General features: G+C 40.0%; 2 protein-coding genes across 2 annotated transcripts; one reads left to right on the top strand and one right to left on the bottom strand.

The window, feature by feature from the left end:
• Positions 1-5,493: 5,493 nt before the first annotated feature.
• ASB4 (ankyrin repeat and SOCS box containing 4) lies at positions 5,494-71,759 on the top strand. Its single transcript, XM_021689777.1, has 5 exons — positions 5,494-5,680; positions 15,102-15,401; positions 60,230-60,720; positions 70,007-70,120; positions 71,571-71,759. Exons 1-5 carry the CDS (start codon positions 5,494-5,496, stop codon positions 71,757-71,759), a joined length of 1,281 nt encoding a protein of 426 aa, XP_021545452.1.
• Positions 71,760-103,186: 31,427 nt separating this feature from the next.
• Positions 103,187-115,949, bottom strand: PDK4 (pyruvate dehydrogenase kinase 4). Its single transcript, XM_021689775.1, has 11 exons — positions 115,601-115,949; positions 114,524-114,665; positions 113,147-113,218; positions 112,047-112,231; positions 111,739-111,825; positions 111,210-111,287; positions 109,451-109,527; positions 107,565-107,663; positions 107,258-107,368; positions 106,840-106,953; positions 103,187-105,437 (listed from the first exon to the last, which is right to left on the bottom strand). The coding sequence occupies exons 1-11, from the start codon at positions 115,728-115,730 to the stop codon at positions 105,294-105,296; spliced, it is 1,239 nt and encodes a 412-aa protein (XP_021545450.1). The 5' UTR covers positions 115,731-115,949; the 3' UTR covers positions 103,187-105,293.
• Positions 115,950-144,179: the final 28,230 nt, after the last annotated feature.

Here is a 144,179-nt window from a genome sequence, read left to right on the forward strand (position 1 = left end):
TGGAGGTCAGGCTTGCTAGGGGAAAAAAGGCAAAGTTAAAGAGGAAGCAAAATGTCCAACACTGGACCTTTCTAGCCAGCAAGGCTGGACATCTTGAGGGAGAAGTAAGTTGACTGAGAGATTGGATGCCACGTTCTCATCCCTGTTCACACACTTAATATGTTCTTCCAGGGTTGAACTTTGGCAGAGCAGTGACGGGGGAGAAGACGTAGAAACAACCAGATATGCCTGAGAGGGCCAAAGGACACGGAGGTTAGTGGCCAGTGTCAGGAATAATGTAGACTCCTTGGAGAACTCCAGCCCTCAGCATAGGTCTGTGTCCATTCTGGCCCTAAAAAGATGACAAGGAGGAGGCTATACAAAGCTGCTATTTCCTCACGAAGTGTGAGGGAGTGGCAGTGTGCCTGAAGAGAAGACTTGGAGTTTCCCGTGTATAACTTGCATTAACATAGCCAAAAGGCTGCAGTGTTTGAAGACATCAAATTTGGAGACAAATGACCGGGATCATGTGCTCTGACGGTGGGAGCCAGAAATCTGAATATAGTCAGGAACAATTTAGAGGAGCCACTCTGCCATGGAGATCGAGGAGGGTTTCCCATCTGGGGACTCCCCCTTCCCTGATGCGATCATATAAGCTACACTCCTACCTCTGACTGATACTCATCTGCTATACACTAGTCTGGCCATACTGATTACTTATGGTCGAAGTCTCTTCTAACTGATCTTGGCTGTTAAATGTTAGTATTTTGAATGTTTTTCCTATACATATCCCATATTTCCAGAAACCATCTTAGAGGGAAAGTCAGAACTCTCGAAGATAGAGAATTACATCCATAGTGACTGAGCATTTACCGAAAGAGACTGCTAAAAATTTGAATCGGACTAAACATATTAAGTTGGACTAAAATTAAGTTGTTCTTCCCTTTGTCGCTAAGGTGAAGAACCTATAAAAGGAGGATCCAGTCAATTAATCGAATATAAACAAACTACATTGTTTCTCTGTGAAATTTAGTGAATTTACAGCTTTGTGAGCAATTCTGGTGTACAGGAGATTGGAAAGGTCTGGGGACTTCCATTTTTACTTAACTCCATTAGGAACGCTAAGTCCTATAGGGCAGGGATTTTTGTTTTTGTTCACTGCTGTATTTCCAGTTCTCAGAGTAAGTTTCTGGCACATGGCAGGTGCTAGGTAAGTATATGTTGAAGAAATTACAACTATAACATGAGGCAGACTTGGAGAGTGCCTCCTAGGAATCACAAAACAATATCAACAAAAGCAGAGTGCCCCCCAGTGTCCCCATCATACTCCCTAGTTTTCAGCTCCCTCTAGGCATATTATGTTCCATTTTAGGCCCCCAAATTTAAGAGAAGGGCATTCATCAATAAACCAGAGAGGATCCAGAAGAGAGCAGGCAGGACAAGAGAATTCTGAAAACCACCCCAGATAAGAAACAGTTGAGACTAGTCAAGGAAAAAAAATGATTGATGAGAGATAGTATGCTATTTTTAAATGTTAGAAATTCATTAAGGATGAGAATGGAATAAATGTATGATTGAATGTTCATAATTAGACCCAATGAAAAAAAACTATGGATAGGCAATTTGGGCTCAAGGTAACAAAGAAAATACTGACCCTAATTTTCCAGTAATGGAATGGATTGCTTTGTGAACCAAGATGTGAGAATTACATATTATCTTGTATTTTCTTTTCAATATTCACTGGTATTTGCCTCCCTTTCCCTTCAACTCATTGCATATTCTTGAAAGCAGAAAAATGTAAAATTTGGAAGGTAGGGTTAGATTTAAAACTTCATTACCGTTAAGAATTATGGGGGTTATCAACTGATAGTCCATTATCTCAGGCCCTCAGATCACAAGGTGGCAAACTCAGATCGGACAATGTATCCTTAACTGAGGAGTCCAGATCTCACTCTGATTACCTGATGTCCATTGCAAAGTAAAATCGCAAATTTTGTAAATGAGGTAAGATTTCATGAAGTTGATGAAAATGTAAGAGAGCCCAAATCACATACAAAACTATTTACTAGTGAGGATTCGGCAGGGTTATTTCTGTTAATAATTGAATGAGAAGAGTTTGAAAACATAAGGATTTGATAAGTAGTTTCAGCGGGAATTGCAGCCGCTGGGTTTGAAAATCACTGGAATATCAAACGATGAAGACAGGCCCTTGGCAAAACTGATGAAGCTCTTGAACACTTTTGTAAACATGATCTTTTTTTATATTAGTTTGACAAAAGTCACTCTAAAGGTAAAGGGTATTGCTTCATGTTATTATGAAATTGGATCAGAAAAATGATCTTACCCCGAAAATAGTTAACAATTTGTTTTGTGGTCCTATGAATTACTCAACTTAAATATTCTTTTTTTTTAAAGATTTTATTTATTTATTTGAGAGAGAGAGAGAATGAGAGAGAGCGAGCACATGAGAGGGGGGAGGGTCAGAGGGAGAAGCAGACTCCCCACCGAGCAGGGAGCCCGATGTGGGACTCGATCCAAGGACTCCAGGATCATGACCTGAGCCAAAGGCAGTCGCTTAACCAACTGAGCCACCCAGGCGCCCTCAACTTAAATATTCTTAAATATTAGGTGAAAAAATGTTCCCGATAATTTTTGCCTTTCTTTTAGAGATGAATTTAAAATGACCTTTCCCCCCATTTTGTGAAATTTGGTCTTCATTTTACGTAGATTCCATTTTGGTGGACTTCTCTAGCAAAAATTATCCTCCAAGAACACAAAACTCCTGGATCTCTTTGTTTCTTCTACCAGGAATGCTTTTTTTTTTTTTTTTGCCTTTTAGTTTTGTCAAAAAGGGACAAAGCATATCAATAATATCAATAAATGCTATATTTCTACTTGAGTTACCCATGTGGATATCAAAGAAACAGTGGTATCTTATTTGCCACCAAGCACTGTGCTAAGGACCTTGTAAATAATCAATAAATAATTCTTTATTCATTTATTCATTCATGCTAAGTACTGAGGACATAAGAATAATTCAGTTCCTTACTTCATGGAACTTACAATTCTGTAGTTATTCTGAGTTAACAAGTTATCCTTATTAATGTTATAAATATACATATACTGAAATACCTTTTTATCACGAATGTAATGTATATTCATTGTAGATGAATTCAAAAAATAAGAAAGTGATCAAGAAGAAATCAAATGTAATCTTACCACTGGGAAATAAAAGCTCATGATATTTGGAAATAGATGTTTATAGACTTTTTTCTTTGTGTGCCTATAGTACCTGTATTTATACATTTGTATATTAGATAAATATATACAAATTATGTAAGTATATATAATAGTACAAATTATATAATATATACAAATGCATATTTGTACATTATAAGAACATAGATATTTTAAAGGTATTTATACTTCACATACTATTTTATAAATTGTCTAGCTCACAGACATTTTTATTTTATTATTATTATTTTTTAAAGATTTTATTTATTTACTTGACAGAGAGTGAGAGTGAGAGAGCACAGAGGGAGAAGGAGAAGTGGATTCCCCCCTGAACAGAGAGCCCAATGTAGCGCCCGATCCCAGGACTCTGAGATCATGACCTGAGCCAAAGGCAAACACTTGACCTACTGAGCCACCCAGGAGCCCCTCATAGATATTTTTAATAAGTATATACCTACTTAATTAAATCATAATGACTAAAAGTTTTTCCATTATATGGATATGCCATAATTTACCAAATTTTCTACTCTTGATCATTGAGATAGCTTCTGAAATTTTGTCTGTTTTTAACACTGTAATTACCCACACATACATTTTCATTCATCTATCCATCCTTCTTTTTGGGTCAAGTATTTTATACTATGTAAGCTTGAAGATTTTAGAAAGCTTGAAGAAAATTAACAAAAAATTTAAACATTAAAAAACAAGCAAACTGAATCTACAGTGTTAGAAGTCAAGATAATGGTTGTCATTGGGGGTCAGGTTGAGTGTTTCAATCGGAAGGAGACATAAAAAGTGTTTCAAGCGCACTTGGACTGCTGTGGCTTGATCTGGGGTTGGTTCCATGGGGATGTTCACTTCGTAAACATTCAACGAGCTGTATACTTATGACTTGTCACTTTCCACTTTCTTGTATTTAGGTTGCACATCAATGGAATAAGTTAAAAAATTGTGCTATGATAAGCATCCATGTTTACATCCTTAAGTAAATTCCAAGAATCCAATACTATTATCATTTTAAGATTTTTTAAAATTCATGTTGCTAATTATTCTGCAGAAAAATTTGCACCAGTTTTGACTCTTATCAACACTATATAAGGTGTGATTTCACTGCATTCAAATTAATACTGTCATCATTTTTTCTAATTTTTAATGATTTATAAATTTAAAATTTAATTATTTCTCTAACTTTTTATTTGGAAAATTTTCAAACTTATAGAAAAGCTGAAAGAATAATATAATGGACACGCAGAGCTCCTTCATTAGATTTGCCAACTTTCAACTTTTTGCCACATTTGCTTTCTTTCCCTGTCTCTATTTACCCTCCCACATGTACACACATACACATGCACCCACATGTGTGTATATTCATGCACATTCAGTTTTTCATTTCTGAACTATTTGAAAATAAGTTTTAGACATCATGACAATTCACCCCTTAATGCGTCACTTAAGAATAAGGATATGTTTCTACATAACCATAATCCCTCTACCATGCCTTGAAACGTTAACAGTACTTCTGTATTATGAAGTAATATCTAGTCTGTATTCATATTTCCACAATTGCCCCGATATATGGTCTTTTCTGTTTTTTAAATACAGAGTTAAATAAAGTTCATTCACTCATTGCACTTGGCTGTTTTGTCTCTTTAGTCTCTTTTTACCTGAAACAGTCCTGCCACCTTACCCTACCCTGCTTTCTTTCACGACATTGAAATTTTTCAAGTCTAGGTCACTTGAAAACCTTCTGTTTGTTTTCCAATGTGTACAACTCTGCTTGATTCTGTGGGCTTATATTACAAAATTATTATAGGTTTCCAGAGGCACATGTATCAGCAACTGTAACAAATTTTCATTTTTGGCTATTGGTTAATCAGAGCAGGATGCTGGTTCTCCAGTTGGGCACCAGATGTTTTTACCGAGGGAGAAAAAAAAAAGCATTAAGAGCTTTTAAATCTTATGCTATTGCTTTGATCGTTTAAGAAATAATACTGACATTTGGCTCTCCGAAATGTGTTGCAAGGGTTTTCCTTGATATTGACACGATATATTATTCAATGAATCAGTGAGTATAGAACCAGTTTAAAAGACCTGAAAAGGCAGTGACAGCCAAGAAGGATATTTTGAAGTTTGAAATGATCCCTATATAAATAGAACGGATCAGCATAACTTTGGGATAAAATTAGCCGACAGTTTGTGGGCTCTCCAGCATGTGCCTGTTTGCTTGGTGCCGCTCTCCTGATAAATCACAACAAAGCTTCCAGAGGGAGAGGAAGGATGGAAGGAGCTGCCACCCCTATCACTAAATCTGCAGCGGCCAAGTTAGTTAAGAGAAATTTCCTTGAGGCTTTAAAGTCAAATGACTTCGGAAAACTGAAGGCCATTTTAATCCAAAGGCTAATAGATGTGGACACAGTTTTTGAAGTTGAAGATGAGAATATGGTTTTGGCATCTTATAAACAAGGTAAAAAATTATAGGTGTGATTGTAACATTGATAGAAAATGGATTTTTTTTTTTTGTAATGCACCGTGTCGGTCACCCACTCTAAGCCAGTAGCTCTTACAGTTTAAGTATGTATTTTAAAAATATTTCTAATTTAATCTTTTGTCTCTTTTTAACTAGACAGCATCATGGGTGGTATATATTTGTATTTCTTTCTTTCTGTCTGTCTTTTCTTTTCTTTCTCTATCCTTGTGTCTGGAATTTGAAATCCTGGACGATCAGATTTATTATTGTACTTTGCTTTTATTTCTAACTTTTCTTCTGCCTAAAATGACACAGAATAAAGAAAACATCTTTAGATTATGGCTAAACAGACTGCTAAGATCTAATCCAGACTGTGTGACTGCCTTGGGGACAGGGTGCTAACTCTCTGCTCACACAGCCACATAAAGGTATATCATCTCTGTATCTATCTGGATGGAAAAGGGAATTTTTGCCCCCATTTGGAGGGTTAATGAATGGGTAAGGCTCTGCCTTGATGCACCTTGCTGGTCCTTATCATGTTAATGAGTTTTTAGTTCAGGCAAAAAGCTGAAACCAGAAAAACTAAAAAGTTAAAAAAAAACTTTTTTTCCTTGACTACAATAATAGATCAAAATTGTAGATATCCTGAGTACAGAATGTCTGCCTTTTGAAGAATGAGGGTAACAAGAATGAGAACTGAATTTTTTTTTATCAAGGGATTTTTCTGGAACCCACACTTAAGAAATCAGAAATAAATTAGAAGTACGCAGATTTTGATTTCCCAAATCAGCTAGTTAATGGGGAACTTGAGTAGCGAGGCCATCTGGTGAGCAGACTACAAACACCATGTTCAACATCACTTCTGTTTAAACAAAATAGATGATAAGGTCTGGTGTACATTATTTGGAGAGAGATAGCAATTCTTTCTTCATGTTGAAAGTACTTTCCGTTCACATATAAATCATCAGCACCATGAATTTTCAGAAACTAATGTTAATGGTATATATTTCCACATTAATTTACTGGACTCTGGTTGTTAGTTCTGAAGGAAGGATAGAGGAGAGCAGTTACTGTGTTCATGATTTTTCCTGGAGGGCTTTATCATAAATCGGCATTGCTACTTTGACTGGAAGAGAATGAAGAGGTTTGTTTTTTAAAAAGTAGTTGATGGGGCTCTGTTAGAAGGAAGGAGTGTATACCATATAATCAGATTACTTTAACCTTCTGGATTTGTTCAGTGAAAGACTGAACGCTAAATACATTTTTAAGGTATCTTTTAAGCTTAACATGTATGCCCATGAAAATAACTTAGGTCCAAGTCAGTGTAATTTATTTAACACTGAGTTGTGAAGACTGCCTTTTCCCATCTCCTAAACATGCCAAATTGCGTGGATCACCCGAGGTTTTGAGGTTGTGAGAAAAAGGAAGTTTTAGGGCAGGCTCCGGGGAAGAAGGGTGCTGTTTCTCCTGCTTCCAGTGGGGTCAGCACCCCTGAATCAGAAGAAAATGCAGTTTTAATCCTTTCTGTCAATATGAGCCGATTCCTATGGTCCTCATAGAGCTAAAAATTCATTCACACTAATGGGTGTTTTCATAGTGTTAGGACTGTGGGATGTGGCTTTCCATTAGGGAGACAGCAAATTATACCCTCTGGGAAAGGAAAAGTAGAGTTCCATTTCTTATACATGCCAGGTGAACATATGCACAGAAATAACAGGATTTATGGTCATATCTTCAGGGTCTATACAGGAATTGTGTGTATGTGTGCGTGTGCACATGCTGGTATGCACAGCAAGAAATACACGTACTCTCTGTCTGTTTAATGTGGGTATAAGAATCTATCTCTTCAATCTTAAACCCAGATTAAAACCTCATGTTTCTTCAAAGCTTCTTCAAGTTTTTTTTCCTACATTTTCACATGTCTTCTAGCCTAATTATCAATCCCTTTAATATTTCAGTCAGGAATGGAAGTGATAAATAGAATCCTAGTTGCTAGCCAAGCAAAGTTGACCTAAGTGGTTATATCAATTTCTTAAGTCACAAAGAGCAGGCTACACTGGTTAATTAGTTAGTTAGGGTTAGTTCCTTTCTGAATAATTCTGAGGCATGACACCCTTTCCTGTGTGGCCTTGAAGGGTATGCAGTTGGATTAAACTTTGTGAGACTTTATTAAATCATAGCAGACTTTTAGGACATTGAATGCTATTGGATTGTTAAGCAGCAGTTTTTGATTTTTAAAAGCACCTTTGAAAGGCTCCACGCAGAAAAGTATACAGATCATAAGTGTACAGCATGATTAATTTTCATAACATAAACAAACCTATATAACCAGCATCCAGATGTGGAAACAGAAACGTTATCTGTTTACTTTTAAAGTGTGAGAATCTTCAGGTTTTAGTTACTTTGTGGCTTATTAAGCACGACAATGTTTAAAACCTATAAAAGATACCATGCGACCTTTAAATTTGCTTGTGTGATTGATTAATAATGTAATCTATATTCAACATTTCATTGTCCTGCAGAAGATCAACAGGGGGACAATTAATCTCAAACCATTTTTACTTCTTTTAGGACATACAGCATTTTTCATAGAATTTCAAAAAGTGATCACATTTTTTTCCCTGAATATGGTATGTCTAAGTTAGTAAACAAGTCAGTTCATAATTTTTGGAAAGACAATTCAGAACTCTGTTGGCAAGGAAATCAACTTGGGGCCTAAACACTGCTCCCCCAAATCCACCATCTAACTGGCACACTCACGGAAGCAAATGTAAACTGTGGATTCTGTGAGGAAGGCAGAACAAAGCATCTGGAAATTCACTTCTGTTTCCTCATCCCACTGAGTAGCTTCTCTTGCCCATGCAACAGAGAGCGGAATTCCAGAGCTCAGGTTCAAACTGTGGGTCCCGCCTAGCCCCAGCACCTAAGAATGTTTCTTAAAGTTAGAGAGCTCTTGTTTTATTTTTTAAAGTTATGTTAGACCTCATCATCAAATCTTCAGATAAAATCATGTTTTATTAAATGAAGAAAAAAAAACCTGTCTCACACTTTGGAAAGCAAACATTACAAACATGCCGGCTTGCATTTGGGATAACCCCTGGAGGACAGCAGGGACATGTGTCTCTAAAGTGAAAACAAGCAAGCAAAATTCCATCTACCAGACGACGGCTTTAAAATGGGAATGGCGTGAAGAAAAGTTAGATACGCAAACAACTTTTTAACTGCCACACGCAGTAAGTCGTTGCGAAGTCAAGGGATTATTAATGATAGGAAGTTTCCCATGAGCCAAGCGTGAAGTATCCAGAGTGAACACAGGATCTGTAAGAAAACCCAAAGCTATTCATATGGGTTCTCACTAGTGATTCCTATACTGGAAACGTGAACATCTGTAAAGCTGTTTCCAAAGGCTTTTCCAACTACATATTTCGATTCTCTTTCAGATGTATGAGTCTTAGCGCGTTAATGATACAGGCAGAATATCATACTTCTCTCTTGGGTATGAAATTCCCTAGTCAGCAAGGTTAATCAGAGTCCTTTTATTAATCAGTGTAATGCACTTTAAGTACTTCGTTTATGGCCCTCAGCCGCAGGTTCTTTGGTTGGTAGTCATATTTTTAATTAAAATAACCAATGAGTGATTTCACTGGAAAACTTTCCGGCAGGTACTTTACTAGTAACAACTGCCTTCCAAATATCTTGAAAGCTCTGATTTCCACTCTCTTAATGAATAATCTCTTTATCACCTCATTTTCCTCTATGCCAGAAATTCGCTCTCCTACTTACCTATTACCATCCTAAGGGTTCTTTTCCCTTCCTGGATGTTCAAACTTTTTTTCTTTTAAATGTTGCATTTCAGGCTGACTTTTTTCCCCTCTCCTGGGGGAGCTCTGAGATTTATCCTGAAAATATTAGCTATTAAAAGATAGCCAAGAATTGTGCTTTAGTCTATAATCCTTCAGGACTGTGTAAATACGTGGACACAGGCAGAGCAAATGTCTGCTAATCCAGCCACGAGCGGCGTGTGTAACCTTTGGCTGTAATAACAGAGGCTTCTCGTGTGTAGGGTTCTTTGGACTCAGACAACATTATAGCTGATAACTGTTGCAGAGCCCAGGCTTAGCTGAAAGTTTACCAGAGATGTGTACATCCCCCCAACATGGAGCGGAATCAATCCCTTCTTCCAAAAGATAGCCCAAACACTAACCTTCTCTCTTGACCGTATTTCCTGAGCGGAGGGCTTTCTACTCAGCTATTCAGGCCTATCTCTTTGGTTTCAGATTTAATTAAATACACACACACACACACATACACACACACACACACACACATGATTAGGCTGAATATCTTTGTAGGGGTAAAATTTCTAAAATCCTTCTAGAACTTTTGCCTACAAGTGCTGTTGGTTTGGGAGTGCAATGCGGGCAATCAGCAGATCACCCGTGGCCATTTAAAGATTTGGGGAGACCAGAGTTTGAGTTGATCTGTCCGTACCAGTGAGACAGGCATGAGCGCTTTATGCTACTTAATCTTACCCTTATTTGTAAAGCGGAGACTTTGTCAAGACCCTCTCCAAATCCCCTGCCTGCCCATAATCTATGATATATGAAGGGGAAATGATATAAACAGATGATGTGTCATGGTTTGGGGAAGGTGAAAAGTAACTGCAGATACTATAAATCTATGTGGGCATGGCCTGTATTTGAGGGTCTCTGTGGGGTTTTTTGCCTAGGGGAGGATCCATAGTCTCTTCTCAGTTAAAGCCCTGGCTCAAGCGGGGCTCTTCGAGCCATCGCAGCTGGCGCACCGCAGACCTGGGTGGGGGGACAGAGTGAGTGCCTAACAGTTTTAGGGAGGCAGAGCCTTCTTCACTCCCCTCTCAGGGGCTTTGTTCCCAGATTCCAACCCCCCCCCCACCCCGCGCCTGCCTTTGTGCCCATCTGAGCACACAGAAGGCAGCCTGGCACCTGCCAAGGTGAGCAGAGGGGGGCTCTTTGAAAAACAAATGCTCAGAATTAATCACATTCTAGGTCCTGAAGCCCTGGGATAATTCTGCCCCGGAAGGAAGAGTGTACAAAATGAAGATGCCTGATGAGTTAACTGTAGTTCGGCTAAGCTGTCCCTGTTGGAGGTTATATGGTAGAGGACAAGTTCTGATGCCTTGGTGTTTCGGTACCAACACAATCATGTTGATCGGTGCTGCCCCACTGTGGTTTCTGAGGGTGGCTTTACTGCAGTTTTGGTCCCCAGAGTGGGTAGGTGAGGTGGAAAGGACACTCTTGCTCCTTCCCACACTTGGTACAAAGCGACCTGTGGCTGCAGCCTCATTTTAAGGTGTGAGGGCACAAGGGGTGACTGTCCATAGCCTCCTTGCTGTGGGCTGCTCCATTCGCTCCAGAAGGCTTCCCTGCTATGCCTGGCATCGAATGATCCAGAATCCGCGCCCCCCCCCCCCGGCTCCACACACACACACACACACACACACACACACACAGATGCACATACACACCACCACCAAAAAGTTCTGCGCCGCGGCTTCAGGATACACTTCGGTGGGCTGTGATCTGTATCTCACAATCTGTCCCCTTCCTATTTCTCTATTCAGCTTCTAGGGGCACCAGCAAAGGTGTCTTGTTGCCAACCCCCTACACACATTTCCATCTAGGAGAGGTGAGTTGTAGGCACAAGTTCATCTGGGTGGGGGTGGGCTGAATCCCAGGACCTGGCTGTGTCCGAGGCTGATTTACTGGTTAATGATTATGACCAAAGAACAGGCAGAGGCAAGGGACTGAGAGACTAAGGACGACTGATGCACGGACTAAACGGGGCAAGATAGATTCTCTAGGTGCTACTGGGAATTTAGGAAGAAGAGAAAACATCCACAAGCAAATGCATTTCCATATCAGAGATGTGGCATATTATAGATGAATGCAGGATCTGCTTTCCTTCCTCGTGATTTGTGAAGCAGGCTTGGCGCTAAAACCTATTCTGCTTCCACAAAGACAAAGACAGATGGAAACCCTGCATTGCAGATATCCTGAGTCCGTTAGCTTGGACTGAGGCAGGTGACTTATGGCTCTAGCAGCCTGAAAAAGTGGCAGTTTTCTCATCTGGAAAATGAAAGGCTTGGACTGGATAATCTTCCCTCCAGCGCTAACATTCTGTGTTTTCTTTGATTTTACATCAAAATGGTGTTTTCTTAATCAGCTCTCTACTGCTTCCTTTCTGAGATCATTTTTCTTCCCATTGCAGAAGCAGGCACGAGTTTCCAATCAGTTGGTGCACAGAGCTGCCAAATCTTTGCTGCTAATCAGCAGGCAAAACATACTCCAGTTTCCAGATCTGGAACCAGCTTCTTTCCAAGACAGTTAGAAGAGACTGGCTTTGCAAATTGCTCGTTGAGGAAATCTGAGCGTTAAAATGACTGATTAAGTATTGGTGTTAATGTGATTCATTCATTATCAAAAACAGGTTGCACACCACAGAGCTTGAAAACTCTGCTCAGAATGGAGATTCAATGTACATAGCTAAATAGAAACGTATAAATGGGTACACACAAATGTAGTGTGTGTGCCTATCTGTTTGTACACACACATACACACACACACACATTACAGGCACAGGGTTGATAATGCTGCAGCCCAGAGGTCTGTGATACTATTTGTCTCTGCAAGGGAAAAGTTCCTATCAACAAACACCTTCTCTTCGCAGTGTCTGGGATCTCAAATTAGTATCTTAGCCCTTAGTTCTATTAGTTGAATACAGATTCCTACATAAATTCAGATAATCCTAAGAGGGTCACACTTTAAAAAAATCCTCAGTTCATTAAACTTTAGTGTGAATTAACTTTGGATTTCTTTTGAAAGAGGCGATGTGGATAAGGGGAGAGCTGAGAGGGACGGAAAGTCAAATGGCCTTAGAATTCTGAATGGAATGAAAAAGGGGTGTGTGTGTGTGTGTGTGTGTGTGTGTGTGTGTGTGTCTAGGGTGGACAGTGGGCTACAGAAAAACAAACTTCAGGTTGGGTTCATTCATTCCCTCAGGATTAGTCAGCATTGTACACGACCCTATAATATGGCCTTGAAACTAAATTATCTTTCCCCCTCTGAACAGGGGGACAATAGTTTATTTTAATTTCACTTATTTTTACAAATAGTTATACATGCACAAGGTACTGAATTTAAAAGCTCAAAGGAGGCATCCAAGGACGAGTAAATCTATGTCCTTGTCTCCCAGCGCCTAGTTCTTAGAGGCCACTGCTGTAACCAGTTTCTTGTTTGAGGTGTCAGTAAATATTTTCACATATGATAGCATATTATGTACATTGGTCAGCCCCTGTTTCTCTTGCTTGATAATATATCTTGAGATTTTCCCATATCAGTATACATAGAACAGCCCTCTTTATAATGGCTGTATAGTATTCGATGGCATGGATGCACCATCATTTTTTTTTAAACAGTCTCCTGTTGATGAAGATTGAGATTGTTTCCAGTCGTTACCCATTAAGAACAATGCTATAGTGTGGTGCAGGTGCTTGTCCACAGGCCAGGTTATTATAATTCCTGAGAACTTTATACTTTTCACAGAGTTCAATGCAGATGATGTTCTTGGAAGTTGGGCAATACAGTGGCCCTTAAAGAGCATGTCACATGTGAGTGATGAGACTTGTAGGGTAAATACCCAGGAGCAGCACGTGCGTGATGTTTCTCACTTAAATGAGAGGATTTTAATACCTGATCGCCAGGCCCACTTGTACTGTGGGCCTCATCCTCCGAGCGCCCTCCAGATGCTCAGCACTGTTGCCCAGAGGTATTCCCAATATTCTAGATTTATTCTGACTTCATCTAATCAGTAACGAATACAACTTTTACCCCTTTTGTTTTGGGCCCTGCACTTTTATTAACGTAGCTTAAGATTGGATTAAGCTTTTTGGCAGCTCCATCCCCCTGTTGGCTCCTTTTGAGAATGCTGTCAACTCAAATCCCTAGGTCTTTTCTCAAATAAATTACCATTAAACCATCTTCCACTTACCTTGTACTTGTATAGTGGAATTTTATAACTTAAAAGCAACCTTCTGATTTATCCACGTTAAAATATGTTTTGTTGTTTCAGCCCTAGAGTCCCTTCTGAGCTGTTGAGTTGTCTCTACATCTTCATCTGGCTATCAGTATTTTATCTTTCTGAACCTATTTTCCATTACCCACTCATAGTGAGCTTAATGCTATGGCTCTAGGTATTGACACTGAAAGAAGGTTTATGAAGTTATGTTTGTTATGGCTTGTGAGACATGTGAGGGAGAGAGGAGGGGAGGGGAGAGAGAGAGAACATTTCCAACAACTAATGGGAAAAAAAATTTTTTTAAAGGTTTTACTTATTTATTTGAGACAGAGAGAATGAGAGAGAGCACATGAGAGGGGGGAGGGTCAGAGGGAGAAGCAGACTCCCTGCCGAGCAGGGAGCCCGATGCGGGACTCGATCCCGGGACTCCAGGATCATGACCTGAGCCGAAGGCAGTCGCTTAACCAACTGAGCCACCCAGGTGCCCTAATGGGAAAAATTTATCTAAGATCTCAGTTCTAGGAACAGCTATGCTTCTCCTGAGCAATTAATTGGTATATAGCTTGTGGGCATATATAGTTAATTGTGCAATGCATCATGTTTTCCTATTTATTTTGGCTGCTAGGAAGTTCAAAGGCAAATTTGCAATGCAGTTCTAGTGTATAGGACATGGTTTATATTTTGTGTACAGATCTTAACCCTTGGCCACTTTTTTTTTTACCTACATTATTTTTTTCCTTTGCCCTCAGATAATTAAAAAAATCTTGTATTTAAAAAAAAATCTTGTGTAAAATTTGTGAGTTGCCTTAAGTTCTTCTTATCAGTAAGAGGTATTGTAAAAACCAATAGGCAGGCAAATAAAATCTTGGCAAGACAAATTTTTTAAAGACATCGAATACATTCATACCTCCGATTGACAACAACAGCAACAACTATAGGGCAAAAGAACTGTAAAGATATAATCTTGTAACTAACAGCTTCAGAATCATTCAAAACAACGATTGGGAGTTAAAACAGTAAGAGTCTCATGTAACTCACCATGTAAAATAAAATGCGATCCCATAAATGAAGGTCTCAAACCCAAATGCCTTGAAGGGCCAGGAAGATAAAGTAAATAAAGGAACGACATAATGGAAAATACTGGAAACAGAGAGACTCAAGAGTGCCTGTCCCACTCAAGTGTATCCAAGTATGCTTCTAAACTAGACATTTGCAGACCCATCGGTTACTAGTTTACAACTTCTGAATCACTCCCCCCTCCAGTTTTATAAATGTGACCAAAGTAAAAGACTTTGTAAAAATTCTCACAAAACAGAAAAGTCCTAGGCCAAGAACTTAAACTTTCTTTCTTTTTCTTGTTCAGGTTATTGGTTGCCTAGTTATAAATTAAAGTCTTCCTGGGCAACAGGCTTGCATCTCTCTGTCTTATTTGGTCACGTGGAATGTCTTCTGGTGCTCCTGGACCACAATGCTACAATCAACTGTAGACCCAACGGGAAAACCCCTCTTCATGTGGCTTGTGAAATGGCCAACTTGGATTGTGTTAAGATCCTCTGTGACCATGGAGCAAAGCTCAATTGCTACTCCTTAAGTGGACACACAGCTTTACACTTCTGTACAACTCCCAGCTCCATTCTCTGTGCCAAGCAATTAGTTTGGAGAGGTAAGCCTTTCTGGGTGGCTGACATTGTCATCTACTTGCACACTCATGGTTGTGAAACTTGGTGATCATTAGTTTCTTCAGGTAATGTAGTAGGGATCCAATTTATAAGTCTCAAACACATAAGTATATATATATATATATATATATATATATATATATTATATAGAACTATGTAAATGTGTGTGTTGGTCCAGGTAATTTCAGTGATGATCACATTGGAATCATTATTTTTTTTCATTGGAGGAGGCTTATTAGTTTACACATTTATTTAACAAATATTTATTTAGCTCTTATGATGTGTCAGTTAATTTGCTAAGTAACTGAAAAAAATAGTTTCTGCCCTCAAGAAGCTATATTCTAGTAGGGGAGATAAATACTAGCAAAATAAATTCATAAATATATAATAATAAATTGGGAAAAGAGCCAAACAGGATGTTATGAAAGAGAATGTCAGGAGTCAACTATTATAACATGTATAAAGACTACTCTAAAGATACGACGTGTGAAACTGAAACTTTATGAATGAGAGGGAGCTAGCCATTAAAAAAGGAGCCAGGGAGAAGAGGAGTCCAGGTATAGAGAATAACACGTGCAAAGTTGCTAAGGGAGCAAAACGCCTGGGCTATTCGACACAAGAAAGAAGGCCAGTGCGGTCGGAGTATCATGGGTGTGGGGTGGGTGGGAGGGACAAGAGAGTACAGCGGAGTGCCACACGATGACATTCGATGTGTTGGGTCATATACAGCTTGCTGGGGGCCAAAGTATGGGGTTTAGAAAGGGAGCCACAGAAAAGTTTTAAGCAAGGCAATGACATGGTGTAATTTTCACTTAAAATCATTAGTCTGACGTTAGGCAGAAATAGGGTTGGAGGAGGCCAAGAATGGAAGCAGGGAGACCAGCAGCAAAGCCATTGCAACAGGGTAGGTGAGAAGGGATGATGATTTGCACGAAGGGGCAAACTTGGATAGGAAGATTAGAAGATGGGTTTGCAATATATTTTGGAAGCAGAGTTAATGACATTTGGAGATGGATTATATGTGGATGAGCAGAGAAGGAAAAGGAAATTTCAAGTATCATTGCCAGGTTCCCAGCTTTAGAAAGTGGGTGGATAGTGATGCCATTTTTTAAAAAAAGATTCATTTATTTGACAGAGAGGAAGAGAGCACAGAGGGGAGGGGCAGAAGGAGAGGGAGGGAGTCTTTAAGCAGACTCGGCTCTGAGCATGGAACCCCGATGCGGGGCTCAATCTCATGACCCTGAGATTAGGCCTGAGTCAAAACCAAGAGTCTGCTTAAATAAATTCATAAATATATAATAATAAATTGGGAAAGGAACCCTACAGGGTGTTATGAAAGAGAATGTCAGGAGTCAACTATTATAACATGTATAAAGACTACTCTAAAGATACGACATGTGAAACTGAAACTTTATGAATGAGAGGGAGCTAGCCATTAAAAAAGGAGCCAGGGAGAAGAGGAGTCCAGGTATAGAGAATAGCCCATGTGCAAAGTTGCTAACTGACTGAGCCATCCAGGCGCCCCGGGATGCTATTTTTTAAGATGGGGAGAGTTGAGGAAGAAGCATGTATGTGGGCAAGATCACTAAATTAGTTTTTTAGGGGCGCCTGGGTGGCTCAGTTGGTTAAGCGTCTGACTAGATTTCAGCTCAGGTCATGATCTCAAAGTCCTGGGATCACGGGCACCTGGTGGCTCAGATGGTTAAGCGTCTGCCTTCGGCTCAGGTCATGATCTCGGGGTCCTGGGATCGAGTTCCGCATTGGGCTCCCCGCTCCTTGGCAGCCTGCTTCTCCCTCTGCCTTTCTCTTTCGCTCTGTCTCTCATGAATAAATAAATAAAATCTTTAAAAAAAAAAAAAGTCCTGGGATCAAGCCCTGGGTCAGGTTCCTGCTCAAGGGGGCGTCTGCTTGTCTCCCACTCCTTCTGCCCCTCCCCCCGCACGCGCATGCTCACTCCCTCTCTCTCAAATAAATAAATCAATCTTTAAAAATTAGTCTTTTAAAAGTCAATATATAGAGGTATAATTCACACACGGTAAAATTCAGTATTTTTGAGAAACACATAGTCATGAAACCATCACCACAGTCACTTCAAAAAGTTCCCTGGTGCCCTTTATAGTTAATCCCTTCACTTTACCCCCACCTCCAGCAACCACTGGTCTGTCTTCTGTCCCTATAATTTTGTCTTTTTCAGAATGTCATACAAATACAATATGTAGGCTTTTGGGTCTGTTTTTTCCTACTTAGCATAATGCAGTTGAGATTCATCCATGTGGTTGCGCTCACCAGTATATCAGACCTTTGACTGCTGAGTAGTATTCCTTATATAGATGTAACACGATTAATCCGCTCCCCAGTAGGGGGACATTTGGATTGTTTCTAGTTTTTTGGCAATTTTGAAAAAAAGCTGACATAAACATTTGCATACAGATTCTTGTGTGGAAATGTTCTCATTTCTCTTGGGTAAATACCCAGGAGTAGGATGATGGGTTGTATGATAAATTTATAAGAAACTGCTAAACTGTTTTTCAACCTAGTTGTACATTTTGCATTCCAACCAGGAGTGCATGAGTTCAGTTGCTCTCCATCCTTGCCAGAACTTGGTAATGTCATATTAAAAGAAAAATTTATTTTAGCAATATGAATAGGTTTGTAATAGTATCTCACTATGATTTTAATCAAAATTCCCCTAATGACCAAGGATGTATGAATATGTATTTATTTGCCAGTTGTGTATTTACTTTGGTGAAATATCTGTTCATATCTTTTGCTCCTTCTTTTTAAAAATGGGTTGTTTGTTTTCTTATTATTGATTTGTGAGAGTTCTTTATGTGCTCTGGATACTAGCCCTTTATCAGAAATGCGGTTTGCAAATATTTTTATTCATTCTTTGACTTTTCATTCTTTCTGTCTTTAGAAGAGCAGAAGTATTTATTTTTAATAAATTCATTTATCAATTTTTACCTCTTATGGCTTATGCTTTATGTGTCCTACCTAAGAAGTCTTTGACTAATCCCAGGAACAACGATTTTCTCCTATGGTTCCTTCTAGAGGTTTTATAATTTCAGGTCTTACTTTTGGGTCTTTGACTCATTTTGAGTTAATTTTTGTATATGGTATAAAGCACAGGTTGAGGTTCAGCTTTTTTATACATGGATAAATTATCTTATCTATCCAATTGTTTCAACATCATTTATTGAAAAGACTGTTTTTTCTCCACTGAGTTGCCTTGGTATCTTTGTCAAAAATCAAGTGGCCAGATATGTATGGATCCACTGATCTATCTTTATTTTGCTAATGTTCTATTCGCTTGATTGCTGCAGCTTTATATTAAGTCTCAAAATCAGAGTGAGTTTCCCCAGATCAGTTTTAAATGTGAGAAGTTTCAGATCGCTCTGAGACCTCAAAGTGAATGAGTCCAAGTTGCACTTGACATAAACGTATGGATTGCAGAAGAGAGCTCTGGACTAAAGCTGTAAGTTTAGGAATCGTTGGCTTATAGATTGTATTTGAAGCCAAGGGAACCAATGAAATCACTTGGATAAAGAGTGTGGAAAAAGAAAAGAGAATGTAGGACCAAGACCTGATACATTCTTACATTTAGGATGTTAGCAGGATAGAGAGGGGCCAAGGAGATTGAAATGGATTGGTAAATGAAGTGAGAGAAAGCCCAAGAGCATTTTTGGCATCATAGAGAATAAGAAAGAGGCAGATTCAAGAAGGAGGAGGAGGCAGCTGTATCGATGGCTACTGAGTGATTTAATTAGGTGTTCCTTAGATTAAGTGACAGAATTATCACTGACAAAAGCAGTTTGGGTGAAATGGTGGGCGTAAAAGCCAGATTCGAATGGTATAATGTGTGAATGGGAGGATAAAACCTAGGGATGCTGCATACAGACAACTGTTCAAAAAAGTCTGGCCGCACGTGCAAGCATGAGAGTAGCATGATTGCTGAAGGGGGCTGGGGGCACGCACAGCAGAGTGTTCTGTAGTTGGAGATAAAAGGAAATGTTTGTGTGCTGAAGAGGATGATTTATAGAAAGCCAACAGTTGAAAATGCACGAGACAAGGTAACTAAAATGTTCCAATCTTAGAGGCTGAAAGGGGGTGAAATCCAGAGACTGTGAGATACATCCTCATTTTTAACCGATGGGCCAAAGTAAAGGATGGCTTTAAAACGCCAGAGTGTTTACAGATGTGGCGGTGGTGAGACGCAGATCATATCTGAATAGCTTTTCCTACTCAAGAATGGATAAGGCAAAGGAAGTCATCAGCCAAAAACAAGAGCAGAACGGGTGGAAATTTTGATGAGAGTGGGAAGGGATGGAAAGGTCATGGGGGAAAGATTAGGAGAACAAGCTTAAAGATGCCAGGGTCTTCTCAACCTGTGAGAATCCAAGGGGAAAAAAACCCCGTCCAACTTCCTCTCCTTCTTGCCTGCCCGGGGGAGGGGAGGGTCTAGTGCAGAGACACATGGAGAGGGGTAGGTGTCAGTTGGGACCGAGCCACCTACAGCACGTGGCCATCACCACTGCTCACACTGACTTACACATTTAGGGTTTTTAGATGTTTTAATTTTAATTTATATTTTAATTCATTAATTTAAACTTCTAAGTTTTTTTATTTTTAAAATTGTTAGAAAGTTAAGACACAATATATTTGTTTAATTATTGACTTTTTTTTAAAGATTTTATTTATTTATTTGACAGAGAGAGAGAGAGAGCTAGAGAGGGAACACAAGCAGGGGGAGGGGGAGAGGGAGAAGCAGACTCCCCGCCAAGCAGGGAGCCCATGCGGGGCTCGATCCCAGGACTCCGGGATCATGACCCGAGCCGAAGGCAGACGCTTAATGACTGAGCCACCCAGGTGCCCCTAATTATTGACTTTTAATATTGCTACCTTTTCATTGGGACTTCATCAACCACAGACTGAGAGTGAGCTGCCAAGCCTTTCACTCCTCAGAGGCATCACCAGAGGGAATCTCATTCCCCAGAGGACGTGCTTATTGCCTGTCCCCTTTATCCCTATTGACAGAGGGAGACTACCTGAAGATGAGAAGGAGTAAAGAGGTAGGGAGAGGCCAAGGAAGGCTCCCTGTAGGCTGCCACTAATGAATTAGGCTAATAATAATCAAGGAGGAAGAATGGAAGTCCATTAAAGATAAACTTACTCTTAGATCCGCGGCATTAAAGGCCAAAGCCACAAAGAAAAGAAAGATGAATTCGAGAAAGCAAAAATATTCAGTGTTCAAGTTGCAAACAGGTCCTAAAATAAAAAGGCTATCATAAAACTGGAAAAAAAATGTTTGAGACTAGATGGACAAAGGTCCTCTTTATAGCCTTCAAATAGAAGGAAATCTTTAAAATTAAAGTAAGGAGATTAAAAACTAAGAGAGAAAAAGAGAACAAAAGACCAAGAACAGATATAGGTATTTCAGACCCCCCCGCAAAAAAAAGTATATAAACAACAAATAAAGATAACATAATGATCACCTGCCCTGATAATCAGTAAAATGTTCATTAAAAGGAAGGTGCTTTTGTTGTTACTTATTACATCAACAAAGATACAAACGATGACAATACAGATGTTGCCAAACACAAGGACATGCGTTCACACACTCTTAATGGGACATGAATGGGTCTGAAGGGCAATGGCAAAAGCTCAAAAACTTTTGTAACTCAGATGTTCTGCCTCTAGGACTTAGGACTCATTCTGCACCTTTTGGCTCATATGGGCCCTCATTTATGTAGGGTCTCCAAATCAAACTTTGGGTTCTTACCTCAAGGTTATACATTGAGTCCAAGAGATAACTGATGAGAAAGAAAGAAGACATTTATCATGTAACAGAATTGGGCTTGGTTGTACAGTCTGCAGAACACTGGGAATGAAAAGACTTTCTCACCATTCTGTAAAAGTCTTCAATATAGTGCAGTCATACTGTGTTTTATTTTATAATTTTTGTATCAGAAGCTTTGACTGGTTAAAGGGACGCCTGGGTGGCTCGATGGTTAAGCATCTGCCTTCGGCTCAGGTCATGATCCCAGGGTCCTGGGATCGAGCCCCGCATCGGGCTCTGTGCTCGGCAGGGAGTCTGCTTCTCCCTCTGCCTGCCTGTCTGCCTACTTGTGATCTCTCTCTCTTTCTCTGTCAAATAAATAAATAAAATCTTAAAAAAAAAAAGAATACATTCAAAATATACATTGGCATTTTTCATTTTTATAGATATTTAGAGTCAAAAAAATCGCCTAATTTATTTTTTGCCTGGAATCACTTGTATTACTGAAAACTGAAGAATATTTGCATGTCCAATAGAAAAAAATTTTTGAGGATTTTATTTATTTATTTGAGACAGAGAGGGAGAGGGCACAAGTGGGTGGAGCAGCAGAGGCAGAGGGAGAAGCAGAGTCCCCGCCGAGCAGGGAGCCCGACGCGGGGCTCGATCCCGGGACCTGGGATCATGACCTGAGCCGAAGGCAGACGCTTAACCGACTGAGCCACCCAGGCAGGTGCCCCTTAACTCATTATTATCCACATTGCATGCAGAGTCATCTAGGTAGGAAGTGTAGGAGCCCCAAATGTGTATGTCTAGCTTTGGTGATCTAAATTTATGTGCACCTAAACACAGAATCTCAAAGTGTATAAGGCAAAATCAACCTTTTGTTGATTTTACTGCAGTTATCTGAACATGCATCTCCAACACTGAAAAACCTGAAGAAAGCAGAAAGGCGGAAATAATAAAGATAAGACCAGCAATCAATGAGATTTAAAAGAAAAACAGATTTTAAGAAAGGTTTATCCATTGTATAGAATATTATTCAGTCATAAGAAATAATGAAGTCTTGATACATGCTACAATATGGATGCACCTAGAAAATATTATGCCAAGTGAAAGAAGCCCGACACAAAAGGCCACATATTATGTGATTCTATTTATATGAAATAGCCAGAAGAGGGAAATGCACAAAGCAGATTAGAGTTACCAGGGGCTGGGGGAAAATGGTAATGGGGAGTAACAGCTTAATGGGCATGGGTTTCCTTCTGGGGGGATGAAAATATTCTAGCAGTTGATAGTGGTGATAGCTGCACGATATTGTGAACGTATTAAATGCCACTGGACTGTATACCTTAAAATGGTTAAAATGGTGATTTTTATGTTATGTGAATTTTACAATAAAAAAATTAAATAGAGGGGCACCTGGATGGCTCAGTCTGCCTTCATCTCAGGTCATGATCCCAGGGTCCTGGGATCGAGCCCCGCATTGGGCTCCCTGCTCAGCAGGGAGCCTGCTTCTCCCTCTCCTTCTCTCCTCCCCGCTCCTCTCTCCCTCAAATAAATAAATAAAATCTTAAAAAAAAAAAAGAGAAGAAAAATTTTAAGCTGTGTTACCTTCATACCATATAGAAATTAAAGATTATGTTGTAAAAAATGCTCATTGACATGGAACAATTTTTAAAAAGAAGTTTATAAGAGAGTATAAGCTTATTTTTCTAAAAAGTATATATAATTATGCATATCAGGAAAGAATATCCAAATTATCAGTCAAACCTGATATTGTAGCTAATGTTTAGCTATAGCTAAGCAACTTCAAAAAAGTAAATTTGTTATTTTAGATCCTTACTCCTAGAATCACACATTTTTTTTGTTTTGTTTTGTTTTGTTTTGTTTTTTTGAAGTGTGGTGCCTGGAAAATATATCAAAAGCAAAACACATTGTGAATCAGATAAATGAGGAAAATTTCACCCATTTTACAGATGGAGAAATAGAAGGAAAAAGTAGGGCCTTGAAGTAGGTCTCGCAGTCTAGAAACTCTAGAAGACCGTGAGCATCTTGCATTCTTTCTTTTGCATTTTTACGTCTTCAGCCTCTGGACAGTGCTTGGCTCGTAGGAGGTACTCCGCAAACGGTCTCTGACTGATCTGGGCACGGCTCCAGGAGCCCTGAGGGCACGGATGAGAACTCCGGTTATCTAATAAATGGACACTGTTATGTTCCTGGTTAATGAATGAAATGTGGTTGCTGGTCAGTTTCATCCTCTCCATCTCTGGGGGGATAGTTGAGGAATGGATTTTCTCTCTCTTGGATTATGTTGTAGGCACTTTGAGAAGTCACATACTTCACTTTGTGGCTGGACAGAGGGAATTGAGACAGCACACAGACAAGGAAAGTGAGTCAGGCTAACATTAAACTCGGGGACCGGAGAAGTCCATTAGAGGGAAAACCAATGCCATGGCAACTGAAAACCGATGTAATTTCATTTGCTACTTAATGGACTCTTTGTAGGAAAAAGTGCTCTTTGTGGAAAAGGCTAATTGAGGCCAAAAAATTGCATGCAATTTTCGCTTAAAGGATTTTCCCCTATTTTTTCCATGTTGCAGAGCCTGCTTTGTCCCCATGCGGGATTTTGTCTGCTATTTTTCTGTTTGCCTTTCTACTTAATGCCCCCCATCTTCTGGCCTTTGTTTCCTTTGGTATTAGTATAATAGTGCTCATCAGTTGAGAGGGCTTATTTACCTCAGTGGAAATGTCCTCTCCGTGAATCCTGCATTTCCCTACGAATAAAGAGAGTCAGGTCAGGTTTAGCTGGCTGAATAGCAGTATATTATCTCTACCTATTCCCTTTCGTAAGAGGAAAATGAAAGCTGCTTGCTTTACTCTGCATGAAGCAAATCCTGACAGTTGGAGGAAAAATGTGTTACTGCAGGAAAGCCATAAAAATTCAAATGTTTCTTCCCAGAAGGTAGTATGAGGGCAATGTAAAGGAGACCCTGCTTTCTCAACGACGGTCCCCTGCTACCTGGTGTGAGGACAACACAAGTTACCCGCATGTTAGGAAAGCCCCGTTCGGTGATGAGAACCCGGCAAGGCGAGATGTCATGGGACTTGCCTTTAGCCAAGAACCAGAGATGCTGGCTCGATAGGCATCCCTGTCCCCAGTCGGTCACCCTCCATGTCGTTCCAGCTCTTAACGTTATATGTTGTCATAGCACAAATCTGACCATCCTTGTCGTTTGCAAACAACTTTGGGGATTTTTGCCCCATCTGCCATACGGTTAGTAACACCTGTGCAATATGAATTCAATCTTTTCTTCCAATTGACATTACTTATTAAATTCAATTTGTAAAGAAATTGGGTATCACTATAAAAATTGATTTGTCACTCTAAAAGAGAGGGCAAGATCCCTTGCCATACATAGAACATAACAGTAACAGTACATAACGGGCGGTGAAATTCTTGACTTCCATCTGCCCAGAGACTCTCTTTTCTCAGATGGCAGAGAATGACTCAAAAGCCTCATCTTCTGGTTGCTATTTTTTCTTTTTTTTCTAGAAACATTGTCTTCAGTGATTCTGCTCTGAATGAGTGAACTTGAAATTTATTTGCAGGCCATGTCGCATACCCAGTCAGGTAGCAGGTGCTCCCAGCCCGTTAAAGAGTGGCCCACGTAAGATCACAGCACACTGTGGGTGACACGGCCTTAAGCAGTGTTTTCTAAAGTTGATGGTCTATTTGGTGTGGATTTTAGAAGCATCCCCTTTAAAATCAGGAGTGAGACAAGTCTGCTGCCTTAGCTACGATTTCAACTCTGTCCTTGAGGTCCTTGCCAGCACGAAGAGAAAGCAAAAATAAATAAGATGTATGAAGATGGCAAAGCAGGAAGCAAAACTGCTATTATTTCGCACAATATGTTTGTCTACATAAAAAAAATAAACAACAAGAAAATCTAAGGTCGAATGGTTAGAATTTGTAATTGAGTTCAGCAGAGGTACTGTATTTGCGATCAATAGCCAAAAATCAATTGTATCTCTATATACCAGAAACAAGAGGCAGGAAATTATCATGTAAGAAAAGATACATTTATATACATCAGGAGAAATTTAAGGGACCTAGAAAATCTATTCCACAAAAGCGTGGAAAAATATAAAAATGGATGAGAAGACATTAAGAAGATACCACAGTCAAGGTTTATTATGAAAAATGTAGTTCTTGATGACTCCCACCTAAGTGGCAGCCACTTTCACTTCTTTTAGCTCATTAGTTTGGTATTTATCTCTATATTGCTAAATAAATACCATTTATTTAGGCATGAAATTGAAAAGAATAACTAGCAACATAAGCAATTTCTGATAATCTATTTATTTATCATAATGGAAGATGAGGCTCTGGCTCTTTTTCTACACCCCCCTTCCCCCATCCAAGTACCTTTCACATCTTCCATCCTCACAATATCATGACATTATAACCACAAGGCTTGTGGTAAACTGGGATAACTTCTCCTTTGTACATTTTGTTTTTCCTGGAGTTGTCTCATTTTTTTGCTTAGTTTCCTATGGATCATCACTATTTTAACCCCAAACTCTTTGTGAATGATTTTAATATTTTTTGAAAATATTTCAGTTTTTCTTACAAAAAAAAAAAAAATCCCTTCTGGAGCCTTCAGGCCTAGATGGTCCAACTGCTGTCCTCCTGGGATCTCCATTCCCCATCATCCTGGAGACTCCCTTTGCCTCTCACCCATGTTGAATTTCCTGTGTCCTGGATCCTGAGTCTCCCTATATCTTGGTTTGGAGTACCTCCTCTACTAGATTTCTGAGAACGAGAGCAAGAGACTACACATTCCCCAGATTGTGTTTATCCTACCCTGATATGGCATAGAATTCTAGATGGATAATCATTTTCTTTTAGAATAATGAAGACATTTCTCCATTTCCTTCTAGTTTCTAGTACCACTGCTGAAAGATCAGGAGCCATTTTATTTCTTCATCTTTTATATATGATCTATTATCTCCTGTCTTTTTGTCTTTGGCATTTGGAAATTCCATGATGATCTGCTTTGGTGGGTGTATTTTCATCCATCGTCCTGGGTCCTTTCAACCCCCAAAGGTGCATGTGTCTAAGTTCTGAGAAATGTTCCTGATTTCTTTTCTTCTGTTTCTGTATTTTCCCTTGAGTTGCTATATTGTACTTCCTGCACTTTTTATCTAATTGTCTTATCTTGTCTCTCCTGTTTTTTGTGTGTTTATTTTTATTAAGTAGACTCCACGCCCATTGTGGAGCCCAACACGGGGCTTGAACTCACGACCCTGAGATCAAGACCTGAGCTGAGATCAAGAGTCAGACGCTTAATCAACTGAGCCAACCAAGGGCCCTATCTCTCCTGTTTTTTTATTTCTTTATCTTTATACTTTCCTTCCTGGGAAATTTACTCCAGATTATTTTTCTCTGTTTTTTTTTTTAATTGTCTCTATCTACCATATTAAAGGCTTTCCTTAAATTTTTATAATCTTTAGATGTCTTCTGATAGTTAAGATCAAGTGACTAAAAGCTGATTTGGAATCTCAGTGTATGGGTAAGTTTAGTTTAACTATTAGCTTTTTTTTTTAAATTTTTAAAATTTTTATTGTTATGTTAATCACCATACATTACATCTTTAGTTTTTGATGTAGTGTTCCATGATTCAGTGTTTGCATATAACACCCAGTGCTCCATGCAATACGTGCCCTCTTTAATACCCATCACCAGGCTAACCCATCCTCCCAACCCCCTCCCCTCTAGAACCCTCTATTAACTTTGCTATGTGGTATCTGGCTGGATCTTTTATCTGAGAAATCTCTGACATAGTATCTTTGGATCTTTTTTTTTTTTAGGTTGACCAGATTCTAAAACAAACAAACAAACAAACAAAACAAAAAAAACCTCTACCTGATTTCTTCCTGGGTTAAGGCCCAATTGCCAGTTTTCTAAGTGCTGAATTGGGGAAAAGGGCTGGGAATGAATAAGGAGTATACATGCTGTCTAGAATGCTCTGTCTTCTCTTGGCCAAGCTAACTTCTAGCACCTAAGGCTTTAATTCAGACATCAATTCCAAAGATCATTCTTCCTGAATTCCCTTTAATGAAGTTAGGTCCCTATGTCACTCTGTATTTTCGTGGCATGTAGTTTTCCTTTGTGGTACTTATGTTTTGTTTAATCCTTTGATTAGTATCTGTTTCCCTCACTAATCTATGTTTCATGAGAGCAGAGTTTTGCTCAGCATAGTGCAGTGTGTAGTCCATATCGGTTGCTGATTGTGGAGTATTCGTGAGTGTTCCACTGAATGCAGGTACCAGAACTAGGGAGGAGGGGGGGACTGAACCAGGGCAATTCCGTCACCATTACTGGCAAGATGACTCTTGGTTCATGGTCCATGGCACTCCTTGCTTCTTTTCCTACATGAAGACAGTATGAAGAAGGGAGAAGTCAGAAGTGTCAAAGACTATCAAGGAATCTAGTAAGTTGAGAATTAAAAAGTTTACATTAATTTAATGACATGGAAGGACTTGGAGATTATAGTAGCAGTTGAGTCACGGATGCAGAAATCCAAGTAGAGGGGATTGATAACTAAAACAGGTTGTGAGTGTGAACAAACCTACTGAGGAAGAGTATTTGCGGAGAGGAGGCAGCAGGGCAGAACATGAGGGAAACGGGGTTGAGAATTGTCTTCTTTTAGATGATGGAGACCTGAGCATTTAAAAAATGGGTGGGGGGCAGACTTTGAAATCAGAGGAGGGAGGGGGGATAATTTAGGCTGTGAGGATTCTGAGAAGTATGGGAAATGAAATCTAGAACCAGGTAGAGGGATTGACTCTAGAGAGGAGGGCACCTGTTACAGTGTAGCTGGAGGCAAAAAAGGAGAGAAGATAGGAATTGATAGGTGTGGAAGGCTTTGCAAAGTTTCCATCTGAAAGGCATTTTCTATGTAAAAGAGGAGGTCAGCAGATCTGAGAACGGAGAGAGAGAGGAAAGACTTAAAGAATCGAGGAGGTGGAAAAGGTCTGAAACAATCATTACGGACAGTGGGGGAATAAACCAGGCAGAGAAAGAGAATCACTGGATGGCTGGCCAGTCTCGAGGACCTAGCTGAGTTTCTGTTTGACTCGATGGTGGTACCAGCCTGGTACAGTTGGCACCTCACCGGGAGTATGATTTTTGCTAGATAGCTCTCTGCACTTGGGTGTGGGCACCGAGACAGAAGCTAATCGGGTTCATTCATAGCACCAGGTGGGTACTTGGAAGAATTGGAGGTGGTTAAGGTTTTGGCCAAAGGGTTATTGAAATGATTATGGAAGTAAGCTGGGTAGGGAGAGGAGGTGAGTAAGGAACATCTGCTGGACAAAGAGAATGCAGAGAGGGGTTCTAACAAAACCAAGATACAAAGATAAGCAGCTATGGTCGGAAAATTGAATGTGGGAATTTGTGATTTCTGGAGACTGATCAGTTGAAAGTAATTTCTCAGCCCAGGTACAACTGTGGGTGGGAGTCACTGGGTCAGTGAAGAGGAGAAAGCCACTGGAGAGAATGAGATCGGGACATTGAAAGACTGGGGCACTGGGTGGTCATCCATGTGGTTGTTAAAGTCACCCAGAATTTGTGTGGCGAGGGATAATGTGACTCAGTCAGCCAAAATCTTCAGAAACTGATGGGGAGATAAATGTATTCAGGAAGGAGGGCAGGTGGTATAGATTAAAAAAAAAAAAAAAAAAGCAGACCCCTAAAGAAGCTGGGATGTTCTTTTCATTTTTATTTATTTTTTCAAGAGAATTAGAGAGTAATTGGAAGCAGCAATGGGGAGCCAGACATATGAAAAAGAACACCCAGCTATATGCTGCAGGCCAGAGTTAAGCATCCTGCATCCTTTCTTTGAGCTCGGAACAGGGCAAAGCTAGTTGGGTTGCCATGGTGACCAACGCCATGTCTCCGGGCTCATTAATCCTGTGTTCCAAACGAAGCACTTAGCAATAGCTTCTGAATAAATGCAACAAAGCTCTGCATACTGAAAAGGGCACATTCATGGTAAGCAGGGGAAAAAGGTTTTCAATTTCATTCATTAAACTTGAGTAAATAATTTAATATCTTTGTGCGTCAGTCCTCCTTGCTAATGAATAAGGATAAATGCTTAATGGAAAATCTAGCCTAATAAAGTTAACAGCATCAGCTTTACATATAAAGGAAATTGATGTTGCCGGTATATATGCATATGAAGGGGAAAATGGAAAGGAAAATAACATATATTAAGCATCTATGATGTGAGATGTCAGGTACTTTAAAATAAAATGTCTCACTTAATCCTTGCAACAATCATGTGAGGTGAATATTATTCCCTTCATCTTGTAGATGAGGAATCAGAAACTCTGAGAGGTTAACTAAGGCCCCGTTCACACAATTGGTAGGATTCGAGGAGGCCCGATTCTGTCTGGTTTGGGTCCATGAGGCCCCCACTATGCCTTGCTGAAAACCGTATACAGCTTATCTTTCTGGGACGTTTGGCTACTTAAAAAAATTAGGAGAAAAGTTTGTCCTCAGGTGACATTGCCTATATGAAAGATAAGTTTAAATGCTGTATTAGAATTCCATTAGCTTAAAAAAATTTGCTACCATTAGATGTTTTTAAAGGCTTTTCTTGAAAACAAAATATGAGAAGACAGCTGGTTATATTAGAAGTGTGTTTAATTAAAAGATGTGAAGAACTATCAAAGCTTCTTCTAAAATGAGTCCCGCCCCAGAGTAATTGTTTATCCTCACTTCGTGTTTCCCGGTCCATGGAAAGCTTGGGGTTGCAAAGCAGACCCTCCACACAGAAGTTGCTTTTTTTCTTCTAGGTCTAATGACTTTGTTTGGTTTTTCTGGATTTGCTCTGACTAAGATGTAGGTAAGTGATTGAGAAAGATATATGAAAAATCCATTAATTCATTTTCCTTAAAATTAAACTCTTTAATTAAAAGCAACCCTGATCAATTTCTAATTTCTCCCTCTAACAACGTGATACAGCAAGGTGTAAAATAAATAGAAACAACTTGGTGCAAGTTAAACATCCCTGTCACTGAACTTAGTTGTTAGCAATTTTTTTCTCCAAATACTAATTGTTTAGTTTCACTTATATGACTATTCCGGGTCTGTTTTCTTAAATTCACGGTGCTTACTGCATCCCCAGATGACTCCCAAGTGCATCTTCAGAGGGAAAAGTGTTAATTCCAGCCTTCTGTCCCCTGTCAGTATTAGAGGTCTTCCCGACTGGTTCTCTCTACTTTAAATTCTCCTTTCAAAGGCCATATGTGACTTGCCTTGTGAGTTGTCAGTCTGGGCGTGTTATCTTTGTTTGATAACTAGAAGCATCTGAAACCAGAAATTGAAGGATGAAGTTTTCATGGGCCTGTACTACTTTATTTTTTTTCCTGATTTATCAGCACATCTCTAATTTATTTCTTACTCAGAGGAGGCTGGATCGGATTATCCCCCAAACATTTTAAATACCATTTAGTAAAAGATAGCAGATTTATAAACAGAAATGCAAGTGTTTTCTTTGTAATCTCCCAAAGTAATAACTAATGGAAGATAATCTAAACAATTTTAGAATGAGACTTAAGGACCCAGATCTGGAGGTAAAATGGTTAAATCAGACAAGAATCTGAGGCTCTCAGCTCAGTTTTCTATTAAGCTAACCAAGAAAACACACCAATACAAAAAATGGTAATTAAAGCATTAGAACTGGAAGCTAAGAATCAAGCATAGGCCAGCTTCCTGAAGACGTTTCTACTAATTAAAAATTAATCGGAACAGAGTGGACCCCTTTCTTTTCTGAGATAAAACAGCCCTCTGGTAGTCAGAAGAGGTATTAGCCAGCCCCCACTGAGAGTCTCGGAGGGCCCAAGACTTCTGGGGAAGCCCCTAGAGGATCTTTTGCTTCCATTCACTTGCAGCCTTGGAAGTCCCAGCAGCCTTCGGAAGCGTCCTTCAATTAAGAGGGCCACAGAACCGAGTGGTAAAGGCAGGAAATAAGGTCGCTTCTGGCAAGGAAAGTTGAATTAACCTGGGTGGGAGCAAGACGAAAAGATTGGGTAAGAGCCCCAAGGGAAAAGTCGGCCTGGAGTTAATAATTAACAACAACAACAATCAGATAGGGCATTTCTATTGCCATAATCCTCACAGCTATTCTATGCGGTTCGTGCTATTATCCCATATGCAGATTCGAAACGCTGAGCTTTAGATAGATCGGTTAATGGGAACAGCAGGTTTTCAAGACAGAATGACCTCAATGCAGGGCGCTTGCTTTCTCCACTAGGTGGTGCTGCCTCCCCTTTGCTACTTGGAGTCCTTGCCAAGAACGGAAGTGTCCTGGGACTGCACTGTCGCCTTATTCTGTGCATCTGTCTCCACTGTAGACAGGACATGTCAATCAGTAAATCTGCCACTGTCTCAGATCCTTCTAGAACTGTGCCTTGTGCGCAGTCCCTGATGACGGGCCTTAGGTTGTTATGTTCTGTAACACTGGATCCTTCCCCATCAGAGTTGATAAAACCAGTATGGTGATATTCTATCCAAGGGGCTCAAATACGGCTGGATATGAAAAGATACATTCAAGTATAGTGCTTATGAACACAAATACTGGAGTCAGATTTCCTGGGTTCAAATCCTGATAGCCCCTCCATTCGCTATCTACGTGAGTAACTTCTTAGAATCTTAGCCTTCATTTACTAAATGGGGCTGCTGATCATAATCCAAGTTGGTTCTAGGGAACTCAAACAAGGTTTGTGGATTTTCATGTGTGACTCTTTCCCCACCCCTTACTTTTGTATTGTCTAGAAATGCATTTCCCAAAGTCCATTATATTAAACATCGATTCTGGGACTGTTAATAGGTATTACAAAAAGACAGTTCCTTGGTCAAATAGATTTGGGAAAACACATGTTAAATTAGAAGGGATCCTCACTTGAGGATTTTTCAGAATCTTTCCTATGGTAATGGAATTGTACATACACAAAGGTACACAGATCTACAAATTTATTTAACCACACAGTCTTTATTTTTAGTGCATCTTATAGTACTAATATGCCATGCAGGAGCCTTTGGGAAAAACTGGCATAGAAGAGTGAAATTGGGGCTTTTGACTAGAAGCAAGAACTGAACTCAGCCCTGAGTACATCAGTCTTCCCTCCAGTGTCTAATCCGAGGGCACACTCTGTCTCACGGTAGTAGGCAGAATAATGACCCTCCAAAGAAGTCCACATCCTAATCCCTGAAATCTATGAATATGCTACCTTATATGGCAAAAGGGATTTTGCAGATGTGATTGAATTAAGGACCTTGAGATGAGAAGATGATCTTGGATTATCCAAGTTGGCCCATCTCCTTAAAATTGGAGAGCCTTTTTTTTGGCTGTGGTCAGAGGTAATGTGACTCTTGAAGGAAGGTTCTGATCTCTGAAAGAGACTACACCCTCCATTGCTGACTTTGAAGATGAAGGAAGGAGCACATGAGCCAAGGAACGTGGTGGCCTCTAGAAGTTGAGAAATGCAAGGAAACAGATTCTCCTAGGGACTCCAGAAGAAATACAGTCTCATTGATACCTGATCTTAGCCCACTGTGTGGAATCCACAGAGGGCAGGGGGAAGAGATTGACTGATTAGTTTTTAACAAACTGGTTCATGAGACTGTAGAAGTATGAGTCCAAAAACTGTGGGTGGGTTGGCAAGTTGGAGACCAGGGAAGAAGTACAGTCTACTAACAGAATTCCTTCCTGGTGCAAGGGAAGTCAGTCCTTGTTTTATTCAGGCCTTCGATTAATTGGATGAGGTGCACACATTATCCACTTAATCAAAGTCCACTCATTCACAGAAACATCTAGAATAATTTTTGACCAAATATCTGGGCACTATGGCCCAACCAGCTTGTCAGACAAAATGGACCATCACAACCACGGAGACCTATGTTGAACTTCTGACCTATGGAATCATAAGATAATACACCCATGTAGTTTTAGGCCACTAAATCTCTGGTGATTTGTTATGGCAGCAGTGAGACACGAACACACTCACCTTCTGTCCATTATAAGCGTTGTCATCTACTGTGACACAAGACATTTCCTACTGAGGACCTGGTCACCTGTCTCTTGGTTTTGGTCCATTTCCCTCGTTCCATCACTGGTGATGGATTTCAGTGACTGGATTCCCAACCCAAACTCACCCGTACAGCTCGGGGGCCACCTCAGCGCCCACACCCCGCCTCTCACTTCAGGTCAGCCATCCGCTCACATGACCACATCCTGGCCTTTGTTATTGCTCCATTATTTTCACTTCCTATCTTTTCAAGCTTCATTCCCTCAGTTCCACCTTGCCTGCTCTTCAATGTTACCCTGACTCCAGCTCCTTGCACCTTTCCTATCCATGTCTCTCAGCCCCTCCTTGAACCATTTCCTTTCTCTCCTAAGCCTGGGCTTCCTGGTTGATACTTGAACTCTGATCTCACCAACATGGTGACTTCTTTGCCACAGCAGTGCTCTTCTGGGCTAACATGGACCTGGGCTAATAAACCCCTCCCTACTCACTGTTAAATATCTATAAGAATACATTAAAATTTGCCCCAAAAAATCCTTCAGCAACAACTATGTAAACAAAATATATGAACAAACTATAAGCCAAAGAATGAGTTCTATTAATTACATCATCAAAGGGAATGGATTGGGATGTACATTTTTAATGAGATGCCACATGCTATACCTTCTTAAATAAAACAAGACGGATGCCCCCCCCATGCCGCCCACCCCCAGGAGATAAAGAAAGAGATTGACTCACACATTCGGTGTCTAGTTTTAGGGTGCAGAAATTCTCCTTCCCCTTATCAGTCTAATTCCATTGAGAATACAACTCACAGCATGCTACATGTCAGGAATCAGAGAAGATCTTGTATTCTCAGATGATTAGTCACTACCTGTCTTACAGAGCTCTCAAGTATGAAGCTGGTAAAAAAGAAGTCCAACTGGGAGTCTAAGAAAAATATGCTGGCCCACAGGGAAGGATCGTTACCCTGACAACTCAAGAGAGGATAATTCTAGAACTGCCTTTCTGTGAGAAATAGACACAAATTTTGAAGCTCTCGGCTTAATTCCATCCAAAGTTTGAAGGGGACATGGCCTGTATGAAACGTTAGCAGATAAGGGGCTGACATAAAGGCAGAAATGCAAAGGGAGCAGGTTGTGTGTGTGTGGGGGGGGAGTCATGTCCCTCTTCCCTCAACCTCAGGGTCTGTCTTCAAGCTTTATGTAGTTAAACGTCTGGTTTCCCCAGCTTGGACATAGACCCTATCACACATAGTACCCCTGGGTAGAATAATTTTAATTCCCTACAAATTGTATTAGCAGGTAGTCTTTCACCCTAACCCCCTTTGCTGATATGAGTCCCCAGCAGTGACTTACCTGTGTTCACGCTGGCCCCTGAGACAGACTTCATCACTACTGCTGCCACTTGAAAGGGAAGGCCCACTGTTGCTTGGCAAATTTGTCCTTGTGTAGCTGGTTTCTGCTAACCTAATTAATGCCCCACTAGCTGCCTCCCACTGCCCCCCCCCCACCCGTGAATTCTGCCTCAGGAGTCAGGGTACCACTCCCATTCATTCCTTATCCTCTTCCTGTCTCATTCCAGTCCCGCCTCCAAGCAGCCAGGGCCATGCCCCTCCACCCCTGAGGCTGGCCTAGGCCTCCACTCGATCTTAGTCCAGAACAGAGTTTTGTCCCTGGCTGGAGGAAGAAATCATTATTCCCTCTCTCCAAATTCCTGGCCTTTAAAAAACACAACAGCCCAACAAACTTCCTGAGGATTAACCTCTTTTTCAGTTGAATGACAATAGCAGCATTCATTTCCCTCAGCAAAACACCATTCCCAATCATAAGATACGGTCTGACTTCATGAGTCCAACAAGATTAGTGCAAAATAGTATGATAATAGTACATTTCCCGAAGTCTGAGTTATTCCGTCTTATCTCTGGTTACTTTGCTAAATTTTCATCAATGTGGGTTTTTTTTTTTTCTGAATTAAAAAGATAAAAAATAAAATAAGTATAAGGTGACTGAGCTCAATGCCTGCATCTGGATTGTTCGCGTCTAGAAAGATATCTTTTTCCTTAAGGTTGAGTAAATTAAAAATAAACATAAGAATAAATAAACATGGGCTCTATGAGGAAAGGTCTGCATCCCCAGGGATGAGAAGCAATATTCTGAGGAGTTGGCAGATAAGCTTTGATATGAAAAAGATTCGCTTCAGTAGACAGAAGGAAATAGTTTGTGATATTTGCTTCCTGTTTTCAATATTTTTTTTTTTTTTTTAAAGGTAGCGGTTAGAGAAGAAACTTATGAGAAGAGACCATGTGAAAAACAGCTTGGTTTAAACAGCATTTGTAGAACCAAGTTGTTTTTCTCTTTCCTCACTGGCTTACTTCAGTCTTGTTTCCTGGATTTGTGTCTTTTCCATTTTTAAACATTGCTGGGCCCCAGGGCTCAGTGGAAGACATACATTTCCCACCTTGGTGATCTGATCTAGTCCCATGGCTCAGATACCATCAAATGGGGTTCACTCCCGGGTTTGTGTCTCCCAGCCTGGCCCTCTTCTCCGAGCTCCAGCTCATCTGTCCAACGACCTGTAACCCATCTCCGCTAGATGTTGAATGAACATCTCAAACCTACCATGTCCAGACTGAAACTGCATTTCCTACTCCTGCGTCCTTCTTAACAAATGACAGTTCTTCTCTTCCCATGGCTCAAGCCCAAAGCCTAGAAGGCACCTCTGTTTCTTCCCTTTCCCTCATACCTCACACCTCACAAGACCTGTTGGTGCCATCAAAATATATCTCCAGTTTGACCACTTCAAACCACCTACATTGGGGCCACCCTACCCAAGCTGCATTATTTCTTCTTGAACTACGATAGCAGACTTTCAATAATGCCCCTGCTTTCATGTTTTCCTTTTTTTACTGTCCACTCTCCGCACAGCCAGTCTGAGTGATCTTTACAAAAGGTAAATCAGACCATTGCCCTCCCTCACATTCATTCCCCTCACATTTAGCATATGGTCTGAGGTCTTTCCTGGGACCTGTTGAGCCTGACGTTGTCTGGTCTCTGCTGGCTTCACCAGCGACATTTTCGACCACTCTCTCTTTTACTCAGCTCTTTTGATACGTGCGTTCTCTCCATTTTCCGAACACATCCAGCTTGTTCCTGCCTACCTCAGAACCCATACCTTTGTTGTCTCCTTCACCAGGAAAGCCTTTCCCCATGCTCTTCAGATGGGTTCCTTCCATGCTGCACCGACGTCACGTCCTCACAGCCTTTACATGAAATACTTCATCTTCTTCCCTCATCATCCTCCGTGACTTCACCCAACTCTATTTTTCTTCATCACACATCACTACCTGTAACTTCATACATGAGTTAAATTATTTTGTCTGTCTTCTCCTCTAACATATGGATTCCATGAAGTAGGGACATTGTCTTATTTACTAGGTTATTCCCAGAGCCTTGGACAGTAGCGGGTTCATAGTAGGAGCTCAACAAACATTTGTTGAATGAATGAATGTACCATGCACTAGGGCACGAAGACAAACAGATTTAGCATCTGTTCTTGAGGATCTTAAAGTGAAGAAAAAAGACACCGACATCTGTTACTCATTAGAGTGAGATAATACAATTTTTATAGTGGAGGGACAAGGAGCACAGCCTGGGAGTAAGGAAAATCTTTTCAGAAAGACGTGGTGCTGGACCTTGAAGGGTGACTCAAGAAGAAATTAAGGTCATTGCAGGCCAAGGCAACATAAGCAAAGGAATGCAGGTGTTTGCAAAGAACTACAGGATGCGCAGTAATCAAAGTATGAGACAGAAGATAGCAGCATGGAAGTCTGGAGAAGCAGAAGCTGGGTTTTGGATGGTTTTATCTCTTAGGATAAAAAGCTTAAACCATATCATATAGAAAATGGAAAGCTCTTGCAGGATTTTAAGAGAGATGGTCAGTTGTGTATTTTAAATACATTACTCTCAACATTATGGAGGGAAAGGCAAAGTACAAACAAAAGGCAGTGGTAATAGGATAGGAAGCAATGGTGCCAACATGTGATGATCGATGCGAGGGGGCTGGGGGATGAGGAAGAAGGAGGGATGGGGGGTGAATTTCCAACTTTAAGGTTGATCTGTTGGGGCCATCGCAACACTTTTTGTTGAAATGTTGCTTACATGAGTGAGAGGATTAAGAAGGAAAAGAGTTTAGTTTGGGATCTGTTAAATTTTAGTGCGCAGTGGGCTTCCAAATAGGTTTGTTCAGAATGCAGTTGTCCACATATAAGTCTGTAACTCAGGGGTCAGCTCACGACTGCTCAGATATTTCTTTACTGAAAGAGAATTCACTTATGTACAAAGCACCCATCTAAAGTCTGCTCTTCAATGGCTTTTGGTATTTTCACTGAGTTAGGCAACCACCGCCATAATTTAAAAATTTTTTTTTTAAAGATTTTATTTATTCATTTGAGACACAGAGATACAGAGAGAGAGAGAGAGCATAAGCAGTGGGAGAGGCAGAGGGAGAGGAAGAAGCAGACTCCCTGCTGAGTCAGGAGCCCGATGTGGGACTCGATCCCAGGACCCTGGGATCATGACCTGAGCCGAAGGCAGATGCTTAACCATCTGAGCCACCCAGGCGCCCCCACCGCCATAATTTTAGAACATTTCATCACCCAACACGAAACCTGTGTCCCTTAGCAATCATTTTCTATTTCCTCCAACCCCTGCTCCCCACCCTTTTAGCCCTACACAACCGCTAATCCACTTTCTGCCTCTATGTACTTGCCTACTGGGGACTTTTCCTATAAAAGGAATCCTGCCATACATGGTCTTCTGTATCTGCTCATTTCATGTAGCATCATGTTTTCAGTGTTTTTTGAAATGGTGAAATGAAACACTGCATTAGTACTTCATTCCTTTTTGTTGATGACCAATATCCCATTGTACTGATATAACACATTCTGCTTATCCATTTATCAGTTGATGGATGTTTGGATTGTTTCCATTTGGGGGTTATTATGAATAATGCTGCTATGAACATTCCAGGGCAAATGTTTGTGTAGACATATGTTTTCATCTCTCTTGGGTGGGTACCCAAGAGTGGAATTGTTGGGTTGTATGGGAGCTCTGTGTTCAACTTTTTGAGGAAGTGCCATACTATTAAAGTGGCTGCACCATTTTACATTCCCACTGTCAGTGTAGGAGGATTCTTATTTCTCCATATCCTTGCTAACACTTGCTATTATCTGTCTTTTTGATCACAGTCATCCTAGTGGGTATAAGGCAGTATCCAAGTGTGGTTTTGATTTGCACTTCCCTGATGGTTGACACAGAGCATCTTTTTATGTGATTATTGACCATTGATATATCTTCTTTGTAACGACACTTTGCCCATTTTGAATTGGGTTATTTCTCTTCTTTTTGGGGGGTACATATTTTATTAACTATAATGCTAGTGAACTTGTTTTAATGATACTATATAATTAATTTATTGTAATATGATATCATTAATTTATTTCAATGATATTTTAATTGATATGATTTCTTCTTTGACCCATAGGTTATTTATAAATGTGCCTTTAATCCGCAAATCTATTTTAGATTAAACTCATCTTTTTTGTTACTAACTTCTAATTGTGTTATGGTCAACAAAATGGTCTGTAGTGATGCCTGTTCTCTGACATTTGTGAAGATGAGTTTTTTTTTTTAAAGATTTTATTTATTTATTCATGAGAGACAGAGAGAGAGACAGAGGCAGAGGGAGAAGCAGGCTCCCCGCGGAGCAGGGAGCCCGATGCGGGACTCGATCCCGGGACTCCAGGATCATGACCTGAGCCGAAGGCAGTCGCTTAACCAACTGAGCCACCCAGGCGCCCTGAAGATGAGTTTTTGACCGAGCTAGTAAAGAATCAATTTTTGTAAACGTCCCATATAGCTTTGAGAAAAATGGATACCTATATGATTGCTCATGTAATTTTGAGAGTTATCTGTTCATAGATCAAATGAAAAGAGTAGTTACGACTGCTCAAGGAAGCCAGGTACAGTAAGAAGTGCAGGGAGAAAATGGTGATGCCCAGTGTGAAATAATACAGGTTAGGGATTGAGAAGAAGAGAAGAGAAATCATATAAAAATCACGAAGGAATATCCAGAGAGGGAGAAGAAAGCATTCTAAGGAAGCTGGAAAAAACCAGATTTCCAAGGAGCGAATTGTCAACACTGTTGGGTATAGCAGAGAAGTGTGGTATGATGAAGATTGAAAATGGTAGATGGGAATGATCAACTGGAAGCCGCTGGTGACTTTGTCAGAAGAGCTCCAGTGGAGCGGTGGGAACAGAAGGCGGGTTGTGATGGGCTGCGGGGATCACGGGTGGAGAGGAAATGGTACAGAAAGCAGAGAATTCACTTTCAAGAAGTTTGGCTACAAGGAGATAAAAAGAAATCGGAGGGTACTTACAAGGGAGAAAAGGGCTGGCAGAAGCTTAAGTATGTTTATAAGATGATTGCAAAATGTTGATGGAGAGGGAGGTGTTGGATATAGAGTAAAAAAATATTATTTGTGGAGCAACATTCCACTGCCGCACTTAGGATCGGTTACGAAGATGCAAAGATTTGTCTTGCACTGGGGGGAGACCCCTCTTCTCTAAAATGAAAGGAAGAAGGTAAAGGTGAGTATTGAATTGGTTAGCAGTCTTGTTTAATTTACTGCAACCCACAGAAACTCAATTCAGCTGTGGTAGCAACAACTAGTGCTCCTCAGTAACCGGTTCTCTTCCCCTCCTGGCTCCCAGAAGACCACACTTCCTAGTCTAGTCCCTTTGAGTTTCAGCAGCATCCTATGCACCTTCTGCCCAATGACATATAGACAGAAGAGATGAGTCACCTCCGGGTAGTAAAAAGCCCACGTAGGACTTTGAAAGTCTATTTCTTCTCATGGTATTGTGATAGTGGAGGAAACCTCAGGCAAAGATGGGGAAGCCGCAAGATCAAGGGGGCTTCAAATAGAGGGCAAATAGAGGACATCAGTTCTGGAACTACAAAGCACTGGTTAGACTGAGAAATACGCTTTTATTGCATCAAACCACTGAGATGTGAGTGGCATAATTACAACAGCATAATTTGTCTATCCTGATGAAATCCTAGCCTACAGAAAATTAAAAATACATGGGCAATCCAGGAAAAGTTGGAGAACCTAGCTAGGGGAAGGATAGAGATACAACTGAGCAACTAGAGTCAGTAATTTGAACTGATTTCAAGAGGGCAGAGCTGCATAAACCTTCAACAGGGAAGCTGCCATAAGAAGGACCCATAAGATATTCGGTAATGGTAATCCAATCCGCCCCAGGAGATTTAGGAATTGTGAGTGTGAATGTGTTGGAAGGGGCATCTTCAGAGATATTGCAGGATGATATCAGGACAGAGAGAAAAAAAGACTGAGCCCTATACCTATGTCTTCATTGCAAATGGGAGAGTGCCTGGGAGTTTGTGAGATCTCCGATAAGAAGGGATAAAAAGTCACCTCGTTGGGTGATATAAACCTTAACAGATGAGGGGTTGTGCACAAGGGTGAGAGAGTAATGGTTCAGAAGACCATTGTTGATCCAGAAAAAGGTAGTTCTCAACTCCAGACCCTGGAGAATGTGAGTATTAGAGACAAAGGGCTTTACAGGAAATGGTCTTTCATTTAAGATTTCATTTAAGACAAGACTCTGAAAGATACAGGAAAATATATTTGCCATAGATTGTAGATTGAAAGGGCAAAATTGAAACTAGAACAAAGCAGCCAACTGAAAATACGCTTTGGTGACAGTTAATAACAAACTTGACACTGCACAAAATTGCATCCTTGACAAAGAAGCAGACTTGAGAAACAATCCCAGAACACGCAGAAAATGAAAAGCCCTGAATATGAAAAAAGAAATCTAACCTTTGAATAATAGATGTTTCTAAAGAATGCTTGCTGTTAATAACAAGCGAGACAATATATGTAAAACTCTTAGTGAGTGCTCGAAAAATAGCAGACATGATGAATATTTTCATAAAGGAACACGCAGCAAATATATTGTCTTTTACCTGCACAGAAGTCTGCTCAAGCCCGAGCATGGTGAAACTGAGGCAGGTGAACTTCAAGTTGAGGAGGATGGAGACATCTCAGACAAAACAAGGAGATGAATCTAAATTTCTACCCGAGGTCAATAAATTAAACCCAATTCCTTCACAAACCCTTAGGATGAGAACCGATGATACTATTTTCTCCATGTCTCTCTATGTCCTCATACATCCTGCAGGCCACGATAGCCAGAGACTAACTGCTTTTCACTCTGTCTTAGAACTTTTTCTAAGAAAAGCATAATTTTTTAAGGTGATGTTAAAAGGAAAGCCATGAATAATGTACTATGTTTTCACTCGTGCATCTGAGGAGTGGGGTTTAAAAAATTGGGAGAGGGAGTTTCTTATCAACTTGATAATTAGGGGGTGATGAAGTTTTTAAACAACAAAAAGAAGGTTTTATAACTTTCAATAATAAAGAAATGTCTCCTTTTTGAACATGACCAATATTTAAAACCAGGGTAGAAGAAAGAAATTCTTGTCTAAAAAAACACTTATTCACACAGAGATGAAATGGGTAAGTTTGGTTCCTGGCAAAACTCATGAAAAAAAAATTAAGTCTAGATATATCTTAAATAAAATATTCAATGTCAACAATAAAAGATAGCAAATGTGTACAAATGAGTGAATAAAAGAAAGATTGCTTTTAAAGGAACAAAAAACTTGGTGGCATGTCATTTCTCCACAATGTTTAATATTAAAAAAGAGTAGAACGAACTTATGGAATATTGTGGAGAAAATTACCCAAGAATTCAACGCTCTTTCAATTTTATTTTTAATGTATGATGACAACAGAAAAATAGTCTCATGTATTTGAGTTCTCAGAAAATATACCAAAAGGTGCCCTGAATGAACAATTCACTAGATACATGACTACTAACTAGACCGAGCAAAATACATGAGATGTTATTCATAAAAGAATTTCATTTTTGTTTTCCAGTGTCTCTTTAAATTATTTAGAGGGTCTAGTTTCTCCTCTACTCTGGGAAGAAAACTCAGGTGGGTCCATGTCTTCTCTTGTAACTCTTAGGTAAGAAAAAGTTATATAGTCACTTTAAGTGTCAAAAGTCACTCTCAGTTCAAAAGTTGGACATCCAGGGCTGATAATTCAAACTTGACTTAAACTCTCCTTTCCCCTTGCTCAAGTCCGCCGCAGACTGAAAGCAGCCAATTGGGGAAGGGATGCATACTCTCTTTCCTCAACTAGCACTTCTATCCCTTCTTCTCCATTTGACTAATGATAGGTTCCAAACCCCTGCAGACCTGGTGTGGGGGGAGGGGGAGGGTTAAGGGACGTTAAGGGAGGAGAGATAGAAAGAGCAGGAAAGTTCTTCTAGGAATCTAGCTTGGCCATCTTCTGAATCTGGCAAATGTTTAAAGGACTCCAAACAGCACAGAGAAAGAAATTAAAATAACTATAGTTTGGTGATTACAAAAACCAAAAGCAGTAGTCAAAATTGCATTAGAAGGATCCCTTTTATTTTTTTTTTAAATAAACACAAGATTAACAACCCCAGATTAGATTAATACATTTGAGGAGGGGGGGGCGCAAATGGTAGCTAGGATAAACAATGAGTACCTTATTTTCCGTGCTGTCCTACAGGGACGCACACTGGCCACCTACGTCATCATGCTGATTTCCTTGAACATGTGGGCCAGCGCACTGCTGTAAGACCCCAGCATGCTCTAACTGAGGTGGAACCTTGCTGCATTGCAATATGGCTCATGCCTCTGCATTTCTAGTTAGAGGCCAAAATGACCTCAGCTTTTAAGACATCATCGTTTAAATACTGTTTATTAGTTGAAAAAACTTTTATAAGTACCCATGGACAAAACATCGAAGATTGCAGAGCTGAATATAATAACCTTACAGCTTTGACAGTGTAAATTTTAACTGTCAGAAATGAGGTGTGTAAGTATAGGAGGGAAATAGCTTGGACATAATGTCATTTCCTAAAGGAGGTGGTAGAGATAACGTGACAAATTCATAGATAGAGACCTCGGTGCAATAAAGTTTCAATATTCCAACAGAAGAATTAAAACATGATGAAAAGACCAAACATTGAAAGGAGGAAGGATTAGTATAAGTAAACTAAAACTTACCTTTTATATCAGAAAGTAAAGAATACTACCTAAATTTGATAATAAATAGATAAATCAGTAAGTTAGCTGGCGTTATGGAAATAATTGCCAAAAGATATAAAAACAAACATAGTTAAGAGAAGTGTCTTTGTAAATGCATCTATTCTAGGAAATTGTCAGTCAAGTTCTTCTATACTTCTGATTTTTTTAAACATGTATCTTATTGTTGAATACAAAATAATAGAAACTTATTTAATAAAATAAGTTAACCTCAGAGGGAGCTATGGTATAAATTTATTCAAGAAGAAGGGTAGTATGAAAATCATGTGTATTCCCTTATTTTGGTTCCCAGCACCTGCTACTCATATGGACAGCACTGTTTAAAGACATATAGCTGCTCAGTGACAAAAGTTGATTTAATTACTTATTAAAAGGCATACTCTATGATTTAAAAAATCCAGTAATGTATACCTTATAAAGTATATTTAATGTTAAATGAGAAAGCTTAGAAACAAAAGTGGAAGAAGATACGTCAGGATATGTAAGTATAAAAGAAATGTAGGCAAGTCTTCAAGGAAACATGATAGCATCGCCCTTCTCCCAAAATGAAAAAAAAAAAAGAAATTAAAATAATAAAAAGAGTATTTTATTTTTTGCTTAAGTGTAGGTTTTTTTCTGTTACAATGATACTGGATTAAAATATTTCAAAAGGGCATCAAATATGCCGCCAATGCTAAGAAACCAAGAAATATTTTAACTTTTTACTACAAACTTGATAAAGTACCACATTAAACTAGAATGATTGAGATGAAAGGATAAAACCCAGACTTCTCACGTGGCCTAGAAGGTCCAACATCATGCTTGTAACTTCACTTTTATGTTCTGTCTTTCTTCCTCTCACTTTCTTTCTGTTCCTTGAATGTTCAAGCTTGTTCACCCATTTGGGTCTTTGTACTCGCTGTTCCCTCTGCCCGGAAAGCTTTCCTCCCTGATATTTCACAGCTACTCACAGGTCAGAGGTCAGTTCCTCAGTAGCCAGCCCTCGTGGTCCTGATCATTACAACTGGTGTTATTTCCTTCATTGTATTTGCAACTCCCTGAAATGGTCTTGTCGCACATTTCCTTGTGTGTTTATTTTCTAACTCTCATCTCGTATGGAAATGACTTGATAGTAAGGATCTTGACCATGGTGTATGCTGGGGTCTCTGCGTACCTGACACAGAATAGAAACAGTATAATTCTTTACGGAATGAGTGAATGAGTCTTGAGATGAACTCTTGACCCCTGTTATCGAAGAGAGCATTTCAAAGAATGGGTAAAATGTTCCATGTTGAGCTAGTTGGGACCAAAAGTTTTGGTGGCCCAAGGGAAAGTCAAAATCCCTGGAGAATCCAGAAAACATAGATTCCTCATGTTTGCTCTTCTGACCTAGAGGAAGTGGAGAGGGGCTGGACTGCAAATAAGGAAAAGAGGATCAATTCAAATGTAGGACTGGGACAAACTACTTCCCAGTGCCATTTTGCTGGGGCATTATATAAAATAATAAGGTGTATTCCTGAGTCAAGGAATAATTTAAATCTTGGGAGTGACCCCCTGACAGAAGTGCTGGTCTCTGCCATGCAGAATGTTTAAGGAAGTTGTGCACAAAAAGAGTAGAAACAAAACCAACATTAGCGACTATTCAGCTGGTCTCTACTTCTTCCAGCCTGCTGAAAGACTGAACAAGGACATGAGAACCACCAACACTGTGTGCACACTCAGGTGTATTGGACAGTATATAGATCAGGCAAATTGGTGGAGGGAAAGTCAAAGAAGTGGAGAATTCAAGAAGATAGCACCTTATTGTTTTAGATCTAACAGGAGGCTTGGATCTAATAGATCTAGTAGAAGTCTTGGATGAAATTGTCTCCATCAAAAGCTAATATGCTGAGGGGCACCTGGGTGGCTCAGTCAGTTAAGTGTCTGTCTTCGGCTCAGGTCATGATCCCAGGGTCCTGGGATCGAGCCCCACATCGGGCTCCCTGCTCAGTGGGGAGCCTGCTTCTCCCTCTCCCTCTGCCTGCTGCTCTGCCTATTTTGCTGTCTCTCTGTCAAATAAATAAATAAAATCTTTAAAAAAAAGTTAATATGCTGAGAGGGCATTCGGTAAACATAGTGACCCAACAGGGAGGACTGCCCATTCCCCACCTATCCCAACTCCTATGCTTTTATTTAAGAAGTTGATTATTTAGTTGATTACATTTGCCTTTTATTAAATTGGAATTTAACACACATGCACACACCACACAAAAGATCTATGGTATAAATTTATTCAAGAAGTCTATTCAATAGTCTATTATTTCTCCACTGATTGGTATACCCCATCTATCATTACAGATGCTTTCTGTAAATAGGTTTGTTTCTTTTTTTTTTTCAAATAAATAAAATCTTTTTTTTATTCTTATGTTAATCCCCATACATTACTTCATTAGTTTTAGATGTAGTGTTCCATGATTCATTGTTTGTGCATAACACCCAGTGCTCCACGCAGAATGTGCCCTCCTCAATACCCACCACCAGGCTAACCCATCCTCCCACCCCCCTCCCCTCTAGAACCCTGTTTGTTTTTCAGAGTCCATCGTCTCTCATGGTTCGTCTACCCCTCCGATTTCCCCCGCTTCATTCTTCCCCTCCTGCTACCTTCTTCTTCTTCTTCTTTTTTTTTTTCTTAACATATATTGCATTATTTGTTTAAGAGGTACAGATCTGAGATTCAACAGTCTTGCACAATTCACAGTGCTTACCAGAGCACATACCCTCCCCAGTGTCTATCACCCAGTCACCCCATCCCTCCCACCCCAACCCCAACTCCAGCAACCCTCAGTTTGTTTCCTGTGATTAAGAATTCTTCATATCAGTGAGATCATATGATACATGTCTTTCTCTGTTTGACTTATTTCGCTCAACATAATACCCTCCAGTTCCATCCACGTCATTGCAAATGGCAAGATCTCATTCCTTTTGATGGCTGCATAATATTCCATAATATTCTTCTTTATCCATTCATCTGTCAATGGACATCTTGGCTCTTTCCACAGTTTGGCTATTGTGGACATTGCTGCTATAAACATCGGGGTGCACGTACCCTTTCGGATCCCTACTTTTGTATCTTTGGGGTAAATACCCAGTAGTGCAATTGCTGGATCATATGGTAGCTCTATTTTCAACTTTTTGAGGAACCGCCATACTGTTTTCCAGAGTGGCTGCACCAGCTTGCATTCCCACCAACAGTGGAGGAGGGTTCCCCTTTCTCCACATCCCCGCCAACATCTGTCATTTCCTGACTTGTTAATTTTAGCCATTCTGACTGGTGTGAGGTGGTATCTCATTGAGGTTTTGATTTGGATTTCCCTGATGCCGAGCGATATTGAGCACTTTTTCATGTGTCTGTTGGCCATTTGGATGTCTTCTTTGGAAAAATGTCTGTTCATGTCTTCTGCCCATTTCTTGATTGGATTCTTTGTTCTTTGGGTGTTGAGTTTGATGAGTTCTTTATAGATTTTGGATACTAGCCCTTTATCTGATACGTCATTTGCAAATATCTTCTCCCATTCTGTCGGTTGTCTTTTGGTTTTGTTGACTGTTTCCTTTGCTTTGCAAAAGATTTTTATCTTGATGAAGTCCCAATAGTTCATTTTTGCCCTTGCTTCCCTTGCCTTTGGCGATGTTTCTAGGCAGAAGTTGCTGCGGCTGAGGTCGAAGAGGTTGCTGCCTGTGTTCTCCTTTAGGATTTTGATGGACTCCTGTCTCACGTTGAGGTCTTTCAACCATTTGGAGTCTATTTTTGTGTGTGGTGTAAGGAAATGGTCCAGTTTCATTCTTCTGCATGTGGCTATCCAATTTTCCCAACACCATTTGTTGAAGAGACTGTCTTTTTTCCATTGGACATTCTTTCCTGCTTTGTCAAAGATGAGTTGACCATAGAGTTGAGGGTCCATTTCTGGGCTCTCTATTCTGTTCCATTGATCTATGTGTCTGTTTTTGTGCCAGTACCATGCTGTCTTGATGATGACAGCTTTGTAATAGAGCTGGAAGTCTGGAATTGTGATGCCGCCAGCTTTGCTTTTCTTTTTCAACATTCCTCTGGCTATGCGGGGTCTTTTCTGGTTCCATACAAATTTTAGGATTATTTGTTCCATTTCTTTGAAAAAAGTGGATGGTATTTTGATGGGGATTGCATTGAATGTGTAGATTGCTCTAGGTAGCATTGACATCTTCACAATATTTGTTCTTCCAATCCATGAGCATGGAACGTTTTTCCATTTCTTTGTGTCTTCCTCAATTTCCTTCATGAGTATTTTATAGTTTTCTGAGTACAGATCCTTTGTCTTTTTGGTTAGATTTATTCCTAGGTATCTTATGGTTTTGGGTGCAATTGTAAATGGGATTGACTCCTTAATTTCTCTTTCTTCTGTCTTGTTGTTGGTGTATAGGAATGCCACTGATTTCTGTGCATTGATTTTATATCCTGCCACTTTACTGAATTCCTGTATGAGTTCTAGCAGTTTTGGGGTGGAGTCTTTGGGGTTTTCCACATAAAGTATCATATCATCTGCAAAGAGTGAGAGTTTGACTTCTTCTTTGCCGATTTGGATGCCTTTTATTTCTTTTTGTTGTCTGATTGCTGTGGCTAGGACTTCCAAAACTATGTTGAATAACAGTGGTGATAGTGGACATCCCTGCCATGTTCCTGACCTTAGGGGGAAAGCTCTCAGTTTTTCCCCATTGAGAATGATATTCGCTGTAGGTTTTTCATAGATGGCTTTTATGATATTGAGGTAGGTACCCTCTATGCCTATACTCTGAAGAGTTTTGATCAAGAAAGGATGCTGTACTTTGTCAAAAGCTTTTTCTGCATCTATTGAGAGGATCATATGATTCTTGTTCTTTCTTTTGTTAATGTATTGTATCACGTTGATCGATTTGCGAATGTTGAACCAACCTTGCAGCCCTGGGATAAATCCCACTTGGTCGTGGTGAATAATCCTTTTAATGTACTGTTGGATCCTATTGGCTAGTATTTGGGTGAGAATTTTTGCATCCATGTTCATCAAGGATATTGGTCTATAATTCTCCTTTTTGATGGGGTCTTTGTCTGGTTTGGGGATCAAGGTAATGGTGGCCTCATAAAATGAGTTTGGAAGTTTTCCTTCCATTTCTATTTTTTGGAACAGTTTCAGAAGAATAGGTATTAATTCTTCTTGAAATGTTTGGTAGAATTCCCCTGGGAAGCCATCTGACCCTGGGCTTTTGTTTGTGGAGAGATTTTTGATGACTGCTTCAATTTCCTTCGTGGTTATAGGTCTGTTCAGGTTTTCTATTTCTTCCTGGTTCAGTTTTGGTAGTTGATACATCTCTAGGAATGCATCCATTTCTTCCAGGTTATCTAATTTGCGGGCATAGAGTTGCTCATAATATGTTCTTATAATTGTTTGTATTTCTTTGGTGTTGGTTGTGATCTCTCCTCTTTCATTCATGATTTTGTTGATTTGGGTCATTTCTCTTTTCTTTTTGAGAAGTCTGGCCAGGGGTTTATCAATCTTGTTAATTCTTTCAAAGAACCAGCTCCTAGTTTCGTTGATCTGTTCTCCTGTTCTTTTGGTTTCTATTTCATTGATTTCTGCTCTGATCTTTATTATTTCTCTTCTCCTGCTGGGTTTAGGCTTTATTTGCTGTTCTTTCTCCAGCTCCTTTAGGTGTAGGGTTAGGTTGTGTACTTGAGACCTTTCTTGTTTCTGGAGAAAGGCTTGTATTGCTATATACTTTCCTCTTAGGACTGCCTTTGCTGCATCCCAAAGATTTTGAATAGTTGTGTTTTCATTTTCATTGGTTTCCAGGTATTTTTTTAAATTCTTCTTTAATTCCCTGGTTGACCCATCCATTCTTCAGTAGGATGCTCTTTAGCCTCCATGTATTTGAGTTCTTTCTGACTTTCCTCTTGTGACTGAGTTCTAGTTTCAAAGCATTGTGGTCTGAAAACAGGCAGGGAATGATCCCAATCTTTTGGTACCGCTTGAGACCTGATTTATGACCTAGGATGTGATCTATTCTGGAGATTGTTCCATGGGGACTAGAGAAGAATGTGTATTCCATTGCTTTGGGATGGAATGTTCTGAATATGTCTGTGAAGTCCATTTGGTCCAGTGTGTCATTTAAAGTCTTTATTTTTTTGTTGATCTTTTGCTTAGACGATCTGTCCATTTCAGTGAGGGGGGTGTTAAAGTCCCCCATTATTATTGTATTGTTGTTGATGTGTTTCTTTGCTTTTGTTATTAATTGCCTTATATAATTGGCTGCTCCCATGTTAGGGGCATAGATATTTACAATTGTTAGATCTTCTTGTTGGATAGACCCTTTCAGTAGGATATAGTGTCCTTCCTCATCTCTTATTACAGTCTTTGGTTTAAAATCTAATTTGTCTGATATAAGGATTGCCACCCCAGCTTTCTTTTGGTGTCCATTAGCATGGTAAATGGTTTTCCACCCCCTCACTTTCAATCTGGGGGTGTCTTTGGTTCTAAAATGAGTCTCTTGCAGACAGCATATCGATGGGTCTTGTTTTTTTAATCCAGTCTGATAGCCTGTGTCTTTTGATTGGGGCATTTAGCCCATTTACATTCAGGGTAACTATTGAAAGATAGGAATTTGGTGCCATTGTATTGCCTTTAAGGTGACTGTTACCGTATATTGTCTGTGTTCCTTTCTGGTCTATGTTGCTTTTAGGGTCTCTCTTTGCTTAGAGGACCCCTTTCAAGATTTCTTGTAGGGCTGGTTTTGTGTTTGCAAATTCCTTTAGTTTTTGTTTGTCCTGGAAGCTTTGTATCTCTCCTTCTATTTTCAATGACACCTTAGCTGGATATAGTATTCTTGGCTGCATATTTTTCTCATTTAGTGCTCTGAATATATCCTGCCAGTCCTTTCTGGCCTGCCAGGTCTCTGTGGATAGGTCTGTTGCCAATCTAATGTTTCTACCATTGTAGGTTACATATCTCTTCTCCCGAGCTGCTTTCAGGATTTTCTCTTTGTCTCTGAGACTCGTAAGTTTTACTATTAGATGTCGGGGTGTTGACCTATTTTTATTGATTTTGAGAGGGGTTCTCTGTGCTTCCTGGATTTTGATGCCTGTTTCCTTCCCCAAATTAGGGAAGTTCTCTGCTCTAATTTGCTCCATTATACCTTCTGCCCCTCTCTCTCTTTCTTCTTCTTCTGGGATCCCAATTATTCTAATGTTGTTTCGTCTTATGGTATCGCTTATCTCTCGAATTCTGCCCTCGTGATCCAGTAGTTGTTTATCTCTCTTTTTCTCAGCTTCTTTATTTTCCATCATTTGGTCTTCTATATTACTGATTCTCTCTTCTGCCTCATTTATCCTAGCAGTTAGCACCCCCATTTTTGATTGTACCTCATTAATAGCCTTTTTGATTTCTACTTGGTTAGATTTTAGTTCTTTTACTTCTCCAGAAAGGGTTTCTCTAATAACTTCCATATTTTTTCAAGCCCAGCTAGTATCTTTAAAGTGATGATTCTGAACTCTAGATCTGACATCGTACTAATGTCCGTATTGAGTAGGTCCCTGGCAGTCGGTACTACCTCTTGTTCTTTTTGTTGAGGTGATTTTTTCCGTCTTGTCATTTTGTGCAGAGGAGAATAGATTAATGAGAGAACAAAATGCTAGCAGAGTAACAACGTCCCCAGAAAATATACTCTAAACAAATCAGAAAAGACCTGAAGCAGTGGAAAAAGAAAGGGAAAGAGAGAAAAAAGAAAAAGAAAAAAAAGAAAAAGATAAAGATAAAGATAAAAACAAACAAAAACAAACAAAACAAAACAACAACAACAACAAAAACCAGAATGTGATCAAATATGATCAGGCTGGTATATAGATCAGTGCCACACACTAGATTTGGGGTGTATTTTGCTCTTTTAGAAGAAAGTGCCTCCCAAAATTTTAAAGAAAGAAAAACTTATATATGTACAAAAATAAGGGTTGATATGATGAAGGGATGGAATATGACTGTAAAGATGGAAATTATAAAAAATTTTATAAAAGGAATTGATAAGAAGTTGTTTGAAAAAAGAAAGAAGAGGATTTAAAAAAAGAAAAAAGAAAAAAAAGGGAGAGAATGTGATCAGGTAGGGGAGTAGAAAAAACCATATACTAGAGATTTAGGGTATATTTTAATCTGTTAGAAGAAACTATCTCAAAATTTTAAAGAGAGAACAACTTATATATATATGCCAAAAATACGGGTAACTACTATGAAGGGATAGAATATGACTCTAAAAATGAAAAATAAAAATGTTTTTTAAAAAAGGGATTGATAAGATGTTGGTTGAAAAAGGGAAGAAGAAAAATTCAAAAAAAAAAAAAAGACAGTTAAAAAAAAATTAACTTTGAAAGACTACAGAATCATGGTAAAAAAGCCATGAATTCTATGTGCAGTAGTCCCCTAGAGGTGGAGTTCTGCCGTTCTCATTGATGGGTAAACTTGGTCTTGGCTGGCTGTTCTCGCTGATCTTCTGGGGAGGGGCCTGTTGCCGTGGTTTCCAAATGTCTTTGCCGGAGGCAGAATTGCCCCGCCCTTGCCCCCTCCCAGCTAAGTAATCTGCTGGGGTTTGCTCTCCGGGGCTTTTGTTCCCTTCGAGCTTTCCGTACAGCTTTGGAGGCGGAGAGTGAAAATGGCGGCCTCCCAATCTCTGCCGCGGAGGAGCCGAGAACTCGGGGCCCCGCTTCTCAGTGAGCCCCCAGAGAAAAGCCCTCAGTCACTCCCATCTCCCCGGTCTCCAGCCGCACTCCGTGCTCACCTGGCCTGTGACCGCGCGTTTCTATCTCTGGCACCCGACCCCGGGTGGAGTCTCCAAACCCAGCAGATCCCTGCGGCGCACTCCCGCGCGGCTCCTCCCGGGGGAGGAAGGTGAGTCTCCCCGGATCTGCCGCTTGTTGGGTCCCTGCTGGAGGATCAGGGGCCCGACTGTGCCCCAGATCACGGTCTATGGCAACCCCGAGCTGAGAGCCCGCGCCTGGGCTCTGCCTCTGCAGCCGGCTTCCCTGCTCCGATATCTGGGAGCTCTGCCACGCTCAGGCACCCCCGGTCTTTCTGTGACCCGTGGGTCCTGAGACCACACTGTCCCGGAGGGTTCCACCCCCCGCTTAGCCACCAGAGTGACGTCCCTCGGCGGAGCCGACTTTAAAAGTTCCGATTTTGTGCTCCGTGGTTCTATCACTTGCCAGAAGCGGCCAACGGAGGCCCCTCCCCCGCCGTCTATCCTCCCGAATATCGCCTCGGATTCACTTCTCCGCACGTCCTACCTTCCAGAAAGTGGTCGCTTTTCTGATGAGAGAGTTGTTGCTCTTCTTTTCTTCGATCTCCTGTTGAGTTTGTAGGTGTTCAGAATGGTTTGATCCCTATCCAGCTGAATTCCTGAGAGGAGACGAAATCCAGGTCTCCTACTCCTCTGCCATCTTGCTCCGCCCCAATAGGTTTGTTTCTAAGCTCTGCATTCTGTTTCACTGGTCTAGTTGTCTTTCTATGCATCAATCCTACATTGTTTTAATTACAATTTGCTTGGATATCTGGTAGGGTGAGCACCCCTTCTTCACGACCTCTTCTTTCCTTCTCATTCTTTTTGCTTCTCTTTTCCAAAATTGATATGCTCTTTACTCTGCAAATTCTGTGGGAAAAAAATGTTTGAATGGCATCGAATTTATAGATTAACCCAGGCAACATTGTCATCCTTACAATACTGAATCTTCCTATCCACATAGTGAAGCGTCCCATTTATTGAAGTCCTTTGCCTCCGATCAAGTCTTTATCATTATCTCCATAATGATCTTGTTTATATCCTGAAAAATAAATGAGAAAAACACAAACAACCCACTGAAAAATGGGCAGAAGCTATGAAGAAACAATTAATACAGGTGGGCATCTTGTTGTCGAGAAGACATTCGACTTGCGGGTAACCAGGGGCATGCAAATGGAATAAAAAATACCATTTTACACCATATAATTGGTAAACATTAAACAGTTTGATGGCATCAAGTGTTGTAAGTGATATTGAACCTTTAAACTCTACTGATGGACATATGAACTGGTATAACCACTGATATATATAATTTAATATAGTTAAAAATGCTCACATACTAGTACCCAGTAATTTTATTTCTCTCTCTCAAGAAACTCCTGCACAATTGAAAGGATATAGTTATTATGAAAAAGCTTAACAACTGTCTTTAGTAAAGGAATAGTTAAGTTGTAGTTTAATTATATAATGTGAAGCTATTCAGCAGCTGAAATAAAAAAAAAAACAGCTTTCCAGTCAAAAACATAATGCGACTAATAAAAACAGGTTGAAAAGAGATGCCACTTATATAATTTTTATGAACACAAAATAATAGTATATATGCTGTTTCTGGATACATATATGAGTGATAAAAGAACAAAAATTTATAAAGGGACGACAAAAAACAATTTTAGGATAGTAGTCGTGGTGGAGAAAGAAAGGGAAGAAAGGTGAAATGAGCTGGATTTTTTTTTTAAGATTTTATTTATTTATTTGACAGAGAGACACAGCGAGAGAGGGAACACAAGCAGGGGGAGTGGGAGAGGGAGAAACAGGCCTCCCGCTGAGCAGGTAGCCCGATGCAGGGCTCGATCCCAGGACCCTGGGACCATGACCTGAGCCAAAGGCAGACGCTTAATGACTGAGCCACCCAGACGCCCCTGGATTTTTTTTTTTCTGTAAAAATTTATCTGGGAAAATATAAAATTAAAGCAAATATGGCAAAAAATTATCTGTCAGATATGGGTAGTGGTATATAGATGTCTGTTATAATATTTTCTGCATGTTTGAATTTTGTATAATTTGTAAAACAGCTTAGATTTGGTGCTGATATAATACCAGATATTTAGATGTAGTAACACAGTAGATTTCTAACCTAACTCCATTTTGCATATAAGCACAAAATACTTTTGAATTGTAAATAGATATGAACATTTTCAAGAATGCAGTTACAGTATAAATCAAGGCAAGATTGGACTTGGTTTTATTCAGAACTTTACCAATGTTTACCCTCATTTTCCCCTCACTTTCCCTCATTCCCCCATTCCTTCGTTATGACAATGACCTTTGTGGTATCTGAATTATAATGCAAAACACGCTGGTCAGTTCAAATACACAGCTGTTAGGCTTCTACTTATGGGTTCAAGTAAATCACTATTTCATTATGGCATCTAGGATAGTTATTAACATATTGAATTTTGTACTACATCATTGTAATATTTATATTATTTGTAACAATCATAACTATGTAGTGGTAATTATTAGAAATTACTTTCATTTTGCCTACATAGGTTAGCTAAGTATTGTATCTAGTTATTTTTAAGATTTATTTATTTATTTTAGAGAGAGAGAGAACACTTGGGGAGGGGGCAGGGACAGGGGCAGAGGGAGAGAGACTCCCAAGCTGACTCTGCAACAAGTGCAGAACTGGTTGCGGGGCTCAATCTCATGACCCTGAGATCACAACTTGAGCTGAAACCAAGAGTGGGTCCCTCAACTGACTGTGCCACCCAGGTGTCCCTATTTATTTTTAAAAGACTAGATATGAAAGTAGATGCTATTATCTATGGATTTCCTTGCAGAATAGGAAGGCTGTCTTAAAGGGTTGAGAAGCACTGGGGTGGCCTCATCCTCTGCCTCACCACTGATCTTCCCACTTACACACAGGCTCTTCAGGAAATCAAGTCCATTAAGACAAGAAGGAGGCAGGGTCTGGTTTAGGAATATGGTAGGGGATGTGGATTCCCCGAGTCTGGAAATATAGAGAAATGACAGTTTCTGTAGTGACAGAGACTTGCTCTCTGCTGCACTCTTAAGTAGCTCTCAAGGTGCCAGAAGTTGTGGGGAACGTGGATGGTCTGGAGAGGATGCTTCTGAGGACCAACCCTTAGCCTGTAGGGAGTAGCAAAGCCCAACAGATGGCGCCACCATGATGACTGAGCACTGATGATCAGCCAGTCTAACAAATGGGCACGTGAGGCAATTGAATTTTATTTGAAAACAAAAAACAAAAAAGAAGAAAACGTGAAGTCTCATAACTAAGACTGATGAAATTGATTCTCTCTGTTGGGAGTAATGAAAGGATACTATCCCACAGTATGGGAGAAGAGAAAACATTTAATACTGACTGGCATCATGTCCCTCAGTAATCCTGGCTTCAACATTATCTTTTCCCTCCGGCCTGGCCTAGTCATTTCTTGTGACCAGTTCCCACTCTTTCTGTTCAGATTCTCATCCTGTGTCCCCTCTTCATCCCATTCTTAGTGTACCCAAATCTCTGTCTTCTTTGCCCACAGGCAGAATCTGAAAAGTCCTTGTTCTTTATCATCAGTACAAATTAAAATTTGTATCTGTCTCCTTTACTAGCATTCCAGACTACTTCTGGGGACCATCTTGCATACATTTAAGGGTTCATGAAGGGCCCTCTCTCATTAAAAGTGACTTTACCCAAGAAATAATTTATCCCTGAATGAAATAATTTATCCCCTACAATGAAAATTGCTGTAAATTTTTGGGAAGGATAGTTTACAGAGTGTAAAGAAAACTGTTAGAGAAATAGACCATATTTCTGCACGGAGAGACTCTATATTGTAAGAATGTCAGTTCTTCCTAAAATTGATGTCTACACCAAAGTAAGTTCCAGGTGAATCAAATGTTAAACATTTTTAAAAATGTATAAAAAACTAAATTATAATTAATCTGGATAGCTATGCAAACTCTGAGAGGAAGACATTCTAATATTTTTTAAAACTGGGAAAAATTTGACTATCGAAAGTTAATGTCATTGTATTTAAGAAAAATCAAAGTGGTTAAAATTTTGTAGCAATTATAACATAGGCTTACATCTTATTTTAATGAATGGTTCATATAAATGAAAACAAAGCAGGAAGTCTGGAATGTATAAAAGGACAAAAGTTTAGACAATTAACTAAAGAAGAAATACACTAGTTAATAATTACAGAGAAAGTGTTCAAACTCTAGTAATCAAATGAACTTAGATTTTTTAAAAAAAGAAGACCATTTCTAACTTCCAAACTAGCAAAAAATGTTTTTTAAAGTATAACAACATACTGGTGAGTGAAATATCACTGCTACACATCAATGAGTTATATAACTTGAGACAATTATTCATAAAAGTCCTTAAAACAGTTCACACATTTCAGCTTAATAATTCTATGTAGGAGGAATTTATGCCAAGGAAATAATCTTAAAATTTTCATACAAATTTATTAATTTTAGCATTAATTATGAGATCAAAACATTCGAAAAAAATCCTCATATCCAGCAGTTGGGTAAACTAACTTGTGGAATATCATGTAATTCCTTTCAAATGACATTTAAAGTAATTCTGTAACACCATGGAAATATTTATGGTAGTAAGCAAAAGGCAATGTTGGTCAATAGCAATGTTAAAATTTGTCTAAGCTAACTGTTACTTAGGAAAACAAACATTTAAACACAATGACATATCACTACACACCCACCAGATTGGCTAAAATTAAATAGAGCAAAAATACCAGCCATAGATGAGCATGTGGCCCAACAAGAACCCTCACGCATGGCTTATGGAAGTGTAAACTGGACCTGTTTGGCACTATCTAGTACAGGTGAAGGTATGCACACCCAATGAACCAGTCATTCCATTCATAGGCATAGAACCCAGAAACGCCTGCATGTGAGCACCAGGGTACAGGAATGTACAAGAATGCTTAGCACAGCAATGTTTGGAATAGCCTGAAACTAGAAATGTCCATCACCAGTAGGATGGATAGATTGTGGATTACTTGTGCAGTGAGACAGAACACAATCAAATGAACGAATGACAGCTTCAGCATCACAACATAGATTATTTTCACAAACATAATGTTGAATGAAAGAAGCAAGTCATAGAAGAATATGTGTTTATTATTTCACTTATATAAAGTTCAAAAATAAATGAAACAAAACTTTCTTGCTTAGGGATACATACAGAGGTGGTAAAACTATAAGAAATGCATAATACTCAGGAGAATAATACCTTGGGCGGGCTGGAGGAGTTGAGCTGGGGAAGGAGCGTAGGAAAGTGGAGGGCTTCTCTGGCTCTTGGAGGTGTTTGATTTCTTGACCTGGCATATGATCGAAGATGGAGGCAGACACTGGAGTGATATATCTATAAGCCAAGGAACCCCAAGGATTGTCAGCCATCACCAGAAGCTGAGAGAGAGCCATGAGACAGACTCTCCCTGAAAGCCCTTAGGGGAAGCCAACCCTGCCGACATCCTAATTTCAGACTTCCAGTCTCCAGAACTATGAACACATTCCTGTTGTCTTAAGCAACCTAGTTTGTGGTACTTTGTTACGGCAGTGCTAGGAAGCTAACACACTGTATTTTCACATTAAGAATACTTATTAAGGGGAGCCCGGTGGCCCAGTCGGTTAAGCGTCTGCCTTCGGCTCAGATCATGATCTCAGCGTCCTGGGATCGAGTCCTGAGTCGGCTCCCTGCTCAGCAGGGCATCTGGCGTCTTGCTTCTCCCTCTCCTTTTGCCCCTCCCCACACTTGTGCTTGCTTTCTCTCTCGCTCGCTCACTTTCTCTCAAATAAATAAATAAAACCTTTTTAAAAAAAAAGAATATTTGTTAGAAGTTTCCAAGAATTTATAGTTGAGGTCTCTAATTTCTTGAATAAAGCACAAAATCTAAAATAAAAAAGTACTCAAATCGTCCCACTTTATATCTTCTCTGGAAAAGTTATGCTCAAGGATACAATTCAAATATAAAAAATAAAGATCTCCTATTCAGAAAAGAAATCTATGCAGCACATCTAGTTGTACCAACAGGTCAAGGATCAATAGTAAAAGTCCAAGTACATTAAAAAATAAAGGATGTGGTTTGTTCCAAGTTGGCCTGTAAAATTTTCATCCTGACCCTTTGATTCCTTTCCTTACTGGAAATTCTCCGGTGTCTGAAGTGACCCTGCATTTGGCTTCTGGGAAGCCATTCTTATTCATTCCATTTCCCTCCAGAGCAAAGCAGGGCTGACCTGGAAAGACATCTGACACAGAGCTTCTCCAGGGTGGAATACTGATGCACATGGATGGCTCTGTGGGAGACCATCTTTGGTTATAAGTCTGCTCTCTGCAAGTTGAGAGAACAGACAGCCTCCAAGTTTATAGCGCAAAGTGCTCTCGGAAACCTCACTGAGGGGTTGATTTTGTATAGGATGCTGAGCATGTGTGTAGGAGTATTGCCCTCCCTAAGTAGGTTCTGCCTGATCACAGGATGCCATAAACAAAGGCATAAAGGGGCAATATATGGAAAACAAATTTTTAAAAAATTCACAAAATGCAAGGTGATTTCTCTAGTCCTTTCAAGTTTTCAACTACCCAAAGAGAGCAAAGTACAGGAAAGATTTCTTCTAGAAAAATCATGAGGTAGGATGTACAGTGGTAAGAGGTTTTTGAAGCCAGGCTGTCTGCTCTCAGACCTTCGTTCTATCGCATCATAGCTTGATGTCGTTATTAGCCTTTCTAAGTACAAATTTCTTCATCTGTAAAATTAGGGTAAAAATTGCACCTATTGCAAAGGGTTGCTAGGGAAGATTCAATGAGGCAACATATGAAAAGCATTTAGCTCAGAATGTTACAAATGGTAAGTGCTTAATAAGTATTAGTTGCTGAAATAATAATCATTATAATAAAAAAATCTTTCCAGATTTAAACTTGAAGTAGTTATAAAAATTTCCAGTAGAATTGATTATAGAGTAGGCCCCCTACGGGTTGATGTGTTCACCCCATTAAATTAGGCAGAGAAGGAAAATTTCAGCTTCTTAAGTTGACCATTCTAGTACTTAACACACTCTATCAGAAAAATAAAATTCACTTCAGTTTCCTAGTGTGTTAGATAAGTGAGTCTGATTAAGTAATTTCTGTGGAGCTTTCCAAACAGTACAAATTTGTATTTCTAACAACCATTATCAGCCATAAATCAAATATGCCTCTAAGTCACTCTCTTTCTTTCAGTGAGTATTTCTATTAGACTGGCTTCTACCCCTTTCCAAGCAAAATATGACCTTTAGGCTAGCTTGGTGGTCACAGTGTTTGTGTTCTTAGTTTTTCCCCAGTTGTATTCTGCAGGAGTCTTAGACTTGGGTGGCTCTAGTATCAGCTGTTGGCAGTCAGAGCTGGGCAACTTCCATAATACTAAAGTTTGCTTGGGCCAAACTTTCAGGTTTCCCAGCTTTGAAAGAGAAGAAAAACATGATTTTGTGAAACATTCAAAGAAATTGGTGATATTTAAAGCCACCTGTGTGAGCTCCAAAGGTTGCAATATAACCCTTATTTTCAATGATATTTGCTATTTTATCGATAAAAGCTATTTAGTTACAGGAATCACTTTGTATTTTCCAATCCACCTGGGGAACCGAAACTCAATGGAGTGCTCTGGCTTTCCCGTGGAAATCGTCGGTTCTCCCCCGACCCTTACCCAACCCCAGTACATTTGCTGGTTGTCCAGGAGGCGGCCCTATTGTTTCAAATGCCTGGCTTCCCTGGGGACCAACAAAGGACCCTGGAAAGAATGGCTTATGTAAGGCAGTCAAAGGTTGAAAGGGAAGCGGTGGGAAAAGTCTTGAACCTCAGGAATAATGGCAAAATATGTTGACGCAATTGTCTTCCTCAATCGCCCTTTCTAGGGGCCAACGTGAACATGAAGACCAACAATCAGGATGAGGAGACGCCCTTGCACACGGCTGCCCACTTCGGCCTCTCGGAGCTGGTGGCCTTCTACGTGGAGCACGGGGCCATAGTGGACAGTGTGAACGCCCACATGGAGACCCCGCTGGCTATCGCCACCTACTGGGCCCTCCGCTTTAAAGAGCAGGAGTACAGCAGGGAGCACCACTTGATCTGCCGCATGCTGTTGGACTACAAGGCCGAGGTCAACGCCAGGGATGATGACTTCAAATCCCCGCTGCACAAGGCCGCCTGGAACTGTGACCACGTGCTCATGCACATGATGCTGGAGGCGGGGGCCGAAGCCAATCTCATGGATATCAACGGCTGTGCTGCCATCCAGTACGTGCTGAAGGTCACCTCTGTGCGCCCGGCGGCCCAGCCTGAGATCTGCTACCAGCTCCTGTTGAACCATGGGGCTGCCCGGATATACCCTCCACAGTTCCACAAGGTGAGGCTATGTGCAAGGTGCCCAGTGCAGAACCCGGTAGTCAGCAGGATCCCCAGAGACTCCAAGGATGGCTGGGTCTCTCCACTCTGGTGATAACTCAAGCTTATTTGAGGCTTGAGTCTCCGGCTAACTCCCTTTGATTCTCCAACTGACCTCACAATGACATACACGACCCTGGCGACTCGGTCCTTTTGGTTTGAAATCTGGGGCTGAGAGCTAAAAATGAGAACAAGAGTGGCAGATAATTCTCCATGCCTCGTGTGAGCACCAGTGAACAGCTAGCAGCTTCTGCCAGACTGAGTTGAGAAAGATCAGAAAGCTACTTTAAGTCTCCTGCAGAGACCAGTGGCGTCAGACAGGAAAATACTTGCCATCTTTTGAGCAGAATATATTTTAAATTACGTACAGAATGTATTTTAAATTACGTATGGAACTGTTCTTGTTTTACATTTTTATCTCTGCACTGTCACTTATAACTCGTTCAGTCTAGACTTAGCCAAACTATTCATGCCAGGAATAAAGAAGCCTGGACTTTGGGATCAAACAAACTTGGGTCTTTCCACTTCCCTAAGAATTTTACTTTGAATACATTACTTAAGTCTCCCAAGCCTCAGATTCTTCCACTGTGAAATGGGTACACTCTGCCTTTATGCTTTTGCAATAATATGCAGACGTGATCCTACATTAGAAGGAAAGTAATCTTACTAGTAGCACACAGATATATTCAGAGCCCAGAGGATGGTGCAAACCTTTCTTTACTCTTCCTCTTCAGTCGCTTCAGTCCTTGCAGAGTGCCTGCCCCAGCTCCATCCCACATCTGCAAGTACCTCTCCCTTGGTCTCTGTTCATCTTCTTGCTCCACCTACATCTCATTAGTAGGGCCATCTTCATAGTGCAACTTCTAGAAGACAGACAATTGATCTCTTTCTACTATGGCTCACTCCACAAAGCATAATTCCGTGTGTATTTATTTTCTAAGGCCACCTTCTTTCCAGAGCAAAGGGTGGAGAGGGAGGAAGGGCATGGAGGTTCCAGCGAGGTTCCACCTCACTTTATCTGTGAATAATAACTGTTTTCTCCTAAGTTTGCTTTCAGAATGAAACAAGATGACATTTGAGAGGTGTTGGCACTGTGCCTGGTGAGTGGCAACCATTAGAAAAATGGCGGCTGTCATTCTTGCTATTATTACGTATTTTTGATCAGTGGAATCAGTGCCCTGGGCCTGGGTTAGCCACAGGGGGCCTCTCCAACCAGGAAAGACAATGTGGGAGACTGCCCAGAGACAAAATGTCGTGTTTTAGCCTGAAACTCACTGCTGGTTGACTGTGGATGAAACCAGTCTCTGTGAAAGTAGCTAGAATACCCTTTCCTCTTTTTTTCCCCTTTGAGAGCCAGATTGAGGGAAATGGGCTTTCACAGGGAGTTTCTGCTCTCCAGTAAGAAGTCTTGCAAATGTGAAGAAGGTCCCCAGGTCCTTTTCCCAAAAGCAGTCCCCTGAGAGGTGACAGTGAGGAGGCTTAGGAGCAGAGACTTAGCGATGAGTCCTGGCTTGGCTATTTATGTGCATTACGATTTCTGAACAAGTCCCTGATCTCTCAGATCTCAATTTCCTCATCTGAAAAAATGAAGGTAAAAATATCAGCTTTTCCAAAATGTTTCAGGAATAAGTGGGTAAGATATGTCCATCATCCAGCCCAGTAGTGGCGCTCAACAAAATTGTTTCCTTTCATCTTCCTCCTCTCAAAATGTACACCTCATCTATTGCAGGAGTCCGTCCTCCTAGCTTTACTTTGGTGGCTCCGCAAGCCTGTAACATCGGTGTCTGATTGTGTGCTCCAAGGACGTTATCCAGAGTTAGCATGTTCTTATTCCATTATGTTTCGCTCCTCTGAACTCCTCCAGTTTGGCCATATGCTAAAGAGATTTAGGATGGGATTGGCTCCTGGTTGATGGCTGGTATTATAAACATTTTTGTTGCTACCCAACAGACAGTGTGAGGGAACTGGCCCCCTTCCAAAGGAAAACTAAAGAAAAACTATTCCATTTACTATGCAGATGCTTCAAAGTGATTTAGCACAACTACTCCACAGCCCGACTTTCCAAAGAGAAAGTCATCTTTATGACAAGTAAATGACTGACTCATTTATCCAGAAGATAAAGTGATTTGTTCTCCTGTGGATGGGGAATTCAGTTTCCTTATTTACAAGGAACAAGGTCAGAACTGAAGATGCTGTCTTCCAAATACAAAGCAAATTTGTAGAGGGTGTATTTCACTGAAAGCCAATGTATAAATTACATAAGGGAAAAAAAAGAATTATAGGGTCTGCAATTGCTTTCCAGGGTACAAAAGGACATTTGATTTTTTTTCTCTCGGCATAATTCAGAAGGAAGTGACACCCCAGGGAGCCAAGATTGGGTTTTCTTGTAGGGCAAGAAAGACATTTTTCTAGGGGAGGGAAAGGTATGTGAGGGTTTGGGGGAGGTAAGGATGATTTCTGCTGTTGAACAATGCTGCAAATGAAGCCCAGAATACAAGCAGTCTCTTTGATCATTAGGTACTTTTCTGCACACAGATATATCAATATAAAAAGAATTTTTTGGCCGAAGTGGCTTACAGAGGTGGCATTGTTTTGGAAGGGTGGCAGGGAGATTTATCTTGAATTTCTTTTTTAATTTATGCTTCCAGGGGCCAGATGATGAGAGCAAGTGTCTAGAGGTCTCTCCAGGTGCCACCATTGTAGAAAGAAATTTTTGTCCGACTGTTCTTCCCTGAAGAGAGAATAGAGACACCAGAGACTCACAGAAAGTGAAGGTCTGTTTCCAGGTGGACAAAGAAGAAGCAGAAGCTTCTCCCCCTGAGTCCACAACAGTCCTTTCTCATTTGATGGTCAAGGTTCCTGGTATAGTCAGGGTAGAGTGATGATATGGAGTTTGGTGTCTCTTAAGGATCTCTTTTGTTGTTGTTGCCCAGTAGAATAATTATCGAGGCCTGAAGACAGTGTGTCCAACTGTCTTAGTTCTGGAAGAAGCCTGACATGCCAGTGAAGAGAACTGGGAGGCTGTCAGGCTCCTAACGAAGACTTTCATGCTATGAGAACCATCTTCTGTGAGCCGAAAACATAGTGGTCAGTGTCAGCAAAACCTAATGACAGCAGTGGGAGCTTTGGACTTTGTGCATCGAAAGACTGCAGGTTAAGAACTACTTAATTTTTTTTTTTCGGCCAAATGAAAGGTAACAAGTTATCTCACTGTGATATATGGGAGTATGCCAGGTGCAAATTGAGGCACCAGATGTGTGAAGGAGGCTCCTGAAATATGAATGGATGATGTTCCTGTACACATAACTTAGCTTGAACTGTTTCTGAATGGAGGCTGGGAATAATGTTGCCGAATAAAATACAGGATGCTCAGTTAAATCTGAAGTTTAGATATATAATAAGTACTTTTTCATATAAATATGTCCCATGCAATATTTGGGACACGGGGTGCGCCTGGGTGGCTCAGATGGTTAAGCGTCTGCCTTCGGCTCAGGTCATGATCCCAGGGTCCTGGGATCGAGCCCCACATTGGGCTCTCTGCTCCTTGAGGAGTCTGCTTCTCCCTCACCTTCTACTGCTGCCCCCGCTTGTGCTCTCTTGCTCTCTCTGTCAAATAAATAAATAAAATCTTAAAAAACAATATTTGGGACATGTTTACACTAAAAATTCTGTGTTGTCTATCTGAAATTCAAATTTAATCTGGCAGTCAATAGTATTATTATTATTAGTTAAATCTGGGAACCCTTATCTGGAAGTAGGTAATGTGTTGCAAGAGGAGAGTAACTTTTATCTACGTCTCTTCTGTGATCAAGGTGTTGGCAGGAAGGGGAAAGTAGGGAATATCTGGGGACAAATTACCTGTGTTGGGTAAGTGAGCATTTTGTCTTTAAATATAACGAGTGCGGCTTCCGTGAAGAGTGAGCGTGACCGGGGAATAAGTGTAGAGCAGAGGCCAGTTTTCTGAGTGGCCCTTAAACCATGTGCAGAGCCTCATTACACGCTTTCTGATTTCTCCATACTTTTTTGGTTTATAACTCCATTATAAGTATACTTTTGATTCAAGCCTTGGATTAATTTCAGCTATCATCTCTGTACTAGTGACTCTTAAATGTAAATCTCTATTTTGGATTATCAACTGATTACCCACGTACTTCTCACCACAGATCATCCTTTCAGAAAGGATTTATCTGGAGGTCTTTAGAGAAGGATGTGATGTTCCCGATGGTGACTATGTTTATATCACCAGCAACAGCTTTACATTCGAAAGAGAATTCTTTCGAAATTTCAACAAAACTCAGCCTCAAATAATTATGGTAAAGAGTGATTCTTGTTTCAAAATATCTGTGCAATGAGATTTGTGTCCTGAAACTACTAATTTCACTGGCCGTTATCTAAGAATTAAAATAAGGTAATTAGAATATATTTGAAAGAGCACTAAACTCAGATTAAGAAGACATGAGGTTAAGTCCTCATGCTTCCTCTTACTGTATGCCTCTCTGTTTCTCAATGTTCTCATCTCCAAATTGAGGGGGGCGGCGGTGAGTAATCTTTAGGGTCCCTTGCAACTCTAGCATTCTGATACAATGGTAGTAGTTTAGAACTAGTATACAAATTAATTAGTCAGCTTCAGATTTTGTCTGTCTCTTTCATCTGGAGCTCTGTATCTGTCATCCTCATCCCAGCTCCAGAGAAAAGAGCAGCCCCAGTTGCCTTAATTTTCTAAGGCCATGGTACTGAAAAGTACCGAGATGGGAGTCCTTCTGGCTACACTTTCTGTAGACACGAAAATGAGGACTCTTCAGAGGTCCTTTAGCAATGAGTCTCTGGCTCCAACCTACCTCCCTACCCTCTTATGGGTTGATGATATAGGACTGTTATTTATGTGGTTAGGCATGGCTGAAAAAGCCATGGTCAGCTGCTCCGCTTTGTGCACTGTGCCCAGAATATGCATGTGAATGGTTCCTCTGCATTAAGCAAGTATATATGTTGTGCTCATTTGGACCCAGCCACATTCACTGATTTAGAGCTTCGATACATACAGTTAGTCTGTGATGGCCTATGCCTGTGCTTAAACATGGGACAACTGAAAGCATCTGAATGCTGGAAATGGACTCACAGTGGCTCACGAGAGCTGAGAAATTATCAGGAATTGTGCGAGCTGGTTGTTAAGTGCAGCATTATTAAAAATTAAATCAAATCGAGACGCCTGGGTGGCTCGGTTGGTTAAGCAGCTGCCTTCGGCTCAGCTGCCCCAGGGTCCGGGGATCGAGTCCTGCATCGGGCTCCCTGCTCAGCAGGGAGTCTGCTTCTCCCTCTCCCTCTGCTTCTCCCCCAGCTTGTGCTCTCTCTCTCTCTCTCTGACAAGTAAATAAATAAAATCTTTAAAAAAAATTAAATCAAATAAGCTTACAACAAATAGAGTATACTAAAAACAAAGATAATAGATATTTAAAACACATTATTTTCTAATTATTTTCTTTATATTTCTTAATCATTTTCCTCTACATACCTATGCTCTTGATGCTTTAGGCGTCTATTACACCTGTGTAGTGGAAACATTGTATAATGCCTGGTTACTGCACATCTCTTCCCTGCAGTGCATTCAGTGATCTCAGGTTGGTAGCTATGAATAGGCCACGATGGGAGTATTTACACCACAGAAATCAGCAAATGCTACTGATCAGACTTTGATTTATTGCTTTGTTGGTGTCTAGACCTAAGAAATTAATGGAGAGAATATTACTAATACAGATTAAACCTAAAAGTATGTAGTGTCCATAGCTCTGACATTGTGAATAGCACAAAAAATGGGGAAATATGACCCCAGTATTCAAAAACTATTATACATTTCCAGAAAAAAAGTTACTCACATCATTGATGAATGAGTGAAGTTCCAATGTAGGTCTTCATTGTTTCATATTTGTGGAATGGTTACTCTTTTGTGTAATAAAATTATCAACCAACATTCATATAACAACTACATGTATTCTTCAATTGCAGACATAGATTTTGGCTATGAATGTAATCCAATATCCATACAAAATTGATAGCAAAAATCAGTGAAAGTATTCTGTAAGAACCAATTAACTGTACAAAATAAGAAATAAAGAGTACTGGATATTTTATTATTCATACACTGTGGGCTGCACATTCTTTGTATTAGTAAAAATTTGTATTGCATTTATGTACATATAAATATACGCACAGTTTTTCCTTTTCCAGAAGGCCTGTTATTGAACATTTTTTTGCATGCCACTGACTCAAACTTCAATTTCAATAAAACTCCCTTATTACTTCTTGAGACCCTCTGGTTGGCCTGTTTGCTGGGACTGACACAGTCCTCTACTGAGGCCAGGCCTCCTGATTTGAAACCATGCTCCAATAAATTCTTACAAATCTTTCTTTCCTGATATCTCCACTCTGATGACCCTGCTTCATCTCACCATATTTTGTTGTTCCTGATTCCCATTGGGTTTGGGCCATTGCAGCTGGGTTTTGATGTGTTATATTAGAGGAGAACTGCCATCTCCTTTGTCTCATGCGTTTGTAAGAGAAGTTCTGCTAAAATGAAACCCCCACCCACCTCTGTCCCCATCCTTATCTTATTCCACTTAACCTACTGATGAATTGGGCGGAGGAACTGAACTTACTTGTTCAACTGTGGGCCTAGAGAAAACCTGATTTCTTGGTTCTTCTGTGTAGTAGGCATCCAGGAACAAGCTCTTTACATCAGGCAGAGACCCATAGTTTGGGGATGCAAATTTAATCTTGGGGTGGAGTGTTAGGAAGCTTGATGTGGTCCCATAATTCAACATATTATATGTAATCAGTTTTATTAGTAATAAAAATAACATTCTGTTCTCTGATTATCATCTTTACTTCATTTTTTTAATAAGTTCTAAACTCAGCAGAGAAAGTTATTTATTGGGTCTCTAAAACTCTGTATGCTATGACGCCAAGGTCTTAAAGATGAGGATGGGTCAGCCCTAGTTACAACTGTGCATCCATCCTCTATCTGTCTCCCATAGTCTGATCCCTCCCTGTTTGAGTCCACCCAACTCCCGGTAAGCTGGCCTTCTAGTCAGATCTGGTGGTTTCTAATCTGTCTTCCTCTCCCTAATCTTCATGGCTCTGGTGATAACCCGGCTTCCAATGCTCTCCTCACCTGATGTCTTTCACTCTGATAGGCCTGATTTCCTTTTGACTTTTGGAGTCATACAGACCCGAATTTGAATCCCAGCTCTGTCATTTACTAGCTAAATAACCTTGGGTATAAATTTTTTCCGTCTTAGATTTTAAATCTGTAAAATGGGTATAAGTATAGGACTAACCTCATAGGGTTGTTTGAAGATTGAGCAAGGCAAATATGCAAAGATTTAACATAGTCTCTGACACATAATAAATACTCAAAAGATGGTAGCTATAACTTTTTTCCTTCTCCCTCTCTCCTGCTTGTTAGGATTCCCCAGGCTTTAGACCATGGTCCTCTACCATTTCCATTTATTCCCATTTAGAGTCTTACTGAGCTGTGTGGCATTAGCCAGCACATTCTTTAATGGCACACAGGTCTCCTCCTCCATCTTGGCCTTCTCAGTGGAGCATTATCGTGCACATTTTTGACTGACATTAAGACATTGCCTATGACATATCCTCCTGCCCATGATCTGACCATCCCCAAATTAGTATGCCCTTCCCATTTCCTCATTTCCGTCAGTGGCACCCCTATATGTCCTTGTTCTCAGGCTTGAAAGTTGCATTCTTTACTCCCCATAGCTGATTAGTCATTAAGCCCCCCTTGCTCTTTCTCAGAGCTTCGGTTACCCTTCATCTCGTGACTGACAGTGAAGCTAGCTGAGAAGCCATTTGGTGCACTCCCATTCAGCCTCCTTACTGCTCTCTGCCCTTGATATCCTTGTTTTCTCCTTTGTGCTTTTGTTCATGATGCTCAAGGGACACTTGATGATCTTTAAGCCAGTCTCTTATTATTTACTGACTTACACTGCTCGCTCTTTGAAATGTGTATGTCTTTTCTCTTCAACTAGGTTGTAAACTCCTTGAAGACAAAAAACAGGTCATAAACTTCTCAGAATTACTGTCATAGGGCTAAACACAGTGCTCAATAAAGGCCTCCTAATGGAATGAATTGATTGAATATAACCCTTTCTTGTTAAGAAAATGTAATAGCGTTCTCTTGCCTGTTAAGCCAGTCCCAAGCTCTTCAGACTGGTCTTGCAGGTAGACCGTCAGAGGGCTCCACCCTAACATGCTCTTAACATCAGCTCTTTCCTGACGTGGGCCTTCCATTTGGGTGACACCACATGCACACGCCCACACACACGCACATGCACACACATACACTGAACTGGGCATTAAAGTTATAATCTTTCTGTCTCAGTTTTGCCTAGGGCCTCAAGACAGTAGGTTCTTAACAGCCCACATTGAAAAATACAATGCTGGATCACTTGTGACCAACTTGTAAAGGAGGTAGAGAAGACCAGTGTTGTGACCCTTTTCCCAACAATAAGCTGAGGTTGGCAAGGACTGGGAAGTCAGGAAGAACTCTCCCAAGAAAGTTGTTTCAGTGCAAAGGCATGCCTCCCTTCCAATGGCAGCGATGGGGGGCTTTCTCCTCATATCATGTCCAGTGAAGGGTCTTGAAGACGACTCCACAGAGAGCTTGATATATGTTTTCTGGAGTTCCAAGGGAAAAATGGAACCGATGTGTAACTCATGATGAGAAAATTTAAAGGTTCAAGTCTGTGGCCGGGGTTGCTTGTCTGTTGGCAAAGGAAAGAAAGGCAGGTAAATTCGGAGTCAAGAGTACTTTTGCTGCAGGTTCCCTGTAGACCAGTTGCCGAACCAGCTGGGTCCCTTTGAAATGAAAGCAGACCACACTCAAAGGACTTCTGGAGATGGGTCGGTTTGGCAGAAAGAAGCTGGAGGTGTTCCAGTGGGGAGGGCTGAAGGTTGTAAGGGGAGGATGTGCCTTTCATCAGACTCCCACCTTCTTTGTTAGCTCCTCTTTCTCACTTGCCCCTGAATGTTGAAGGAAGTTAGTGTGATTTTATTAATCCTCCCATCTACGTTGGCACTAGCAGTGTGTTTGAAAACTCAAAGGCATGAAGCTTCACAAAAGCATTTCAGGGCTTCAAGGAGCCCAAGGAGTCCGTAGGTTCTCGATGTCTCCGTGAGAATGAATGAATCATAGACGTGCATTGAACAATTAAAGCTGCGTGCTTCCTTGACAGGTGATACAGGCTTGCCATTCTTGTCCCAGAGCAATCGAAGTTGTAGTCAATGCCTATGAACACATCAGGTGGAATGTAAAGTGGAAAAGAGCTATCCCCGACGATGACTTGGAGGTAAAGAATCCATTCACTTTCTGTGGTTTTCACTGTAAAATAGTTCAAGACTGCAATAGAAGTACAGAAAATTCTAATTAAAAACTGGTCTTGAGAATGCTTTTAAGAGATTCTCAAATGCAGTGAGACAAATGGTTATAAAACGTGAATATAAGAGGGGCACCTGGGTGGCCCAGTCGGTTAAGTGTCTGCCTTCGGCTCAGGTCATGATCCCAGGGTCCTGGGATCGAGCCCCGAATCAGGCTCCCTGCTCAGCAGGGAGTCTGCTTCTCCCTCTCCCTCTGTGTGCTCAACACACTCTCTCTCTCTCTTTCTTTCTCAAATAAATAAAATCTTTAAAAAGAATGCAGATGTTAGAATAAATAGATACATCGTGTATGTAGCATTTACAAATGTCTGGAGGATTTCTCCATTTAAGGGCAAGTTGAACATTTGTATATAAGTGACAGTTTTACTTTCTCAGTAATTTAGATAATTTAATAATAATAATAATAGTAGTAATATTTGAGATTGCTTATGTGATATTTTTACCAGAAGATTAGTTTTTCATGTAGGTTATTTCATTTGCTTTTTTGAAAAGATATATTTATTTATTTTAGAGAGAGAGAGAGGAGGAGGATGAGAGGAAGGGACAGAGGGAGAGGGAATCTCAAGAAGATGCCACACTGAGCGCTGAGCCCCACGTGGGGCCCAGTCTCACAACCCTGAGATCACAACCTGAGCCGAAACCAAGAGTCAGACACTTAACCGACTGAGCCACCCAGGCGCCCCTACTTCATTCACTTTTAGTTATTTTGAAGACTTTAGGTATATTAAAAATCCTTAATGAGTCATGCAGAAAGCCTTTGACAAAGCTGAGTTCTCACTCTGCAAATGGACTTTGCTGCCTTGGTAAACCAGCCCTCCCACTGAGCCTCCCATTCTTGGTTTTAGCAGTCACAGGCTGTCTCCAGCATGTGGAGAGGAACCAGTCACAGAGTGCAAAGCTCATCGGGCTCAGAGCCTGATGGCTTAGGTGCAATTGTACTCTGCTACTTTTGAACTATCTTACCCTTAAAAAGTTACTTATAATCTGCGTTAGCGTCATTAATAGAAAAAATATCTGAATGTATGGGCCACATAAGGCACATAGAGGGTATACAGTAGTATTTAGATTAATTTCAAATTGCTGTTTTGATATACGTTGGTCCAGGCAGTTCGCAGGAGTATATTTTATCTCATTTCCTGGGTTCTGAATTGTAGCATGGTATACCCCCTCGTCTCCCTTTTCTCCTCACATATCACTGCCTCAGCCCGTGTCTCAATTTCATGTTTAATTTTATCTCACGGTCAGAGACCCTAGAAAGCTGCCACTGTGTAAAAAGTAGGGACTAAGTGCGTCATTGTTGATTTCTACTGATGTAAACCCCAGGGCTTTTCTGCCTCTAACCTGTCATGCCTTCCTTTACAGAGACACTGGGATTTTTACCACTCTCTCTTCACTGTGTGCAGTAACTCTCCAAGGACTCTCATGCATTTATCGAGATGCGCCATTCGAAGAACGTTGCACAACAGATGTCACCGAGCAATTCCTTTGCTGTCCCTCCCACTGTCATTGAAAAAGTACTTGCTTTTGGAGCCAGAGGGAATCATTTATTAAGCCTTAGGAGACAGAAGTTCCCAATCCTAGATATTTAAGTGGACTCACCGGGTAGACACAGTTTGCATAAATAAAATGGTACTTGGGTTGATTATAACACTTCAGGGATTTCAAAACACTTGACAAACTCTATGTCATTAATCCTAGGGTATCACTGTGAGGGGAAATAAACAAGAAGTAAAGTTAAGGAATTCTCAAAGACAAGAATGTATCCAGAAGGTACTGACAGCAGTAATGACTAATGTGTATAGTGTTTTTCCTTGGTGCCTGATATATTTTTGTAAAACTTTTCATATATCATCTCATTTGAAATGGGACCCAGTTTTTCTTACAACCAATCTCATTCTCTCCCTTCTCAGTAATAGGTTTACATTACTGTTCAGTTGGCGAAATCATAGACTTTGTGATTGGCCTCTTAATCTCAGTGGCTTCCCCCAAACTCCCCTCCCACCACAGTTACCACTTAGCAGAGATTATGGTCACTAGTTTTGCAAACCTCTGTCCCCACTCTAAGCTCTTTAACTTATTTTTGGTGAAGAGAGCATATGAGCCTCATCAAAACAAGGAGATCTTTGAGTTAAAGGAGAAATGAAAAACAAAGACCAGTCCACTTAGTAGCCAAAAAATGGACATTTCAACATACGCTTGTTGAGCCATAGACTGGAGATGCAACGGGGAGTCTACAGCGAGGACTCCTGCCCTCCAGAATCTCACCATTTAGCAGAGGATCCGGACATACAAGCAGGAAACTGCAATGTCAAATGTCAGGGGTAACAATACAGGGTGCAAACTCATTTTTAGTGTTTCTGTTTCAAAGTCGTGTTTCTGACCCGAAGTGTGATTTTCCTTTTAAGCATGAACATGAAAGAGTGAAGGGAATTGCGTGACATAGAGGGAGGCCCCGCTGCCGTTAGTGTAAATGTATTGACTTTCAGTTTCTCTGAACATCTAGAAACTCTTTGATTTTACTATGATTTCCTGTTTAGTAAAAATATTGGGAAAAAATATTGCACACTCAATGGCTCCTATGTATGTGACAAGAAAGTTGAGTAAGATGTGTACAAGGAAGTGTGTGAAGGGAAGCCCTTCAGCTGATGACTTGGTCTCATTGTGTAATAGACTGACATTTCAGAACATTTTAGCCGGAAGATAAGGAGCGATGGCTGGCTACTGAAAGAGCAAAAGAAAGACTTTGAAAATGGTTAAAGTTGAAGAAACTTGGAAAGATAAGTGTGTCAATCAGGCTTGTTAGTTAGTGGTTTGCCAAAAGTGAAACCTAGATGATTAACCTCTGGACCTCAGGGTTGATGAGGCCAACTTTGCTTCGCCTTTTTGTTCTTGCTAATCACTTTTAGGTAAGCTCATTGCCTCTTAGCGTCGCTTTTTTAGAAGTTAGAGCAGAGGTAATTAAGTACAAACCAATCCATTTGCCAGTTGTGAGCAGGTTTCTTTTATTTGTGTGGTTCTTCATCTTTTTTTTCTTTTTTCTTTTGAGAGAGAGTGTGAGAGAGAGCACAGAGGGAGAGGGAGAAGCAGGCTCCCTGCTGAGCAGAGAGCCCTGATGCAGGGTTCCATCCCAGGACCCTGAGATCATGACCTGAGCCAAAAGCAGACGCTTAACAACTGAGCCACCCAGGCGCCCCATGGTTCTTCATCTTATTTAACTTTAGTTCCTTGAGTTTTGAGTAGAGATGATGTCAAATATTCCACCAGCCCACCACCTAGACTGTGCTTCTAAACTGGGATTCTTATACGTCCTGTGCCCTGTAGGAAAAAGCATGGCTAGATACAATAATGTTTCTGATTTTCCTCAGTCTTACTCAGATATTTTGAGTGAACTAATTTGTACTAAAACAAGATCTATATTGTGGAATAGGATGCTGAATTTGTATAAACTATTCATATAAAAACGTTGATCCTTCAAAAAATTGTTTGTGGCAAGTGGTGTTGGAACACATCCTAGAATGCTGGGCGGGGGCGCATGTCGCCCTCACCTTTAGGAATATTCTGGCCGAAAAATTTGTGATGCACTGTCTTTGTCAATAAAACGCTGAAGACAAAGGGAGAGGGTATTCCTGCATTAGGAAATGTTTCTCAATCTGCTTGCTTGTGCTTAGACATTTTATTAGTACAGAATACGTGCCTACTTGTTTTGAATTGTTTACTCACACATTTAAAGTCATTTCTCTTTATCTTTGAACTTTTATTTAGAGGACTTAAATAAAGCTCTTGTTTCCTTTCGTCTTTGGGAGTTGTTTATCTACTGATAAGACTTTTTCCCAATTGTCTACAGCTAGAGATCTCTGAAGAGCCCTACATGTTTCATTGCTGTCTTCAACATTGAGAAAGAAAAAGAGAATGAGGAAATGTGCCAGTAAATGAATAATATTTTCAAAAGAAAGTAAAGGGTAAACACAAATAAAAGGCAGGCTGTTACTGTAGGAACAAGAGTGTTGTTTTTTTTTTTTTAAGATGTATTTATTTGTTTTAGAGAGAGCAAGCAGGCACACGTGAGCAGGGGAGGGAGAGGGAGAGAAGCAGACTCCCTGCTGACCATGGAGTCCAACTGTGAGGCTTGAACTCACCACCCTGAGATCATGACCTGAGCTGAAATCAAGAGTCAGATGCTCAACCAACTGAGCCACCCAGGTGCCCCGGAAAAAAGAGTGTTTTAATCATAATAAAGAAATGCTACCACAGTCATTCTCTCCTGCCTGTCTCCATCTCTGTCATCCTGGTCCTTTCATTCCCCTTCATTCTCCCCATTCACACAACCCCGGGCAACAGCAACAGAGGAAATGATGTCTTCATGCCGCTTTTGTAACTTTCTGTAAATAGTCATTTAGTGGCCTGAGAAAACAAACCTCTTCTCTTTTGTAAGTTACATGTGAGGAAAGATCTTTAATAGGAGGGAAGACCACCCATCCAGCTTTCTCGCCTTCTCAGGATCTAGACGCACTTGTGTTCTATTTCTTAATCACTTAGTGTTACATTGCCACTTTGTCCTTCCATCCTGAACCCAGTGGCTTCTAATAAAAAACACAGCAGTTGAAAACTGATTGTACAGATAACCATTTGCAGTGGGTTATCAATGTTGGAAAGAACAGCTGAGCCTTATGTTTTTGTTACTCATCGGATTGTTTGCGAGGAACTCAAGTTTTAAATTGGCACACTTTCAAAACTTTAAGAAAAACAGTCCAAATTATTCACTCATTTTCTTTGAAACACAGACACCATGGGTGGTGTCTGGAAGAAATTCATTGTCACTCTCCTAAGAGTATAAACAGATGCATTACAGTTAGATGTTAAGAGTTTTGGCTCTGGTACCCATCTACCTGTGTTCATTTTCTGACTTCCAACCTTATCTGATCCATTATCTAGGGAAAAGGATGCACTTGGTCCCTGACTCAGTTTCCTTATTTATAAAATGGGAATGATAATGGTAACTATATCATAAAAATTTTACATGATTGTCTTGAGGTGTAGAGGAGGAAAAAGTTTTCCTTGACTCTCTTAGGATCTCAGGTTGGGTCTGAAAATTAAACTGACAAAGATCATAAAAGAAAGGCATACAAGGTTCTACATGATATGGAACCTTCATAAGGAAATGAGGATCTGAAAAAACAGAACTGAGTATTTTTATGTTAAGTTTGATTAAGAGTGGGCAGTTGTGTAGAAAATATGATGGATCCTTAAGGAGTATGAGGGGAAACTTAGCAAGTCCTCTTTGTTAGTATTCTTCTCTGGTGTTCCTTTGTCTTAAGAGATAAAGATGCTTCTTTCCTCCAGGTACAGGGAGGGCACTTCCCACAGGAAGGTTTTCCAACCTGTTTCAGGGGAGAAGATGTGGGAAAATCAGAGTTACCTTCTTGCTTCTGCTGTTTTCTCAAACTCCTTCAACTTGAAGTATTCAATATGACAAGATACCATACTTTGGGCAGCATGTCCTAAAACCCCATCAGAGGGTTAAATTGCTTTCACATTAAATCACATAGAACAGTAAGCATTTTCTCAGTATCATTGTCCTTGTTACTTTCATAATTATTATCATTTAGGGAGAGGTTTCTACCAGTAGGGTGAAGCTATAGCCAAAAGGGATACATAGTAGATTTTTGCTCACATTGACAAATACTTGTTGAGCTCCTCCTATGCACTAGGCACTTTGCTCGGGGCTGGAATCAATGAGGGAAACAAGACAAACCAGGTCCCTGACTTTCTTGGGCTTTTCGAGATAGGAGATGAAGGTTGAAATTACATGGATTTGGATGATTAGCAAACAAGCGAATTAATTACTTTAGGAAAAATTTCCCTTTTGCAAATGGGTTTATTTGCATATATGCAAATATGATAGTTCACCAATTAGACAACCTTGATGGAAGCAGAAGGTGAATGTTTGTTGTAGAGAGTAGAAGATGCAGTTGGCAGGGCTGGGAGGATCAAATTATGAAGTATCTCGAACCATGGGGAAGCACCATCAGGAACCAACAGAGTATTAGTATCATAATTGTTCTTTTTCCAACCTTATAACTTCTATGGTAGTAATAATTATGATACAACTGTGTAACATTTATATGGTATTTTATAATGTTCAGAGAACCTTCATGGTGCTTAAAACAGGTAATTGCCTTTACCGTTCCCCTCAACTCCTCTTCCCTGCCCCCCTTACAATTCTGAAGATTTAGACATGAAAAAAAAGTCTAAACATGACATTAATTAACCCTCTTCTTGTGTAAACCATTCCAATCATATGGAATGATTTACTCAAGCAAATAAATGACTATATAGCTTTGCATTTTTTTTAAAGTATTTTATTTATTTATTTGAGAGAGAGAGCACGAGTGGTGAGGAGCAACAGTGGGAGAGGGTGAAGCAGACTCCCTGCTGAGCAGGGAGCCCGACAGGATCCCAGGACCCTGGGATCATGCATGACCTGAGCCGAAGGCAGACGCTTAACCGACTGAGCCATCCAGGCACCCCAAGCCTTGCATTTTTTTTTTAATATCAAAAGCTAAAGAATGTTTTTTTTTTAGGGGCGCCTGGGTGGCTCAGTTGGTTGGGCGATTGCCTTCGGCTCAGGTCATGATCCTGGAGTCCCAGGATCGAGTCCCGCATCGGGCTCCCTGCTCGGCGGGGAGTCTGCTTCTCCCTCTGACCTCCCCTCTCTCATGCTCTCTCTCTCTCAAATGAATAAATAAAATCTTAAAAAAAAAAGAATTTTTTTTTTTAATTTACAGGGGGAAAAAAGGAACTCTTGCTTCCAAGACATAAGAGAGTGAAGGAATAGAGGCAAAATTTGAAGTTCTAAGACTGCATATAATTCTCGTCATGGCAGTGTTCAAGTGATAAATTGTTTACAGAAGCACTACTTGATTATGGTCCTTCAGGAGCCCCAGACCTCCCAACACTGCTGAAGTCTGTGCAACAATGAGAAACCTCTTAGGATGACCCACCAGAGAGAGCTTAGGCAGCCTCAAATGGTTTCTAAGTAACCTTTGGGTAGTTCTACAATAAAGATACCTATAAAGAAACTGCAGTGTTTGCTCCCATTTGTAAGCAATGCAGTGCCGCTCAGGGGGCAAAATATGGATTTTGGAATTCAATAGTTTGGGATTTCAATCTGGATGGTGCCGCTAAATATGTGTGAATTTGAGCCGGTTTCTTAATCCAAGTGTCAATTTCTTTATTTGGATAGAAAAGATTAACTTCCTGATTTACAGTGCTCTTTTGGGAACTAAATGAAATGATGCATGTAAAGCATCTAAAGCAGGGTCCTCTATGTAGTTGAACCCCAGTAAATGGTCAGATGCTACATGGGTCCGCTATGTGTGCACAGAGGGGACAGAATTATGTAATTATGCTGGAAAATATACAGTTTCCAAGACATTCATGTGCACAGGCCCGAGAAGTGACTTGTGGTTTTTATTGCATTTTATTTAATGATGACGATTTTCCTGTGGTACAAGCTCTCCTGTGGCACGCTGTTCCAAGCCCGCTGGATGTTGGTTTTCTGCTCTTCGTAGCTTGGCCTGAAGAGGGCAGTGTAGAACTTTCTCCCTGCCATAAATCAGAGCTGTGGGCTACTAACTGGCATCTAGCTCCCCCTTCTTCTTTTTTTTTTTTTAATTTTTTATTGTTATGTTAATCACCATACATTACATCATTAGTTTTTAATGTAGTGTTCCATGATTCATTGTTTGCGTATAACACCCAGTGCTCCATTCATTAAGTGCCCTCTTTAATACCCATCACCAGGCTAACCCATCCCCCCACCTCCTCTCCCCTCTAGAACCCTCAGTTTGTTTTTCAGAGTCCATCATCTCTCATGGTTTGTCTCCCCCTCTGGTTTCCCTCCCTTCATTCTTCCCCTCCTGCTATCTTCTTTTTTTTTTTTTCTTAACATATATTGCATTATTTGTTTCAGAGGTACAGATCTGTGATTCAACAGTCTTGCACAATTCACAGCATTCACCATAGCACATACCCTCCCCAATGTCTATCACACTCCAGCACTCCAGCACCCCTCACTCCAGCACCCCCACTCCAGCAACCCTCAGTTTGTTTCCTGAGATTAAGAATTCCTCGTATCAGTGAGGTCATATGATACATGTCTTTCTCTGATTGACTTATTTCGCTCAGCATAACACCCTCCAGTTCCATCCACGTCGTTGCAAATGGCAAGATTTCATTCCTTTTGATGGCTGCATAATATTCCATTGTGTATATATATATATATATATATATATATATATATATATACCACTTCTTCTTTATCCATTCATCTGTTGATGGACATCGTGGCTCTTTCCACAGTCTGGCTATTGTGGACATTGCTGCTATCAACATTGGGGTGCACGTACCCCTTCAGATCCCTACATTTGTATCTTTGGGGTAAATACCCAGTAGTGCAATTGCTGGGTCGTAGGGTAGCTCTATTTTCAACATTTTGAGGAACCTCCATACTGTTTTCCAGAGTGGTTGCACCAGCTTGCATTCCCACCAACAGTGTAGGAGGGTTCCCCTTTCTCCGCATCCCCGCCAACATCTGTCATTTCCTGACTTGTTAATTTTAGCCATTCTGATTGGTGTGAGGTGGTATCTCATTGAGGTTTTGATTTGGATTTCCCTGATGCCAAGCGATGTTGAGCACTTTTTCATGTGTCTGTTGGCCATTTGGATGTCTTCTTCGGAAAAATGTCTGTTGATGTCTTCTGCCCATTTCTTGATTGGATTATTTGTTCTTTGGGTGTTGAGTTTGATAAGTTCTTTGTAGATTTTGGATACTAGCCCTTTATCTGATACGTCATTTGCAAATATCTTCTCCCATTCTGTCAGTTGTTTTTTGGTTTTGTTGACTGTTTCTTTTGCTGTGCAAAAGCTTTTATCTTGATGAAGTCCCAATAGTTCATTTTTGCCCTTGCTTCCCTTGCCTTTGGCGACGTTTCTAGGAAGAAGTTGCTGCGGCTGAGATCGAAGAGGTTGCTGCCTGTGTTCTCCTTTAGGACTGTGATGGACTCCTGTCTCACATTGAGGTCTTTCAACCATTTGGAGTCTATTTTTGTGTGTGGTGTAAGGAAATGGTCCAGTTTCATTCTTCTGCATGTGGCTATCCAATTTTCCCAACACCATTTGTTGAAGAGACTGTCTTTTTTCCATTGGACATTCTTTCCTGCTTTGTCAAAGATGAGTTGACCATAGAGTTGAGGGTCCATTTCTGGGCTCTCTATTCTGTTCCATTGATCTATGTGTCTGTTTTTGTGCCAGTACCATACTGTCTTGATGATGACAGCTTTGTAATAGAGCTGGAAGTCCGGGATTGTGATGCCGCCAGCTTTGCTTTTCTTTTTCAACATTCCTCTGGCTATGCGGGGTCTTTTCTGGTTCCATATAAATTTTAGGATTATTTGTCCCATTTCTTTGAAAAAAGTGGGTGGTATTTTGATAGGGATTGCATTGAATGTGTAGATTAATCTAGGTAGCATTGACATCTTCACAACATTTGTTCTTCCAATCCATGAGCATGGAACGTTTTTCCATTTCTTTGTGTCTTCCTCAATTTCTTTCATGAGTATTTTATAGTTTTCTGAGTACAGATCCTTTGCCTCTTTGGTTAGATTTATTCCTAGGTATCTTATGGTTTTGGGTGCAATTGTAAATGGGATCGACTCCTTAATTTCTCTTTCTTCTGTCTTAGCTCCCCCTTCTAAATTAAATTAAATGGGAAATTTAAACAGGAAAATTAAACAGGAAAGCTCAAGGAAGGCAAAAGGGTATTTATTCTGTGGCAACTTTCATTAATCGTCCAGTTACAGTTCCAGACAAATCTTCTCTGATCTTCATTGGAAAAAAGTCTGGGAATCAAGAAGAGATCTTAGAACCACAGGTCTCTGTCCCCTGGTTGCATATCTGGAAGAAAAAACATTGCACTTAGTTTCTCTTTGTGTCACACTGAGAGAGACAACTTCATTAGCAATTCCATTCATTTAATGCCCCTTCTTTCTGTCCTCCTTTCTTCTCTCTTTCTCCCCCTGACTCTCCCTTCCTCTCTTCTCCCTTTCTTGTCTCTTGTCTTCTTTCTTCAATGTGTTTTTTGGTGTCTGTTTGCTTGGCCAGGATCTCAGCATGAGCCATGCAGAGGCCATGTTGGTGTGTTCCTGGGACAGACCTCGACAGCTGGGTGTCTTCTGCAAAGGGGACATTTCAGCCATGCAGAAACTGGGAACTTTTGTGCTTCTTTCTCCCTCTTTAATTTTTTGAGTCTATGTTCTCCGTCTGACAGCCACAGTGATGCAAGAGTTGGTTTCCTTTTTAGCCAGAGATTACAGGACCTAGGTAGAAGGAACAAGGGCCAAAGAACCAACAAGGAGAAAAGCTTCCCAGATGGGGCCTGTGGCTTTGGTCTGCCTCCCCTGACCCTCCAGGGAAGGGCCTGGTCATCCCCCCACTAGGAACCTAGCGTCTCGGATGTGGGATAGTCAAACGATGCCACCAGAAAGGTCCCAGAGGCACTTCCTTTTGGAAAAGCAAGAAAGAATTCCTTCCTGAGATAACCCAGCAGAATAGCTGGCCACACAGACTAACAAGTGGAGTAAGCCCTGTGACTCGGAGACCCCACACATGCCAGAAAAGTATCAACACACACATACCTAGCAAGCGGCTGTGAGTGGAATGCATGCAGCTATCTAGTTAACGATATGCCATTGGTATGTGTTGCAGCCCACAGAAGGAGATCTGTACATGTGTAGACCCTGGACACATCCAAAGAAATCACATAGACAGACCCTCTTGCAATGAGTTGATATTTGAGTTGGTTTTCAATATTCCTTAAATATTTTTTTTGGCCTCGGGCTGACTGACTCATTTAACTTGTGCTCCCTCTATGTGTATAGCCTTCTTTCCTTCCTCCCTCCTCCTTCCTTCCCTCCCTCTTTCTTTCTTTCTCTCTTTCTCTTTCTTTCTTTCTCTTCTTTCTTCCTTTCTTTCTTTCTTTCTTTCTTTCTTTCTTTCTTTCTTTCTCTCTTTCTTTCTTTTGCCTACCTTTCTTATTTAGGTATTACATGGTGCTCAATCTGAGCTTGTTGGGATGACAAAAGTGTGGCATGTCACCTCACACTTTTGGCAGGCAATACTAACAAATCAAGGTATTCTCTCCTTTTGAGGCCAGACTCAGTCTCAGAGTCCCTGTCAACACAGTATCTAGAGGGCCAGTATCATGTGCTTGGAGTTAATAGGCAAGATGAAATCTATTGGTCATCTCTGGGCTCTAGTCTCAAAGTGCTCACAGACTCATGGTCAGGTGTTAGGTAAATAAAAAGCTGGCAGAATTGGAAGGCAGGTGATGATGACCGGCATGGGGTCTTTTTTTCTTTTTCTTTCTTCCTTTCTTTTTCCTTTTCTTTCTTTCTTTCTATCTTTCTTCTTTCTTTTTGTGGAAAGAAACATACAATTCATTCAACAAATATTTGTTGAGCCAGTGCTGAGTATTTAAAAGTGAATAATGGGGCGCCTGGGTGGCTCAGTCAGTTAAGTGTCTGCCTTTGGCTCAGGTCATGATCCCGGGGTCCTGGGATCAAGCCCCACATCGGGCTCCCTGCTCAGTGGGGAGCCTGTTTCTCCCTCTCCTTCTGCCTGCCACTCTGCCTACTTGTGCTTTCTCTCTCTGTCAAATAAATAAATAAAATCTTTAAAAAATAAAATATTAAAAAAAAAAGGTGAATAGTGGCAGACAAAATCCTAGCACATGGGGCACTGATAAGGCAATGGTTCTCACTCTGGGCTACACATTAGAACATTTGGGGTGCTTCAAGAAATATTAGCACCCACCTCCAACTTACTCTTTTAAAAGCCTTAAGAAGCTCATCATATCATGTTAAAAATGTCTCTCTGCATATCTGTCTCCCCAGCTAGGTAGGAAGGAACTGTGATCTCTTCAATTTTTAAAAAAATTAAGGTAAAATTTACACACAGCAAAATACATAACTTTTAAATATTTAATTGGATGAAGTTATACAAACATATATGCCTGTGTAATCAGCACTTTAATGAAGATAAAGAACATATCTATTACCCCAAAATGTTTCTTTCTGCCTCTTTCCAGTAAACCCTCACCTCCCATAGGCAACACTATACTGTTTCTGTCACCAGAGGTTAGATTTATTTCTTGAACTTCATAGAAATGGTATTATAACAGCATATACCTTTTTGTGTCTAACTTCTTTCTCTTAACATAGTATTTTGAGATTCATCCATGTTTTTACATGTATCAGTAGTTTGTATCTCTTTATTTCTTAGTAGTGTTCCATTGTATGAATGTATGCGAGCTATTTATCCATTCTTCTGCTGATAGACCTTTAGGTTGTTTCCAGTTTGGGGTAATGATATCTGTGATGATTACTTTTATGTTTCAACTTGGGTAAGCTATGGTGCCCAGATATTTGGTCAAATACCAATCTTGATAGTGCTGTGAAGATATTTTTCTTAGCAGTGGTTAACATTTCAATCAGCAGACTTTGAGTTTACTGAGACTCATAATATTCCATATTATAAGAGCGAATTATCTTTTATAATATGGGTGGGTCTTATCCAATCAGTTAAAGGCCTTCTCAGAAAAAGACTGGTGACCTCAGTCTTTTTCTGCCTCCAGACTGCCTTCAAACTCACAATGAAAACATAAACTCTTTTCTGGGTCTCCAGCTTGCTGGCCCCTACAATGACATAAGCCAATTCCTTAAAATAAATCTCTCTCTCTCTCTTTATACATACATATACGTCCTATCGGTTCTGTGTCTCTGGAGAAACCTGAATAATACAGTGGACAAACCTGCTATAAACATTCTTCTTCAAGTCTTTTTGTGGATGCTTTTCCCCCTTGAGTAAATATCTAGGAGCAGAATTGAAAGATCAGTCGGTAGGCATGTATTTAACTTTTTAAGAAAGTGCCAGGGGCGCCTGGGTGGCTTACTTGGTTAAGCGTCTCCCTTCCGCTCAGGTCATGATCCTGGAGTCCTGAGATTGAGCCGCAGGTGAGGAGTCTGCTTCTCCCTCTGCCCCTGCTCCTTACCCCGCTTGTGCTCTCTCTCTCTTTTGCTTACACTCTCTCTCAAATAAATACATAAAATCTTTTTTAAAAAGAAAAAATAAAAAGACTTAAAAAAAAGACAGAAAGTACTCAACAGTTTTCCAAAGTGATGTACCGTTTTCACGTCCATCAGCAATACATGAGATTTCTGGTTTCTGTACATTTTTGTCAACATTTAGTGGTGTCAGTCTTTTTAATTTTAGCTCTTTTGATGGCTGTGTATTCATGTCTTTGTAGCTTTAATTCACATTTCTCTGAGGGCTAAAGATGTTAAACAGCTTTTCTGTGCTTATTGGCTATTCATGTATCCTCTTTGGTGGACTGCCTGTTCAAATATTTTGCAATTTGTTCTCTTTTGAATCTCAACTTCTAGCATTTAGTAGTCACTTGATATAAAACGATTGAATTAATAAATAAAAGAATATTATATCATCTATCATCAGTGATTGTTCTGATATGATTATTAAATCTCTGTCTAGCTATTTATAATGCTTATTAAAGTGCTTAGCATAATGCCTGAGGCAGTCAGCAGCCAACAACTGGTAACTATTAACACCATCCCTATTTTATATGTAAGGAGATGAAGATCAGAAAAGTTATGTAACTTGACCAAAGTCACCTAATTATTGTCAAAATTGCTGCTCAAGTCTGGGCTTCTCAAATTCTGTATTTCACATTTCAACTTTTTTTTTGGTTGTTGTTATTAGTAGCCTGACCAATTAAATATTGGATTCACCATTAAATGTGTTCCTTCATTCATTCCTTGAACTATCATTTATGGCAAATCTAATATGACAAATTTAATGGTGCTGATCATTTTACATGTTTTAGCTCACTTAATTCTCACTACAACTTTATGAGGAAAGTACTATTATTTGTATTTTCCAGACAATTAAACTACAGTACAGAGAGGTTATGCAGTTGCCCGAGACAACATAGTTAATTAAGAGGTATAGACAGGACTCAAGCTCAATCCATCCCATACTAATGCCTATGTGTTTTGTTTTGTTTTTATTTTTATTTTTTAAATATTTTATTTATTTGACAGAGACAGAGAGACAGTGAGAGAGGGAACACAAGCAGGGGGAGTGCGAGAGGGAGAAGCAGGCTCTCCGCTGAGCAGGGAGCCCGGCTCGGGTCGTGATCTGAGGACCCTGGGATCATGACCTGAGCCAAAGGCAGACACTTAACGACTCAGCCACCCATGCGCCCCATTGTTTTTAAATCACTATACTAGACTGTTCCTTAAGACAAGATTAATTTGGGACATGTTGAATTTGAGGGGCTATGGGATAGCAGGAAGGAGAAGACCAGGAAAGCTGAGACACTTAGGAGAGAGTTTCCAGGTTGAGGGCTGGCGGGGAGGGGTCTTTGAGGTGGGGGAGTGTAGTAAGACTGTACATTCAGCAAACTACACTGCAGACCAGACTAGGAGAGGTGTGTTAGAAGTGGTTAGAAAAAGTGCTAGATATATTCAAAGATGGAGAAATTTCAGTAGTTCAATTTCAGAAAGTTCTACAGCAAACCCCATTTTTATGGACCCCACCTTGTCCACAAGAATAGGCCTGTAATGATAAAATCTTATGATCTATAATAGTTTGTCCCTAAGATATTCCACGGTCTTTTGGCTGCTATTTGCTCTTAGAGACCAAGACTAGTGGACCTTGTTTGCCTGTTCACGGGGCCCAGGAGCTCACAGTCATTCTGATAATCCCTTTTCTGTTTACTAGAAACCCCAGCCACCCCCTCATGGGTCCCTTAGGCCAGACTGATTAATCCCTCCTTCTGCTCAGATTTCACTCTCCTAACAGGGTAGCATGAGGAGCAAGGAGTGAGTCAGTTCCTTTAAGCTGGCAGTACCCAGAGCTGGTGTTATTCTGCTTTATCTTCACTCCCACAGGATGAGTAATCGTGCCCAGCCAGAAGCTCCAACCCTGGGAAACAGGTGCAAGTTTCTAAAGGAGGCCTTTTTGACCATACTAGGAGGTTAGCTGAAACTCAGTCTATATTTACTCCTTGCAACAGAGTATTTTTTTGGACCATGGTCTGTAGGAACATTGAGGTTCCCTAAAAATTGATCTCGGCACTGATCATACGGGCATCACAGAAACACCAGCAATGTGCCCAGGCCGGACCCAGGGCCAGCCCATCTTGTGGAGAGGTGCACAGCAGGCCCGAGCCAAAGTCCTCCTCCTGAGACTCCAGAAAGGCTATGGCAGTAGGTGATATGGAGTGACTAAGCCAGGCCTGCCTTCTAGGCTGCACACACAAACATGTTTTTGAAGCCCTTTATACACTCAGCAGGAACAGGCTGTTCTCTCTGGGAGGTTGCCAGAAACTTGTGAGAGAGTCAGATCAATGCCAAGAGCAGACACCAAGGCCTCTCTCCCGCCGCAGAAGGAGACACTGTGTGGTGCTGGGTTGCCACCGGCCCTCCTTGCTCCTCTAGCCTTCCAAGCCAAGCCTACAGACTGTTTCCCTGCACTTCTCAGCCCATAGGGTAGTTGTGAAATGATTACTAGAGGCCACCGTACACCTTTGGACAACTGTAATTATGCTATCCAAAGCCAAATGCAAATATGTTTCTTCTACTTTCATTTGTTTTATATGTCGGCAGCTTAGGCCATGGACCTCGGAGGTAGCACCCAAGGACAATAACCACCAACCTTGCCCACTGTAAACAGGCACAGGCGGAGTCTGAGTGCTGTTCTCCCAAGGTAGCCCTCTGCTCTAGCTCTGGTAAGAAACACAAAGGTTACTTGAAATCTAGCCAGTGCGAGCAAAGTGAAGACAAACTTTTATCTCCCAAATCCTCAGCATCTCCATCATGGCTCAGGTCTAAAACCAAATATTTAAAAACTGTTCTTCCTTTATAATAATACCTATAAGAATCCAGTGCCAATTTTTGGATTATTTTTAAGTGAGTTTTTCATATATTCCCTATATTTGTTTTTTTGTTTGTTTGTTTGTTTTAAGATTTTATTTATTTGACAGAGAGAGACACAGCGAGAGAGGGAACACAATCAGGGGGAGTGTGAGAGGGAGAAGCAGGCTTCCCGAGAGCAGGGGGCCCAGCGCGGGACTCAATCCCAGGACCCTGGGATCATGACCCGAGCCGAAGGCAGACGCTCAATGACTGAGCCGCCAAGGCGCCCCCATATATTCCCTATATTTGTATAAGGTATGGCTTCTTTGAAAACTATTTGCTTAGTTCGGTTAAGTTTCTAAGATTCACCTGGTTTTCTGGTTTATGAAATTGACATTAACCAAGAGGCATCACATGGTGTCAACTACCTGAAATGTAGGCATTCACCGAATTGCTCCACCCATCCATCCATCCACCCATCTAATACTTTTTGAGTTTAAAGTCCCCACAAGTAACAAAGCAGCCTTTATAGCCCTGAAGTCGAGAACCTACAGTAACTAAGAGATGATAAATGTCACATAGATCCTATTGCTTATTAAGTGACTGAAAATAGAAAAGCTCAGGGGAGAATGATCTGTGTGAACGTGAAGGATACTGTCATGGAGAGATCTCACCAACCATATGCAACTGCAAAATATAGAAAGCCAAGCCCAGGCAGGATAAGCTCATTCTGGGCTTGGGACCTGCTAATTGGTTTCACATGTAAGTGGATGGAACCCTCATGGGGCTAGATTCCAATATGGGGAGAGAAATGAGATCTTTCACTGAAAGAAATGTCTGAGTCAGACTGAAGGAGCTGTTAGGATACTGGGCTGCGGCTGCAGTCAGGGCTGGTGTGAGGATAGCACTTGATTTAGGGAGGTCTTGATGGGTAAAGAGAGCTGAGTTTGAATGCCATTTAGCCATTTCCCGTAAGCACGACCTGGGGCTATTCATTCACATGATGTATTTATTCAATAAATATTTATTGAGCCCTATTATGTGCCAAGCGTGATGTAAGGTGATGGAAATTTCCCTGCTTTCATAATATAACATTAATTATTCTTTGAGCTTTGCTTTCCTAAGAGAGAACAATACCTAGGTGTGGAGTTGTGTGGCATTCATATACACTGTACATGTGACAAGATGCTGAGTGGGACTTTTCTCATTATCTCAGAACAGATGGATGATAATTTGAGGACAAATAGATGATTGTGATTTATTAAGAAACAAATTCATTCTGCTGCCCTCTCCTCACTCTCTACTCACTGATCCAATTTTGAGGGAACTATGGAATTGTTGATCTTCAGCCTCAGAAGGAGTTCCATGTCTTTTCCTTCCACCCTTGGTGGGGAGGGGGAGTGCTCTTTTTAAAATAAGCCAATGGGGTATTCTAAGAGGTTGATTTGTACAGATTGGAGGGGGGTGCTGGCAGGAAGTTGAGCCTGGAATCTCATTTTTCAGTTGGATATCTACTTATGTAATGGATTTTCTAAGCTGCCCTCTGTGCCTACTCGGGCAGTGGGAAGGAGATCTAGGGAGAGAATGTGGGGTAGAGTTTCCACTCATAAACAGTGACTGTTTTCACCATCAACCTGACCCCATTCAAAGTGCTGATATCTTGAGGTTAAGACTGAGTCTTTGTTCCTTATAATTCTCTTTTAGGAAGCTCTTTTTTTTTACATATTCCCAGAACGCTAAAAAGGAAAAAAACCCAACTTCTTTCAAGAAGGAAAACTAGAGTGAATTTGATCTGGGAAAATCTGGGTTAGTGTTCCAGTCTTTTTCTTCTACTATCCAGACCACCTTGAAAAATAAAGCTTCCCTTTTAACGTTGGACTTAACTCTCTAGGTACTTCGCAAAGCATTAATAATTCATATTACAGATTTCCTTAAATACTGAAATAATGACATCACACCAACAAAAATATTGGTGCTTTGGTACTTAACAATGGGTAGCATGAGTTCCAGAATGTTGAAAATCGACACTGCAATCACAATTTAAAATCATCTTGCTCAGAAAGTTTTTCTCCATTAAACCCCTAGAGTGTCTAAATGATATTTTAAGAATAAGTCCATACTGGGGGTGCCTGGGTGGCCCAGTTGGTGAAGTGGCTGTCTTTGGCTCAGGTCATGATCCCAGGGTCCTAGGATTGAGCTAAGAGGGTGGTATCCTTTCTTAGTGGAGAGCCTGCTTCTCCCTCTCCCTCTGCCCGCCGCTCCCCCTGCTTGTGCTTGCTCTCTCTCTCTCTCTCTCTGTGTCAAATAAATAAATAAAATCTTAAAAAAAAAAAAAAGAATAAGTCCATACTGGTTTAAGGCAACTGTTTGTAGGATATCCTTAAGTACATGAACACACCCAAGGCTTTTTTCCTTTAGTCAGTAGTAACTTGGCATAAATTGTTTATCAGCCTGGTAATCAAGAACGTAACCAAGTTACCAAGTTTGTTGTTTTCTGAGGCTGGGCAATGGAATGAGAACAACCTACAAAGAGGAGGATAATTGCAATTGTAGGGTAGGACCCAGGGAGGGAGGTGCAGCAGATTGGCCCTGGAAAGTCTGGGGTTGCCTCAAGAAGACAAAGTGGGCTTGCCAGAAATGCTGATGGAGGTAGGAGAGGGCAGGAGGGTGGACAGACACCTCATTTCTGCCACCACACCATGCTGGACACCCTCCTGTGGTAGCTCTCTTATATTAAGTGTAACTGAGAAAATATGTCTTAAAAAAAGAGACAGTCCATTCTCTTACCAGCTCGAGGAAGGAGGAAAATCATACATAATATGTGCAAAATGAAGTGAAGAAAAGCACAAGTTAATATAGTCACAGAAAACATTCAGGAAAAAATAGAGTGGATGAGGTGTGATAAGAAGTAATGAAAGGACTGGTGAAGGGGTATGTTTTGAGCCAGATTTTGAGGAGAAGTTGGATGTGGGTTGGTAAAGAGGAAATGTCTTTCCACACTGCAGGGAATACTATTTGCAAATGTATTATCTTAGTCTGGGTACCTGAGAAGAGAGTCTGAGGTTCATTATATGAGCTCATGCTTTCTCAAGCGCAATCCCAGAGAAGCAAGAGTAAGGAAGAAAGGAAGGATAGAAACAAATAAAAAATCATGTTACTGAGTCCTAGTTACAGGAAATTCAAAAGATTGCTCAGTTATGCAGAACATCTCAGAAAGTCCTTTGGTAGAAAGAAGGGCAAAGAATTTCTCTACTGACTTCTTTTGGTCTCCTGTTTCTCATCTCTGGTTTGCCCGTGTGTTAACTGTCCCATCTTCCCTCCAGACAGCTGCTGGGATGGGATTCAATCATCAGAGCTTCTGTGGTTTCTGCCATGATGAGAGGGATGGAGGCCATGTCAAGACCTGGCTTTCTCCTACGATTTGCAGGGGAGACTGAGATAACCAGAGTGTTATAAGATGTTTTCAGTTTTATGACCACTGGAATGGCATGAACCAGTCAACCATTGTTGGCCTGCTTTTACCAGGAATCAGGGCAAATAGCACTCTGGGGTGGGGCTGGATGAATCATCGCTGATCTGAGTTGGCTAAGAGGTAGGTCTGGTACGGGGATGAAAATGGATGGTGAAAACTTAAGCATGTTTAGAAGGAATGGAGTCTAGACAAATGTGTGACTTAGTGTGTGATTTGGGTGATGTTCCAAGAAGAGCCAAAAGCTAGGACTCATAGGTTGATTTGAGTACGTCTGAAATTTGTGCCATTTTGTTGTGCTTATTATGGCTGGTATTATGGTTTTACCCATTTAATAATCTTTTCAACCTCCTTCCTAACCTGTAGATGCTGGAAGGCTGAAAATAACACTTTTCAGACTCCAGTGCAGCTAGTGTTCTAGTTATGATTCAGGTTCTGCCAAAGAGATGCACTCATGAGGAACTTGAATTCAGAACTGAAGGAAGTGGGGAGCAGCAGCGGGGTGCGTAGTCCAGCAGCTATGGTGGCAATTCCTATCATGGAAGTGTCTGCAGGTCAGACACTCCAGGGGGCCCCACTGTGTGGTGTTGGCTTTGGAAACTTCTCCAGGCTGCTCAACCTGGAGAGCTTTTCCTCTTGATTAATTTGTAAGCCTTTTAATGATCTTTAAAAATCCCTTTTGCTTAAACAAGCTAGAGTAGATCCTCTCTGAGAAAATGACCAGTGACATACTTATAATATTTTTTTAAGGTTTCCCAGATGTCCTTAGGGAAAGATGGAAAGAGACAGAGAGAGAGAGAAAGGGACTCTCTTCTGGGTGGCTCAAACAACAGAAATTTATTTTCTCATAGCTCTGGAGGCTGGATAGTCCAAGATTCAACTTCTGGTGGAATTTGGTTTCTGGTAGGAACACTCTCCCTGGCTTGGTGACAGCCACCTTCTCACTCTGTCCTCATGGGGTCTTTCCTCTGTGATCACAAGGAAAGAGAAAGGAGGAGAGGAGATCTTTCTGTTCTTGCAAGGTCACTAATCCCATCACAAGCCTCACTGCCCCCCAGCCCCAGGACCTCATGTGATTACCTCCCAACAGCCCCATCTCCAAATAGCATTGCAGTAACAGTTAGGGTTTCAACACATGAATTTGAAGGGACACACAAACATTCAGTTCATAATAGACAGAAAGCTTAAGTGTACCTCTTAGATGCTGAGCAATTCAGTGTCCACAGTTGCTAAACCCAACTGTTGCTTTCAGCCCATGTTCATATAGCTACCCATGAAGAAACACAGAACCTTGAAGGTACAAAATGCATTTGAGAAGAAGTATCACCAAATATTAAAAGAAGAGATCCTCAATAAAATAGGTACCATGTCAAGGACCTTATCAGCCCCATAGTAAGAAAAGACATGGTGTTTGATTTTTGCATTCTGTTGCAAATGAGGGAAAGCCTCCTGTCTCTCCAGTACATTCTGGAGAGGTAAATGCTAGTTGGCTCTATCAGCCTGTGTGTTCCGCTTAACCCCTAATGTCCTCATAGACCTTGAACCCTTATTGTGCCTTATTGTGACCTCTTCTCCCCAACCCTGGCCCTACCTAGCAGGTGACTAAAAGGTCATTTTCAAGCAGTTACACACAGATGAATAAAGAACAACTTCTCCCTAATTTCCTACTTTATCTGGAAGGTGTGCTAAAGGTAATAAATGCAGAAGTATTAAATAATTGGTCTACATCTAAAGGTCTTCCGGCTAAAACCTTAAAGCCAGACCTATCAAAGTGCTCACAGAACAAAGGGGGTTTTTGAATCCATGGAAAAGATTCTCTATCCTTGAAGGCATTTGAGATTATAACAGACATGGGTGTTTTCCAACAATAGGAAGAGGAGAAATCACTTGTGTCTGGTACTTGACTGAGACTGAAGTTATGTGAAAAAAGCAAAAATGATGTTTGTAAACAGGTAATTATTCAAAAATCATCTTTATGAACATTTCAGGGTTTCGTCTTTATTTTTCTTACCAAAAGCAAGGACAATTATTCGCAAAACTCTCAACCAAAAGTAAACTTCATATTGATCATGCTGAAGTAATTTTAAAAAATATGATTTGTTCTCTAGATCCTTGCCATTCAAAGTATGGCCCATGGATCAGAAGTATTAGCATTACCTGGAACATTGTTAGAAATTCAGACTCAGGCCCTGACCCAGACCTACTAAATCAGAATCTATATTTTGATGATGTTCCCACATGATTTGTAAGGACATTAGAGTTTTCAAATATCCATTCCAGATATTATAAAGTTGTTCAGATGGCCAGTTGTTGAAATGATTCCATTCAGCATTTAAACGTGTAATGGCAAATGCCTATTAAAGATCAGCAAATACTTAATTTGTGTTTATATTAACACTATTATTAATTTAGTCACTGTTTGCTGTTATCGTGATTCTGATTTTATCCAATGGAATTTCTTGAGTTTTCCAAAGTGATAAAGAATCCCTATTTTTTCTTATTTGCTCCTTTAGCTAATTGTTTTAATAATCTTTCTGTTGTGCTTTCAGCCTCCAATGATAGATTATCATTTAAGGATTTTCAAGAGCCTTCTGACAGACCCTTCCATGTTGTCCAGGCAGACACTTGACTCGAAGGCCATTTCCCCATTCTTCCTTGCTTACAGAACCATGATTTGGTTCAGCGTCATGATGTTTTTAGCTGTAGTCTAAACAAATCATAATGATCTTATGGCCCTTTACCATATACTCCATTTCCTGTCCTCATGTATAACTAATGGTGGCCCTGTGCCTGAGATCTGACGGAAAAAGGATACGCTGGAGGCTTCTGGGGAAGTGTTTGCTCCCTAATAGAAACAACAGATAGGAAAAGGTAGCTCACTGGCACCTGTGATTACTTCTTTCAACCTAAACACACACAGGGAGCCCGGCGCTGCGAGAGCAATCTTGAAGTGATTAAAATAAGGACAAAAAGTCAACTGACTGAGAATGGTAGAGTAGAAAAAAGCCTCCTTCCTAATGACTTGATTGAATCATGACCCATGTCCTGGAAGCTCTATTTCCAGGGTTTGGGTTATGGAAAAACAAAACAAAGCAAAAACCAAACCAAACCAAACCAAAACCAAAACAACCCTCCCCACTCCAAACCCTATCTATTTAAGATACTGTTAGTTGGGGCACCTGGGTGGCTCAGTGGGTTAAGCGTCTGCCTTCAGCTCAGGTCATGATCTCAATACCCTGGGATCGAGCCCTGCATTGGGCTCCCCGCTCTGCAGGAAGCCTACTTCTCCCTCTCCCACTCACCCTGTTTGTGTTCCCTTTCTCTCTGTGTCTCTCTCTGTCAAATAAATAAATAAATCTTTTTTAAAAATTTTTTTTAAAGATACTGTTAGTCTACCTTGTTGTTGTAATGCTGAAACCGTTCCTAACTGGTACAAATATGAATGCTTACTATAGTCAAGGAACTGCTCGGTAAGTTTGAGGAGTTTTGGAATACATGGCTAGTGGCACGAAGTAGGGCAGCATAAGAACTGGATTCTGATACCAGCCTCTCAAGCCCCTAGCTGTGTAAAATTGCAAGCCTGGTTTTGCAGGAACTTTGACTCCTCTATTTACAAGGTCAGAGTCAAAACACCCAGTACCTTCTTTTCTAGCAAAAAGAGGAAAATGGGCCAAGTTCTGGAGGTTTCCCCTCAAATGAGGTTTTCTTAAACTTTCTAGAGAGTCAGATGTTTTCATGGCTGTTGGTTGTTTCCTATAAATAAGGTTTAGTTACGGTATCTTCCCAGTGGCATATTTTTGATGAATATAGTGCTTTTCTTTCTCTTTGGGGGAACATTACAAAAGAAGTGGTTTTTTGGCTTTTTTTCAGAGAAAGAGAGAAAGCAGGGGAGGGGCAGAGAGAGAATCTTAAGCAGGCTCCATGCTCAGCAGCCCAGAGCCCCACTCAGGGCTTGATCTCATGACCCTGAGAGCCATCAATCATGACTTGAGCAGAAACCAAGAGTCGGATGCTTAAACGACTGAGCCATCCAGGAACCCCATAAGAGAAGTATTGAATTAGCATATGTAGTATTTTAGGTCTGGTGGTCGTTAGGTAAAATTTGGTATAGACTTTTCAAACTTGTGGGCTTTGACAGTCCATACATATCCACCAAGTGGTTTTAATCCACCCAATCTTTTAAAAAATTAGAACTTTTTGCCAGCAATTCCTTTGTTCCTGGTCCACCTAACACTGCCCCCATCTTTGCATTTGCTCCATATCAGAAGCACCTGCACTCTCTCAATGCCAAAGCTGCATTATGGTGGGTGGTAAGGTCGATAATGGTGGGTGTTTTGGGTTGAGTTGTGTCCCCTCAAAATGATGTTGAAGACCTAAACCCCAATACCTGTGAATGTTACCTTGTTTGGAAATAAGGTCTTTGTAGATGATCAAATTAAGAAGAGGTCATTAGGGTGGGTCCTAACCCAATATGGCTGTGTCTGCATAAAAAGGGGAACCGTGAACCCAGAGGGGTGGAAGATAATGTGAAGACATGGGGAGAACACCATCTACCGGCCAAGCAATTTCCAAGGCTGCCAGAAGCTAGGAGAGAGGCGTATAAAATTCTTTTTGGGTTCCTCTTGAAACCATAGTTCAAAAAATTTGCTTTTGCATTATCTTTAGTAGAGATAACAACTATGTGATAAGATAGATCTGTGTCCATTTGGGGGAAAGAGTTTTGTTAGTCCCCAGGCTTCATTTAAAAACCCTAGTCCCTCTGATCTTAAAGGTTTTGGCTTTCAATTTTTAGTATTTGTATTCTTAGGGAGGGATTCCTCATCAATTTCTATATGTGAAGATATAAAGCACCAAAGTAGAAATGAATTTTTATTTTATTTTATTTTTATTTTGCTTTTGGAAGTGGGTTTTTAATACACCAAGTAAAACTAGTGTTACTAGTAGGCATGTTCAGAGGAAAACTTCCCACAATAAAATTCCCAGATAGAAGTTAAAAGCCCTGCACACCAAGCTACTCAGGTAAGAAGAGCGTAGCAGTTCTTTAATGTTCCTTGTAAAAGGAAGGTACAAAGACATGGTGAAGCTATTTTGCTTGCCACGTCAGCATTCCTTTGAGAAGGAAGAAAGAAAATATATTGTTGGGAGTTCTTCAATTTAGCTCTGCAAAGACTTAAAAATATTGTGACTTTCAAAGGCACTTTGGCAGAGTTGTAAAACCGCCTGTCACCCCTCCAGACTATTCTATACACAAATGTAGTTCTAGTTTTTTACAAAATACTGCTTTGATCACTGAGCTCCTTGGTCAAAATTGATAACGGCTTCTTCCTGTGTGTCAGCTCATGTCTGCACTTTTCAAGATCCTTGCTTGATAATCTGTACCCATCTTACCTATCCCAAATGTTATTTCACATTTCCCCATCATAAAATGTATGACCTTGGGGTGCCTGGGTGGCTCGGTGGTTAAGGGTCTGCCTTTGGCTCAGGTCATGATCCCGAGGTCCTGGGATCGAGTCCCACATTGGGCTCCCTGCTTGGTGGGAAGCCTGCTTCTCCCTCTCCCACTCCCCCTGTTTGTGTTCCCTCTCTCACTGTTTCTCTCTGTCAAATAAGTAAATAAAATCTTAAAAAAAAAGAAGCTGACAAAATGCCCACTAATCCCCTTCTCCTGGTGGAGGAAGGCCATCACTGGAAGCTACCATACCCATCGCCACTTATTTTATGTAGAAGGACTGTTGTCCTGGAAGCTATAGATACTTACAAAAATGGCATCTTACTAAAGACAACATAGAATTACAATGGCCATTATAAGGAATGTTCTAGTTAGATAAGAACAGAATGGGATAACCGTTTTAAATTCACATCCAGAGGCCTCCAAAAGTTCTCAAAATTCTATAATAGTTTCATTAAAAGATTCATTGCAAAAGGCTAGTGAGAAACAGATAACAAGGTACCTAAAAGAAGACTATAAGATGGGGGTTAGCAGGCCGAGGGAACTCCTATGCTGCCCTCCATCTTCCTTCATTTGAGTGCTCATTCTAGTCATCCTCTCTGAATGGCCTTTCCACCCTGAAGAGACTATTAAAGAGTGACCTCTTAAAATAAGACCACCTGAGGCTACAGGCAATCCTCTTCAGATAACTTTCACTCCCTGGTCCAAGGCCAAACTAGGGGCCTTAAAGAATTTCTTAAATCTAGGGATGATCCTCAAAAGTTTTTGTAAATAGATTAACTCCTGAGCCCAGTTGAGAGATGGAAATACAATTTTATGTTTTCGCTCCCTTTCCATATCCAGACCAATTGGTTATTGATCCTATTCTCTCCCAGCTATTGTCTTCTTACTTGTCTCATTTTATAGCTTAAGAACTCGGCTTAGCATTCTGCCTGCTTGGGACATGCAAGTTTTCAATTCTTTAGACTCTCTTCCGCAGTTACTCTAGATCCTGTGAAGATATCTTTTGTACCCTCACTGTGGATGCTTCCATGGGGTACAAAATACTTGGGTCCATGGGGTTGTTTAATACTGCTACATGTATTTACTGCACCAGCTGAAAACCAACAAGATATCTGCAAGGATTTAATAACTTTCTGATCAGAAATTTGTCCAAATCAGAAGAGGATATTCAGAGCCTCATAAGAGTTTGTAGGCCTTCTCCCCTAAGCTAAATGTACCCAGAGAATATGTCTTTCTTTCCTTTACTATGGTATTGGCCTGGAAGGATAGTGCCATTCATCTGTATCCCCCAGGCCATTGGGAAGGGGGTGGGTAACTTTTCAGACTGCCATGATGCTGGAGACCCCTTGGTTTGTTTCCCTAACTCTAGTTAACAGCCGCAAACTTGGGGAACTTTGTGTCCGGGCTCTGTGGGAAAAAAAAAAAAGAGAGAGAGAGAGAACATAAGGCAAAAGTAATGAGAATAAAATTGCTTATGTGGTCTATAGATGCTTAAAATTTCAGTGGCCTCATGTCTGTCACTTTTCCAGTCCCAAGCCACAGTTTGAAACGGGGATTACCAGGAGGCATTCATGCTTCAGGTTACACTTCCTTTTGGCAGGGCCCTATATCCCTGGTTAGGAGTAAATGGAAATGAGGTTATAGTCAGGAACCTCTCCTTAAGTCTTGAAAATGTTGCAGAATCTGCTGCCAAAACCATAGCTGCCCAACAAAAGTCCTTAGACTCTTTGTAACTGTAAAACATCGTTCTTGAGAATCGGATAGCCCTTGATTTTCTTTTAGCTGAGTGAGAAGGTGTCTGTCTGTGCTCTGGCCAGTGTCACCTGCTGTACCTAGATTAACACTTCTGAGGAGGCTGAAACGCAGCTTGCTCACTGAGCACAGGGCTTGGTTTAAATGGGTGACTCTCTCAATGGGGTCTTTCTTTGATTGGTTTGGGTCTTGGGGATCGTGGCTCTGAAGGGCATGGCAAACGTCGGGAATAGTTATCATAATAATCTCCCTTGTGCATTGTATTCTCTTAAAAGCTTTAAATGCATGTTTGCAGCTGCCAGCCATTAAGCAAATGATCTCCCTTAGACTGCAACATCAAAAGGGGGACAAAGAGAATGACTGACAAAAAATTGTGAGCCTGATGTCGTGGCCTGTGAATACCACAGAGATTCAGCCTCCTGCCCCCTCCAATTTTTCTGTTTTCTAGCAAATCCATTCTACACAATGTAGCTCCAAGCAATTTTAAAAACAACCTCTTAACTATAGGGAACAAACTGAGGGTTGCTGGAGGGAGGTGGGTGAGGGGATGGGATAATTGGGTGATGGGCATTAAGGAAGGCACTTGATGTAATGAGCCTTGGGTGTTATATGCAACCAATGAATCACTAGATTCTACCCCAGAAATTAATACTACACTATATGTGAACTAATGTGAATTTAAATAAAATCTTGAAAAAAAATAAAAACAAATAAAAACAAAACCAGAAATCATGCCACTATTTTTTTTAATGTGATATCTACCCCTAATGTGGGGCTCAACCTCAAGATCAAGAGTTGCATGCTCTACCAACTGAGCGAGCCAGGCACCTGTCAGATTGTAAAAGAAAGGTGCAAGGCTGACTAGATCTTTTATGGTTTGGTCTCTACTTACATCTCCCATTTCATTACCAATTTCAGTTCTACTCCAGATTTCAGGCACATAGCCGGCTTTTCTTTCACTGAAACCACCTTCCAGTTATCTGCCTTAATCATTCCACTGGCTGCACCCCCTCACCCCACCATCAGCCCTGCCTTTTGCGTGACTAACTTCCTCTCCATGCCTCAGACCAAATGTCACTCTTCAGGGATGTTGTCCATGAGCCGTCCCTCCCTCACTAAACTTGGACTAGGTCTCATTTCCCCCTTCCACAGCCCTCTGAATGTCTCATTTGTGCTGGTCACAATCGTCACAATTGTCAGGAAGTGAATATTTTTATGTTTCTGCATAGTTAGGGTTTTCGGGGCAAATTTTTCTGGGGCTTGGGTTAAAGGACCCATCTTGAAACTTAAGACAGTAGGAGACTCGCTTCCATGGAGGTGTCTGTTTATTTCAAGGGATGCTAAGATCCTGAGGCATGAAGATGGTCTGAGAGTGCTCTTGGAATGAGACCCTTGTGTGGAGTTCATTTCAGAGAAACTTGTCTTCTATCTTCCCTGGAAACATTTATTTACATTCCAAAGGGTAAAAACCCGGGATGCTTCCTATTCTTCCCTGAAGGAGAGTTTGTGTACTTTAGGGAGCAGAGTTTTCTCTCACAGCCTTATGAAGAGAGGGCAGGGGTGGGGGATGGTGGGGGACAGCCATCCCTCTCCTACGAAACTCTCGGATTCTTTTGGGGTTCTTCACCTAAAAATAGACTCCAGCAAATATAATGCAACATCTGGCTCTCATTGTATACCTCGGAAGGGGGAAATACTGGGGCTAGGGAACTGGTGCAGTTTTGTTTTGTTTTGTTTTTACTGTAAGTAAATACAAATAGTTTTTCTCTGCCCCAGAAATCTTGTCTTTAACTCTCAGAATAATATAAATAAGTAAATTTGTTAAAACATATCAATATTTACAAATTTAACTTCTGTGCTCACAAATGGACTATAATGTCCTTCAGTGTAGAAATCCTTGAGATTCATTGTGGTATTCCTAGTGCCTGGCATATGTGGTGCTTAAGAAATCTTTGTTGATTGCTTGTTGAGTAAGTAAGTGAATTTTCTCAATGCCTGAAGAATGATTAAGTGTCATTCAGTAGACAGTGAGAGCTGGTCTAATAGACCAAAGCTCGTGATGGCTCCCAAGTAGGTAAGGGCTTCCGGACATATTGTCTGAAGAAATCCAGAGGCTTGCAGCTGGTCAGTAGGCTCAGGGCTGATGGGCCAGTGGCAGTGTCCCTTTACCTGATAGATTAGTTTTGGGTTATCATTCATACAGCCTTAGACATCATTCTGACTTGTTGCTTTCCTGGGTACATTCCTTAGAGAAAGAGTGTTTCCTCAGAGCAAAGGCTCTGGGGTATACACTGCCTTGAATCAAATCCCAGCTCTATCCCTTGACAGGGGCAACTTACTGGACTTCTTTGTGGCTCAGGTTCTTATCTGTAGAATGGGCAGAATCATAACATCATCGATGTTGTGAGGGTAAAAGGAGTCCATTTATGCATAGGAGTTAATAATATAATGGATTGTTGTGAGGGAGAAAATGCACTAATTAATATAAAATCCTTAGAAAAATACCTGCCACCTAATAAGTTCTATGGGTTTTTATATTTATTTATTTATTTATTTATTTATTTATTTATTTATTTATTTGCCTGCATAATATTCAATTTAGAAAGGGTTCAGAGAGAGAAGAAAAAAGTGCAATGAATATGAAAAAGAAACATTTTTGGCCAATGAAAAATATAGTTTAAAAAATCTAGTCAAGATTATAACCTATAGATTCTTTGGTTAAGAAATCATTTCTTCAGGTTCAGTGGCAAATTTCATCACTAAAATAATTGCCCCCAAATCAGTGCACGGTAAGTGAAATCCTGCCTGGAACTATCTGGATTGTGTAAAAATAAGAATCACATCTAACTCTATACAGAAGGCAGGATATATTTTTTAGTTACAAAGAACTATTGTCAAACATTCTAAGAAAAAAAAAAAAAAGGCAGGAAAACATTCTCTACCTTCCAGCAAGCCAGAAAACTGTTTTCAAAGGCTTTTTAAAAACTATGTTTAGTGCTTGCTTTTATTATCATTTGGAGGTCTGCTTTCACAAGATGAAATATAATATTTAGAAGGGGAAAGAAGCTGCCTCGGGAACATCTGAAGCCTGCTTGTTACTTTAATGGCTTAAGTCTCTTTTTATCTATTCGACAAACAATTATTGAGAGCGTGCTTTGGGCAAAATGCGCGGTAAGCTGTCTATGTGTTTATTGGTAATGTGTAGCAAGCTGGCTTCTCCTCGGTATTCAGGGAGGGGCAGCCTTGCAAAGGCACCTAAAAGAGTTAATAGACCTCATTAGGTAACACATGGCACCACCATCCACCCATTTTTTGGTTGGATAGCATTACCAAAGAGGTCAAGGTCTTCATTTGATCTCTGCCTGAAGAGGTTTCAGTCTTGCTCAGCAGTTTTGGGTCACAAACCATACCTTGACCTAACAATCTAGGCCAGGGTCACAATCAGGCAAGAGGGTATGTTAGAGCAAATGTGTTACTGTCATTGATATTGCGTGTTCACACTCTATGACTTTGTATTGGAAGGATGGTACTTTATTTTTATTGCTATCAACTCATTTGTAAAGAAATAGGTAAAGAGAATTGCCTAAGAACATGGTATAAGGCTTTTATTTTTGTTTTCACTTTTTTATTTTATTTCCAGATCACAAATTTATAATTTCAAACAAATGTTGTTATCCTTAAAAATGAGTTTAAAAGAAAAAGACTGAATTAAGGGAAATTCTACCAGCTATCAAAGTATATTTTTGGGCTAGAAACACATTAAAGGGCATAGTTTTAATGGAATTGATTTAAAAAAACAACTCAAGACTTTGCTTTTCAATATGTTATTTGTCTTAGATATTAAAGTATCCTTTTATATTTATGGAAAAGAGTATGCTAATAAATAATTCCTAGCTATATTACATTATTTGACAACCAGTCCCCAGTTACTTTCATTACATTAAATAGCAGTAAACATGAGAACGATGTCTCATAATGCATTGATAAACTTTATCATTTTCTTGCTGAATTTATCACTAAGACAGCTCACATCATTTTCACATCATTTAGTAGATTCAACATGTTTTCAAGGCTACTGACATTTCTGTTGGTTTTGAGTGGCTTTTAATGTTTATTTGTACTTGGGTAGGAACTGAAAAATCTCATTAAAAGACAGTTGCTCATTTCCGTTAAGGGTCCATGAAATATGGATGGTAGTATTTTTTTCATCTGAGTCCAAGGTGAACAAGAAGAAAGAATACTCAGAGATCTGAAACACCGACTCATTTGCTCAAGAAATTTCCTTAGTAGTAATAACTTTTACCTGTTATTTCATTTCTTTTGAAATATGGGATAATTTCCAATGGGCAAAGACCACCAACAGAGAGTGACATTAAACAAAGATCAGGTGCAATTTAACTTGCTTGGAGAAGTATTCCAGAGTTTCTGCAATGTTGTAAAACTTCTTGAATACCATTTAAAGCATAAAATTGTATAAAATTTGATGTACATTTATTTAATACCGAGTTCCAGTCTCCCCTTAAATGCAGAGAGGCTGTCCTATAGGCAGAAGTTGGTTTATGTGTTTATTCATCTATTTGTTCGGTGAATGCTTATGGACTGCCTAAGTAACTGCGATTTAAGATAAAAAGTGAAAAATCAAAAAGAGATATATGGACAAAACGTTGATGGAAATAAAAACCCCACTGCTTTCAGTGTGCATGGCAAGGGGCTTAGGGATTTCTTACCTAAGCTCCCGTGAAATTATGATAGTCCCTCAACTCTCACCAGGCCAGATCAAAGTGATCTGCAAAGTTCAGGTACATTTGCCGTGTTGGTACACAGCTAAGGGTAAGTGCACTACGGAAGTACAGCCAAGAATGAAGAAATTATCAAGGTCAATGCCCAAGCTACTAGCTCTCAAAAGATCTTTCTCCCTCTCTGCACATGTCATTGTAGTTAAGATTAAATGCTTTTGCCATTTGTAGGCAAATTTGAAATTTGGGAGAAATGGTATAAAGATGGGTTTGATGAAAATTCAGCCAACTTTGTTTAACTCGAAAATTAGTATCCTTTGACTTGAGTTAAAAAGATGTGTGTGTGTGCATACGTGGAGAATTGTGGCACGTAAAGTCTTGCAGTTTCTATGAAAATGTGGATGAAGGTTCTGAGCCTGTGTAGTGCACAATTCTCTACCTTCCAAGCAGCTTAATCCAAGGACACTGTACCGCTAAATCCATGTGTGTGTGTACGTGTTTGCGTGCATGTGCATGTGCACATGCGCTTTCTTTAGATACAAGGTGCCGTACTTCTCTGACAGAAGAAACTAAGGTAGCCAAGTAGAGTGTCATTGATAAAGTGCTTTACTCTATGTTCTTTAGGTCTAATGCCTTAGGTTGATTGTATTTCTGATTCAAATATGCTTATTCTCACAAGATTTTAGAATTTAGTTATGACAAATCCATTCCACTAATTTTCTTTTCTCTTTCTTTCCTTCTTCTTCTTCTTCTTCTTTTTTTTTTTTTTTTTTAAGATTTTATTTATTTGTCAGAGAGAGAGAGCACAAGCAGGGGGAGCTGCAGTCTTCCCGCTGAGCAGGGAACCCGATGCGGGGCTCCATCCCAGGACGCTGGGATCATGACCTGAGCTGAAGGCAGAGGCTTAACGACTGAGCCACCCAGGCGCCCCTCTTTCCTTCCATCTTCTCTTTCTTTCCTTCCTTTCTCTCTCTTTTTTTTTTCTTTCCTCTTTCCCCCCTCCCTCTTTGTCTTTTTTATTTATAAAACTTTGCCAATATGGGCGTTAGGAAGGTAGGCAATGGGTGTTATCTAAAGTAACATAAAGTAGGATTAAATTAGTTAAGAAAGACAGTGTGAAGATTAATTTAGTAATTTCTATCTTCTCTCTACCTTATTATTATTCAGATATTTAATCCAGAAGTTGTTTGGGAACCTAAATTATCTAGGTAGTTATTTTGGTACTCTACTGTATTTATTATGTAAATACAGTCACCAAGTGAAACTTTACGTTTACCCAAAAAAAAGTACAGAATATATACATCGCAAAAATGATTATTGAATATATTCAATAAATTCATGTAGATAAACACACTATGTGCTACTGGAGCATACACGAGAAAGCAAAGGACAATCAGAAATTTCTGGACTTCTATAAAGTACTTACCTTTTATCTAAAAATCAAAATTTTAAGTTGCTCTCAATACTTTTAAAAGGCTATATCCAATCTGAATGTAAAGTGAAGAAAATCTTTACCTCAAATTTTTCTTAGTACTTTGCCATCTATTTGAGAAATGAATTTCAAAAGACTATGTTTACTGTTATAATAAAAATATTTATTATAAAAATGATTACATCTCTCTGTACATAGAGAAAAAAACACAATTTATACATCAATAACTTAAGTGGTCCTGAACATTCAGTAACCATCTGCTAGAATCCTAAAGCTCTTCCATAGATTTCACAAATACCAGTGTAGACTATTTCTATTTTATAGAACTCAATTTGCACAGTTTATGTTATTGTGATATTAACATTTCTTCTCTAGTATTTTAAAGATAGTTCACAGTGTTGGGGTTAATTACTTAATCAACTGCTTTAAATCTTTGGTAAATACAAGTATTTACATGCAAAATGTTTAAGTTCAGTGAAAACTAAAAAGTCAAAAAACCTATTGCAAATAGTTTTGTGTAATCGATAAATGCATGAGCCAGAGTCCCACCATCAAGAAAAGCCACTCTCTAGGACTTCTCATGAAAGAGTCTGACATCCACAACAAATCAGTTGAGGCCTCTATGGCCACGACCAGAAGCACCACAATTCTAGGCCACAACAAAATTAAACACGAATGTTAAATTCAACATATACAAACAGTACTGATTCTTTTACAACGCAGAAAATTCTAGCTTTTTTTTATATCCTGGTTGACACATCAATTTGACATGGATGAGTTTATTATCTCATAAAAGCCCATTATCTCGCAAAAGTGAGAGAACCATTTAAAGAAGCCATTCTGTTCTGAAAGACATCAATTCATCCTCTTGCCAGTAATTTATCTATGAAAATATAGATCATTTCTTGAAATAATTTGTAGGGGAAAAAGCAAGATGCCTACCCTCTGTTTCCTTCCTTCCCCGCTTCCTTCCTTCCTCTCTTCCTCCCTTCCTTCCTTCCTTCCTTCCTTCCTTCCTCCCTTCCTTCTCTGAGAGTTATGTACTAGACAGGCCTGTCAACCTGCCTATTATACTTGAAGTCCCCAAAAGTTCCATATGCATTACAACTTTCATTTATCAGCACTCAGTCTCAATGATTCAAATGAAAGCCTCCTGGCATGAAAACCTCTTACTCCCAGGCTATTTGTTAAAAATGTCCCAAGAAGTCTTTAAATTCTAATGTTCTTGAGCCATTTGATAATTAGGAATCATTTTTAATGTTAATGCAGGAGTGTAGAGAATATAATTACACATATATCAAAAATGTATCTTTTTAAGCCTAGAAAGGGGATGCCATCATTGGATTACCACCATTGCAGGGGAGAGAACAGCCCCTCCTACTGATTTAGCTTCTGAATGCATGATTTCTTTCCCTAACATTGGTTTTTCCAATCTACCATCTCATTCATAAAAAAAGCAAGGTGAGAGATAGTTTTGGCTATCACTTTGGCAATTCTTCTCCCCCTCCAACCGCCAACATCCTGAATTCAGTGCCTATTTTAAAACTCACCCAAGACTAGGCAGGCACCTGGCAATAAGTGTTCACTTATGACAAGAAGTGTGAACAGGAGAGCAGCATAATGGAGATACAGTATTCATCAGAAGAGGCTTTGTTCTGAGTTTCTACACTGGCCCAATGCCTTGGCTGCAACTTTGAATAAAACGTTTTGATTCATTCCTCCTCATTCAAATAACATACAAAGTAAATGTTATTTAGTCACCAGTTTTCCTCCCTAGAGCACACAGAAATATAGGAAATGTACCTTTACATACACATTTCTAATGACATAGCATAAACTAAGCCCCACCCCTTTGATGGCAGGGAGATATTGGCATATGGACACTTGAGATGCAATAAATACCAATATCTTATGCCATCAACAGCAGGCCTAAAATATCAGTCTTTGCAAGTGCTAGCTTATATCTTCACTTTGCTCACATTCCCATCCTTGTTGATACAGACATGGCAAACAGGCTTTTCCTGGATTTGATACAAGCTCGTATGTTATGCTAAGTTAAAGAATAATGCCTACATTACACTTTCCTGGGTCAGAGAAACGGGCTTCGTTCCTCTTTGCACCGCTGTTCCAATCAAGGAGTTTTTGTTGCTTTTGTTTGTTTTTGAGGAAACAAGAGTTCACACGCAACCATGCAGGAAGCAGCACTGGCGTAGACCCACTTTGATCCCGTAAAGTGTCCCGAGTGTCCCTCTTCACAGAGCCACTTTCCCCTTCGCCAGGTTCTTTGGTTCCTTGCTTGGGATACACCAGTCGTCAGCCTCAATGCTCATCTGATAATGTTTGAAGGCTGATTTGTTAAAGACTGGGAGTTTTTCTACAGACTCTGACGATAAAGCCTGCATGAAGAGGGGGGAAGAAAAATCAACTCAAAGTATTCATGGCATGATTTGTACATGAAGTGATTATTCAAAATAAATCCAGAGGTAAGTATTCAAACATTCAAATATGTTCCTTTAATTGATTCAGTTAATAAGAGCACACCATAGCCCATAGTATGCTAGGCAGTGTATAAAAGTAAAGTAAAAAACAAATATTATTTCTACCCTCTAGGGGCTAAAATAGCATATATACAATTATAAATTGGGGAACAGAATTTGTCTTCAATATTTACACCTGTCCCTTGTTCAGATATTGCTGATGTGACAGAACTGAATAGCAAAGCTATTCTTTCTTTACAAAAACCTTTGCCTCTGTGATAAAGAGTCCTAATCTGATACTATTAATTTATTAAAGTCTGATACTATACATCTATCATCTCTTAATCTTTCCCAGTACTTGGAAGACTTTTGTTCATTTAAGAAATGAATACATTAACTATTTTCAGATAGTCAAAAGCCTCTCGGCAAATAATTCCCTTGCACAAAATGGGAGCCTACAAAAATAATGTTTTAGTTACTAATATCTGTAACTACATTTTCAGTCAAAACAGCTGGAAAACAATTAACGAATCAGGACAGTGACCTTAACAAATAAATTGAGGCTTTATCAGAAATAGAAAAAACATGTACCAAGTTTTAAAGTTTAATCAGGAAATGCCAGACATCCCACTGACTGCTTGTGAGCGGTTAGCTTTTCCTTCCCTGGATTTCTAATAAGGTCAGCTTAAGGTCTTGAGTATCTTGGTATCCGTTGTTTTCTAGGCTGGAACATTATTAGCATGTATTTCCCACGAGTTTAAGTAAAACCAAGGTACAGCTATTCTCACAGATGCCAAAAGGTGTTGGTTTAAAAAATTCACATGAGGATCTCCTCACTTGGAAACTAATATGCATCTTGAGAAACAATTTAGCTTCACTTGAAGCAGGTAGCTTGGCCCCACTTCTAACTGGTAAGTTACCATATTAAATATTATATAGTACAACTACACATACCAAACAGAAAATACAATGACTTATGGTCGTTATTTGCATTAACTCAGTTTGGGGTATTCACGGGGGACCACAGAACTCGGGGCCATAAAAACAGCATTGCTTTCAGAAATACTGTTTCGGGGCGCCTGGGTGGCTCAGTTGGTTGGGCGTCCGACTCTCGATTTCAGTTCAGGTCATGATCTCAGGCTCATGAGATCGAGCCCCGAGTTGGGCTCCACACTCAGTGGGGAGTCCACTTGAGATTCTTTCCCTCTCTTTCTATCCCTTCCCCCGCTTGCACTCACTCTCTCTTTCTCGCTCTCAAATACACAAATAAAATCTTAAAAAAAATAGAAACATGATTGTTTCTACTGAGTTGAAAGGATACCTTTAAATAGATGATGGCCTCTGTTCCATATCCTGACATAGAGTAGAGATTCAGATCTCCCTGAAAGTACTTGGCATAGAGACGAGAAATTGGCAAGCCGTAACCAAAACCAGCCTAGAGGGAAAAGATCAGTTATTGGCAAAGCAATGGACATGCTCATTGAAATACAAAACATAGGAAGGAGTTATTATCCTCCCTGCTACTGATGTTCTAGAACCCAGATAAGTATTTTCTGCTTCCAAGCCGAGACCTCTCATGAATTGTTTCACCGTCTTCAGCTTGCTTTCTCATGCTTTCTCCTATCCCCCACGCCCAATTTAACTAAATTGACTTAACTTGCCTAAATACTTCCTTGTAATCCTTGCTTTACATTCAGAACTAGGTGGCTGGGATGAACTTAGCCTTTAATTGGTCTTACCAAAGGAGCATTCCGGGGATTATCCATCACGGGCGTTGGTGCAGTGGAGTATGTGTAACTAAAGAGGCGGTCAATGATCCTCAGGGGAACGCCACCTCCTCTGTCCGAAATCTTAAATAAACAAACAAACCAAAGCTATGCATTAAAAACAAGGTGCATTTATCGATCTAAAAATGTTTTCCCTTTATTTAAAAGTCACCTGGTGTACATGACCTTGATCTGCGGCTCAAAGCAGAGCACTTTATGATTACTGACACTTTTTTAGTTCTCTCAAGAGAGACTCAAAAGAACAACAGAGAATGGTTACCTTAATTGTAAGATCTTCTTTTCCCAAGACAACAATCACTTCAATTGGTGTAAGGGAAGGCCAATTTTCCTGGTGTTCAACTGTTGCTCTCATCGCATTCTAAAGAAATCAAAACCATACAGAATTCAATGGCAGAAGAATGAGAAACAATAAATAACCGTTTTTTATGTTTAAAATAAAAGCAGCACAGAGGGTAATTCAAAGTTCCTATTTTTTTTTTAAGTTAGTAGTAAAATAGCTCTGTAAATAGCCATTTATGAATGTGTCATGCAGGATGTATAATGAAAAATATTCATTTACCATGTAATATAGCTCCTGGGAGTAATGTCTAATGGAAAAACAATTCTGCTAGCTGTCAAGTTCTTATTTGTAAGCTTAATTTAAATGTAGAAATTGGTTTGTATAGTCCATTTCCTGGCTCTCTCTTTTCTGTCTTTCCATTACATTTTACATCCAAGCACCAAAGACTATTACATAACAAATGAACAGTGAATCATTGAACCAATTTATTGGCTTTTATAAAAGTTGCTGGGAAAGGTTGTTACTATTTAAAAGGATAGTAAATAATTCTAAATTAAATTTCAATTTGCATTTGATTATCATTTTAACTTTTACCAGTGATGGCAAAAAAACTCTAGGAGTTGGACCATTCAATTTAAAAATAAATGAAATCAACGAAAAAAGTATCTTTTGTCCTTTTACAGAGAAGAAACTCAAACAAGTTTGCAGACAACTGGATGAATCTCATACAGATAAAAGTTTTGGTTTATGTCACCCGTTTTCCTCTCTAACCTTCTTGTGGTACATTATCTGCTTTCTGGTTTCTATATGATACTAAGTTCTAATCATCAGCTGAAGTAAAAGAAAATAGATCAGATGTCTGTAGTACAATCAATACCTCATTGTACTAACATTAGAATAAGGTAGGAAACAGTAAGTTCTGAGAAAAGCTAAATCGGAATTAGTGGCAAATTTCAGTTTTTTTAGGCTTCTTCCTCCAGGAGTCCAGGAGACTCTTGGAAAGCATCACAAAGCTTCAGGTGTTTTTTTCTTTTTTGGTAAAAGTACAGTTTTGGTTTGGTCTTAAAACCTGGGGCAGGATTTGATTCTTGGTACCTGGCTACGCCAGACCAGTAACATTCACATCCTTGGTGAGCTTGTTAGAAATGCAAATTCTCAGACGTACAGAATCAAAATCTCTGGGCCAGAGCCTAAGAACCTATGTTTTAAGAAGCCCTCCAGGTGATTCCAATGCATACTAAAGTTTAAGAAGCACTGTCGTATAGTCTTGCTATGGAAAGTGTTGGAGTGTGGACCAGCAGCAGCACCTGCCAGCTTATTATGAATTCTAAACCCCACCCTAGTCCCACTGAACCAGAATTTTAACAAAATCCCAGATGACTCACATGCACATTAAAGTTGGTCATGGAGGGAACTGACTGCCTTCGGAGTATATTCTAGACTCAGGTTGGAACCCTGCCTGCTACCTGCAGTAGCTCTGGACCTGAACGTCTGGATTCGGAGCTAGACCATCCTGCTGGGGTGGAGGTAACAAGGCCCCATTTACTGTAGCATTCACCCCCTGACCTTCCTTAACAAATGCATGAATGACTAGTGCTTTGTTGGACACCTGAAAAAATAATAAGAACAGGGAGCACGAAGGCATTGTGAATCATATTGCGCGTTCTCCAATATGTGTGGATGCTCTCATGAACCGCATGTGCCCTTTCCAACGCTAACTGTAGCTTCTTTCTGTTAGGAGCCCTGAAGCATGTTTGGGAGAAGATAGCGAGGCTCCCACTTAGTGGGAAGCGATAAACGAAATAAAAAGGTAACCTGTGAATTAAAAACAAAACAAAATTGCAATTATTTTTGAAGTGTCATACCTTGAATAGTTCAAAGAGCATATGATGAAGGTGAGAAGGTACATACACAATGTGAATTGGTTGGCCTGGAGATTTTCCTAGAAAAAAATTAAACTCATTTAGAACTGGTAAACAAGTATTTCATTAAAACAAACTTCCGTATCTATTTGATTAACAGAGACTCCTTATTCCCAAGATTAGAATACTCCCCATCTTCCTTTACTCTGAAATTCTACCCTAGAACCTTCCCTCTTAAACAGTAAACACAACTGGCTTATTTTCAAAATACTATTACAGCTGCTGCCCTTGTGCTCTATGATTAATTTTTGCATTTCTCTACAAATGTATAAGGTCAGATGAAGTGCATGACAAGGTTGCTATAAATTAGGTTATGTGGGCTATTTCAGAATTAAAATCATACATTTTAAGAAAGAAAAAAAATTCATGTATCCATAGTATAATACTGAAATTAACGTTAGCTATAATTTTCATATTTTATGGGGAAATAACACATTTGATTATTCTTGATTTTTATCAGCCAAACATTAAATCTTACAGGCTAAATATGCTTACATTTCACTGAGAGGCAAAAGAAAAGAGAGAAACAAAAACCTCATAATACTGTTTGAGAAGAAAAATAAAAGTATTATTCTTTGGTGTCCCAGGCCTTGGCAAAGTTTGAATCAGAAAACAGAAGGTCTGGCACAATTCCCTCTTTATTTTATCAAACAGTTCAAGCAGTTTAGCTACACATATTATGCAACAATGCTGTTAATGCTTAGAGATATTTTTCAATCTTTATTTGTATTCCTATTTTTAAATTAGCAATCGATTACATGTACATATCCCCAGTCCATGAGTTAGGGTACTTTTAATTTGAGCAACTTAATTTTAACTGTCCTGCTCTGAGAAACACTATGGGATAAGATAAAAACAGTGCCTTGCATTCATCATAATATCATTTCAATGTGGGAAGACCCTCTCTTTTCAGGCACCCTGGAGCTGAAGCCACTGAGGTATGCTCTGCATCCAAAACAGTGGTGTCTACTTACAGTGCAATTAAAACTTTTTTCTTTTGTAATTTAAAAACATTTTTAAAAGAACATTTAACATGAGATCTACCTTCTTAAATATCTAAGTGTACAATATAGTATTGTTAACCGTAGGCGTGATGTTGTACAGCAGATTTCTAGAATTTATTCATCTTGCATAACTGAAATTTTATATCCATTAAGTAGCAACTCCCCATGTACCCCAGCTCCCAGCCTCTGGCAACCACCGTTCTACTTTCTGCCTCTTTGAATTTAACTATTTTACATACTTCAGATGAGTGGAATCACACGGTATTTGTTCCATGACTGGCTTATTTCTTACAGTACAATTTAAAGTGTTTTTGTTTCCAGGTCTTATGAGTAACTTCTCCAGGAGGATATTCCTGCTACCAAGTGGTTCCTCTTACTTCTGGCTTCCATGCCCCATATTCTGCAATAAGCTATCTTTCTTTGATCTAAGACTGGAACTAGGTTGCTACTCTAAATCTTAAATTACTTGCTCAAACCATTCTTCTTTATGAATCATCATTAGCGACTGAATATGCTCAGCTGGAACTTTCCAATTGAGATGAAGAGAACTTTGGCTTCAATAAAGAAGTGTACAAATTCTAGACAAGTTCAGAAGGGAGAAAAAGAACACAGAAGTTGCTTTGTATTTATAAGAAGTAATCATACTGGGAGAACAGTGAATTCCCTGTAGATTAAAATACGTTTTATTTGTAGCTTACCATTCACTTGTGTGAGCTTTAATTCTGGAGATGTTAAATAATACTGGTCACAAAGCATCTTTGAACACTCAAAGGCATCTAAAATAGAAGGTTTTTTTCAAAATGATGAAACGAATTTATGCCAAGTAAAATTTTCATGTGATCTTCAGTGTGTGTACTACCCTTACTCTAGAATATTCATTAAAGTACAGGTTTGTATATATGAAAAAAATACCTCTTTAATGTTTTATGGAAGAATTAAGACAGTGTTGAAGTTATAGCTCTGGAATAGGAATATGCACACTTCAGAGACAGAACACAATACATAAGAATATGGCACATTAGCCATTACTGTTTGGATTTTTATAATTTAATTAATGATTTTATTAAACCCCTGACTCAAAAGCAAAGGACCTTCAGGACAGTATTTATAAAAATATAAATAGAACATTCCGAATATAAATTTATTCACAAAGTCACCTCAACTATAGATAAGTCAATCATATAGTGTATATTTTCAATAAGGGAAATGCAGAAATCTAGAAATTACCTTGGACCACGGCTCCCACATCACAGTTTGGATCAATGCTTCCAATGTGAGTTGGGTCTCCTGTCTGTGAGTCACTAAATATAAGAACTGTTGAAAAATAAAAACAAAAGATGTTGTTATAAAAATCTGGATAATCATGATTAAAATTCTTCTTTCCTAGTCCTACAGGCAGAAACTATCAGTTGCTCTGAAAGAAAATGTTCAATCGTAGTTTTAATTGAGCCCCTGAAGAATGAAACATCTGGGTGGGGTACGGCTTATATTCTACACCCTTCTCAGTATATAATGACCATGATGAGCTAACTTACTATGCTGGTTCATCAGCATCCGGGTAGAAATGCGGTTCATGTAAAATCGATCCAAGAAATACTGAAGATTTTGATTGGTGACTGGGTCAACTGTACAACCATCTTTATATTCTATGACTCCTTGTGCCATGGTCGGAACTACATTGTGGTGTCTATTTCGAACTTTGATGAGAGTATCTATAAAACTAAGCCAAAACACATTTACAGTTACTGAAAGTTCAAGTAAGTTTCATTCACTTGTATCCCTTAGATTACTTCAAAGAAGGCTAAAGTTTATTTTAAGTAACCATCTAAAGAAATCAAATGATAAAATGTTTGGATGAAGCTTTATTAAGGTTCTCACTTACAGATTCTTCAACTACAATAGAGGGGATGGTATCACAAACAGATTTTTTTTTCCTTCTAGCTTAATGTAAAAATACCAGCTTTCTAACTGGTGAATTCATTCTGGGAATTCATTAAGCCTTCTCTTTAAAAAATAATAATTAAAAAATAATTAATATTAAAGAGAATTCTAGAGCGCCATTTTGGAAAAAACCTTCAAGATTTCTTCTTGGATTTATAAAAAGATTCTTCTTTCCTTAGTCTTACAGGCAGAAACTACAGTTACTCTGAAAGAAAATGTTCAATCGCCAGTGACAATGACATATATTAATATTATGTAACAGTAAATCCATCTGTGAATCTAATCATCAGACTAAATTTATAGTAAAAAATAGATTTCCTTAAAAATAAACAGTTCCCTGCACTCGTTCGTACTCAGCCTCGTTTTCAATGCCATCATTCCTCATCACTTCTAAAAAACCAACAAGTCAAAACTTGTCATTTGTAAGGGGGAGGTTATTTTTTATTCAAAGTTGTAGCTTCTTTAATTTATGTCTAAAAGAAATCTTCGAAGTATGTCTGGAAACAATCAGAGTTTTAGAAACGTATTCTTTTTTTTTTTTTAATTTTATTTTACTAGGTTATGCTAATCAGTATACAATACATCATTAGTTTTTGACGTGGTGATCCACGATTCATTGTTTTCGTGTAACACCCAGTGCTCCATGCAGTACGTGCCCTCCCATTAGAAACGTATTCTAATGCATAGAACTTACTCTGATAATGCTTTCTGGTCCTCTGGGCTTTTCTCATGGAATTCCACCAAATCCATCAGGCTCTGGATATACCTATAAAGTGACAGGTGTGCTTTAAGTTTTAAAGTTGAATAGTCAGATACAAGTGGCTAAATCATTTCAAAATGACTGCAAAAGAGAAAGTATTATGTTTAAAGTTAAAACTTTCCTTCAAGACACCTGGAAAACACTATATCTAAAAAAAACACAAAAAAAACACAAAAAAACAACAAAGCTACGACTTTAACCCTCAACTTTCTAACTTAAAATTTGTATTTCTTTAATCATTCCAGATCAGTAGTCAGTTTTTTGTTTTATCTGGCAAATGTTTTCTTTTTTTTATAGCGTTTAGAAATAACTTTTTAAGGAAGGCTTCCTATTTTTTCCTACTATATTCATTCATAAGTGAGTAGAAGTCATGAAAGCGGCAGTAAATACTATGGATGATGTGTTTCAGATTATAATTGTTTAATATGTGTTTCAGATTGTAAATGTTTAATAATATATATATTTATAATTTGTATTTGTAATATATAATATTTATATAACTATAATATAATATATATCGTATATTTATATTTATAATATATGTAATTATATAATATATATTTACAGTATTTTTCATATGTATATATTTCTTAAATCAATAAACAAAAAGCTGTGTAGTCAGTGGATTAGGGTGAGGCTCTGGTGTATGTCTGCCTCAGTGCATACCCCGGTCCTATTCTCTAAAAATCTGTTCCTTTGGGTGATCTACCCTCTCCAAGCCTCAGTATCCTTATCTGTAAAATGAGATGATAATAACTGACAGTTATTAAGTGCTGGCTGTGTGCCAGGTACTGTTTCAAGTACTTTTATTATGGATTAGCTCATGTAACTTCACTCACATAACCCTTTGAAGCATATACTTTATTTTCCTCAGTAACAGACGGGGGAATTGAGGCATAGAGAATTTAAGATACTTGCCAAGAATTCCACAACTAGGAAGAGGCAAAGGCAGGATCTGAACCCAAAGCCTGCTGTTAATTGGTTTCTAAGTAACAAAGATTAGATCCTCTAAATAGTAGTCCTTCTGTCTATTTCTAGGATAGCATTCCGTGTGCAATGTCAAATTCTTTTATTATTTAAAATACAATTATATTGTGAAAGTATGTACTTTTTCAGGGCAAGATGTCTGTAGCTTTATAACTGTCCTTATGATAATTTACCCTAAAGAACTAAAAACATCTTTACATCTTTCAAAAATATTTACTGTTCAGGCCACCTGTTTTCCAATTATGATGCTAACATATTATAAGAATTCATACTCGGATACTAGTCTTAAAAATAGAGACTGTTTCAGAATGATTCACCACTTACCAACTTTTAACTAATCGCACTGAAGAAGTATTGACTAATCGATCAGGGAGGATATCAATTTCCTTCAGGATATTGGCTAGCCTCACAGGCAATTCTTGTCTCAAAAATGCAAAAGAAGTTCTTTCACACGCATTTTCTGAACCTGCAATAAATAACTTTTATTTAGCTTTGGGGAAAAAGTAGCTCTAAATGATACATTTGAATAGTATTAACTAACCAATATTGAACACACACACATATCATAAAATCATAGTTTCACCCTCAGTTGGGTTACTATTTATAGTAAAAAGAAGTATCTCCTTCTTCATTGTCTTTTTCTTTACTTTCTTTTTTTAAAAAATGACCAAAATGAGAATTGTTGTTTTCTTTTTTTGGAAGAGGATTCACTTCCACGAAGTCAAAATATCCCATAGCCCAGTCAACATCACAATGTCAACCTGACAACATCGTTCAGAAAGTTCTAGATATGAAATTGGAGTAGAGGGATAAAAGGGTGGGTAGGAGTGCTGATGTCTCCACATTAGTGATAAATAATACCACAACTAAATCCTTAAAATTTTCCTTATAAGATCACTGCAGAAGGTTTGTAAACAGTTTTGGCAGTAATGCAAATATATGGAAAACCATTATGATAAAGAGACAAAACTGTTAGCAATGCAGAGAGATGAAGGTGGCTAAGGGATAAAATCGGAATTAATTTGAGGCTACTTTGTAACATTAGGAATCCTCCCCCAAAAGTATTATGCTGTGAAGGAGGGTTTTAAAGTTTTTTAAATCATCGTTAAGTAGTGACAGAAAGCAGTAAGTATTTTGACTGGAAGCTTTGGACGGAAAGATGAGCTCAAACCATCCAGCATCAGCGGGTCAGCAAGTGGCCTTGACCTGTAGGCACAAACTGTCAGAAATAAGGCAGATCTAGGAAAGGGCAAGGAGCACTGGCGTCGAGGCTCCAAGGTTCAGCAGGAGAGCAGACTCCAGTTACTTTAAGCAAGGAGCTCTGCCCTCCCTGCACAAAGTTTGAAAGTTAAGGAAGCTCCCCACCCCAGCGCCCCCACCCGGCCCTACTTCCCAGCTCACCAAAGTCCAGGAGCTGCTTTATGGACAGCGGGGACGGGCTGTAGCGTGAAAAATGCTCGACCTCGCGGGGCACCAGGCCGGCGCTGCTCAGCGAGCCGGCGCTGCGCATCACGAAGCGGGCCGCCTTCATCTTGATGCCCACCCTGCCCGCAAGCGCTGGGGCTGGCTTGAGGGACGAAGGCAGAGGAAAGCAGAACCTGGGACCGAGGAGGGGGCGGTGCGCGTCTAGGCAAGGAGGGCAGGTGGCCTGACTCGTGCACCCGGCCTGGGCTGAGATTCTGGGGTGCTTCCGAGTGGAGGAGGGCGGCAGTAAGTGTGAGGAGCCGCGAGGGGCTGGAGACTCAAGTTCCCGTCTGGCCACCACCCGCCGCCTCCCGCCGTTTTATTTGTTTCCCCGCACGCTCCCCCCCAACTCCAAAGGGGAGGAGTCACTGGGACTTAGAAACGCGTCCAGAACTGGGGCCGCGCCAATCAGCTCAGATAAAGAACTTTGGGCCCCGCCCCCCCGGCGCGTGGTCCCGTCGGTGGAAAGACCTGGTACCAGTGCCCGGGGCTGTGAGGAGTAAGGAGGAAGGTGAAGCGGGCATCTGGAGGTACATGGGCTCAAGATCAGCAACTTGGGACAGAGTCCCGGATCGCGTGGGCTGGGGGCCCGCCCAGACTCGTCCTTGTTTACAAGTGAGAGACTGTCTCAATGTCACGCATTCCTGACCAGAAACTATTTCCAAGAATCTGAGCTCCGGGATGTCATTGGTTCTTGCTCAGAACGGGCTTTTACAGTAGCCAATCAGCTGCATTCAAAAGTATGAGCTTCTCTGCCATTGGACAGTGAGAGAAATAAATAGCCTAAAGACTGCTTCTAGCCTTTTCTCCAGGAGCGAACAGTACAAGTCAGGAACTGAAAGTTCTTTTTGGTGAGACTTAGGCTTGAGTAACTTCCCAAAATACATTTACTTTTTCCTATGGCCATAAAAGGCCATCAATTTGTTTTTCTCCAGTAATACAGTCTCTTCATTAGGTTTACCCTGTTAATTAAAAACAAAGTTATAAAGGGATCAATTTGTCAGTTGAACTCGCCGCCTTCTACCATCAGAATTTATTCACTCTGACCTATATAGAATGTCCTTAATTCAAATCTTTGTCTACTCTTAAATGTCTAGCACAAACTATGTGCTGCAAGAGGTCTTTCCTGATGGCCTCTCCTCCATCCTTCTAATATGGCCTTTGTCACTTAGGACATTATATTGTAGCTATTTATATTATTGTATTGACCTCTCTGAATCCCCTTCCCTGAAAAGGATCAGGGTTGGGACCAAGTCTCGTGTATCCTTGTGATTCCTACCCTGCTTTATCACTACTTAAGCTTAAACAATTGTGCAAACATGGGGAAGCTCTAAATTGCATCTACACTTGGAGATAGGTTTTGATACCACTATGATTGATTGATTGATTGATTTTAGAGAAAGAGAGAAGGAGAGTGTGTGTGCGAGTGGGGGCGAGGGGCAGAGGGACGGAGGGAGGGGGAGAGAGAGAGAGAATCTTTAGCATGCTCCAGGCAGGACGAAGCTGGACATGGGCCTTGATCCCGCCACCCCCAGATCATGACCTGAGCTGAAATCAAGAGTCAGATGATCAACTGACTGAGCCACCCAGGTACCCCTAGGACTTGTATTTTTGTACTCCAAATCCTTTATTAGGTATTTGCATAGCTTGATGAAGCAAGAAAAAAAAAAGAAAAGAAAAAAGAAGAGCAAAACAAAAAATGTGTACAAGAAGCCAAACAATGAAATAAAACCATCTCTGATGAAGCAAGAAAAATTTAAGGTAAAAATCCACCCCACTATCTCCCCCCTGGATTACATCTTAAGAACAGAAGTAAAAGAATGTATTTGCTTTTCTTTCCATGTCTGTGGGATCTGGAATAGGCAAAAATGTATATTATAAAGAATTACACTCTTTAATTTGCAGATGAAAGGCCATGGAAAATGATGTATTACAGGCAGGTCTAATTTTGGAAAGCCCCATCAGTGCTCTCCCGGCTTACCCAGCACTACTCCCCTACGTGTTGCCAGATGACTAAAGATCAGGGGAAGTCATATGATGTTCACAGAGATGGCTCAGTGCTGTGTACTGAGGTCACCAAACTTTTGTCTCCACGTCATCCCATCCAAGAACATTTACTGGATTACCCTCACAGTGCATTGTATTCTTCTATGTCATTTCTCTATGATGGAAACTGTTATAATTGGCGACACTTACGATAACCAGGCCGGAATAAGCGGGTAAAGTTGTTTACACAGCTGGCTAAGTCACTTTGTATCACCATGATTAGAGAGTGACCTGGAAAGATAGTGGCACTTGTATTCTCTGGCCACTGATCTTGTCTATGGAAGTAAAGCAAAGAGAATTATTATTTGGGGGCAATGGTTATGGAGAAATTTGTGCATTCATCCAAGTAAAGGTAAACCATGAGAGGACTATCAAATGATTTGGTGCTGATGAGCAGGGGGGAGTATCAAAGTTTCCCCCTTGAACACAGTGCTGAACACAGCACCCCTGCTTGAGGCACCTGATTCCTGAACTTTTCAAGAGTATGCTTACCTAGCATCAAGTTAATTCTATCCAGCTTGCTTAGCAGAATCTGATAACGTAAGACCACTGATAGAGCTTTAAGGATGCAAGTGACACTTTCGCCAGAGGGCTGGAGATGTCTAATTTGACAAAATGCTTCAAGACCCTGAAAAAATGCCTTTTCAATTCTTTCACCTCTAGGGACATATTGGGAGGGAGCAGTAAAATATAAATATAAATATATATACGTATATATATATAAATATATCAAGAACTTCAAAAGCCATGATGGAAGCAAGAGAGAGTATGTGTGTGTATTGCTGAATATATGTGTGTGTGTGTGTATGATAGAATATGTATGTATATATGTAGAATATTTAAAGTTAAAAAATTAAAAAATTAACAGCAGACTTGAAGAAATTATTTATAAAATATGTAAGAGACAAATGATTAGTTAAGAAATGGCTGTTTCAGCAGGGAGCAAAATAGTCATGATGTATTCTCTCGTGGGAATTATAGATAATGGCCTGGAGCTACCTTAGATTTGGTAGGCAAGAAAGGTCTCGCTGAGAAAGTGATAATTATAGGCGATTGAGCAGCCTTCTTTTAGGGAGTGAGAAGGGAATATTGGTGAAAGCATAGTGGTGAAGAGATTAGGGAAAGCAAGGCCTAAATCACCATTTGGTCTGTGATATTTCTTATAATTGGTATTTTTAGAGGCTACTAGATGCGAGGAACTGGACTAAATGCTTTGGTTGGTGTGAAACATCTTCTTTCAAATATCTCAGACTAATAGTGGGTGGTGGAAAACAATGGCTAATTAAAAAAATTTTTTTTTTATTCATGGGACTTTCATTTAATCCTCAGAGCAAAAAAATTACAATTAAGTGCATTTAAAAACAGTTTATAAAAGAGATTCGATCAATGTGTCATGTTGACGGTGATAGTAATGGTGCTCAGGGGTGTTTGGAGGAAGGGCTATGTTGGGAATCAGGAAATGCGTCCTCTCCTAACTGGCTTTGGGGATGACTTGAGAAACATGAGCAAGACTTGGGCTAATTATTGGTAGACAGTGAGGAAGGATGTCTAAGCCTGAGCAAAGGCATGCATGTGGGAACTAGAGATATAGTAGAGAAATAATGACTAGATTGGTCTGGCTGCCATCTGGAGTACCCCAAGGAAGAAGGACATGGGAGCTTAGGGTTATATCATAAAAACCTTAAATGCTGATATGAGGACTTTGAGGTTCCTGAGCTAGGCAACATGGAACTGTTGGAGCTCAAATTTGTTAGCAGTTAAACAATTCAATGCAATAAAACTTCAGTGAACACCCATTATGTACCAGACATTATGATTGGTGCTGGGGCCATCAAGATGAAAAAAGCATAGTCACTGTCTTCAAGGACAAGAGAAAAACATGTAAATAATCTAAAGAAAAAATAATGTGATATCTATAAGGTGTGTGTGTGGCGGGGGGTCAGGGAAGACTTCCTTGGAGGCAGTGACATGTCATGTGAGTTGTAAAGATTGAAAAGAAGTTCGAAGGCACGCGAAAAAGAAAGTGTTAGGGTAATGGGAGAGAGAATGAATAGAACCACTTTACTGGTAGGCTTTCCAGCTCTTGTCAAATCTGAGAACGATGAAAATAAAAAGTTCTGTGATGTTCTAAGCCTGTATTACTGGGAGGGGGTGATTTCATTAATAGAAGCAGGGAAGTCAAAAGGACAGGAGGAAAGGGTAGGCTGACTGAAGGGGGGGAACACAAATGATGCGTTTGTTTGGGAACACTGAGTTAATGAGAAATCACTGGGGAAGTAGTCACTGTGGTGGTTCCTGGGGAAGGGAAGGTGAGAATTCAAGGCTTTTCGGTCATTGCCAAGAAGTGAAGGTGGATGGGTGAGACTCTCGCCCGTTTCTTTCCACGAGGCTCCCCTCTCGTTCTAGTCTACAGCTCTAGCTCACTTTTTCTTCTGTGCACAATACTTCCTTCCGAAGAAGCCCTTGGTTTCATTCTTTGCCTCCTTACACTTATAAAGGCTACAATTCTTCCCCTCAATAAAGCAACACCAAGACAAAATAGTTCATTTTTCTTTTTTGGCACCTCTAACTTCAGTGTTACCAGGAAAAAAAAAACGGGTCAATCCTGAAGCTAACACATCTTGACGTTTTGTGGGAGACAAGAAGATTTTTGCTTCGGGCTGAGCACTCTTTCTCCCGCTCCCACCCAGAAATTTCTTAATTGTGTCTGATATTTGTGTTGAAAACCAATAAGGGAAGGTAAGCAAAGGAAATTAAAAATTAACTAAAGAAGAAACACAAGGGGTGCCTGGGTGGCTCAGTCGGTTAAGCGGCTGCCTTCGGCTCAGGTCATGATCCCGGAGTCCTGGGATCTAGTCCCACATCAGGATCCCTGCTCAGCGGAGAGCCTGCTTCTCCCTCTGCCCCTCACCCCGTTTGTGCTCTCTCTCTAATAAATAAATAAAAATCTTAAAAAAAAAAAAAAAGAAAAACAAATGTGTAACGAACATATGGAAATATGCTCAAACTAATGAGTGAGTAGGAAAATAAAAAGTAGTAAGACAATGCTACATATCAAAGTTCTGTCAGATGGCAAATAACAAAAAAAGCTAATAACATCTCCTCGTGTTGGCAAATCCTGGGGAAATAAGCATTCGCCTATACTATTTGTGGGAGTGTATAACTGGCACATTTTTTTTTTGGAAGGCAATTGGCAGAATTTATAAAAATTGTAAGGAGAGTTACCACATGTTTTAGTCATTCCACTTCTAGAAACGTATCCTAGAGTTTTACCAACAGAGCGTGCAGAGATACATGTACGAGATGGTTCATTGCAGTATTACCTGCAAGAACAAAAGGAATGTGAGAACGTGTGTACTCATGAGGGAACAGATAAAAATAAATGACATACCCGTGCATGAAGATACCTGCTGTTAGTGGCAAGGGGGCAGTTGGCTGACAGTGGCCAGCTGCGGCATCTTTGCGATCCGTGCAGGGTTTGAACTGAGGCCATGCTCTTCCCATCCAGCCTCAATGATGGACAGACACCTAGGGCTGGCCATTTCTCCTCCATGTGGGACTCTGTTAATAGGAATTCTTCGCTGCCCGGACCTCTTCTGGTTGGCTACAGCTTTGTTACATTTGCATTGCGGTGTGAGTCTGTCCCAGGTCAATTCTGCTTCCTACGCCCCCTTTCCTTCCACAGATGTCACATATACCACACAGTCTCCATGCTTTCCCTTACCCAATATTGCCTCTTTCCTCTTCACCTTTCACAGACCATCCCCCAGCCAATCCAGCTGAGAGCTCCAAAGCAAACATTTTGCAGTAGAGGAGTCCTGCCCTGGACAGAGATAGAGGTCATTCCCCTGGTCCTTGAATGTATATCTAACTGGGACTTACAAACTTGGCAATTGGCACTTGGAAAAATCCCACATTAGGTCCGTGGCCTATGGGGTTACAGAGCTGTCATAGTGGGGAAGGCCAAGTATAAACCTCTGAAAATGCCCCCAACTAAGGTAGCAAATACAAACCAATATGGTATCCTGCTAGGAATGATGGAGATTAGTTCCATCCTTATAAGTATTTCAAGAGTTTTGGTTCCATCATATCTCCACTGAATTCATCTGTGGAAACTGGGTAATTCCTTGAGAATGACTGTAGACTATTATAAACCAATGGAGTGGTGGCCCTGCATTGCTACACGTAGTGTTTTTGCTAGAGCAGATTAATATGACTCCAGGTACGTATTAAGCAGCCATTGATTTGGTGAACGTATGCTTTTGTTTCTCCCCCAATCCAAAAAACAAAACAAAACCCCAAAACAAAAAACCCAGACCCTCTTGCCTTCCTCTCTCAGCATCTGCTTACCAGAGGACCTAGACTGACATCATTTGTGTCAGGAAATTGTCCTCTCTATTTTGTTAATTGTAAAACATGCCACAGGCCAACATGTATATAGTAAGGTCCAATTTCTCTTTAAGAAAAAAAATGAAGAGGGGCACCTGGGTGGCTCAGATGGTTAAGCGTCTGCCTTCAGCTCAGGTCATGATCCCAGGGTCTTGGGATCGAGCCTCGCCTCGGGCTCTTGGCTCAGCAGGGAGCCTGCTTCTGCCTCTCCCCCTGCTCATGCTCTCTCTGTATCTCTCGGTCTCAAATGAATAAATAAAATCTTTTAAAAAAAGAAAAAAATAAAAACTATATTATGTGAATATGGGTTGATGTATGCGTGTAAAGAGACTGGGAAGAAATCATACCCAACACTCAATCGTGGTATTGAATGTGTGTAAAAAGGAACTCTCCCTTCCTTCTTTATACCTCCGTATTATATTTTCCATGGTGCATGACTCCGTGCTTTATACACTAAAGCCAGTAATAGTTCTTGACCAATGAACAATGTATAAAATACACTGCTTTAGGAAAGGTTGTTCTCCATCGCTTAATTGACCTTTTTTCGGCCATGTTTTCTTTACCCCCCAGGTTCCCGGCTTCACTACTTCTTTCATTCTCATGGTCGGTCATCCTCTTCTTGTTCTTCTGCTGCTTCTGTCTTACTGTCTCTTAACCAAGGAACAGACATGTTATTTTCCCTGTGAGATTTTTTCCCCCTGGCTGTTTCCCCTGAGATAATATGCACTCAGGTCTTCCCTAAGCCTGTTCCTGGTGGGATCCCTCTCTCCCAGGCTGTTTTTTTTTTTTTAAAGATTTTATTTATTTATTAGACAGCGAGGGAGAGAGAAACAGCATGAGAAGGGAGAGGGTCAGAGGGAGAAGCAGGCTCCCCGCTGAGCCAGGAGCCCGATGTGGGACTCGATCCCAGGACTCCGGGATCATGACCTGAGCCGAAGGCAGTTGCTTAACCAACTGAGCCACCCAGGCGCCCTCTCTCCCAGGCTGTTATAACACATCGAGGTACAGCAGTGAACAGTGGCCATCTGGTTCCACATAGTTCAGCTAAATGGCTCTCTGGGCTCTGTGTTATACTGTTGGACCTCAGAGTCTACCTAGGCCAGTCCTCTCATGCCTCAAGTGCTGATTTAACTCAGGTATGACCTGACATTTCCTCCTGTCAACTCATACATCTTTGACTAGTTTCCTCTCCAGATTGATTTGTGTATTCCCCCAATCTGACTTGGCCTCTCACTCTCTTGGCCCTTCTTCCATACATTTCTGTTTTGCCTTCTGGAACTCAGCGTCTGTTCTCAAACTTCCTACGTCCCCAATTTCTTCTCTGAGTATTCCTTTTATATTCTCATCACAACTTGAGGACACCATGTCTCATAAGACTTCCTAAGTGTAGATGGCTTTTCTTCTCAACTCAAAATATTTCATGGCCTGAAAACAAGATGGGTGTCATCCTCTTCCCACAGCTTATTTATTACTTCTCTGCATTCAAAATATTACTACTCCTCCATTCTCTGATGTTTTCCAAAGTGACTGTACTAACTTGCATTCCCACCAACAGTGTAAGAGGTTTCCCCTTTCTCCATAATCTCTCAAGTTATCAATATCTATCTACAATTCATCAATATCTATCCATTCCCATGACCACACCCTAGAATTCGGCTTCACAAATAATATCATGACATCCAAAATATTGAAAACAAACATGTCCCTCCCTATATGCCACTTCCCATGCTCCTACAGTATTTGACTCAACTGCCAAACTCACGGAGACTCCCGTTTTGCCTTTCTTCATACTTTGTATGCATTTTCTTTTCTTCTTTCCCATTGTGGGTTACATGGTCCAACACTATGATTATATTCTTAGGAAAACTCTTAACGCTCTCTCTGTTTCACCCACTGAGTGAACTAACCCTAGTTAAATCATTCTAAGTATATAGAGTGTATACAAATTTCAGTCCATAAATGCCAAATATGCAAGTGTCGACATTTTCCTTTTCTTTTGCTTTCCTATAAGTCAGGTCAATGTCTATTCTGAGGCCTTTTAATTAATGTGAGATTTTACCATTCTGTCCAACAAGGTTGTGTCTATGTTCCCAGTAGCTCATATAGTCCCAAAGTATCGAGGCAGGTGGACATCTAGTGCTTGGTGTCATCTAGCCATGCTAGCATCCATTGAGATGTTTCTCATTGAATCTGCTCCTAGATTGTTGATTAATGCAAATTGCAGCTCTTTTATCCTTCATTCCCATCTAAAAGACCTATTCAAGTCTGGTTCTCTCTGTTTGGCCCCTGTCAGCTCTTGGGTACATGAGCAGCATTTCATTCTGCTGTTTTTTTTTTTTTTATGTTAGTCACCATACATCATTAGTTTTTGATGTAGTGATCCACGATTCATTGTTTTCGTATAACACCCAGTGCTCCATGCAGTATGTGCCCTCCTTAATACCCATCACCGGGCTAACCCTTCCCACCAACCCCCTCCCCTCTAAAACCTTCAGTTTGTTTTTCAGAGTCCATAGTCTCTCATGATTCATCTCTCCCTCCGATATCCCCCCCTTCATTTTTCCCTTCCTTCTCCTAATGTCCTCCATGCTATTCCTTTTATTCTACAAATAAGTGAAACCGTATGATAATTGACTTTCTCTACTTGACTTATTTCACTTAGCATAATCTCCTCCAGTCCCATCCATGTTGATGCAAAAGTTGGGTATTCATCCTTTCAGATGGCTGAGTAATATTCCACTGTATATATGGACCACATCTTCTTTATCCATTCATCTGTTGAAGGGCATCTCGGCTCTTTCCACAGTTTGGCTATTGCGGACGTTGCTGCTATGAACGTTGGGGTGCATATGGCCCTTCTTTTCACTACATCTGTGTCTTTGGGGTAAATACCCAGGAGTGCAATTGCTAGGTCATAGGGTAGTTCTATTTTTAATTTTTTGAGGCACCTCCACACTGTTTTCCAAAGTGACTGTACTAACTTGCATTCCCACCAACAGTGTAAGAGGTTTCCCCTTTCTCCATAACCTCTCCAACATTTGCTGTTTCTTGCCTTGTCAATTTTTGCCATTCTAACTGGTGTAAGGTGGTATCTCAATGTGGTTTTGATTTGAATTTCCCTGATGGCTAATGATGATGAACATTTTTTCATGTGTCTGTTAGCAATTTGTATGTCTTCTTCGGAGAAGTGTCTGTTCATGTCTTCTGCCCATTTTTTGACTTGATTATTAGTTTTTTGGGTGTTGAGTTTGAGACGTTCTTTGTAGGTCTTAGATACAAGCCCTTTATCTGTACTGTCATTTGTAAATATCTTCTCCCATTCCATGGGTTGCCTCTTTGTTTTGTTGACTGTTTCCTTTGCTGTGCAGAAGCTTTTTATCTTGATGAAGTCCCAAAAGTTCATTTTTGCTTTTGTTTCACTAGCTTTTGGAGATGTATCTTGAAAGAAGTTGCTGTGGCCGATGTCAAAGAGGTTACTGCCTATGTTCTCCTCTAGGATTTTGATGGATTCCTGTCTCACATTGAGGTCTTTCATCCACTTTGACTTTATCTTTGTGTATGGTGTTAGTGAATGGTCAAGTTTCATTCTTCTGCATGTGGCTGTGCAATTTTCCCAGCACCATTTATTGAAGAGACTTTTTTCCATTGCGTGTTTTTTCCTGCTTTGTCAAAGATTATTTGACCATAGAGTTGAGGGTCCATATCTGGGTTCTCTATTCTGTTCCATTGGTCTATATGTCTGTTTTTGTGCCAGTACCATGCTGTCTTGGTGATCACTGCTTTGTAATATAGCTTGAAATCGGGCAACGTGATGCCCCCAGCTTTGTTTTTCTTTTTCAACATCTCCTTGGCGATTCGGGGTCTTTTCTGATTCCATACAAATTTTAGGATTGTTTGTCCCAGCACTTTGAAAAATGTCATTGGAATTTTGATCGGGATGGCGTTGAAGGTATAGATTGCTCTGGGTAGCATAGACATTTTAACAATGTTTATTCTTCCGATCCATGAGCATGGAATGTTTTTCCATCTTTTTGTGTCTTCTTCAATTTCTTTCATGAGTGTTCTGTAGTTCCTAGACTACAGATCCTTTACCTCTTTGGTTAGGTTTATTCCGAGGTATCTTATAGTTTTTGGTGCTATTGTAAATGGAATCATTTCTCTAATTTCTCTTTCTACAGTTGCATGGTTGGTGTATAAGAAAGCAACTGATTTCTGTGCATTGGTTTTGTATCCTGCCACATTACTGAATTGCTGTATGAGTTCTAGTAATTTGGGGGTGGAGTCTTTCGGGTTTTCCACACAAAATATCATGTCATCTGCAAAAAGAGAGAGTTTGACTTCTTCTTTGCCAATTTGAATACCTTTATTTCTTTTTGTCTGATTGCTGTTGCTAGGACTTCTAGTACTATGTTGAACAATAGTGGTGAGAGTGGGCATCCTTTGCGTGTTCCTGATCTTAAGGGAAAGGCTCTCAGCTTTTCCCCATTGAGGATGATATTCGCTGTGGGTTTTTCATACATGGATTTTATGAACTTGAGGAATATTCCTTCTATCCCTATACTCTGAAGAGTTTTAATCAGGAAAGGATGCTGTATTTTGTCAAATGCTTTTTCTGCATCAATTGAGAAGACCATATGGTTCTTCTCTCTCCTCTTATTAATGTGTTCTATCACATTGATTGATTTGCAAATGTTAAACCACCCTTGCAACCCAGGGATAAATCCACCTTTGTCATGGTGGATGATCCTTTTAATGTATTGTTGGACCCTATTAGCTAGGATTTTGTTGAGGATTTTGGAATCCATATTCATCAGGGATATTGGTCTGAAATTCTCCTCTGTGATGGGGTCTTTGCCTGGTTTGGGGATTAAGGTAATGTTGGCCTCATAGAATGAGTCTGGAAGCTTTCCTTCTGTTTCTATTTTTTTAACAGCTTCAGGAGAATAGGTATTATTTCTTCCTTGAATGTTTGGTAGAATTCCCCAGGGAATCCATTAGGCCCTGGACTCTCGTTTTTTGGGAGGTTTTTGATCACTGCTTCAATCTTGTTACTGGTTATTGGCCTATTCAGGTTGTCAATTTCTTCCTGTTTCAGTCTTGGGAGTTTATTTCCAGGAAGGCATCTATTTCATCCAGATTGCTCAGTTTATTGGCATATAGTTGTTGATAATAATTTCTAATAATTGTTTCTATTTCCTTGATGTTAGTCATGATCTCTCCCCTTTCATTCATAATTTTATTAATTTGGGTCCTTTCTCTTTTCTTTTGGATAAGTCTGACCAGTGGTTTAACAATCTTATTAATTCTTTCAAAGAACCAGCTTCTAGTTTCATTGATCTGATCTACTGTGTTTCTGGTTTCTAACTCACTGATCTCTGCTCTAATCTTAATTATTTCTCTTCTAATGTGTGCCTTAGGCATTGTTTGTTGCTTTTTCTCTAGTTCTTTAAGGTATAGAGTTTGTTGGTGAATTTGGGATTTTTCTATTTTTTTGAGTGAGGCTTGGATGACTATGTATTTCCCCCTTAGGACTGCCTTAGTAGTATCCCATAGGTTTTGGAACGATGTGTTTTCGTTCTCATTGGTTTCCATGAATTGTTTAAGTTCTTCTTTGATTTCCTGGTTGACCCAAACATTCTTGAGCAGAGTGGTCTTTAGCTTCCAAGTGTTTGAATTTCTTCTGATTTTTTCTTCTGATTGAGTTCCAGTTTTAAAGCATTGTGGTCTGAGAATATGCAGGGAATAATCTCAATCTTTTCATATCAGTTGAGCCCTGTGACCCAGTATATGGTCTATTATGGAGAAAGTTCCATGTGCGCTCAAGAAGAATGAGTATTCTGTTGTTTTAGGGTGGAATGTTCTGTATATATCTGTGAGGTCCATCTGGTCCAGTGTGTCATTCAAAGCTCTTGTTTCTTTGTTGATTTTCTGCTTAGATGATCTATTGCTGAGAGTGGAGTATTGAGGTCTCCTACAATTAACATATTGTTATCAATATGACTCTTTATTTTGGTTAACAGTTGGCTTATGTAGATGGCTGTTCCCATGTTGGGGGTGTAGATATTTACAATTGTTAGATCTTCTTGTTGGATAGACCCTTTAAGAATGTATAGTGTCCTTCTGTGTCTTAACTACAGTCTTTAGTTTAAAATCTAATTTGTCTGATATAAGAATTGCTACTCCGGCTTTCTTTTGAGGTCCATTGTCATGGAAGATGGATCTCCATCCCTTCACTTTCAGTCTGGATGTATCTTTAGGTTCAAAATGAGTCTCTTGTAGACAGCATATGGATGGGTCCTGTCTTTTTATCCAATCTGCAACTCTGGGCCATTTTATTGGAGCATTTAGGCCGTTCACATTGAGAGTGATTATTGAAAGATATGAATTTATTGTCATCATGTTGCCTGTGAAGACCTTGTTTTTGTAGATTGTCCCTGTAAATTTCTTTTCTATATCACTCTTGGAGTATTTCTTCCTTTATAGAACCCACCCTTAATATTTCTTGCAGGACCAGCCTAGTGGTCACATAGTCTTTCAGTTTCTGCCTGTCTTGGAAGCTCTGCATCTCTCCATCCATTCTAAATGACAGCCTTGATGGATAAAGTATTCTTGGCTGCATATTCTTCTCATTTAGTACCTTGAATATGTCTTGCCAGGCTTTTCTGGCTTGCCAGGTCTCTGTGGATAGGTCTGACGTTATTCTGATGTTCCTCCCTCTGTACATAAGGAATCTCTTCCCCTTAACTGCCCTTAAGATGGTTTCCTTGGTTCTAAGATTTGCGCATTTTACTATTACATGGCGGGTGTTGGCCTGTTTTCCTTGATCTTGGGAGGGGTCATCTCTGCCTCTAGGACAAGAATGTTTGTTTCATTCCCCAGATTAGGGAAGTTCTCGGCTATGATTTGCTCAAATATATCTTCTAGTCCTCTCTCTCTGTCTGCTCCCTCAGGGATTCCAATAATTCTGACATTGGAATGTTTCATGGTGTCACTATTTCTCTGATTCTATTTTCATGGATTCTGAGTTGTTTTTCCTTGGCCTCCTCTTTTCCCTTTTTGTCTATTAATTGGTCTTCTAGGTCACTAATTCATTCTTCTGCCTCGCTTACCCTAGCTGTTAGATTATCTAGATTAGATTAGATCTCATTGATAGCATTTTTAAGTTCTGCCAATTCAGCTTTCATTTCTGCCCTTAGAGACTCTATGTTGCCACTAATTGATTTCTCCATTCTAGCTATTGTCTTCACAATTGCTACCCTGAATTCCATCTCCAACATCTTGGTTATATCTGAATCCATTTGTAAATCTGTGGCATAAGTCATAGTCTCAGTCTTTCCTATTTTGGGGGTTCCTCCTCCTAGTCATTCTGTTGAGGGGTGGTTGAGGGAATCTATAGAGTCCAAATTATTGACCACAACCCAAGCAAGATGCACCTGTTTTATAGAGACCTTAGGGTTGATGGCCTCTTGTTTTCCCAGCCTGTTTTCTGGGGGAGGGGCCTGCCGCACTGCTACTCAGGCAACCCTGTTTGGGCAGAGTTGCCCTGCTCCCTGTGGCAGGGGATGGGCTCAGTGAAAACCGGTTTTGGAGGGCTTTTGTTCTCTGGCGGCTTTCCCTGGTGGCTTTCCGCCTCTCTTCCGAGAGTCAGAGCAGAAGAGACCGTTTCCAACCCTCTGCCTCAGAGCAGAGAGATCACAGTCTGTTCTTCAGTGAGCTCTCCAGGCCACACTATCTCCGTTTCTGTCTGTGCTGCTATAAACTGCAGCGTTCTGGGTTGTGCACCCCTCTGCAGCGCTCCCAGTCCTCACCTAGGGGCACGTCTCTGCCCTTTGTGCTTCTAAAATCACCAGCCACCCCCAGTTCGCACGAGTGGCCCTGCTGCTCCGGGTTTCCATCTGGGGGCTGCCCTAAAGTCCTTTCCCCATCACTACCGGTCTGTGAGGCTGTGCCTGGTCCCCAGCATGGGAGGCTATCACTCACTGGCATTGTAGGATCCCCATGGCTGGCTCCTTCCCACTACCATTTATCCTCTGATATCTGCCCATGGAATCATGGCTCCCGCTTCAAACCACGGAACCAACTGCCTGCGATATTCTGTTTGTAGAGATCCAGATCTTCTTACATCTCAGGCTGATTGTGTGGGTGTTCAGAGTGGTCTGGTAGATATCCAGCTGAATTCTGGGGACCGGTTGGAATAGGGTCCCCTACTCCTCCGCCATCTTTCCCCCCCTCAAGAGCAAAGGTTTTAGACCAAACATTGAGTGCCCCAACTTTAAGGCTGCCATCCAAGGGATGAGCTCCCAAATCACTGAGCTCTGAAAGCCAGTATGGCTTATGTTCACAAGGCCCACAGGACTGTAGCAAACCAAAAAGCAGTTCTTAATGGGAGCATGAACACACACAGCATCTATTCCCCCCCCCCCCCAGGGCTTGGCTCAGAGGGAGCATGCACAACCTCATTCTGCTGTTCTTGAAGCATACTAGACCATAGTCTCATATCCCATCCTCCTCAGTTTCCCTTTGTTATGACTGTACACACTGGGTTGCAGAAAACTCTAGAAGGCTAATTTAGGCCTGTCTGCCTCATTCCCTATGCAGCCATTTCTACCTTTGCTATGTTCCTAGAGTTTTGGTGAAGAAAAAGAGTTTCAAAGGCCTAGGCCTTGAGGGGATTTGGAGCATAATAAATATGCAATAAATCACATCAAGATTCCCACTATTACCTCTAGAACTAAAAGAGATTCTCTGGATTGGGGGTGCAGAAGAGAATAAAAGTCGAAGAAAACTTGACAACAGCTCAAATGAAACTTAAAAGGGGATTAGTGAATGGATCACGGAAACCATACATAGGTTTTTATGGAGCTGAGAAAAAAAAAAAAATATCATAATACCTCAGTAAAGCAGATCTTCCAAACATGTATTTTTGGCTTCCACTGTGAATCATGGTTCAGCTGCCCAAATGAGGGAAGGGGCCAGGGGATAATAAGAAATGTTAATGGAAAACATACATGGTTATATTTTTAATATTATATGCATAGACATATGCATAAACATATATATAAAGAAAATAACCCAGAATGTCCATAGGGGTTATTTGCAGGGGGGTTTAGATATATCAGTATTTACATTTGCTTTTATTGTGCTTTTCCAAATGTTAAGCAATGAAAGTTGTGTTACTTCTCTAATTATAGGAAAAATTAAGGTTATTTCAAAAGTTGAAATGCCAATAGATAAGGCAAAAGAATAGGCAAACCAATTTGGCATATATCCATTCAGAATAGACTTTTGACAGAATTGGAAGGCCGAATCAGGACAGGGAATTGAATCAGTGTTCTCCTGCCTTCTATTCTAACCCCCTTGGGTATATTGAGAGGCCAGGAGACTCCAGGCCTGAGGAGCCCATAATCAGCTCTTTCTCTCCCTTATCGCCCCTGCCTATTGCCTTATGTGGACTGTATATATGGACCACATCCTCTTTATCCATTCATCTGTTGAAGGTTTTTATAGAAAAAGGGTGGGACAAGAAAGTTACTAGCAAAGCCAGGGGAGGCCACTTTCCCTTAGAGGGAAAAGCAAGGGGCCTTATCACGCAGATCACCTCCTCAACTTTGGGGAAGGTGGGTGGGGATGAAGAGGGCCCAAGTGGCAGACTCATGGGCACTGAAGGGAAAATCCCTGACTGGCTGGTTAAGAGTGCATTTCTGGGAAGGTTGAAACTTCAATTAGGTCAGATATGAAGCCTCAGTTTGGGAACTTAGTCTAACTGATACCATTTTGGGCTTGTGTCTTTCTTTTTAACAATGCTGAACAGTAAAAGGATAGATAACTGGATGTCACACTAAAATTTTCTTTGTTTGAAAATACTAGTTTAAGCAAGTACATGTTGTGCAAGTTCTTCCGTCTCCAACTGTGGCTGACACCACCAACAATAGATCATAACATCCTTTCCAGTTAGGTCTGGTTTGGCCCAGGATTCTTCTCAACATAGCGCTCTAGAAATCAGTGAATCAGTGCATCGGATTTGGAAGATGTAACCCCTTGTTATTCCAGGGCTTGAGGTCCAAGCAGTCTCCACGTTTTGGCCTGCAACAGGACCCCTGCCCCCGCCGTCCCCTTTCCACTTAGAAAACCTGCCTGGGTGAAATTGTCAACTGCAAGCATGAAAATCCTTCGTTAATCTAGCACTTTCTCTTGCAGAGGAAAAACCAAGGCAGGAGAGTCATTAAGTCACCTAGGACACATAGCTAGTAGGAAATGTGAGTTTTCTAAATCTCAGTTTAAACGAGAATCTTTGCCACCCTCTTCTGCAGCTTGGGAAATTTAGGATTTTTTACATTAGCCTTTCTGACTCTTCAGAACCAAGAATGCCTGTTCCTCTGGCCCAAACCAGGCAACTGTATAAAACTGAGTTCAAAAACAAACCAAAAAGAACTGGAGGGTATTATGCAGAGTGAAATAAGTCAATCAGAGAAAGACAATTATCACATGGTTTCATTCATATGTGGAATATAAGAAACAGGCAAAGGACAGTAGGGGAAGGGAGGAAAACAGAATGGGAAGAAATCAGAGAGAGAGACAAACCATGAGAGACTATGGGAAACAAACTGAGGGTTGCAGAAGGGTGGTGGGTTGGGGCGGGAGTACCTGGGTGATGCACATTAAGGAGGGCACGTGATGTCATGAGCACTGGGTGTTATATGAAACTGATGAATTATTGAACTCTACATCTGAAACTAATGATGTACTATATGTTGGCTAATTGAATTGAAATTTAAAAAAAACACAAAAAGTGCTGGAAACTCAACAGCTTGCTTCTTCTGGGATGTTTTTTTTTTTTATTTTCTGGTGTCCTTCATATGTAGAGCATCTGTTAGATTTTGCCAGAAAGAAAACTACACAATCTTTAGCTTTCACAGTAATCACACAGACACACATTCCTTTCTGCTTTCAGTCTTCTGAAAACTAAATGTGAACATCCGACAATGCTGAGTTTGGGGGACACATTTATGTTCTTCACTGAAGAAAGGGGCCTGGCTGTGTTTCACTAGTCTGAGCTGAGTCCAGAGAACAAAGGTGTGGGGCTCCCCTTCTGTGTTCTTTCTTTCAGCCCTTTCACAGTAGGGTGCCCCCACTGCATTTGGCAACAAATAGGCACCTCAGAATGCACTGTATATTGGAACGAAAGGATTGTTTTTGTATGCTACAGCCCTAAGTATTAGTCCCACTTCCTGTTTAGAAATAAAAATCAAGTGATTCTTCCCCACATTTTCATCAACATTGTGCTGGAAGGAAGAAATACAGCCCATCCTGCAGAAGCTAGCAGATGCTGGGCCTCTCGCTGGCTAAGTGGGTAAAAGGTCAGTCCCACACCCACAGCCTGGGCTGTTCGGGCTGGCGGCTGGCAGTAGAGTCAACAAGAGGAAGTTTAGTAGGTGAAGGGTCACTGCTGTGGAACAGTAGGCGCTTTCCATGTGTCAGCTCTCAGGCATCTAGTTTCTGTTCATGGGAATCAAGCTTACTAGGGGAAAGGTCACACAGACCAGAGGCGGATGTATAATAACTCCGGCCTGCCTTGACCTTGGGTCCAAGGCAAGAGGCCAAGCGCTCAGGCCTCCTGGCCTTTAGGGATTCTGCTGCTCAAGTGGAAAAACAGAGATTGTAAAGTGCTTTAAAGATCATCCTGTACCGAATGCGGCAAACTGATAAACAACCTATGTAGTGACAAATTTATATTACGCAGAATAACTTCTCCAGGTGAGATTCTTTGGACAAGTGTACTGCAGTAAAGGATCTTGTAGGTTTTCTTATTAGTTGCTCTACAATAGAGCAATGGTTCCCAATCCTGGCCACATGTTAGGATTACTTAGAGAGCTTTCACAATGCCTGCTGCTTGCTTGCTACCAGTTGAATCAGACTCTCTAGCCAGGGGAGTGAGCCATCTTAATTTTTCTAGTGTCTCCGGTGGCTCTAATGTACAGCACTGCTTTAAAATCCTTAAAACATGGCCATTTGAAATGACCCCAAATAAAAGAGACTTTCTCCATGTTCTACAGCAATGCTTTTTGGATTATGGGTCATGACCGATTAGTGGATCATGAAATCAGCTTACTGGGTCACAACTAGCATGAAAATGCAATAGAATAGAGGGAAAAAAGCATACTGCGTTAAGTGAGATTTGGGGGTGGGTGGTGTCAAACTTGTTTCAGATCTGTCTTGGATCATGATATAAGAATACCACTATTCTAGATTCTAGGAATAAAAACCTTGTTGCCCTGAGCCCCCATGGAATTGTTCTAATTCAAATTGGTTGTTGGCTTTTTCAACAGTTTTGCTGATTCCACAGGATGTTATGGCTGTGAGTTGGGAAGGCTGCCATGCTGTTATTTTGGAAAGGGTTATGCAAATGCTTCCTCCCAGATGGTTCCCAGAGTTAGTTCAGTATGAGCATTTCCTCTGGAAACATCAGGGATGTAAAGAGAGATGTCACGACCAATACTCCAAGGTGAATTAATGGTGAAATTCGAATGAGAAAGAAGTTGGTTGCTTAGAAGTCTGGATGGAAACTTGCCCAGCATGAGCTCTGCTCTAAGAAAACTGAGCTTGCTAAGAAACAGCCGTGATAGCCCTTCTGACCTGTGGTATTATGGGGTGGTAAACAGGCTGTCACTGACAATGTCTAGAATCAGCCAAATGGTAGGATTCAGAGTCTGAGCTGAAGAGGTGTCTCCACTGGAGACGCTGAGCAGCCAGAAGAGAGGACTATGGAGTTGCTATTAGAAAATGAACCCAGAAAAAAAAAAAAAAAGAAAAAAGAAAATGAACCCAGAGGTGCCTGGGTGGCTCTGTTGGTTAAGCGTCCAACTCGTGGTTTCGGCTCATGTCATGATCTCAGGTTTACGAGTTCAAGCCCCACATGGGGCTCCACACTCAGGGCAGAGTCTGCTTGTCCCTCTCCTTCCTCCTCTGCCCCTCCCCCCTCTCATGCTTGCTTGAGCTCTCTATCTCAAATAAATAAATAAAATCCTAAAAAAAGAAAGAAAGAAAGAAAGAAAGAAAGTTAACCCAGCAATCGTGTAGAGAGAATTATAATAGTGATGAGGGGCTTCAATTTTTGCATAGCCTCTTTTTCCCTGTCCATTAATGTCCTTTCTTCTTTTTTCTTCTTTTTTGATTTTCTTTTAAATGAGTGCTTCTGGGTTATGCTGCATCCTTGGCTGCTAAAGGACACATTGTTTCAGGATGGGAGCAGTTAGAGAATCTACACCCTACATCAATTTGAAAGGAAGTGGGAGGCCAGAGAATTATTAGATATATATATATGAAGAATCTTAATGACTGAAGTTTCCATGTTTTATCCCGATATTTTGACACAACACTTAAGGAAATCCTTATTTCTTTTTCTGCCTCTACAATAAGGAGAAAGAATTAATATAATGTACTCTGTCCTTCAGGGAATGCTGTCTAATGGTTTAATCCACGAGTTTCTATATTTTGATTTATGAAAGAACTGGGCAAAATAAGTGTCTAATAGTGTTTGCCCTTTCTCAAGAAAGGAGAATATGCTGTGTTCTGGCAACTAAAGAAATAATTAAAGATAATTTCTCCATGGACCTTGGAAAAAGTGGCAACAAATAATGGATTTGTCCTTCCAAAATGTTTCAAACAAACATCTTATCGGTCACTTATCAGCCACAAATCCATTCAAGGCAGTACCTGATTGGCCATAGGTGATTTTTCTCATCAAAGTAGTATTTAACCTGTTGTTTCCAGATGACATAGGAGAGCTATCAGACACACAACACCTGAAAGAAGAATTGGTCAAGTATTGATTTTTCATCAGTCAAAAAGTTTACTAAGCAGATGAAAAATAATTTGCCTTCACAGTGATATTTTCCTAAGGTCTTTCCTAGTCAAAGGCATTGTTTTTCCTTAAGCACTCAAACCTTAATTACCAGAAAAGTTAGCATCAAAACCAAGGACATGCTGGTAAATTAGAGGTCATATCAGAAAAAACAAAAAACAAAACACATGAAGTTTAAATGGATATTTTATCTTGTCCCTGCCTCTCCTCTTAACTTTCTCCCCCTTCCCCACATGGTCATTCATTCCTGTGTTCACATTAATTCTGTTAACAACAATATGTAGATATGGGGATCTCAGTATATTTGTATCAGTAAGTGAAATTGTTCAGTTGAAAAAGGAAGCAGTATTTTATAATAGAGAAGGATGGGTTGAAGGCATGGAGATCTTGGGTTCTGCATTTCTTTTGATACTGTCAGGGAGGGAGAATTTCCTCTGCTCTTTAAGGTCCTTCTAGCTGGACTAAGAATCAAATTGACATGAGTCAGATTAACAGGAGAAAATCAAATTGAATTTTGTACAAACAGGGAATCCACATAGACATAAAATTTCCAAAGACAATCAGGAAAAACAAGGTATATATGTTACTCTGAACTAAGGAGAATGGGGCCGGGGAGGAGAAGGTTATGGGTGGGGGTCTGGGACTTCAAAAGGGAAGGAATGCAATTCACAGGAAGACCAAAAAGTAAATGTTTGGTAAACAAGGGTTTTCTGGGCTACACAGAAACAATGGGACATAGATGACTTTGGTCAAACAGGCCTTGCTAGGTTCTTCCCTGTCTACCATACCTAGTTCATGTTATAATGTAGTTCCCTATGGTGATAGCTCTCTTTCTGGAGCAGTTCCTCTATTGAAATTCTTTTAGGCAGTTGTGGAAAGGTAAAGAGTTTTTCTTGAGTCTGCTGGGTTTTGATTGGTTTTAACTCAGAATAATCTTCATGCCAAAGTGGCCCATCTTGGGGCAACCTGCCCTTGGCCTTTACAATACTCATTCACTGAGAGTCTATGAAAAAAACTCATTTGATTACTGGAGGTCCCAGTTTCCACACTGATAAAGATTAATTGTTGTTGTAGATATCTTCTAAGGTATATTCCCCTCTTAAAATATTCTTGTTTGCCCATTATTAATTTAATTTTTTTAAAAATTTGATTCCATTATTGATTTTAAAGTTCTCACTGAATGAGTCTGAGTAATTGTTGCCTTTCCCACATTGAGAAAGAATCTTTGATAAGAGTTCATTTAGTATAAATTCCTTCTTCAAGCAAGGACATCTTTACAGGATCCCAGGTCAAGAACCATCTCATTACTGCTAGTTTTGGTTTTGGAAGAACTCAAAATAAATCCAGCCCAGGCCAGGCACATGATTTTGGTCCAACTTTCTTGCCATTTAACAGGTGTTGAGTCCTGAGTGAATGCTGCAAAAGCAAGAATGGGATGGGTGCTGATGGTTCATTGTTAATGGTAGAGGCAGGGGTATAGGGACCATATTTCTCCTGTCTTGACCCCTGTTTGGCTTCTGGCCACCCTGTCCCAGAGTTCTTTCCATCCTGGGAGGAACCTGGTCTTCCCATTCGTTTGGCATCATTCTCAGATCTTTCTCCATCTTTTAGACCTACAGTGGTACTTATCTATAACGGTTCTCTTCTTATTGTTTTTGACACTGTTCTTTTAATTGTGTAGACTAGGCTTGAATTGGTTTTTAATGCTGCAACATTATACTTTTGGTCGAGTTTATGGTCGATAGACTCCAAAGCCTGGTCTCCTCTGTCCCCCAGAAAACATATACACTTATATTAACATTAACATTCAAACCCAATAGTTTTTAAAATCCCATCAATCTTGCCTGTCCAAGATCTTGGTAGATTCAAATTCTATAATAATGACTATCATTAAAAAAATAGGTTGTGTCATCCGAAAATCTGACAATCTAGTTTTTGCCATTTGGCCAAGTTGTTTGTAAGGATGGAGTCAAGTACCAAGCTCTTTGGAAGAACCCTAAAAAACTATTTTCGTAACAAATAATATGGAACACAATTTTACAAGATGAGTACCATGCTCAAATACATGTGGAAAATGCTACATACTAAATCATTTTTTTTGAGATTTAAAACATATATAGATGATTAAAAACTCTAAGACACTTCCCACCAGATTGACATTGACCAACTAATTTAGTGTTTCCCAAACTTGTTCCACTGGATATTCTTTTTTTTAAAGATTTTATTTGTTTATTTGACAGAGAGAAACACAGCGAGAGAGGGAACACAAGCAGGGGGAGTGGAAGAGGGAGAAGCAGGCCTCCCGACGAGCAGGTAGCCCGATGCAGGGCTCGATCCCAGGACCCTGAGACCATGACCCGAGCTGAAGGCAGACGCTTAACGACTGAGCCACCCAGGCACCCCTGTACTGGATATTCTTTATAGGACTTTCAGAACCAAATTTATGGTAATGTATAATGTGAATCTACAGATAGAGCATTCAGTCTCTCTATAATCTACTGGACCAGAGACTTTTTCTTCACAGAATTTCTTTCAAGATTGGCATGGCAAATTTAGTAAAACCAGGTCAGCGAATAATCTGGGGCTATGGTTGTTATATTGGCTCCATGTCTGCCTAACTTTCCAATCTCAAATTTTGTGAATTGATCCAGTGAATGACACACTTATACCAGTATTAGGAGCAAACATTAAAACCACTTTTTGAAAGAAGCTAGTTTTCAAAAATCAACTTTATTGTGTACAATCAACATTATTATTTACATATAATAAAATGTGATTCTTATATGTATACATTTTGAGAGTTTTGACAAATGTATACATACATCTCTCTAACCACCATCATAGTCACCACCATATTGTAGAACATTTCCATCACTCCAAAATTTTCCTCATGCCCTCTAAATATCAATCCATCCTGAACCCCAGCTCCAGATAACCACTGATCTGCTTTTTATCACTGCAGATTATATTTCCTTTTTTCTAGAATCTCATATAAATGTTTTCATACATCATGACTTTTTTTTTTTTTTTTTAGATTTTATCTATTTGACACAGAGAGAGAGATAGCACAAGCAGGGGGAGCAGCAGGCAGAGGGAGAGGGAGAAGCAGGCTCTCCACTGAGCAAGGAGCCCGACATGGGGCTCGATCCCAGGACCCTGGGATCATGACCTGAGCCGAAGGCAGCCGCTTAACCAACTGAGCCACCCAGGCACCCCTACATCATGACTTTTATACCTGGCATATTTTGTTCAGCATGTTTCTGAGATTCATTCATTCATGTTGTTGAATGTATTAGTGGTTCATTTTATTGCTAAATAGTATTCCACTTTATGGATATAACACAACTAGTTTATCTAATCACCTGTGATGGGCAGTAGGTTTCTGTTTGTAGCTATTATGAATAAAGCTTTTATGAACATTGTATACAAGTTTGCATGAACACCAGCAGTGTAAGAGTGTTCCAGGTTTTTCCCATCCTCACCAACTCTTGGTATGGTTACTCTTTCATCTTAGCCGTTCTAGCAGGTGTAAAGGGGTATTTCATTGTGGTTTTAATATGTACTTCTCTGATGACTAATGGTGTTGACCATGTTTTCATGTACTATTAGCCATTTGTGTATCCTCCTTTGTAAAGTTCCTATTCAAAGCTTTTGTTCATTTAAAAATTGGGTTGTTTGTCTTCTTATTGATATCTAAGAATTCTTTATATGCTCCATATGTGTCCTTTTTAAGTATACATGAAATATGATACACATATGTCCTATATGTATATATAATACTTGTATGTATATACACACATATATGTATATATACACATAATATTAGGTGTGCACACAAATAATATTTTGGATATATATTAGATATTTTCTCCCAGTCTGCAGTCTACCTTTTCCTTTCTTAAAAGGTGTTTTTCTAAGAGCAAAAGCTTTGAATTTTTTTGAAATCCAATTTTTCAACTATTTCTTCAATATTCTTTCTTTTTTAGCCTTCCTAAGGAATTTGCCTTTGCCACGGTCATAAAGGAAGAAGTGAGTTTTCTTATGGTATTCTTATGTTGGCTTATTTCGACCATTGTGTTAAAAATGTCCCCCATTCCCTTCCTTTCTCTTCCTTTCCACAGACTCATCATGACTTGGCTGGAAAAGAGAATTAAGTGTCATTAGCTAATGTTATAGGAGCATGGTTAGGCCCAGTTTAAAAAGAACACAGAGAACGTTTGCAACATATATGAAACCTTAGGCCAGAAGAATACTCTGAAGGGTTTTAACCAGCCTATTAAATGAGGCTTCTCAAGTTACTCTCTATCATATCACCTTGGAAATTTTCAAGGCACAATTATCTTTATGATCTTGTTTATTTGTTTACTTGTTTCTTATCTGACCTTTATACTACACTGTAAGTTTTTCTGTCTTGTTCACATGTGATGAGTGAATGGATGAACCAGTAGAGGCCAGGTTGCAATGTGGCTGATGGAACTGACATCAGTTTGGGGTTTCCGGCTCCCACCCTTTCAGTCCCCAGAAACTTACCCTGTCTGTCACTTTCATCCACTACATTTGTAAATTACTACATGTTACTATACCTATACACAGAATTGTTAAGCCCATTTCTTTAGGGAAGCAATCTCTTTCCTTACTTTAATGAGAATTAGGATTCTCTGAAACTTCTATGTTCATCCTTTCATGGGTAAGAGATGATTCAGGATTGGGTAATGGGGGAATTATTAAGAAGATTGCTTCTTTCTGTAATTTCCTCTCTAGCCTTTTAGATGGGTAATTAGCAACAGAATATTGGTTTTCTTAGGTTGTTGCCTAGTAGCATAAACTTGGCTAAAGCAGTCCTGCTGGCTTTCTAGAAAAGGCCTTCTTTTACTGGTGTTTATCATTCAGCTGCTGAAATTCACACTGGGTGAAACTTGGCATGACAGCCCTCAGCTCAGTTGCAACTTAGAAGAAAACAGATTCTGCTTTGCTTAAATTGTTTTCGATTGACTGGGTAAGAATAAATTAAAGGTTCTTGTAGGTAATAACTTCTGAATTCAATTAAAAATATCATCAGACATCTGCTTCTTTTTTTTTTCTGAAAGTACAGAAATGATTTTGAGCTACTTAATTGATTTTCTTATGAAGTTTTATGACTGGCAGATTTAGCTTAATTCTTTCTCAACATTTTTCACTCACACCAATATAGGAATAGAAAATGGGAATCAGAAAAAAAAATTCTAATTATCCTGCTATGGTAAGAATCTCAGAGTTATAAAATCTTAAAGGTCAGTCAATCCATCTCCTCATTTGTTCACTCATTCAAACATTGATTCATTGATCAAACATTTATCTTTTAATTTGGGCCAGGTTCACTGAACAAATGTTTGATACTTATCACACTCTGGATTTTTTGTTTACAAAAAACCTAGTTTGCTAGTCTGTAAATTTCAAGCAGGCTGGGGCCGTGTGTGTTTTATTTACTGCTGTACAATAAGCACCAAAAACAGTGGACTTTCAATAACATTTGGTGGAAATGGAAGGAAGGAAGGAAGGAAGGAAAGAAGGGGAAGCTCATTTTGCTAGGCCTAATAGGGTGTTTGCATCTTGCTCAAGTCACTAAGGCATGCCTGAACTTACTTGGCTCTTGGCCTTATAGGTTCACAAAGTTAGTGTTGTAAGCTAACCAGTATCTGAGAGTCAAATTCAAAAGACTCAAACTTGCAATGCAAACTCATATCTGGAATACCAAACATGCTCTCACCTTTGCACCTGCTGCAACCCTCTGCCTGGAACCCTTTCTCTAATTACCTATGTGATTCTCTCCCTCTTCATTCAGATCTCACTTACATGTCACCTAAGTATATGCTTAGTCAATTTTTGTTAAATGAATGAAGTGTCTCTCTAGATGTGTCCTCTTTGCTCATTCTCTACCTTTAGAAAATTTTAGGGGGGAAGTTCTTTTTTTTTTTTTTTTAAAGATTTTATTTATTTATTCATGAGACAGAGAGAGAGAGAGAGACAGAGGCAGAGGGAGAAGCAGGCTCCCCGCGGAGCAGGGAGCCCGATGCGGGACTCGATCCAGGGACTCCAGGATCATGACCTGAGCCGAAGGCAGTCGCTTAACCAACTGAGCCACCCAGGCGCCCCAAGGGGGGAAAGTTCTTGATCAAGAGCAGGAAGCACTGTTTTGCTATAATGGTATCATGATAAAGAATGCACTTATCAATTATACACACTTTTGTTCTGTTGATGTGATTTTAGAGACATCTTAGTCTATCAGTTACCAACTTGGGGCTCATGAAGCCAAAAAGGTTCTTGGAGCTCTTTTTAATATTTCCATTTCAAAAAGGCTAATAAACCATGCAGTTATCCTTAATAAGGCTATGGGGGAAAACTAAAATAGATAATACAGAGGTTGTATTATCTTTTCCAGATCATAGTGATTTGGTAATTTTTTCATAGTATTCCTAGGCCAAAAGAAATTTCTAACAGTTCTGTTTATTAAATATATATCCACATAATTTTATAGTTTATGTGTTATCTAAGAGAAATTGTTATGTTTCCCTAGAAAATTTAAAATGTCCTTCCAGTGCTCTTGTGAATTTGTTGCAGTATTCTGGGGTGCCTTGGCACACAGTTCGGGAACCATGGAATTGACTTGGCTGGAAAAGAGAGTAAAGGTTCAAAATGGTGTGTTTACCATACTACTAAGACTAAGTTATTATAATGCCAGCTTAATTTGGCCATTGACGACTTCAAAGAAATAACTAGGACAAGAGTACTGAGCCAAATGCAACTCTCAGAGCAAAAGTCATGTGGTTTTAGTGTTTGACTTAAATGGGTTGAATCCTGCCACAATGATGGCCAATATTGAACAACCAAGAGTTCTGGGTTCTAAAGGACTGTATTCTTAGTTATTCTTGTTTATTAATAGCCTGTGATTTCATACTACTACTATAAACTTTGCTGCTAATAAATCATTTGCAATCTCCATTAAGGTTGAAAAAAATAATAGTAATATGGGCAGAACAAATTGTTTATTGCTTAATACATATGTAATTTTTTGGTAGACAAAATCTTTTAAAGACTCCACTGACATGGGGGTGCAGATGAAATACATTTTGAAAAGTCACATTGATGGTGAAAATTTGTGAACAATTGCTTTAGTCTTTTGGTTATATGGGATTCACCTTTGCCTGATAAGTGAAGCATTTACAAATTTACTTTAGGGGGAGAGAAAGGGTAGAAGCTGCCTCTGCAGAAGACTACTTGATTTCATTATGTGGTGATTTTGATGAGAAGTGCTGGAGAGGGGGGCTGACATTTTTTGATCTTCCTCCCAGACTTTGGATTCCAGATTCCTACACCAGATGGTCCCTGACTTACAATGGTTTGACTTATGAATTTTCTACTTTCTGATGGTATGAAAATGATATACATTCAGTAGAAACTGTATTTCAAATTTTGAATTTAGATCTTTTCCTGGGATAATGTTAGTGATAGGATAGTCTCGTGATGCTAGGTAGCTGCGGTAAGCCTCAGCTCCCAGTCAGCCATGCAATCAGGAAGGTAAAAAACCAATATACTTACGAACATTCTGTACCTATGCAACCATTCTGATTTTCACTTTCAGTACAATATTCAATAAATTACATGATATTTGACACTTTATTTTAATAGGTGTTGTGTTAGATGATTTTGCCCAACTGTATACTGATGTAAGTGTTCTGAGCATAGTTAAGGTAGACGAGGCTAAGTTATGATGTTCAGTGGTTTTGGTACATTAAATGCAGTTTCAACTTATGATATTTTCAATTTATGATGGGTTTATTGAGATGTAGTCCCACAGACAGTTAAGGAAGATCTGTACACATAAACCAACTTCTGCAGTGGGTGATTGAACTTGAGAGTCAAAGGATAGTTTAAAGCAATAATTAGCTTCCTATAGTATGAGTTCAGGACTCTGCTTATTTTCATTCATAAGATTGGATTTTGAAGAAGATAGCTTATGCTTTCCTTCTCATTTTGGTGCTGTAACAAAGATTATAGCAGAAGTTAATGAAATGAAGAATAGGAAAAAAATAGAGAAAAATCAATGAAATAAAAACTGCTTCTTTGAAAAATCAACACAATTGGCAAAACTTAGGCTAGACTGACCAAAGAAGAAAAGAGGACTTAACTTATTAAAATCAGGAAGGAAAGTGGGGACATGGCTATCAACCTTACAGAAATAAA

Source organism: Neomonachus schauinslandi, chromosome 12 (genome assembly GCF_002201575.2).
Source record: "Neomonachus schauinslandi chromosome 12, ASM220157v2, whole genome shotgun sequence".
NCBI classification, from domain to species: Eukaryota; Metazoa; Chordata; class Mammalia; order Carnivora; family Phocidae; genus Neomonachus; species Neomonachus schauinslandi.

What these genes read in the sequence shown, in the direction of transcription:
- ASB4 (XM_021689777.1), top strand. Translation starts at nt 5,494, where the DNA reads ATGGAAGGAGCTGCCACCCCTATCACTAAATCTGCAGCGGCCAAGTTA. An exon ending in TTTGGCATCTTATAAACAAG is followed by an intron (nt 5,681 to 15,101) that starts GTAAAAAATTAT and finishes TTTCTTGTTCAG; the next exon opens with GTTATTGGTTGCCTAGTTAT. An exon ending in ACCCTCCACAGTTCCACAAG is followed by an intron (nt 60,721 to 70,006) that starts GTGAGGCTATGT and finishes CTTCCTTGACAG; the next exon opens with GTGATACAGGCTTGCCATTC.
- PDK4 (XM_021689775.1), bottom strand. Translation starts at nt 115,730, where the DNA reads ATGAAGGCGGCCCGCTTCGTGATGCGCAGCGCCGGCTCGCTGAGCAGC. An exon ending in GATGCTGATGAACCAGCATA is followed by an intron (nt 111,826 to 112,046) that starts GTAAGTTAGCTC and finishes ATTTTTCAACAG; the next exon opens with TTCTTATATTTAGTGACTCA. An exon ending in TGTGGGAGCCGTGGTCCAAG is followed by an intron (nt 111,288 to 111,738) that starts GTAATTTCTAGA and finishes CTTCTATTTTAG; the next exon opens with ATGCCTTTGAGTGTTCAAAG.